The 131,018-nt window shown below is 46.8% G+C and overlaps 1 protein-coding gene across 1 annotated transcript; it reads left to right on the top strand.

Annotated features, from left to right (window-relative positions):
- The first annotated feature begins 16,348 nt into the window (after positions 1-16,348).
- WNT9A (Wnt family member 9A) lies at positions 16,349-81,962 on the top strand. The gene is made up of 4 exons (XM_063168814.1): positions 16,349-16,483; positions 57,590-57,849; positions 64,670-64,932; positions 75,185-81,962. Exons 1-4 carry the CDS (start codon positions 16,389-16,391, stop codon positions 75,656-75,658), a joined length of 1,092 nt encoding a protein of 363 aa, XP_063024884.1. The 5' UTR covers positions 16,349-16,388; the 3' UTR covers positions 75,659-81,962.
- The last annotated feature ends 49,056 nt before the right edge of the window (positions 81,963-131,018 follow it).

Below are 131,018 nucleotides of genomic sequence, written 5' to 3'. Positions count from 1 at the left end.
GAGGCTCCTCTCTTGACACTGCCAAACTCTGATTTCTCACCTGGGTGAGGTGATCAGGTGGATGTCCCCAAGGCCACACAGATGTGGTGCTTGGGGACGTGGCTCAGGGGGATTTGGCAGTGCTGGGTGAATAGTTGGGCTTGATTCCCAAAATCACAGAATCACACAAGACTGGAAGAGACCTTCAAGGCCATCGAGTCCAACCCGGCCCCAACAGCTCAACTCAACCCTGGCACCCAGCGCCACATCCAGGCTGTGTTAAACACACCCAGGGATGGGGACTGCACCACCTCCCCGGGCAGCCATTCCAGAACTTTATCACTCTTTTATCACTTTTCCCTGCTCTCCAACCTGTATTTCCCTTGAGGCTGTGTGCTCTGGGTGTGTCAGTGCTGCTGCAGACAGAGCCCAGCCCCAGCTGAGCACAGGCACCTTTCAGGAGCTGTGAGAGTGATGGGGGCAGCCCTGAGTCTCCTTTTCTCCAGGCTAATGATGGTGATCTTGGCTTCCCAACCTCACTGACTCCAAGGTCTCCCAGGAATTGAAATATTGGTGTATTCCCTGTGTGAGACATGTTCAAACAAGAAACTCCTCCAAAATGATAGCAGAGAGCAGAACTGAGCCCCCTGACTCCTCCATGACATCTCTGATGGATCTATTCAGACAGCAAAGGGTGCAGGGTGGGGTGTGCAAGCTCAGGACTTGCATTCAGAGCAAGAGGAAACACTCCTGACACCCTGAAACCCTGAATGGTGATGGCTCTCACTCTGACTTGCTGCTAAAAGAATTTGGAGTGAGCTTTGCCTGTAAGCTCACAACCATTTGTGTGAAATTCCACCTGCTCTAGGGGGAGGTGTCCTGCCCATGGACAGATTATTTGTAGGATCCCTTCCAACCCAAACCATTCTATGATTCTGTGATATCTGATAATCATTTATCAGATATCTGATGAATTATTTAACTGATATCTAATTTAACTGTTGGAAAACCTTTTGGGGTGGAAATAATAATTTAAAGACCAGACAGGAACTCCTCCATGTGCCCTTGTGCCAGAGGTTTCTGCATTCCTGGAGGAGCTTATGGGGCAGTGCCCACAGCTCAGGTACTGCAGATGGTAATGATAATATGGTATCATCATCATCATCAATAATCATCATCATCAATAATCATCATAATCAATAATCATAATCACACCAATAATGAGAATAATATATAATAAAAGACATAACCATAATAGTCATACCAATTACTCCAACTATAGATAATAATAAAACATAAAGTCATCATCATCATAGTCATCATATCATAATCATCAATCATCAAGGTAATCTCACTGCCCTGACCAAATATCCAACCTTGCAAGTGAAAGGTAGAAATAATAATTTCATCATTTTATTTTGAGGATCTGTGTGTGTTTCTGCTCTGCACACATTTTTGTGCACACAATGTGTGTATTACAGCCACATATGCATTTAGCAGAGTGTGTATCTACAACCACACATGGATTTATGTGTGTTTTTACTCATTTTGTAACCACCAGAATCCTCCCAGCCTGGCATTTTCCCTCTCCCTGCTTGTCCCAGTGTGAAATCCTTTCCTGCTGCCCGGGAAGTCAGCCTGTCACATGAGCAGCCGGCCAGGGGCATTATCTGCCTGCCTTTCCTCCTGAACAATGTGAGTAGATGATTAACCATTAAAGCAACACACTTTGCTGAGCCATTAACCAGGGAGGAAGGCCTGAGCTGGGCTGAACAATGGGCTCCATACAGAAACCAGCCCAGCCTGCCCATCCTGGAAGTGCCTCTCTGACAAAGCCTTGCAATGGCTCAGTTTGGGCTCTCACACAGCCAACCCCGTGCTCCCCACTTTTCCATCTGCCCTGTGCTGACCTTGGAAGCTGATCTTGCCCAAATCAAACTTTGGGAGGTTTAGGAGCTGCCACTGGTTTTCCAGCCTCCCTTTTGCACGCTGCAGGAATGCTGTGTGGGAATTGAGGAGCTCCTAATGATGCCTTGTGAGGGCTGCCCTAGAACAGGGGCTGGACAGGGCTAAAGAATAAAGCAGGGATTTATTAAAACCCTCCATGGATGCACCTTGGGCAGCACCAGAGCCCAGCCAGGGCTGCACCCAAGATGAACCAAAATGGCCCCAAAATGCACGAGCGCTGCCGGGGTCTCTCCCTGGGATCAGTTCTGCTCCATTTGCACCTTGCAGTTCATTGTCCCATTCCAGCTTTAGCCCAGGCAGTTCCACCCTGCTTGTTTTTCTCTCTCCAGCCCACGGTGTTTGTGCTCTGGGGCTGAGATTTGGGTCATTTGTCCTTGGTGCCCAGCTGGAGCAGGAATTGTTTTGTCTCCCTGCTCTGTGCACAGAGCTCACCATGCCCTGATGTGGAGCTCAGACCCACACACTAAAGCGGCACAGAATCTGAAAATATAAAAGCTAAACCTGAGGCATCACTAAGTCAGCCAGATTTACTTATCTGGAGGCATTGGCCAAATACATGAGACAGAATTAATCATTTCTCTCTAGATAATAATTACTAATTAAATCTTTTTGGGAATTATGGTGCTCCATCCCATCCTGGCTGTGTCTGTCAGATTCATCCTCAATCAAACCATCCCAGAGTCACTGAAGGGCTTGGGTTGCAAGGATCCTTAAACACCAAGTTCCATCACTCCTGTGTTTTAAAATCCACCCAGTTCTATCTGGATGTGTGTTTCAGAGTCCCTCTTTTTGTGTTTTAAGACCATCTAATGTGTTTTAATGACCATCTAATTCCATCATTCCTGTGTTGTGAAGACCACCCAGTTCCACGATTTATTTTGGGTCTGTTCCTGCTCAGCTGTCCCACACTTACCCCCTGGCATTCTCCTTGGTGGGTGCCACTGGAAAATCAGGGAAAAGAATTTCCCAACCCTCTGATTTCAAAAGAGAAGGAAAACTGGTGATGTGATAAAACCAAGGAGGGAACTCTTCTATTTGGATGTCATCAAAATCAGGATGTGACACAAAAACTGGACACTGAGATGGGTAGATTCCCACTTTTTTGCCCCTGCCCAGGTTAGTACATGGATACAGACTGGGGGGATGTTCTGCAGTGTGTACATTTGGTACATGGAATATTCCTGGTGCACCTCAGGCTTCCCAGGAATACTGAAACAGGCAATGCCCCAAAGGCAGAGATCCTTGGAGTTCCATTTGACTCAGATTTCCAAGGTTCTTTAGAACAGTGAGTATGAAAACAGAACACAAAATATTTCTTTTGGGGCTGGGAGGAAGAGTGAAAAATGGGTGAAAATCCTGCTTTTGTGGCACTTGGAGATCCAGTTTTGGGGTGATTATGTTGGTGTTGGGTTCATTGTTAGAGTGGATGATCTTGAAGGTCTCTTCCAGCCTTGATGACTCTTTGATTTCCCAAACTGAAACTTTGAAAAAATCATTTATTTGAAACAAATAAGGATGAAACTTTCCTACATATTGAGCGTCATCTCTGCTTCCCCCTACAAATTCCTTGAAAAATTCCTGTTCAGATGAACTAAATATACGACAGAAATCAGATTTTGGGCCAGATCTGGAGTGACCCAGTACCTTTGGGATGAGTATCCTGCCCTGGAGTCTGCACACCCTCCCAGCTTTCCACTGGGGATGGGCCCTGCTTCCCATTGCTCTGCTTCCCTCTCGGGTTTTGTGTGATTGAAATGGCTCCCAAGGTATTAAAAAGTCTCTTTTTTTCTTAGCCCTGTGACCGAAGAAGAATTTGAGATTCCTCGGTTCTTCTTCTCAAGGTTGTTTATTTTCTTTTATCTATTCCATTCTTTCTTTGACCTGCTGAGATCTGTCTGGCAGGTTGGTTTGGGGCACACTGACCATCCTTGAGGCAGCGTTAGCTTTTTATACTAAAAACTATGTGTACTTTATTTACAATAATTTTCCAATACCTATCACCTATGTTAGACACTCTGTCTCTACGCTAAACCAATCCAGAAGTGTCACCATCACAGCAGAAGATGGAGGCCAAGAAGGAGACGAAGAAGAAGATGACAAAGAAGAAGACAACGAAGAAGACGACGACGACGAAGAAGAAGAAGGAGAAGAAGAAGAAGAAGAAGAAGAAGAAGAAGAAGAAGAAGAAGGACAGCACATGCCCAGATTCCTCCATCTTGCCTCTTGAACCCCCATTCTAAATCCCAAAAATTCTACTTTTTCACCCTGTGATAAATTCGCTATCATTCTACTCAAACTCTTGTGGCTTGTAACTCCTCACACAAAGTTGGTAATTGTTTCCATGGGCTAAAATCAAAGGCACGGGTGTTTGTGACTCTGTGCCAAGGGCTCTGAGCCCCCTGACAGGGTCTGGAGTCCTCCAGGGCAGCCAGAGGGATGTCCTGGGTTCCGACACTTCCCAACTATCCACAAACCCCCATGGTGATGTCCCATCCCAAACACCCACCAGACAACACAGCCCTGGACTCTGAGCTCACCCAGCTCTGTGGGCACAGAAATTGGGATGCTCCAAGATTCCAGGACTTCTGGTTGTCTTCCAGACTGGGTTTGGTCAAAGATTTGGACAGAAGAAAACGGATGACAGCAAAACCAGAAGGCCCCAGTGATATTCAGATTTTTACCTGTTGAGAGTTGGGATTTTTGTTTTGCTGCTTAGCTGGAAGCAATCCTGGGAAAGGATTTCAGGGATGCAGCAGGCTGGGATGAGGTTTGCAAGAACTTGAGCAGCAACTGGAACTTGTAAAATGATTATTTCTGTATTTTTGGCTGGGCGGAGAGGCAAAACCACTGGCCGTAAACAGGCAGAGCAGCAAGAAAAATACTCTGTGCTCAGAAACTCCAGAATTACAGAACAGATTGGGTTGGAAGGGTCCTTAAAGATCATCCAGTTCTACCCAGCAACACTTCCACTATCCCAGGGTGCTCCAAGCCCCATCCAGGCTGGCCTTGGACACTTGCAAGGATCCAGGGGCAGCCACAGCTGCTCTGGGAATCTGAGCCAGGGAGGAATTCCTTCCCAACACCCCATCCCAACCTTCTCTCTCTCATTTTGGACCCATTCCCCCTTGTCTTGTCACTCCAAGCCCTTGTTAAAAGGACTTTTGAACTCGAGTTTTCTTTCAAAAGGCTCATTTTACTCACAAGAACAGGGATCACTCACAGGAACCTTCTCCTAACTTGGCCAGAACCTGCAGTGCTCACAAACCAGGCCAGGTGACAACACCCAGCTCCCAGAGACTCTGGCTGGGCACCAGGCAGACGACAGCCTTCAGGACAATCACATTTCAGTTCCAGCAGGAAATCATAAGCCCAGCTTCAAAGAAAGCAAAGCCCTGTGAAATAAAACACTTTTATTAGCAGGGAACATCCAAAAAAGTGAAATAACACCACCAGCATCACCCGTCCTCCAAAAATAAAAGCAGAGGGAGAATTTTTAGCAGGGCTGGAAAATCCCTGACACACTTTCAAGGGGTGGGCTTGGTGCTGTGGCTACAAAAACATTTCTGCTCAGTTTGTTTCTGGCTGCTCTGCAGCTGAAGGCTTGCCAGGGTTGGATGGATGCTGCCACATTTCTCTTCACAGAGAAAAGCAAGGCACAATTCTTCCCAAGAATATTTCTGGGATTCATATTCTCCGAACCTCACAGAAAGGAAAAAATAATTCTGATTTGCTGTGCCTGTGTTTGTTCTCAAGGGAAATGCATTGTAGAAGATTGTTTACTTAAAAAAAAAATTAGTAATTAAATTCTAGTGTGTTTTAATTCATTAACCAATTAAATCCAAGTGTGTGTGTATCAAGACTGTCAGCTGACAGTCACAAGATGATGCACAGTAAAGTACAATTAAGTGCTTAGCAAATTCAATTTAAATGTAATATAATATAAATATAATGTATTTATATACATTTTATTATATATACATTTTATTTATATATAATATAAACTATATATGTATTCTATATAATAAATAGAATAGAATAGAATAGAATAGAATAGAATAGAATAGAATAGAATAGAATAGAAAATACAATATATAAAAATATAATATACAAATATAAAATATATAAAATGAAATATATAATAGAAAATAAAATATATAAAATAGAATATATGTAATATATAATATAAAATGTAATATAATATAATGTAATGCAATGTAATGTAATATAATATAATATAATGTAATGTAATGTAATGTAATGTAATATAATATAATATAATATAATATAATATAATATAATATAATATAATATAATATTATATTATATTATATTATATTATATTATATTACATTACATTATATTATATTATATTATATTATATTATATTATATTATATTATATTATATTATATTATATTATATTATATTATATTATATTATATATAAAATCATATTTAACCTTCTAATAAGATGAAGTCCTCCTCATCCTGCCTCTCCTTCATCAAAAGCAAAAATACCCACTATAGCTGCATCCCTTTTCCTTCAGCATTCCCTAACATGGGATTGCTCATCCCAAAAATGCTTGGAGGGATGGTGGACACTAGGAATAACTCCCCTGATAAATGTCCTAGAAATATCCCAATGTTTTGAGCCACAGCAACTGCCAACAACTTCAAAGAAATTCCTTAAAAAAAACCCCAAAAATGTATTTTTTTCTGCAGAATTTCAGGCTGGGAATAGCAGGGCTGAGGAGCAGCAGTTTTCCCATTTTTGTTGAAACAAGTGTGGCTGCTGACAGGATGGAGCAGCACAGGAGGACACGTCCCTGGGGACACTCCTGCCCCCCAAGAGCTGCTTTGGACAAGGTGGGGTCTCCCAGAACCCAAAACCAGCCCAAATTCAGGAGGAAGCTCAGGTAGTTTGGAAACACCAAAGGAATTTGGTCTTTTTATCTTCTTTTCCAAGGCTTTCCATCAAAAAATGAAACCAGAGAGCAGCAGATGTCCTTTAGCTCAGCCCAGGACATCCATGGAGCTCAGTTTTGTTCCCTTCTGAGGGCATTTCACTCTTCCCTTTCCAGCCTTTCCTTTGCACTCTGGGATTTTTTTTAAAGCCAGCTGTAATTTACAGGCAAAAAGGTCATATTTTGAAATATCAAAGGAAATCTGTTGATATTTTGGACCTGCATTGGGAATATTTTAATTTTTTCCCCACAGAAATTTTCTCCCACCTTTTGTGCCACCCACACAATTTCAATGTGGATTTTTTGGATATCTTCTCTTCCCTGCCAATCTCCATTTCCAAAAAAAAATCACTATTAAAAAAAACCAAACAAAGCCAAAAACCAACCAAACAAACCAAACAATCAAAAAAAAAAAATAAAATAGAAAGAAAAAGAGAGAAAGCACTGCCCAGACCTGCTCCTCATTCACTATTTTTATGATTTTTTCTTCTTTGCTGTGCTAAAAACTGATCCAACATCCCATGTCGCTTCCCAGTGAATCCAACGGAGAGAGGATTTTTAAACTGGAATTATTTCATCAGAACAGTAATCAATTAGAAGAATTTCCAAAAAACCCACCAAAATTATTTTATCAGAGCGGTAATCAGTTACAGGAATTTCCAAAAAAAGCCCAAACCCATGGCGGAATGCAGCACCCACAGACAATGGAGATGGTTGGAACCTGTTGCAAGACTTCAGCCAGAAATCAATTTGTAGAGATTTAGAGAAGTTTCTGTCACCTCTGTCCAAGGTGACAGCAGTGACCACAGCCAGGGGCAGCTGAACTCCAGCTTCTACTCCCCACTTTCTACTCTTTTTTTCACTTTTTCCCCTTTTTCCTTTCTTTCTCCCCTTTTTCCTCTTTCTCCCCATTTTTTGCTTTTTCCCCTCTTTTTTTCTTTTTTTTTTCCCCTTTTTTCCTCTTTTTCCCCTTTTTTTTTTTCCTCCCTTTTTTCCCCTTTCCCCCCCTTTTTCCCTCTTTCCCCCCTTTTTTTCCTTTTTCCCCCATTTTTTCTTCTTTTTTCTTTATTCTTTTCCCCTTTTTTCCTTTTTTTCTCCTTTTTTCCTCTTTCCCCCTCCTTTTTTCCTCTTTTCCTCCCTTTTCTCCTCTTTTTCTCTTTTTTTCTTTTTTGTCTTTTTTCTTTTTTTCTTTTTTTCCCCTTTTTTCTCCCTTTTTCCTCTTTTTTCTTTATTCTTTTCCCCCTTTTTCCTTTTTTCTCCTTTTTTCCTCTTCCCCCCCCTTTTTTCCTCTTTTTCTCCCTTTTCTCCTCTTTTTCTCTTTTTTTCTTTTTTCTTCTTTTTTTTTTCCCTTTTTCTCCCTTTTTTCACCTTTTTCTCCCTTTTTTCCTCTTGCCCCCCCCTCTTTTTTTTTTCTTTTTTCCTCCCTTTTTTTCCTCTCCCTCTCCCTTTTTCCCCCCCCTTTTTCTCCCTTTTTTCCCCTTTCCCTTTTCTCCCACACTATCTCATCTCTCCTCTCCCCTCAGGGATTGTGCATTAAATGCTTTAATGTATAATATCCAAGGTCAAAGAGCCTTGGCTGGGGCATCTCCCTGGCCCCTGCCTCCACCCCCAGGGGGACAGAGGTGGGTGACCCTGAGGACAGAGGGACAGGTCACCAGATCAGCGCTGGGATGTTCACCCTCCCTGTAACCCTTGATTCCCCCTCTTCTCCCCCAACTCCTGCCCCCACAACCCCAATTTCTTCATTTCCCCCTTCCAGTCGCTCTCCCAGTGAGCCCAGGTGTGTCTCAGCTCAGGAATATCTCAGGGTTTCAATGTTAATTTTGTTCTAGAACAGAATTAATCAGCTCAGGAATATCGCAGGGTTTCAATGTTAATTTTATTCTAGAACAGAATTAATCAGCTCAGGAATATCTCAGGGTTTCAATGTTAATTTTATTCTAGAACAGAATTAATCAGCTCGGGAATAGCTCAGGGTTTCAATGTTAATTCTATTCTAGAACAGAATTAATCAGCTCAGGAATAGCTCAGGGTTTCAATGTTAATTTTATTCTAGAACAGAATTAATCAGCTCGGGAATATCTCAGGGTTTCAATGTTAATTCTATTCTAGAACAGAATTAATCAGCTCAGGAATAGCTCAGGGTTTCAATGTTAATTTTATTCTAGAACAGAATTAATCAGCTCAGGAATAGCTCAGGGTTTCAATGTTAATTTTATTCTAGAACAGAATTAATCAGCTCGGGAATATCTCAGGGTTTCAATGTTAATTCTATTCTAGAACAGAATTAATCAGCTCAGGAATATCTCAGGGTTTCAATGTTAATTCTATTCTAGAACAGAATTAATCAGCTCGGGAATATCTCAGGGTTTCAATGTTAATTTTATTCTAGAACAGAATTAATCAGCTCAGGAATATCTCAGGGTTTCAATGTTAATTCTATTCTAGAACAGAATTAATCAGCTCGGGAATATCTCAGGGTTTCAATGTTAATTCTATTCTAGAACAGAATTAATCAGCTCCGGAATAGCTCAGGGTTTCAATGTTAATTCTGTTCTAGAACAGATTTAATCAGCTCAGGAATATCTCAGGGTTTCAATGTTAATTCTATTCTAGAACAGAATTAATCAGCTCAGGAATAGCTCAGGGTTTCAATGTTAATTCTATTCTAGAACAGAATTAATCAGCTCGGGAATAGCTCAGGGTTTCAATGTTAATTCTATTCTAGAACAGAATTAATCAGCTCGGGAATATCTCAGGGTTTCAGTGTTAATTTTATTCTAGAACAGATTTAATCAGCTCAGGAATAGCTCAGGGTTTCAATGTTAATTCTATTCCAGAACAGAATTAATCAGCTCAGGAATATCGCAGGGTTTCAATGTTAATTCTATTCTAGAACAGAATTAATCAGCTCAGGAATAGCTCAGGGTTTCAATGTTAATTCTGTTCTAGAACAGATTGAATCAGCTCAGAGAGGCGCTGAGCTCACACAGGGGTTTCTCCCTCCCTGTGCACAAGTCCAGGTCTGTCTTTTACACCTGATTTTCATAAGGAAATGACAATTTTCCAATCGTCCTCACAGTCCCTCAAATAATGGCTGGTTGATGCAGGTTTTACAGCACAGGCTGAAGGTGGGAAGAGTCCCTGCTCCCTTGGCACTGCTCCTTCAGAGCTCAAAAATCCCTCCTGCAGCTCTGCCCCACAAAATTCTTTCATTCCTGATGTCTGGATGCCGTAAAGACAAAAGGGACCCAATTTTGCACTGGGATTAATTGTACTAAAAAGCATTCTGGTTCAGACTATAAAGTCCATCATTCTCCATGAAATTACCAGCAAAAAGGTGAATTCCATGTGAGGAATTCCTGCCTGGGTTTTCTCAGAGGGGCTGTTTTTATGGGATGGATGTAATGAAGATGAAGCTTTGCAAGAGCAGAACACAGCTCAGGAAGGATGTGCATGGAAGCAGGAGGCAAAAAAAAAAAAAAAAAAAAAAAAATTGGGTACTTTAAAAAAATAATTTGCCAGCTTTTGGAAACATCAGTGAAAGGAAATGTGTTTTGTTGCCAGAACAAAAGGATTGGACATTAATAGAAGCAAGAAGAGAGAAAAAGAGGGACATGAGGGACTGGAGCCCCCTCCTCTGGAGGGTTGGGAATGTTCCCCTGGAGAGGAGAAGCTCCAGGGAGAGCTCAGAGCCCCTGGCAGGGCCTGGAGGGGCTCCAGGAGAGCTGGAGAGGGACTGGGGACAAGGATGGAGGGACAGGACACAGGGAATGGCTCCCAGTGCCAGAGGGCAGGGATGGATGGGAGATTGGGAATTGGGAATTCCTGGCTGGGATGGAATTCCCAGAGCAGCTGTGGCTGCCCCTGGATCCCTGGAATGTCCAAGGCCAGGCTGGAGCACCCTGGGACAGTGGAAGTTGTCCCTACTCAAGGCAAGGGTGGGGCTGGATGAGTTTAAAGCCCCTCCCAACCTTTTTTATTCCATGATTCTCTTCAGGAAGGCGCAGGCACCTCAAGGTCACTTCATGCAAAAAGGTGAAGAATTGGTGCTTCCTTCTGTTTAACTTGGAAGCAACAACTGCCTAAATTAGAGGGAATCCCTGCAAATCCAACAGCAGGGTGTGATCCCAGTGGGACAAACGCTGTCCCGTGGGCAGGTAGCATTCCCTGTGTTGTATATGTGGGGTGCCCCAACAAAGGCAGGAATGATGAATCTGACTCCATGTTCTCAGAAGGCTAATTTATTATTTTATGATACTGTATTATATTAAAGAATGCTATACTAAACTATACTAAAGAATACAGAAAGGATACAGACAGAAGGCTAAAAAGATAATAATGAAAACTCCTGACTCTCTCCAGAGTCCCAACACAGCTTGGCATGGATTGGACAGTGAGTGAAACCAACTCACCAGAAACCAATCAAACAACCACCTGTTGGTAAACAATGTCCAAACACATTGCAGATGAACTAAACACAGGAGAAGTAAATGACATAAGAATTGTTTTCCTTTTCTCTGAGGCTCCTCAGCTTCCCAGGAGAAAAATCCTGGGTGAAGGCATTTTTCAGAAAACGTGAATGCGACATTCCTGGCTCCTGTCTGTTATTTCAGCCTCCCTCCGGAGGGCACAGAAACACCAGGCCCACTTCTAATTCAGGGAACTGAGAAAGGGAAATGTGAGTGGCTCCAAATGGAGGAAACACCACCAGAGGCTTCTCAGCTATCCCAGGAACGGCCTCGGCCACCCGGCCCAGCCCAGCCCGGTGAGGTCTCTGCCCCTCCTGCCCTGCTTGGGTTACTCCAGCCTGGGAGTGGCTGCCAAATATCTCATGGGGAATCCGTGCAGGACTGGCAGGGAGGGATGAGCGAGATGAGCTCACCGGTATTTTCCTTGCCTCTCACCCTCCTGTGAGTCAGTCCTTCCTGCTGAGCTGGAGTGGCTGCCCTGGAGAGGCAGAGAAACCTCCATGGGCAAAACCCCCTGCTCTCCAATGGATGTGTTGGATGGTGGGTGGAAGCTGGTGTTGCACTGCAGAAAAAAACACCTGGAGCACAGCTTTAGGGAGGGAAGGGTGTTGGGATCTCTCGCTGGTCAGAATGACTCCAAGAAAAGTTGGAAAGTCTCTTTTCCCAGCCTGAGAGCTTGAAGAAGGAGTCAGAGCTCTTCATTTCTCAATCTCAAGGTTGTTTATTGTATCTTATCTATAAAATTCTTATTTCTGTCCGGCTGAGGTCCGTCCAGCAGGACAGTTCCAGGCACTCTGCCTGCCCTGGGGCACTGTTATGTCTTTATACTAAAAACTACATGTACAATGTTTACAATCACTTTCCAATACCCATCACCTGTGTTAGACAGTGAGCTTCTACTCTAAACCAATCTGTGAGTGCCACCATCACAGCAGAAGATGGAGGCCAAGAAGAAGAAAGGCTGGACACACCCAGATTCCTCCATCTTGCCCCCTGAACCTCCAAACCTAAAACCCCAAAATCTATTTTTCCACCCCGTGATAACTTCACTATTATTCTACCTAAACTGTTGTGGCTTGCAGATCTTCATCTAAAGTTGGTAATTTGCTCCATGGGTCATAATCAAACCCACAGGGGCATCCTGGGCTCTGTGCCAGGGTCTCTGAGCCCCCTGGCAGGGGTCTTGGCAATCCTGGACAGCCAGAGGGATGTCCTGGCTCCTGACAGAAGGGAAGCCCTGGAGAAATGATGAGCTGCAAAAATCACATGGATGGGGGCGAGGGCTCCTGTGGGATGGGGAAGCCTCAGGCAGGCTCTGCTCCAGAGCTGAGTCATGGAGCAGGAAAACTTGAAATCAGCCACCCTTGGGAAGAGCCTGCTGGAGTGGACACAGCAGTGCTGGCTGAGCTGCCATGGGATGGTGTCACCCACAGGACAGGGACACGGGGAATGGGATGTCAGGACCCTTTGCAGGATGCCAGGCTTGGATCCTCACAGGTCACTCCCACAACTGCTTTGCCTGCAGGAGCGCATTCCAGAAGCACAGCGGTGAGGTTGTGGTCATTTAAAAATTCTCTACAAATGCATTTCCCACAGGGTGAGGACACAGGGTTTGTGCTGCTGCCACACCAGAGGTGACAACAACTCTGGGGCCCCTTGTCCAGCATTATCCCTGCACCTGGCATCTTTTCATCCCAAAGAAAACAATTATGACCCTTTGGAATTGCCACTTTGTGACGGTGTTCACAGGGGTCCCAGGATGAGGGAAGAGACGAGGCTCTGACTCCATGTTTCAGAAGGCTGATTTATTATTTTATGATATATATTACATTAAAATGATGCTAAAAGAATAGAAGAAGAGGTTTCATCTCAGAAGGCTGGTTAAGAATAGAAAAGAATGAATAACAAAGGTTTGTGGCTCGGATAGAGATTCTGAGCCAGCTGGGCTGTGATTGGCCATTAATTAAAAACATCCAACATGGGCCAATCCCAGATGCACCTGTTGCATTCCACAGCAGCAGATAATCAATGTTTACATTTTGTTCCTGAGGCCTCTCAGCTTCTCAGGAGGAGAAATCCAAAGGAAAGGATTTTCATGGAAAGATGTCTGCGACACCACTTACACCACCAAATCCCTTGTGTGCTTGGCTGCTTCCCCGTGGCTCTGCTGGGAACCTTCCCTCCCGGAGAGAAAAATTTTCTTTTCCATAGCCTGTGTGGCACTGCTCCTATGTGGCACTGCCCTCTGCTGTCGGTGGCTGCGGGGACAGCGCCCGAGGCCCCTGCCCTGAGCAGAAACACCGAGATTTCTGTCACCTGAAGGACCTGGAAGCCACCAAGCTGCCCCAGGAAGATGCTGCATGCGTGGTCCCCAGGCAGCAGCACCCTGGGGGAGCCACTGCCTGCTCGGGCTTCCCTTTTTGTCCTGGCTGGAAGCAGAAGTGGGGACTATTTTTGGAAAGAGTCACACACAGAGCCAGGGCATCACCCCGGGTCTGGCAGAGAAAATGAGTAACAGCAAAGGGGCTCACTGCCTTCCCGTGACCCACAGGGGCTGCCTGGAGCAGCTGGAGTTTCCTTCCACGTGCTGGGATCACCAGCTCCTTGGGGATGTGCGTGGAAAATGACTCCTAAGCTGCTTTTTCCACCAGAGAAACGCTCAGGAAAAGCCTCCCAGTGATAACATTGCTTGTCCTGGCCTCCACCTACAGCCCTGCCTTGCCTTTTCCCAAGCTGGAAGGGCTCGGGTGGCAGGATAAGGACACTCAGCATGACCCTGGCGCTGGTCCTATCTGCCGAATTCTCCTCCAGGAAAGGCCTCTAGATGGGGCTTTAATGAAATAAAATGACTGTGGCGGCCCCACGGGGCTTCTGACCCCCAGCACCCACAGGGGGCTGACTCGGTGCCACTTCACAGGGAGAAGGAAGCTGAGATATTCCCAGATAATGGTGAATCACATGGATTTGAGGAAGCTGGAACCCACCCCAAGCCAGTTTCAGCCCCCACCTCACGGGGTGCTGATGCAGAGCCACAGTGGGAGCCCCACATCCCATGCCCGGGTGGATGTGGGAAGCTTTGAACGATGCTTTTCCACGAGGACACTTTTGTTTTGGCAAAAATGTGGTCAGGGACTGGGCTGAGATGTTTTAAACATTAAAAAAAAAAAAAAAAATCTTTCTCCTTCTCACCCCAAAAATAAGCAGGATCCATAGAGTTTGCACAGTGCTGGGAAGGCTGGAAATGCTCAAGGGTACCGTCAGGGGTGAGAATTAATTCACTGAGCTCTCTGTGTCGCTCCAGGGGCTGTTCCAGGACAAAAGGTTTATCCCCATGAACCGTCCCCCTGTGTGGCTCCTGACCTGCTCTGCCCACACATTCTGGGGGTCAGAAACACCAATGCCCCCATTCTGAGCACCTTGCTGCTCACCATGCACCAAATGTCACCTGCCGGGGCTGAGCTCAAACCCCCAGGGATGGTGGCTTTGGAGATGGCAGCCCAGTGCCAAGCGTCCTCCTGGCTGTGTCCCCACGGCTGGCTCAGCAGTGTGACACACACACGCCCAGCAGGGGAACCTTCCCGTCCGCGGGAGCTGGAATTACCTCCAGGATGACGGTGACAGTGACATCGACAGACCTGGAAAAACGCTGCCGGCCGCAGGGGTGACATTCAGGGCATTAACTGCTTCCTGCCCGGCCTGCTCGGTGTGCCTGCACTGCTCCCAGCGCTGTGGGTGTGCGCACGAGTGTGCAAGGGCTGTGCCTTCCCACACCCGACCTCTGCACAGCTGCCCAGATGTGCCAAACCTCCCCCTCGCACATCTTCCCTGACCCTTGCACCACCACCCAGCCCTGTCACCTGCAACACCCACGCCTTGCACACCTGGCCCTGCTGCCCATGCCATGCCCAGATGCCAATCCCTTGCACAGCTGCCCAGATGTGCCAGACCTCCCCCTTGCTCAGCTCCCCACCCCTTGCACATCCAGCCCTTTCAGGACTGCTCCATTCTTGCACAGCTGCCCAGATGTGCCAAACCTCCCCCTTGCACAACCTCCCTGATCCCTGCACGGCCACCCAGCGGTGTCACCTGCAACACCCACGCCTCGCTGCCCATGCCATGCCCAGATGCCAATCCCTTGCACACCCACCCAGATGTGGCACAACTACCCCTTGCACAACTGTCCACCCCTGGCACATCCAGCTCTTTCAGGACTGCTCCATTCTTGCACAGCTGCCCAGATGTGCCAGACCTCCCCCTTGCCCAGCTGCCCACCCCGGCACATCCAGCCCTTTCAGGACTGCTCCATTCTTGCCCAGCTGCCCACCCCTGGCACATCCAGCCTTTTCAGGACTGCTCCATTCGTGCACAGCTGCCCAGATGTGGCACACCTATCCCTTGCACAACTGTCCACCCCTGGCACATCCAGCCCTTGCCCAGCTGCCCACCCCTGGCACATCCAGCCCTTTCAGGACTGTTCCATTCTTGCCCAGCTGCCCACCCCTTGCACATCCAGCCCTTTCGGGACTGCTCCATTCGTGCACAGCTGCCCAGATGCGGCACACCCACCCCTTGCACATCTTCCCTGCTGCAGCCCCGGCACCTGCAACAGCCACGCCTTGCGCACCTGGCCCTGCTGCCCGTGCCATGCCCAGGTGCCAATCCCTTGCACACCCACCCTGGCACACTCATCCCTGTCTCCCCCGCCCTTTTCTCTCCCCTCCTGCCCTCTCCCCTTCCCCAGCGCGTCCCGCGCTCCCCTCTCCGCGCTCCGCCCGCGTTCCCCGCTCTCTCCCCGCCCCTCCGCTCCGTGTCCCTCCTCCCGGGGCGTGTCCCGGTGTCGCAGCCCGCCTCTCCCCCGTGTCCCTCCCCCCCGGCGGCCCCTCCCCGGCCCGCCCCGCCGCCGCTCGGGCTCTCTCCGCCGGCCGCGCTATAAGAAGCGGGGCGGGCGGCGGGGCCGCAGCGGGCGCGGCGGGGGAACGAGATGAGCAGCGCCGGCGCCGCTGCAAGATGCTGGATGGACACGTCCTGCTGGGATGGCTCTCCTCCTGCGCGCTCCTAGGGCTGCTCGCCTGCGCCCCGCGGCCCTCCGCCGCCTACTTCGGGTAGGTGTCCCCCACCCCCCCGCTCCTGCTCTTTAACTTTTGCCCGAGTTTGGTTTTTTTTGACGCTCGAGGGGTTTTGCGCTTTGGTGGGGATGCCGCTGTTCTCCTGCGGGCACCCTCCGTCTCTCGGGGGTGCGGGCATCCCCTCCTGCAGTGACAGCCGGGACAGGGGCAGCGACAGCGCTGTGCCCGCGGCTCTCCGGCGTCCCAGCGCTCGGAATCCCCTTGGATTTGCCAGGCGGGACCGGGCGCTCCGGGAGCTGCCGGACTGTATCCCGGGACCGGGGGCGAGCGAGCGCTTCGTTCCCCCGTTCCCCGCACGGGTTCCCCGCGCTGAGCGGACCTGCAGCGCACCAGCCGCGAGCTGTAACCCCCGTAGCATGGGACAGCGAGGAGAAAACTCCTTTTTCCCCTTAATTAAAGCGTGGGTTTCAACACCCGGTGCCGGCAAGGGGGTGCTGCCGGTTGTTTTTTGGGGGATCCGCGGGTGCGGGCGCCGCATCCCCGGCGCTCACCTGTGCGCGGCGCGGGGCGCGGCCGGCAGGGGGCGCTCCCGGCCCGGCGCGCGTCGCGCAGGTGGATCCCGGTCCCTTCCCGACCCCGATCCCGGGCATTTATCCCATTATCCCGGGGGTTTCATCCCCCTTGTACTGAGGTTTTATCCCTCTTATCCCGGGGGTTTATCCCCCTATTTTTATCTCCCTTATCCCGCTTTCCCGGCTCCGTGCGGTGAGCTGGACCAGCCAATTCGCCCCGCTCCCGTTCGATGCCCCCCGCAGCCGCCTCAGCTCCGTGCGGGTTTTCCCTCTGTGCTTTTTGGGCTGTCGCTGCCTCTTATCCTTCATTTTAAACCATTTGTCGCAAAATATTATCGGTTTGAGAGAGGAGTTTGACGCGAGCACCTGTGTGAGAGGTTTTGTGTAAGTTTACACAACAGTGGAGATTCTGCCTTTTTTTTTTTTTTTTCTTCCCCTTTTTTGGGGGATTTTTTGTGTTGCGACCACTGGTAGGAGCCACTGGACCAGCCCTGGAGAATGTTTTAGCAGACTTGAGGTTTCCCCCCCTTCTTTCCAGTAAAACAAATCCTGGTGTTGAGGCTTGTCCATTGCTTGTGGTCTGGCAAAGTTTTGCAAACAGCGCTACTTACATCTTCTGTTTCCAACTCCACAACCGTTTCACTTCCTGCTGCTGGGGCTGGTTTTCTACGGAAACAGCCTGTCCTGTGTGTGCAGGTTTTTAGGAAAAGCCCTTTTCCCCCTGGGCAGTGTGCAGAGGGCTGTTCCCAGCCCGCTGGCTCGTGTGTCTGCCCAGGACCACCGGCACTGTGCAGCTCAGTTGTGCCTTGGGGACTGACAGGCTCTGCAAGGAGCTTGGCTGTAACTCTCCCATTAATCCCTGCTGTGCTGCTATCTGCTCTAGAGCAGCAGGTAACTCATTCCAGTTCCTTCTGGGCTTTCTCTCTTGCCTTGGAGAGGTTTTAACTGTGCAAGGGACGTTCTGAGCCAAGGGCAGTGTCTGCTGTCTGTCCTGACTGCTTTGGGATTTTCTCTGTCTTGGTACAGCTGCTGTTTCTGGTTTGAGACTCCCTGCCTGGCAGAGAGGAGATGCTGCCAGATGTGCACTCTGGGGCTGCTGTGCTGTGCAGTGGGGTTTGCTTATGCAAAACCTCCTTGTTTCTGGTTAAAGCCCCAGCGAAGGAGCAGCTGATCCCCTCTTTGTTCTTCCAAGAGCAGAGGTTGCACTTGCAGAGCTGCTGGGGCCACTGGGAATAGTCAGTGCTGAGATCCCAGCTCCTGATACCCCACAAGTGTGTGTGGAAGAGCTGTTCCCTCCTTGCTGTGGGTTTCTCTCTGTTGGTAAGGAAAGAAATCCCACCTGGTAAAAGCTGGGTGTTCCTGCAGAACTTCCCAGTTTTCTCTGCAAGTAGAACTGCAGAGAGTTCCTGCAGTACTCCCCAGTTTTCTCTGCAAATGCCCTGGGAAGGCTGGTATTGATCTTTTTTCTTCTGCCACGTGCATGAAGGAGCTGCTCCAGGTGAGGCAGCGCATCTGTTCATTCTGATAAATCCTTGCTAGCAGCTTGGCTGAATGACCTGAGCTAAATTACACCCTCCAGGCAGGGAAAAAGGGATGTTTCTTTCGAAGCAAAGCCACTTTTTGGTGGCCTGCTGGCCCCTCTGGGTGCTGGCATCCCTGTGGAGGAGGTGGTGGGGCACGGAGCGAGGCAGTGCTCAGCAGATGTCACACTGTGGCTGCTCCCTTCCTCGGCCTGGAGGGGGACAGAGACAGCTGTGGATGATCCCTTCCCCCCCCAGCCCCAATGTCTTATTTCAGGGAAAGAATTCCACGTCTCCAAATGTTTGGCCTGGTGGGGAATGAGTGCCCAGGGACAGAAACGGGGCATGGTTACAGGGTAATGAGATTGTGTCAGCATGGAGTTATGTCTGAGCCTGTCCCAGGAGGGGATGCTGGGCTGGGGACACCCCGGCTGGAGGCTGCTGTGCTGCCCTGGTGTTCTTGGAGGGATGCACAAGTGGCTGAGTGGGATAAATGCCCTCTGGAAGCAGAGTTTGGGACGTGTGGGGGTTAAACTGTGGTGCAGGTGGGGCTCTTGCTGCTGTTCTGCTCCATCCCCAGGCTGTCTGACTGGGAGATGTGCTAAATGTGATGGTCTGTGGAGGAGGAGAGAGATTTTCCCTTTTCTTGAGAGGAATTCTGGCAGCTGGGCGTCGCTGCCCTCCTCCTGGAGCAGGTGCCAGCAGGACCCAGGGTTCCTGCACCTGCAGTGATGCTGAGCAGAGCTGAGACCATGCAGGCACCTGCTCAGGAGGGGTTTGGAGGCTTTGGCTCTGCCCTAACTCTCAGGAAGCAGCTGGAGAGCCTGGCTGCAGGGATCAGGGATGTGGTGATGCTGCAGCTCCTGAACCTTGGCTGATAAGAAACTTTTTGGCAGAGAGGAAAAAGCATGTCTGTAAAACTGAGCGCAGCCCTGCTGGCTCTTTGTGCACTTGGAGCTGCCCTTGAGGAGGAGGAGGAGGATGATGGTGGTGGCTGAATTTTGTGGAATTGTGAATTTTTGGGGGGAGGCATTGCCTGGGGCTCTGTGTCAGCCCGCTGGGATGCACTGGCTGCCCCAGGGGTGAGCCTGCTTTCATGTCCAGCCCCGGGCTCTGCAGCTGGGCTGTCTGAGCACTGATTTGCACCATATTCCAGCAGGCTGCTGGGGGGAGTCTGGAGCAGCCCCAGGCTGCCAGGATCCCTGAGGAAGCATTGCATTTCAGTTTTCCTCCCTGCTTTGCTTTCCCGGTGCCTGACACGCTCTGGGCGTGGGTACCTCCCCTCCCTCCCTGCCTTTCCTCTCTCCGGGGTGGCTGGGGGTGGTGGGAATGCCGGAGCAGCATCTGGGGATTGTGCTGGGACTTGCACTTCTGGGCTTTGGAGGTGGCAGGTGACAGGATTAGCCATGCTGGGGTGACAGGGGGGCCGAGGAACTTCAATCGTGCTGTGCCCTGTGCTGGTGGGAAGGGAAACCAACCCGTGGGAGCTTCTGCTTTCCTGATCTGTGAATCTGAGGTGATCCAGGCCATAAATCAACTCCTCTATTTTCTGTTCTGATTTGGAGTCAGATTCAGTTTTGATGCACCTCTTTTCTTTAAAAACAATATTTATTTTTTTAATTCTCGCTGGAAGGAACATTTTTTGCTGCTGGTTGGGATTTTGCTCTGCTTTCGCTCTGGGAGCAGAAGGATCCCAGCAGCTCTGCCCCCTCTGCAAACACTTGTCAAGACAGTAGTAATGTTACAAGTGGCTCATGCTTACATAGTGTTTATATTGACAGATTGCAATGTTCTGCATAAATGTAACTGATCTGTCCCCTGCACGCAGGCAACAGGAACCCTCAAATGCTCACGGGGGGAGAGGGAGGGAGGCAGGGGAAGCATAGCTTGCCCTAATTTACCAACACACCACTCACTGCGGGCTTTGCAGTGTGGGAAGCGCTGTGTATTTTTATTCCCTTTGGCAGGTGCAGGATAGGTGCCCTGCTCTGCTGTGGGGTAGAAACCTCGCTGTTCAGGGTGTGATTTTGTTAGGAGGGACTTGGAAAAGAGTGGGATGTTGGACTTGAAGGGGCTGTTCAGGCACCTTCAGGGTTCCTGAGCGGGGCACAAAGTCACCCTGAGTTCCAGTGTCAAGTGTAGGATAGAAACGTCACTGTTCAGGATGTGATTTTGTTAAGAGACTTGGAAAAGAGCAAAATGTTGGATTTGCAGGCTGTTCAGGCACTGTGACCATTCTGGGCTGGGTTCCTGCGCGGGGCATGAAGTCGCTGCAAGTTCCAGAGTCAGCTGTAGGATAGAAACCTCATCCTTCGGGGTGTGATTTTGTTAAGAGAGAATTAGAAAAGAGTGGGATGTTGGACTTGAATGGGTTGTTCAGGCACCATGAGTGCTCTGGGGCGGTTCCTGAGTGGGGCATTAAGTCACCCTGAGTTCCAGCCTCAGCTGTAGGATAGAAACCTTGTCCTTCAGAGTGTGATTTTGTTAGAAGAGACTTAGAAAGGAGCAGAAGGTTGGACTTGAAGGGGCTGTTCAGGGTGTATTTTTGTTAGGAGAGACTTAGAAAAGAGGAGGATGTTGGACTTGGAGAGGCTGTTCATGTGCTGTGAACGCTCTGGGCGGGTTACTGAGCGGGGCATGAAGTCACTGTGAGTTCCAGCATCAGCTGTAGGATAGAAAACTCATCCTTAAAGGTGTGATTTTGTTAGGAGAGAATTAGAAAAGAGAAGGATATTGGACTTGAGGGGGCTGTTCAGGCGCTGTGAGCGTTCTGGGGTGGGTTCCTGAGCGGGACATGAAGTCACTACAAGTTCCAGCATCAGTTACAGCTCTGTGAGTTCCAGCTCTGCTGTAGGACAGAAACCTCGCTGTTCAGGGTGTGATTTTGTTAGGAGAGACTTGGAAAAGAGCAAAACATTGGACTTGAGGGGCTGTTCAGGCGCCATGAGTGCTCTGGGGTGGGTTCCTGAGTGGGGCATGAAGTCACTGCAAGTTCCAGTGTCAGCTGTGGGATAGAAACCTCATCCTTCAGGGTGTGATTTTGTTAGGAGAGACTTGGAAAAGAGGAGGATGTTGGACTTGAAGGACTGTTCAGGGCATGATTTTGTTAGGAGAGACTTAGAAAAGAGCAAAACGTTGGACTTGAAGGGCTGTTCAGGCACTGTGAGCGCTCTGGGGTGAGTTCCTGAGCAGGGCATGAAGTCACCGTGAGTTCCAGCATCAGCTGTAGGATAAAAACCTTGTCCTTCAGGGTGTGATTTTGTTAGGAGAGACTTAGAGCAGGATGTTGGATTTGAAAGGGCAGTTCAGGTGCCATGAGCGCTCTGGGGCGGGTTCCTGAGCAGGGCGCAAAGTCACCATGAGTGTCATCTGGAATGTCCCCTCCGGGAGAAGCAATCCCACGGGCTCTGCCAGCTGGAGTGTCCCCTCCATGAGAAGCCATCCCACAGGCTCTCTGCCCATTTTTCCAGCCCGTGGGCCGCTCAGGACGATGGCAGAGCCCGTGTGTGTGTGGCTGTCACTGGAGGGTGGTGTGGGGCCACGTGCAGGCCGCTCCAGGCCGCGGCGGCTCCGCCGGGCTCTGGCGTGTGTGAGATGGAGCAGCTGCTTCCCAGCACGACCCAAAAAAACAAAACCTGGCCTGGGCTGGCGAGGCAGGAATGCAGCAGGCAGGCAAACACAGCTGGAGTGCCCGGAAAGGCCGGCTCGGCCATCCCGCCCTGAGCCGCGCGTTCCGCCGCTCCCACACGGCTCTGCGGGGTTCAGCTGCTGCTTTTGGGGTTTTCTTTGGAAAAATTGAAGGCTTTGCCTGGTTTGGGTGGGTGGGTTTGGTTTTTTTTTTTTCCCCCCTTCTCTTGCTTTTTTGGAGCTGGGTGAGTTGTCACTGCTGTGAGTCCTGCCTGGCTTGGCTCCCAAAGTTGGCCTCTCTGGGTCAACTCAAAGCAGTGTTTAACCTCCATTCCTCTGGAGAGGGAGCCCCGTGCCCAGAAGCAGCATTTGCTTTGGAGGTGCCTGGAAGTGGAACTGGATTTGATGAAGTGCCATGAGTGTGGTGGCAAAGCCAGGAATATTTGGAAAAATAACTGTGCCAGACCTGCATCTTCATCCCTGGGGAGCAGGATTTGTCCCAGATCGGGCTGGGAAGTGTCTGGAAGCTCCTCCTGCCTGCAGAGGATGGAGCAGCATTAACTCCGACAAGAATTAGTAATTTTTTGGCTTAAGTAGTGGATTGATCACATTGCTTGACATTTTGGAACCACCAACTTGTGCCTCAGTTTCCTTCCCTTGGAGCTGTTCCTCTCTGAACTCAGGTTAATGATGAGCACTGCTGCAGCCTCCATGTCCAAATATTGCATTTTTCTTTTTCCCAGTGCTGTAAATGACACCTTGGAGGGGGAAGATGGGTTGTTAGGAGACTATTGAGTGGATAACTGGCAAAGCAGGAGGCTGGTGACTTCCTTTAGCCTGACTGGTGATGCAGAACCAGAGACCAGGAATCCACAGGACTCTGGTCTCCTGCTGAAAGGCCTGGTCAATGATTAACTTGATTTCTGGAAGCTGCTGACAACAATAAAAGGGAGTCCAGCCCCGCAACCCCAACACAAAGAGCCCCAGAGTGTTTAATAATTAAAGGCCTTGTGCTTTATCGGGGTAATGAGAATGGCCTGAAGGCTTATTTGGTGGCAGGTAATTGAATTAGGCTGTGGGATTGGGAAGGGGGAGCAGGTGAAGTGGAAAGTCTGCAAGACTGCATGGAGAAGCCTCTGTGATGCAGCTTAGTCAGAATCTTTCTGACCAGAGCAAGTTTTGTCAGTTTTTGCTGCTTTCTTCATGTTTCTGTCGGATTAATTCATTGTGCTGGCAGACTTGGTGTAGGTGCCTCTTGGAGAATCATGGAATGATTTGGGTTAGAAAGATTTTCTAGTTCCACCTCCTGCCATGGGCAGGGACACTGTCCCTGACACACTGTCCCAGGGTGCTTCAAGCCCTGTCCAAGCTGGCCTTGGACACTTCCAGGGATCCAGGGGCAGCCACAGCTTCTCTGGGCACCTGTGCCAGGGCCTCCCACCCTCCCAGGGAAGGATTTCCTCCTAACACCTCACCTAAACCTGTTTTCTTTCACTTTTAAACATTCCCACTAATCCCATCACCATCTACCTGTGTAAAAAGCTCTCCCCAGCTCTCTTGTGGATATTCCTGGCCCAGGGATGCTCCGTTCCATTCCCTTCATTTAAGGACGTGCTGACAGTGTTGCTATTTCTAATAAATGTTGGTATTTAAATATTCTTTAAGGTTTTTTTTAGTGGAAAATCTGAGTCAGAAGAAACTGTGAAGGTTCAGCTGTTGTGGGGGTGGCTGGGGAGCGAGTGGAGGTGCTGGACCAGTGACCATCACTGGTGTTCCCACAGTGTGAGGCATTTGTGGTCCTGAGCTGCACAGGGGTGGTGGCACATGGAAATCTTGGCTCAGGAGAGCTCAAGACTGGATTTGCCTTCCCTGTCTCCTGTTTCATCCCTGTGCCTTGATGCCTTCTAAGGGGGAGTTAGGTTTTGCAGGTGTTTAATCAGAATGTCTCCACTGAGGGGACTACCAGAGGTGGGAGGACTTCTGATGCCAGAAGCTCCATTAGATCCTCTCTGCTCCAATTCCATGGAATAATGTGGCCCCTTCAGGGCTTGTGTTCTGTGACTACCTGAGTTCTGTGGAAGAGAAAGGGGTCAAAGCTTCCCCTGATGACTGAGGAGAGAACTTGATGCATTCAAATTGTCTTGATGTGCTCTCTCTCAATTTCTGTCCCTGTGCTTCTTTGAGACCCCTCTGGGGTGGGATGGTGCCAAGTTCACGCTGAAACCTTCTGTTAAACACAAACTTCCCAAGTTCCCAACTCCCAGGGCTGTGTTTGAGCAATCCAAGAACTCTCCTGGACCTGTTTATCCATCCTGAAACCTTCTGAGCCCCTGGCTTCCCTCCACACTGGAGCAGCCCCTTCTCCCTGCAGCCAGAACAGCTCTCTGGTGGCTTGTGCTGTGTTCCTACACTTGGTTCCTTGACCTGAGGAGCCCTGGAGCACAGGGCTTGGTGTTTGCACTCCTAAATGGTCATGGGGGGCCACTGCTCCTCCTGCACAATGTGGCTGCAGGTTCTGGACCAACATCAGCCAGCTAGGATTTGCTTTCCTGGCTTTTTCCATAGCACAGGTCAAGTTGAGAGGACCCAGAACTTATTAGGATTATTATGGAAAGGGTTAACCCTTAAGAAGCTTTTTTTTTTTGACGTCAAGATGCAAATTTTTTTCCTCTTCTCCTGTTTGTGACTGTGCTTTATAAGGTTCCTTCAGCTGCTGGCTGTAAGTGCTAATGAGCCTTATCTCTGCAGATACTGTCATAAAACACACTTATGAAGTTTATCAGCTCAGCAAGCTTTACATTTTATTGTAATGCGTGTTTGCACTTCCCCAAGTGGAACAGGGAGTATTTTGATTCTGTGGATAAACACAGCACTTACAGGATTTGCTGGAGCTGATAGAAGAATATATCCTGATTTTTTTTATTTTTTTTCTTTTTCTTCCCTCAGCTCTTACCAGGAACTCTTGTTTCAATTGAATCCAGCAGCTCCTGATTGTGTTTTGTAGCATTCCAGTCTGTTATTATAAACCATTCTCTGAGGTGTGGGGAGCATTTTGTTAATTCAGTTGCTGAACGATCTTGGGGGAAGGGGAAATGACAGGTTAAAAAAAACCTAAACTCATTTTTGGGGAAGAGCACAGAGGAAAACCTCTTTTCATCCACCACAGAAAATGCGAACTCAACAAATTCTGACAGAAATGCTGAGTCTGGGATACAGCATGGAACACCCAATTCCTGTTGATTCCCAGCAGGCTGGATGGGAGTCGGCAGGAATTTCATGAGCAGATCCATTTGGCCTAGCTGATTAAAACAGCATTAATTGCTCATGGAGTCTGGGGCAAACTTGCTCTGATTTCTGCATTTGCCATGTGCTGGGTGGAGGAATTTCCCAACTGGAGCAAAACTTTCCTGGAAAAATTTCTTGGGGTCTTCCAGAGTGGAGCAGCAGATGATTTCCTCCAGATCTGAGTGAAGCACTGAAAGAGACCCACAGGGACATCTGGGTTTAGCTGAAAACCCTCCCTGCTTATTGTATTTGTGGGGTGCCCCTTGGCAGGAAGGAATGATGGATCTGACTCCATGTTCTCAGAAGGTTAATTTATTATTTTATAATGCTATATTATATTAAAGAATACTGAACTAATCTATACTAAAGAATACAGAAGGGATACTTATAAAATGCTAAAAAGATAATAATGAAAACTTGTCACTCTCTCCAGAGTCTCGACCCTGATTGGCCAATAAGTGAAAACAAGTCACACCAGAATCCAATGAAACAATCTCCAAACACATTCCAAAACAGCAGAACACAGGAGAAGCAAATGAGATAAGAATTGTTTTCCTTTTCTCTGAGGCTTCTCAGCTTCCCAGGAGATAAATCCTGGGAAAAGGGATTTTTCCAGAAAATGGGAATGTGCCACACCTGCAGGCTGGCTGAGGCAGGAATGGGCAGAAGTTTCACCAGAACCTCGGTGTGCTGTTGAAATCTCTGAATTTCTCTGGAGCAGCCTCCCAGCACAAAGAGGGTCAAGCCACTGCTGTTTTCAAGGCCAAATCCTTTTGGAAGAGGTAAATTGATGAGGAAAAACAAATAATATCAAAAATTAAGAGCTTATTTTGAAGTACCCAGAGGGGTGTGCTGGGTGTGACCCCTGGGAGGGGACACAAGTGGCAAAATGAATTGTTCTGATTCAGAGCCCACAGCTTGGCACTGGGATTTCTGCTTCTGGATCTTCAGCACCTCTTAACTCTGACCTCAGAGCTCCTTCAGTGCTTAAAGGGGCTCCAGGAGAGCTGGAGAGGGACTTGGACAAGGGATGGAGGGACAGGACAAAGGGAAATGGCTTCCTACTGCCAGAGAACAGGAAGAAATGGAATATTGGGGAGGAATTCCTCCCTGGGAGGATGGGGAGCCCTGACACAGGGTGCCCAGAGCAGCTGTGGCTGCCCCTGGATCCCTGGCAGTGCCCAAGGCCAGGCTGGTTGGAGTTGGAGCAGCCTGGGACAGTGGAAGGTGTCCCATGGCAGGTTCTCCTCATGACTTGCTGGGATTTTTGTAGCCTTCCCTCACCTGATCCTAAAAGGAACAGCACGGAGGGATTGCTGTGCCCTGCTCCTCATGGCTTTCCTGCAGCTAATTCCCAGTGCAGACCTCAGTGGGAACCCCTGTTGCCAACCCCTGCTGAGCTGGGGGTATTGTTTCTTTGCTATTTTACTAGAAATATTAATGTAATAATTCTATAATTACTATAAATATTAATATAATGCAATGATATAATTAATCTAAATATCAATAGAATACAATGATATAATTACTCTAAATATTAATATAATTAAATAACTAAATAAATTATTAATATAATAAATGTAAATATAATATAAACTTAATACATAAGAATAAATGTATGACATATAATATATAATATATATGTATTAAATGTAATATATATTAATATATATTATATATTAATAAATAACAATAAATATATAATATAGTATAAACAATAAGTATAAATGTATATACTAATTTAGTTGTAATTATTAAATATAATTAAATATAGGATAATTAATACTAAATATAATTAATGTAATTCAATTAATGTTATTTCTCATTATCTTTTTGGATTAATTTTTTTTTTTGAAGATTTATGACCTGATGTTTGGTATTCCAGCAAAACAAAGCCAGGCAGCCCTGGTGGTGTAACTGTACTTTTTGTTGATGGCTGCTGAAGCTTTTGGGTAGTGGGGAGTGGTGGCTGAGGACTCATCAGGAAGGCTTTGAAAATTACCCAGATAATCAAAGAAAATGTGTTTGCACTTGAGTTAACATGGAAAGGCTGCTGGGTTTTGGTGTTTCTCAGCTTTTTTACACCCTGGATTGGGAAGCTGGGAGCCAGCTCAGTGGCTGCACTGGGGATGAGCGTCCACCTTGGACTGGATCCACTGGTGTTGGCTGCAGAGCCTCTCCCAGGGCAATCCATGGCTGCAGGGGACCGTTCCCAGCTCAGGAACATGGAGATCAGCTGCTCTCCTCTGACAAGAAACCCAATCCTGCAGCCCAGACCCCTCAGGGGACAGCTCACCAGAGCTGATATTTGATTTAAAAGAACTGACTTGTTTGGCTTAATCTTGACAAAATTCTTTTCTAGCCCTAATCCTCTCCCAGTGTAAGGTGAGATCTTGAAATACCTGGCAAACCTGGAGCTCAGCTCTCTCTCTCTGCATCTCTGGGCCTCTCTGCAATCAAAGGTGAGGGGGGCAGGGGAATTTTCAGCATTTTCAGCCCCTGCCAGAGATCAATCTCCTGCTGGGAGCAAGCAGGGAGCTCTTTCCCAGTCTGTGGTTAACAAGTTGATCTGAGAGGCCAGAGGTGAAGCAGCCACTTGAGCTGAATTACAGGGTCTGACCAAAGATCCAACACTTCCTCTGGCTCGTTAGCACAGCTGTGCTGCATCCCTGGGGACTCTTTCTATCTCCTGGCTTGTCCCTTGTTGACTCTGGAAATCCAGAGGCTTAGCGTGAGTTTGGAGAGAGAGAGGGCTGGAGCTGAAGAGCTGCCCTTGGGAGGGTGTGAGGGAGGCTTTGAGCAGTCCCTGTGGTCAGTGCTACGAGCTGTAGTGTCCAAACTGGTTTGTGGAGCTGAGGAAAATGTGTTTTCAGGCAGATTTGCTTCTCTGCAAGGTGCAGGGCAGGCACTGAGCTGAAGGGATGGTGCTTGCAGGGTGGTGGGACCAGGCATAATCCTGGATCAGCTGAGCTTGCAGAGGGATCCCCAACGATGAAGAAACAAATCTGACGTTGTGGAGATGCCGTAGGAGTAACTGCAGTGGGATTTTGTGTTCCCAGAGCAGACTCGGTTCAGCAGGGCTGTCCCAGGGCAGGAGAAGGGCATCCTCCCTCAGCCCTGCATCCCTGGGGCTGCTCCAGGCTGATGGAAAATCTGAGAGCTGCTGCTGGGAGGGGGCAGCTGAGCTGACAGCCTGGCCTGGGCTGACTCACAGCCACACAAACGCCTCAGTTTGGGGCTGACCCCGGGACACCACGGCTCTGAGGGTATTTCTGCCTGCATGTGCCCCCTCACAGACTCATGGTGAGCAGTGATGGGTGACTCCTCTGCTCCCAGGGCCTGCAGAGAGCCAGGGCTGAGCTGAGCTGCTCCCAGGGATGCTCAGTGCTGCTGGCCACATCAGTGGCTTTGCCCAAACAGCTGCTCCTCCCTGCCTGTGTGAGGCTGTTTATTCTGCTCCCAGGACTCTCCTGTCAAGTGCTTCGGGTTGAAGTGGCTCTGGAGCTGCTCTCTGACCTGTCTGGATGTTCAGTTTTACCCCGTTGTGGGTGAAGGGAGTAGAGGTTGCTCATGGTCTGCGTGGCTTTGGGTGCTTCAGTGTCACATTCTCTGAAAAATCCCTTCACCCAGGATTTTTCTCCTGGGAAGCTGAGAAGCCTCGGAGAAAATGAAAACAATTCTTATCTCATTTGCTTCTCCTGTGTTGTGCTCACACGTGGAATGTGTTTGGAGATTGTTTACCCACAGGTGATTGTTCCATTGGATTCTGCTGTGAGTTGTTTTCACTCTTTGGGCAATCAGGGCCAAGCTGTGTTGGGACTCCGGAGAGAGTCACAAGTTTTCATTATTATCTTTTTAGCATTCAGTAAGTATCCTTTCTGTATTCTTTAGTATAGTTAATATAGTATTCTTTAATATAATATAGAATCATAAAATAATAAATTATCCTTCTGAGAACATGGAGTCAGATCCATCATTCCTTCCTGCCACAGGGCACCCCACAAATACAGTACCTTCAGCTGTGGCACAGGGCTGTTCTCACAGGGAGCAGCTCTGAGCTGAGTCAGGGATTTGGTGCACATCCTTTAAAGACCCAAAAGGATTTGGGGCGATGGATTTTATTTAAAAACGCTTTCAATATGTGCCTGACAAAGCAGAGCCCTCTGGGTGGAGTTTCTCCTGTTGCAGCAATAGAGGGGACACCAACGCAAATTTTTAGGGGAATCCAAAGACTAATTTGTGGGGGATCCAAAGACAAATTTATAGAAATCTTCCTGCTGAATTGGTGAGGTCTGAAGTGTTTAAAATCAGGAAACACCAAGCTCCAGCCCTCGAGGTCTGGCTGCAGAACAAGCTGAGTGGTGCAGGCTTCACTTTGGGGGTGCAGCGTTGCACCTGCTCTCCTTTCCCAGAGCCTGGCTGGGAGATGCGTGGCTGCATTTCCAGGGCAGCTGCTGCCCTTGCTTCAAGCAGCAGCCACACGTTGCTCCTGCTCCTGTCAGCTGCCCGAGCTCCTCTGTTTGTGTGTCTAAAACTTGAAGGCTGGGGAGAAGGAGGAAACCTGACCAGTGCAATGGAAACCTTCAATTCCCCGCGGTCCCAGGAGGAGCAGAGCAGCTCCGGGCTGGAGCTAGCAATGAACTCCGTTTGTACGCTGCCTCGCCTCTCCAGGAGGAGCAGCAGCCAGGAAAAATATCAACAGTTCCATTAAAAAGTCTGCTGCTTTGCTCGAGTAGTGGAATAAACATACCTGGAGGTAAAGCAGCCCGAACCGCACAGGAAACATTAACAGCAGCGAACACACGCAGCCTCTCCCTGTGGATGTCCCCGAGAAAAAACACTGCGTCCATGGCGATGGGAACATCAAACAGCAGCTGGGGGGATTATTCTTAGCTGGGGAAGCAGTGGCTTGTGTGAAACAGGGGCTCTGTGGTTTCCTAGAAAGGCAAAACCTGGGCTGAGCCCGCCCTGTGCTGCTGGCGGCTCTGGGGAGGGGGAACCTGGGGTAAAAATGGAGGCAGGATGTGGTTTGGGGTGGTTGGTAGCCCTTTGTTTGGTTTTATTGCCCTTCTTAGCTTCCTGGTCGCTGTTTCTGTGGGAATTGTGTGGGGCTGACCTGCTTTTGCTCTAAGCAGTGGAGAAGCTGGAATGAAAAGCAGTGGGAAGTGGGAGCTTGCAGAAGAGCAGGGTGGGTGTGGTAGCACTATAAATGTTGGATCCAATCACCCCCAGCCATCAGTGCACGGTGGAGTTGGCCCCTTCCCACCTGCACAGACCCCAAATCCATCCTCTGACCCCTTTGGATCAGAGTGGGTTGCTGTATTTGATATTTCAGTGAGGGGATGTGAGCATGGCTCCAGTGGGAGATGCTGTTGGACCAGGGAGCTGCCCATAAAACCCAACTTCCCCTTGGCCGTGCCCAGCAAATGTGGTCTGCCCAGAAAATCCGCGTGGAAAATGCCTTTGGTAGCAACCAGGTGGCACCTGTCAGGCACCAGGAGACATTTCTATTAGTGCTCTCATTGGAGTGGTTTGGATCCCTCCCAGGCCTGAGCTGTCCTCCCTGGGGCAGATTGATGGGATTATTGCATGCTAGAGACAGTCCCTGTGCTCCCAGGCCTCATCTGCACAGCCACTTAGCACAACTAATCTGAAGTGACTTTTAAAGTGGATTAGTTCAATTACTCTTAACTAGCCCTGGTGGAAACGCTCTCCTTGGGGATTAAAGGTCCTTAATTCACTTTAACAGACTCGATTTCAATGCAAAGCAGGCTGAACTGAATTAAGGGCACTTCAGAGCCTTGTTTGGAGGAGGCACTCCAGAACTGATGTGGTTTCACCACCCCACTTTGCATTCCTGGCCTCCATTCGTTCCAGTTGAGCATTGCTGGAGTGTCCCCTTACCGGTGACTAATGCAGGCAGCCTCTCACACAGGGAGCTGCAAACTTCACCTCAGCTCATGTGAGAACCTGCTCCTCCTGCATCTGCTGAGCCACTGCTTAAAATTGGTGTTTTACAGGTGTTTACTCTCCGTAATTTTTTTTTTTGTTTTCTTTTCCAAATATTTTTTCCCCTTCAACTCTTCAACCCAAGCTCGTTTATGCTTTTTCACTTCAAAATGCAGGGCAGTGAGTCACACATCAGCTTTTCCCTGCTGTCCTGAATCTCTGGATGAACTGGGAATACTTGACCAACAGCTCACTCCTCCTTTAGCTGGGGAGTTTCCCTCCAGTTGAGGGTGAGCTGTGGTTGTGAAAGACTTTTTGGCCTCAGTTTTCCTCAAGTTTTTGTGAAAAACAGTCACTCCATGTGGTGCCCTGGATAATTCTTGCTTTGGAGGGAGCTGGGTGGGACAGGGCTTTTCCTGTGCATTTGGAGTGTTGGCTGATGTGGGTGTGGAGGAGAAGAGGGGAATCCTGCCATTGCCAGGGAAGATCCCTGAGGAGAAAAATATCATGACTTTTTATTTCCTTCATGCTGATCCTAAACGTTTTGACTGTGAAGGGGAGAAGATGTAGCACTGACCCTTCTGCAGATGGGGCTCTGCACCCTTTGTCCTCATCCCGCACCCCATTCTCTGACCTAATACCATCCTGACCCCATCAGATCCCTGCTTTGCACCCAAGTTTAATCCCTGAGGAGCAACTTTGAGCAGACTGTGGAGGGAATGGCTGCTGGGCATAGCTTTGCCACCTTTCCTGCCCAAGGAAGGGTTAAACGCAGTGACTGCAGCGAGTGCCAGCATTGCTCTGGGTAAGGCTCCTCCAGCGTGCCAGAGCAAGGTTTATTTTACTAATAGCCCTGTGTAACTTCACCCTCCCCTCCTGCTCAGGATATTTCAGCTCCTCTCCTTGGTTCAGCATCCCTTCAGAGCTGGGCGAGCACTTTGGGTGGCCACAGCAGCAGCTGGCAGCCCTGTAGGGATTTTTTTGGGGGGGGGGGGTTGGTGAATAAACCCTGAGTTTCTTTAGGTTGGGCTGTTCATGGCTCTGCTGAAGGGTCCCTGCAGGCTGTGGAGAAGGGAACAGACACTGCACACAGGCAGGACATGGATGCTGCTGCTGCTGCCCTGATGTGCTGGGGCTGTGAGACCTCTCTGTGCTGCAGCTCAGAAATCCCTCAAAGGCCCCTCTGTGCTGCCCTGCAGAGGCTGTGTCTCGCTTACAGCTCTGCCTGAGCCCTAAGCTGATTTAATCCCATTTTCTTGCCACCAAGGAGCTCCTCCTTCCCTCTCCACAGCAGCTGAAGGACATCACCAAGCTGCTCCTCAGGCCCTGGTGGCCTTCAGGCTTGGCTGGAGCTTGGCACAAACAGTGACAATGTGGCTGCTGTGGTTCTGCTCCAAGCCTGGTTTCTCTGGTGAAGTTTTCTGGAGCGGTGATGGAAATCAAGGCCAGATTTGGGGAGGTTTTTTTTATTCTTATCATGGAACGGGTTGGGTTGGCAGGAGCTTTAAAGATCATCTTGTTCCACCCCCTGCCATGGACAGGGACACCTTCCACTGTCCCAGGATGCTCCAAGCCCAACCTGGCCCTGGACACTTGCAGGGATCCAGGGGCAGCCACAGCTTCTCTGGGCACCCTGTGCCAGGGCCTGCCCACCCTCACGGGGAACAATTTCTTTCTAATATCTAATCTAAGTCTGTTCTTGCTCAAAGAGTACCCACAAAAATAAATACCTTTTTTAATTTAAATTTTTAGTTATATGACACTGTTTTGAATTATCTGGGCCGAGAGCTCTTTCTCCCTAGGTTTTGCTCACAGTGCCTGGTGAGTTTAGCACCATGAGATGCTGCTGTTTTCTTCAAGACAAAAAAGCCATTAACTTCATCTTTAGCATCTCTTAAGACTTTTGGGGACTTTTTGCTCTGGGAAATACTGAAAGACTACTGAGAACACATCAATTTTATCTAGGTGTCCAACTGAGAAATTCCTGAGAAGACACTGAGGTGTTGCTGAGAACTCTCACCTCACGACACATTTTTATTTGGGAATGATGCTGGTTTTAAACCTCAGGATCTCTAAAGAGGTGCATTAATACATCAAAACCTTCTTCTCTCTTAGGGATAGCTGGGAGTGCCCCCATCCCTGGGAGTGCCCAAGGCCAGGCTGGACAGGGCTTGGAGCAAGCTGGGACAGTGGGAGGTGTCCCTGCCATGGCAGGGGGTGGCACTGGATGATCTGAAGGTGTTTTCCAACCCAAACCATTCCATGGTTCTCTCTCTGTTCTAGGGTAGCTTTTTGAAGGCCTCTGAGGTCAGGCTCACGAAGTTTGAGTTTGTGACCATCATCCAAAGAGGGAATCCAACAAGCTGCCTTTGAGGTGGGAGTGCTCACATCCAAAGGCAGCCCAGTGTCATTTTCCATCCCTTGTGGGGGGATTGTAGAGCTCCAGAGCTGCTCTTCTAAGCAGTCAGGAGTGCTGGAACCATAAATGCAAGACCTGCTTGTCCTGGGAGGTTTTCATTTTAGAGCCAAATTAAATTATTTCACTTCAGTGCCACTTCTTGCATCGTGTGTTACTGTGGCCATTGGGTGTGGGGGATAAAGGATCTGCTGGAGTGGCCCTAGAAATGAGCTTTCAGTAGGTAGAAGATACCTGGCAACACCTAAACTGGATTTTTCCTCCTGTAAACTTTCAATCTGAGGGATGCTGACCTGTGGCATTCGTGGGATTGGTGAAGTTTTCTGTATTTTCTGTGGAAGTTGCCCCCTTCTTTTTACTCCTGCAGCTTTTCCACAGGGATGGAAACTCTGAGGAGATCCTCAACTTCCATCTACAAAAATGAACTAATCAGCATCAAAATTGGGAGTAATGGATTGAGTGAGATGTTGGTGTATGGATTTTATGGCTTTTTGTGGTTTCGTGTTGGGAAGAACAAATCTAGGAAGAGCCTAAGAACTTAATGAGTTCTTGCTGTGATCAACTAGTGGTTGGGTGGAGGAGCTGAGCAGATTTAAATCTGGGGTAGAATCACAGCCAAGTCCTGTCCCTTTGAGGATCCAAAGGGAAAATTCCTTTGCCCACCAAACTCTTGTCCAGTTAGGCCAGCATCTTCCCCAGTAGTTCCAAAGGGAGAGATGATGTTCTCAAAATCACTGAAAACTCTTAAAAATCACTCAAAATCTCTGCTGTGGGATTTATATACATCCTGCTTAATGGGTTCACACTGGAACACTTCTTGATCTCTTGCTGCCCTGTTTTCAGCAGCCTCTGGACAACCTGAGAGCTGTTGCATTTAGGTGCCAGGATAATTTGGTAAGGATTTGTCCTTTTTAATGGTTTCTTTCCCACCTCACTCTTTAAAGCTGCTCTAATTCCATGTTGCCCTAATTGTGATATGCAAACTTTAAAAGGAAAATCGCAGCCAATGTATTTTAAGATCCTTTTGGGCAAGCAGCCCCCTACTTAACGTGATAAATTTGGACAGCTTTTCTCACTAAGGAAAATAAAAAGCTTTCCAAATCAAGAAAATTATGTAAGCAAATCCGATGAGTGTGCTCTAAAATTAAACCTGCCTCACAAGCTTTGGGACCTTTAGTGTGGAAGTAATGTTGGGGTTTTTTGGGGACTTTTTGGTTGGGTTTTTTGTGGTTTTTTGGGTTTTTTTTTTTTTTTTTTTTTTGGAAGCTGTAAAACCTTGCTGGGGAATGTCCAGTGGTTTGTCTCTGATTCACCCATCCACTTATTATGACCAAATGTGGAAGAACATTGAATTATCAGGGACCATCCTTGCCCAGGACCTGCTTCCTATCATCCTAAATGAGCCACAGGAGGTATTGGGCCAGGAATATTCTGGAAGCAGTGGTTGCCTTGTCCTGTTCCTTCATGGATCTGCTGCCATGCAGCATCCAAGCATGACTCTGTAGAATTCCAGAATGGTTTGGGTTGGAAGGGACCTCAAAGCCCATCTCATTCCAGCCCCCTGCCATGGACAGGGAACCTTCCACTGTCCCAGGTTGCTCCAAGCCCTGTCCAACCTGGCCTTGGACACTTCCAGGATGGGGAATCCACAACCTCTCTAGGAACTGCTGTGCTGTTGTGGCCCGGTGTGGATTTTCTGTGCTGGAACCAAGTTGGGCTGTCTCCTCACCTGTGACTCAAATTGTCTTGTGTGAGGTTCCTAAACCTGGAGTTTGCAAACTGCTACGGACACTCTATCTAAAGGATAATTGTTCCAGCATGAAGGTGGGATAGAAAGGTTTTCACTTTTCCATAAATCCCTGTCTCCTCATTCCATGTGCATTGGGGAAGTCTCTTTTCTTGCTGTTGTCTTCACCCTCCCTCCCGCTGTATCACCTCAGCTCTCCTCCACTTTGTCCACGGTGTGTTTTTCTGTAGCCAAGCTTTGGAGACCTTCATTCCCTTGCTGCAAATTTGGAAGGGCTCAGCCTTATCCTCCAGGGAAAGCAGTCAGCACCTTTCTCCTGAGGGAATTGGAGGTGCAGGCACTGATCTCCTCTCTGTAGTTGATGCCTTGTGAAGGCAGATCTAGAGCAGAGGCTGGACAGAGCTAAAGAATAAAGCAGGGATTTATTAAAACCCTCCATGGATGCACCTTGGGCAGCACCAGAGCCCAGCCAGGGCTGCACCCAAGATGAACCAAAATGGCCCCAAAATGCACGAGCGCTGCCGGGGTCTCTCCCTGGGATCAGTTCTGCTCCATTTGCACCTTGCAGTTCATTGTCCCATTCCAGCTTTAGCCCAGGCAGTCCCACCCTGCTTGTTTTTCTCTCTCCAGCCCACGGTGTTTGTGCTCTGGGGCTGAGATTTGGATCATTTGTCCTTGGTGCCCAGCTGGAGCAGGAATTGTTTTGTCTCCCTGCTCTGTGCACAGAGCTCACCATGCCCTGATGTGGAGCTCAGACCCACACACTAAAGCAGCACAGAATCTGAAAATATAAAAGCCAAAACCTGAGGCATTGTAGTGCCCAGTGACAGGATCCAGAAGAACAGCAGGAGACTGTTGAGGGGTTCAGGTTGGATAACTTCTTCCACCAGAGGGTGGTTGGGCACAGCCCTGAGGCTGCCGGAGCTCCAGGAGCATTTGGCAATGCTCTCAGGGACAGGCTGGGGTTGTTGGGGTGTCTTTGCAGGGGTGGAGTTGGACTTGATGATCCCTGTGGGTCCCTTCCCACTCAGGATATTCTGTGATTTGAGTGTCTCCATGTGGTTTCCCTGTTGGGACTCTGGTGCCAAATGCCCTTACAGGTTGGAATGGGAGGGAGACCCTCAGCTCTGCACACAGTTGGTTCCTCCAGCCAGAGCAGGAGTTAATTGACCTTAACATTTGTTCTGAGTCCTCTTTGGGCTGTTGATAGCTTGAGGTGACCTTTAGGGGTTCACGGCACCTTTCCTGGCCAAAGCCAGATACGAACATCTGTAAAACTTTAGCATTTCACCCTGCAGAGTCTCACACTGTGCTCTTCACTTGTTGGCCCCAACAGCTGTGTCAGCTCAGCCTCCCAAGGTGTTTCCATGTGGGGAAAATCTCCCCTGATCCTGTTTTACTCCTTTATCTGCAGCCTGGGACAGGTTTCCAGCAAACACTCGCAGCAGTTGTGAGCGTTGCTATCCCTCCCCTCTCTCGTTCTTGGCCCTTGGTCCTCCCGAGCTCGTGCAGCCAGGAGACACTGAAATCCCAACTGTGCAGGACACAGCATGGATAAACATCTTAATCTCACGGATCCTTCAATCTAAATGTTTTCTGGGGCCCTCCTTCAGGCAGGATTAGCCGGGAACGGCGTCCCAAAGGTCGCAGCCTTGCTGTGGCTCGCGCCGCTGCTCAGGATGCTGAACGTGTGTGAAAGCCTCAGCAGAAAGCCTGAGATGCCATCCCTGTTCTCCGAGGAGCATCTGTGTGTCCTCTTGGGCTTTGGACTCAGGTCTTGGAGCTCTGCCTGCCCCTGTTAGCCATTGTGATAGCGTTGCCTGGAGCGCCCAAATGTGACATGTAGCAACTGGCATTTTGGCTACACTTAAGTGCAAGATTTTTCCAGTGTAGGTTTATATCTGGTTTGTTTTTTTTTTCCTTCTCCTCTTCTCTCAAGTGTGTGCATATTACTGTTATGATTTATTTTCAGGCTCTAACTTGGGTTTTATCCCTTGAAATGCTTTGGAAACTTTGAGGGTTTTTTTTTTTAATTAGTGGCATGGCCTTCTTTACCTCAGAGGAAAATTCCAGGGTGAAGAATGCTTTTGATTGACAAAGAAATTATGGTGGAAAGGTTTTCCTCTTATCTCTGTGTTCTTTGGGCATTACTTTCCTCCTTGAAGCTGCCATTTGCTTTGCTAAACTTCACTTTGCTTCTAGAATGGATTAGGGTTTTTTCCTGGAATGTCAAAGCCCTCAGTGTGGATGCAGAAAGTTGGGTGGAAAGTCATGATCCTGGGAAAATAGTCTTGAGTTCTTGCTTAATGTGACACAAGGTGGAAGAAATGAATACAAAGAGTATTTTGATGATTAATAGCAATATTTTTGGGCTAGGATGGGTTATTCTTGCTCCCTTCATCCCAAGACCTGTACCAACAAAGTGAACGTCTCCCAGTCGTTTCCTCCCTATATCTCCATGATTTTGGTTTCATTTCTCTTTGCTCCAGCTGCCTGTGAGCAAAACATTTTTGGGGCTGGACAGGGGTAAACTGGAGAGATTCCTTTCTCCAGCACCAGGAAAACAAATGGCAAACAAATGTGGAGCACAAAGCTCCCGCCGCTGTCGTTCCCGCGGTTCAGGCCGTGCCATCGCTCGCGGGGTTTCACGGAAACGAGCTGTGGGACATCCAGGCTGGTGTCCCTGGGGTTGTGAGGGTCAGGGATGGATGCTGGACACCTCCCCAGCCTCAGGGAGGTCTGGCAGGAGGCTCTGGCAGCGAGGAGCCACCGAGGCTGGGAGTGGGACAGGGCTCTTGTCACGGGGCCAGCGGGAAAGTCTCGGGCTCGGACGGAGCGAGGGGCTGGGGAATGTGATCCCGGCTCCCAGGCAAGGACGTGGCCAAGTTCTGTCACAGAGCTCTTGGGTTTCAGCTGCTGCTTCAGCAACGTGGTTGTGTAGGATTTGCTGAAAGAGCTGGGAATTCTGGTTTGGTTTGTCCAAGAAACCAAAGGCAGATCTCACCCTGGGTCTGCTTAAACTCCCAAGTTTCCTTGAATCTCCTGAATTTCCTTTCAATTTACATTCATACCCTTCCTTTTAAATATGTTTTGCCACAGGATTCAGGGAAAAAATAATGACTCAGGCTAAATTGGAGTGCAGGCAGGGCTCAGATAGATTTTAACTTCTTTTGCCCTGAATTGTCTTTATGTATTGAGTGGGCAGCTCTAGTTCTGCTTATCCTCCCTGCTGAGGAGATTTATTAATTAGCAAGTTTTATTTTAATTTTTAATTGGGAATATAAGTCTGCTCTTTCTCCAGTATCATTATTAATATATTTTTTTTTTGAGATTTTACTCAATAGCTGATCACCTTTGTGACACTTGGAAATTAATTTAGATCCTTCTGGTTTTTTTTTTTTTTTTTTTTTTTTTTTTTAGCTTGTTAACTCTAATTCTGATAGGCTCCATGTAGCTGTGCCCTGTATCCTCCTGGGAATAATGACTCAGTGTCCAGATCCACAGAAGTAGGTGGGATGTGGGATTTGTACAGCTAAGCCCACGTGCATTTTGGAGACAGATGGAAACTCCATTTCAGGCTGGGGCTGCTCTGGTTGTGATTAGCTCTAATGAGCATCTGTTGATGGAGTAGTTCAAGAATGGTTCTCAGTGTTCTTTATCCCTGCTCGTGTTGGAATATCAAGAGCTGAACTGAAAAGGAGGATTCAGGTTGTTTGTGAAGACTTGCAGCGAAGCTGTCTTGCTTATGGAATATACCCCAATGTGAGGGTTTTAATATTTATTTTAATTCTTATTCCTCTTGTTGTTGTGCTTCCATATTGGACAAATTCTACCTGTGTTGTCAAAAAATTCACTTTTTATTTATTCACACCCCAGGATTTCCCTGATGTGTCTGTACACTCAGGTACACCCTGGAATTTGCTTGTCCCTTGTAGTGCTGGACACAATTCCTGGCAAATCCATTAAAAACTGAGCATAACCACCAAAAGTGCATCTGCAAGTGAATCTGGCTGTAATCTGTGATCCAATGCCAGCACCCCAGGTATCTGGAGACACCTTTTACTGCACAATTACTGCTAATTAAGAGCTCAGAGTTTAATTTGGGAAGCTGCAGAGGAGTTACCTCAGTCATCCCCTCCGTGCCTGCACCCTGCCATGGGATTCTGTCCCGTGATTCCATGCGAGGTTTGTCCTGCAATTCCTCTCCCCTTGCAGTGAATGGGCAATTACTGAATATTTCTTTTCTGTTCTCATTAACTGCCTGGCCCCAGGGCTGATTTAGAACACATTATCCATGTTCTCTATTCCATGGAAAACACATTTGGGTCCTCATGGGTGTTTTTGAGGTGCTGTCTGACACAGAGCTCAGAGAAAGCTGTCAAGAGTCCACTTACTCCAGCATTGCTCCTGATGCTGAAAATCAGATTTCTTTTCATTACTTTGGAGTACTTGGAGTTATTATAGGTCATCCTGTATTTGGTTGTCACACCAGGGAAACCTAACGCCAGGGAAAATGAGGAATACTGATGACCTGGGAACAACTGTGAATGTTCTTTCCCTGAATTTGCTTTTTATTGTCACGCTATGAGAATGAATTTTAATTCTCAAAACTGAGTTTTCTCCTCCCATTGCCCACTGCCTCCTTTCCTTTTAGTTGTCCTTAGGGAATTAAGAAAAGATGGGAATGTGGAAAAGGATTCTGCTGCCTTGCAGAGTATGGCCATTTTTCTATTATTTTTAGTAGAATTGATTTCCTACTGCATACATAGAATTATGCTGATGTTTCCTGGCCCTTGAGTGGCTCAAATTCAGGTAATTTGTCTGTAATGATTTTGTTTCTTTTGCTTCTTCCACCCCTAGCTCCCAAAGGCATTCCCAAGGAATAATTTAGACCTCAAACTTTCAAATCTCCTCATCTCTTTCACAGATGGATTCTGTAGCATTCTGGGTGTTTTCAGAGGAATTTAGGGATGCAGATAATTATTTCAAATGAGATGTCAGCTCTGAATATTTAGCAAACTGATTGTCCAGGTCTGGGTTGGGAATGGATCCTGTGTTTTCAACGCAAGCATTTTATGTTGTGAGGCAGAGCATCCTCCTGGGTCAATGCTCTGTGCAGAAATTGCACCAGTTGGCTTTTTCCAAATGTGTCAATTATTGGGCTCTCTCTCAGCTGGGACTTGTGGCCTCACTGGAGTTCCTCACAGATGAAACCTAATGCTTTCCATTCAGCTGAAACTCAGCAATCTTTCCAAAGGAAAAGATTCAAACCCTGTGCTGGAGATTGGTTGGGAAATAGACCCTCCAAATCTCCCATTTCTGAGGTCTAAAGAATAAAACTGTTAAAACAAAGGGAAATCATAGAGTCACTCAATAGTTTGGATTAGAAGGGTAAAGGAGAAATCATCTCATGCTGTTGGAACCCTGGTGACTGAGAATTTCAGATTTCTGTGCTGACAAGCACTGACCCTCAAGAGAACACTGCATTTGACCTGAGGCTGTGGAGAAGCTTCCAAAATTAAATGATAAAACTAAAATTATGAGTGTATAGTTTGAATTAAAGTGTATAGTATCACACAGTGGAAAACTTAGAATTTAAAATTTTAGAATGTAGTAATATATATAAAACAAAATAGAAGTTTTGAAACAGAAACTAATCCTTCTTCACCTTCTTCATGAGTTCAAGTAGCATTATATAATTAGATAAAAGTCCACATTGTGAAACATGACTAGTTAGTTATTAAGTTAAAAGTGAAAATAATTCAACTATCATTTCTTAATTAGACAATTTGTCCTTAAAAAGCCTTATAGGGAAAAAAAATAAAAGATAAAAACTCAACATCATGACACTATCCTGATGTGGGCAGGGTCACCTCCCACTGTCCCAGGGTGCTCCAGCCTGGCCTTGGACATTCCAGGGATGCAGGGGCAGCCACAGCTGCTCTGGGAATTCCATCCCAGCCAGGAATTCCCAATTCCCAATCTCCCATCCATCCCTGCCCTCTGGCACCGGGAGCCATTCCCTGTGTGCTGTCCCTCCATCCTTGTCCCCAGTCCCTCTCCAGCTCCCCTAGAAGGTACCAGAAACATTTCCCTTTTCCCTCAAGTTCTTTGGCACTTGGAAATGCCCAGTGTGGGATATTGAAAGGAACCAGTCTTAGACCATGGCAGCTTTACTGATTTCAGTCCTGTCTTTCTGCTCTGCTGCTTTTCTGAGCTTTTGATGGCTGTTTTAGGAAATAGGAACTCACACAGACTGATAGAAGGTGTTCTGGATGATCTTTACCTGCTGGGATAACGCTAAACCTGTGGACACTCTTCTCATGAGGGTTTTTCCTCAAGATACTTCCTATCATGTTTTCTTGCACTTTATAATTAGAATTGAAAATTATTTTCCCTTTAACTGCAGAGATGCAGAGGATTGGAAGAGGAATAACATTTTCCTTCACTTTTTAGTTAGAATTTAAAATATTTTTCCCTTTAAGTGCAGGAAGGCAGAGGAACAACGTTTTCTTGCACTTTTTAATTAGAATTGAAGATATTTTTCCCTTTAAGTGGAGGAAGGCAGAGGAATAACACAGTGTAGCTCTGCTTTTGTTGGGACTTCCTTCTCCAACACCCCCAGCTTGCAAATCAAATGGTTTCTTTACCTGCTCTGCTGCTCCTGAGGTCACCTTTTTTAGGCAGTGGTTGTAACTCGAGGCTTGCTCCGAGCTGCTTCTTGGAATTGGAGTGGAACAGCCCCAGTTTGATGAAGGATGAGTCTCACAGGGCTGGGCAGCAGCTCTCAGCTCCATGAATATGGATGCAGCTGTGGCATCCCACAGCTTCACATCCAGCCCTAAAGCCGGGCTCTGTCCCCCCCAAAAGTGACCCAAAATCCCCCAAAACCCAGCGAGGAACAGCTGCCACATTCAGTGGGGATTGGGCTAGGGTGACATAATGTGTCTTTGCCCTCTGTAATCTTTTACCCCTTCCACCATCCAGGCACACAAGAGCCGATTCAATTCTTAATCTCGGTGTAACGAAACCACCTCGTGGTTTTGTGTGTTTGAGTTGATCTAAATTGGGATGGCAGGAGCTCCTGAATCCGACAGCTTTAGGCTATTTTAGGTGGTGAAAATCTGCCATTGGCACTATGGGAGGCATTTATAAGCAACCAAGCTAATTATGTAAAATGCACACTGTCCACTTGTTAAGATCTTCTTAAAGTTTCATAATCTAATCAGAATTTGCTATGTATAACACTTGGCTTGTTGTCCTCCCCCCTCTGCCTTTTTAATGCCACTTTGTGGGGTGGGTGGGTGATCAATACAGGAAGGAAATGCTTTCCTTAATACTGGTTGGTGGAGTGTGCCCCACGTGCTGCTTTAATGCACAAAGGATTTCAATTACTGAGCACAAATGCATTGCTTTGAAGTGGATCAGAAAATCAGAGCTTGGGTTGGGTTGGGTTGGAAGGGACTTTGAAATTCCACCCTCCTGCTGTCCTAGGTTGTTCCAAGCCTCATCCAACCTGGCCTTGGACACTTCCAGGTGTGTGGTGCCTTACAGGGAAGAATTCCTTCCTTATATCTAATCAAAATATCTTTTAGTTTAAAACTCTTTCTGCTTTTCCTATCACTGTATTTAAAACAAAAATGGCTCTCCCTCTTTTTCCCATTTTTATGGATGCTGTTCAGTCCACAGAATAAAACTGTGGCTTTCCCTGGCCTGGGGTGTTTTGGTTAATGTGGCTCTTTGTTCAGACAGACTTCATGTAGTATAAAAAAAACCAGGTATGTGCTGAATTCAGCAAGGATCCTGAGGGTGTTCACCTGAAGTGTTGGCCAGGGTAGCTCTGGCTGAGGTCCTTGCCACTGTTCTGCAGTCAAGTCACATTGGAAAGATAGCTGAGATCTAGTAAAAACATCAATATTGATCTGTTGATCTGATTAATGGGGTTAATCTGATCCCTCTGATTAACCCCAGCATCAGCTTCCCTTCCCCAGAGCTGGGCCTGGATGCAGCCCTTGGAGGACAGTGGTGAAGGAACATCAGGAGCTTGAGGGCCGATGTTCACACTGTTCCTTCTTTCCATTTTCCTCTTGCTGGAACACTTGAGGTGTGGAGGAGCCGGGATTTGGGGGAGCCCCGGGAAGAGCAGTGCTCAGGGTGGGTGGAAGGTGGGCAAGGAAGGAACACACAGTGCCCCTGAGTCTGGAGCAGAACTTGGTTTGGGGTGTTGGTGTCAGAATGGAGCAGCAAGAACATTTCCCTGCACTGGTGTCTCATCCTCACCTGAGTTTGAAACCTTGGCCAGGGCTGCTTTGTTTAGCTGAGGTTTGACCAATAAAGTCCCATTTGAAGCCTCAGGACTGCAAGGCTCCTCCAGGAAGTCATTCCCAAGACACCTTTGGGCATGGGATGAGTTCCCTGAGAGATCCTTTGAGTGTCTTCCTGTTGAGTTTTGTAAGGAATCAACCTCTGTGCCCACAAGGGATTCCCACAACCTGTGCTGGGGCTCAGGATGAGGATAAACTTCCAGCACCCCATCACCCCAAAGCCTCTGGTGCATCCTACTCTGTGCAGTGCCCCAAATGTTTGTTTTTTCACCTGTTTAGTTTTGAAACCTGCCACGAGGATAATGTGACATTAGAGTGGAAAAGCTATCGGGGCTGCGCAGGGGAGGAATTGCAGACCCGTAAACTGCTCCCAAAATAGCTGAGATGATGTGTCAAACCGCCCAACCATCCCAATCCTCCATGAGCTGACCTCCCAGGGATATCTAATAGGGGCTGGTAGCGCTGGGAGGGGAGGGGGAGCTGACACCCCTCCTCCCTGAATCCACATGCTGGTTTCTAGAAGTTGTCATTTATCCAGAAGTTGACCAAGAGCCAGTCCCTGCTTCCAGCTGGGACCTCCAGCTCCTGGATGTAAAACTAGGGCTGGGCAAGGAGGAAGAAACTCCTTCTCCAGTTGTTTTTCTGTCCAGATGAACTCGATGAGCTCTTTGCACTCAAAGGTTTTATTTCATTTGTGTTGTCTAGAGAGTAAACTTGATTTTCTCTTTAGCTGCTGTGCTGCTGGAGCGTGTATGTGTGCACAGGGAAGCTGCTGCCTTGGCTCCAAGGAGTTTCCTGCCTGGCTGCCAGGCTCTGTGGTCTGGGCAAGGGCAGCTCTGTGGCTGCAGCATCAGCTGGGAACAGACCGGGCAGTGTTGGGGATGGACAGCACCATTTATCCCAAACATGGGAAAAGGCAGGGACAGCCCCAGCCAGACCTTGCTGCTGCAGAGCTGGGCAGCCTTCACCCCCTGTCGCAGACATCTTTTATGAAAAATCCTCTTTTTTAGGGTTTTTCCTCCTGGGAAGCTGAGAGGCCTCAGGAACAAAATGTAAACATTGATTATCTGTGGCTGTGGAATGCAACAGGTGCATCTGTGATTGGTCCATGTTGGTTGTTTTTGATTAATGGCCAATCACAATCAGCTGGCTCGGACTCTCTGTCTGAGACAGAAGCTTTTATTGTCATTCTTTCCTATTGTATTCTTAGCCAGCCTTCTGCTGAAATCCTTTCTTCTATTCTTCTAGTATAGTTTTAATGTAATATATGTCATAAAATAATAAATCATCCTTCTGGAACATGGAGTCAGATCCTCGTCTCTTCCCTCATGCTAAGACCCCTGTGAACACCGTCACAACTCCCCAAAGTGGACAAAAGGGCTGGCTGAGGTGTGAGGGAGACAAGCAGGAATTCAGTGGGAAGTCAGATGCATTCCCTGGCAGGGGGAGACTGACACTGACACATGGCTGTGGGAGCCGTGCCCACAGCCCGGCGTGCCCAGGGCTGCCGTGGGTGGGAGCCCTGCTGGGACTGCTCCCACCCCATCCAGCCTGGCCTTGGACACTTCCAGGGATGGGGCAGCCACAGCTTCTCTGCACAACCTGTTTGTCACCAGCCAAGAATTTTTTGAAGCACCTCATCTAAATCTCTTTATTTGAAACCATTCCTCCTTTGTCCTGTTCCTGTTGAAACCCTGGGTGCTGAGAATTTCAGATTTCTGTGCTGCCAGGCACTGACCCCCAGAGAACACTGCACTGACCTGAGGCCCTGGAGAAGCTTCCAAAATGGAATGACAGAACTGGGATTGTGGGTGTGGAGTTTGGATAGAAGCGTGTGATACCACAGGGTGGGAAACTCAGAGTTTAAGGGTTTAGAATATAGTAATGGATATAAAGCAAGGTGGAGGTTTGGGGTGGAGGCTGCTCCTCTTTCTTCCTCCTTCTTCCTCCTTCACCTTCTCCTCCATGGGTTTGGGTGGTTTTGTGTCATTGGATAAAAAGTCCCCATTGCAGCCATGGGTGGTTGGTTATTGGGTTAAAAGTCAAAATAACTGAGGTGTCATTTCTTAATTGGACAGTTGATCTATAAAAGAAGGATGGGCAGAAGGTGTTTTGAGAGCTGGAATTACCCTTTTGAAAGAATGTTCCTTCCTCCTGTGTGGTGCTTTCTGATTCCTTGTTGGTAAAATAAATGAATAAAAAGCAGCATCAGTGCAAGAAGCTCAGGGAACAAACATTTATGGGGCTTTTGGGCCTCTTTGTTTAGATTTCAAATGCCAAATATCATTTATTCTGTGGATGTCCTCCCAGATAAGGGAAGCTGGTGAGAAAGATCATGAACTTGGATTTTCTTTGCTTGGAATAGAAGATCAAAGCTATTTCTGCAGGTTTATAGATGGCATTTTGGCTTCTAGGAATTTGGGATTTGTGGTGGGAGCAGATGGGTTTCCATGGGGCTCAACTTTGGCACAAGAAACTCAAACCACTGAGCCTCTGGGCCACCTCCTTTGGTCTCCTGTCTTTAAAGTCCTGTATAAATTATTTTGCTGTGTTCTGTTGTGTGATCCATGACATTTGTGGTCCTTTCCTGGTCCTGAATCCCACCAAAAACTGCTCAAAAGCAAGGCAGGGTGGTGATGCATATCTTCTATAAGTGACATCTAGAAATGTCCTTTGGCTTTTATGTCATTTTAAGCCCAATTTTAGATAAAAAATCATGGAATATCTGGAGTTGGAAGGGACTTGCAAGGATTGAGTCCAGCTCCTGCACAGGACAGCTCAACAATCTCACCCTGTGCCTGAGAGCATGAATTTCTCTGACCCTGTGTCAGGGATGGAGCTGAGATCCTGGGATGAAAGGATATTCAGTGCTATAAAAAAAAAAACCCCAAACCCCACAAACTATTCCCCTCTCCCCCCAAAAAGCCCCAAACAAAAGCCCCAATATTTTAAAAATCTGTCTCTATTTGGGCTTTTGTTTTATTTTTTCTCCCCTCTAGACCATGTGGAGTTAATGGGTTAAAAAAAAAAACCTTTTATTTTCTTCTCTGGGTTAATTCTTCATCTTCCATCACACTTTTCCTGCTTCCCTGCATGAAAGTCCCAACTCCTTGTTGCCTATGCTGCAGCAGGCTCCGGGCCAAAAGAAATAATGTTTGGCTAAAAAAATTAAAATTAATAAATTGAAATAAATAAATTAAAATAAAATAATAAAAAATAAATAAAAATAAAAAATAAATAAAAAATAAATTAAAAAAAAAATCAGTGGCTGGCCAAGGAGCAGGGGTTTGGGCTGGGGGTCCAGGAGCTGTCCAGCCAAGGAGGGGATGGTGTTATGGGGATAATTCCTGGCACAGGCTGCCAGGGCCACAGCTAATGCCTCTTAACTCAGCACTGAAAGCCCCTGTTGCCGCCTGGCCCGTGCATTCCACTGGCACCGTTGGGTTGAAAATCCTTTGTAAATCTCCCTGATTGCTGTTTCATTCTTGAGAGGATGAAGGGGAGAGGAAACAACACAACCTTTCCCTCCCCGCCCTCTTTCTCTGCTTGTTTGTGGACAGAGTGGGTCCTTCCAGGGGAATTAGGTCTTGGGGCTGAGGTTTTTACCTAAAATCAAATTATCTTTTGCTCTGATGGGCTGGAAACCTCCTGGATAAGGTTTGGTGTAAAAAGAGGAGGGGGCAAAGAGGATAATTCTTCAGTCTTGTGGTTCAGGTGCGCCACCAAAGAGCCAAAATTGATTCTTTTCTCTGCTGAGTTTGTTCCCCCTCACTGGGGAAGGGAAGGCAAATCCTCCCTTCAATGAGTTGTAATTCATCACCTGTGCAGACCTACTTTGCAGGAGAGGGGAATGCTGCTGCAGCTTGGAGCTTGTGGTGCTCCTGATGGAGCTGTTCCTCATGTTCCTCATCCCATAAAATCCTCTGCAGGAATGGGAACATCTCCAGCCCTCCGCAGCTGAGCTGGGTCACATCTTCCCTGCTCATCCACTGAGAGGTTTTTTCCTCTATATGTGTGTCACATGCCAAACTTGTTGGTAATTTGTCCAGGGGAAGGTGAGGGCCTGCTTTGGCAGGAAATTTGATGGAAGTTAATTTTTACATGCAGCAACCATCCTCTGTCTGGGAGAAAACCATGCATGTTTAGTCCCATTCCCAGAGAAATCCCTTCTGAACTGATTAAAAAAACCTGCTGGTGGTTGGAGTCCAGTGTTCTCCTCAGTGAAGGCCTGGGGAAATCTTCCAACTTCCATGTGAGCTTCATCTACATCTAAAATGGGAAGCTCTGTGGTAGCATCCAAAAAGAACTTTGGGCTCAGAGTGGTGGCTGAGTGCTGGAGGAAAGCTGTGCTGGAAAGGGACAAGCTGGATGTTTGTACCATTGGTTTATTTTGTCCAGAAGCAGCTGTTGCAGGTTTGCACCACTGGTTTATTTTGTCCAGAAGCAGCTGTTGTTTTCCCTTTTTGCTGGATGCTGGAATAACTCTGGGTAGGACCTGAGGTTGTGGATTCTTTCATGTCCATGTGTCCATCCTGAGACGGCTCAGAGGAAGCTGCTGTATGCATCTGTCCAGGCATGGTTGAAGAGAGCTTGAATGATTGAAACCTACATGAATCTGCACCTTTTTTCCCTAAAAAAAAAAAAAAACAAAACCAAAAATCTGTTTGAGCAGATTCCATAAGGAGACTGGTCCTTCCTTTCCTGGTGAGTGGGATCTGCTGGGTTGGAAGTTCCCCTGTGCTGTCGCTTTTATCCTCCTCCTTCCCATTGCTCAGAAGCTGATCCAAGGACCTAAGAGGATTTCCCTCTGTCCTAAAATTCCATAATCTTCCATTAGAAAAACCCATCAAGCACATGGTCTCCTTTGGAGCAGGGCTGTGGGGTTTGGCTGCTTCCCACCTGCATGCTGTGAGCTTGAAAGGGCCTCTCACCCTACTTGGTGTTTTTCGGAGTGTGTAATGTTGTAGTAAGCCCTGAGGAACCCGTGAGGGAGCTGGGGGTGCTCAGCCTGGAGAAAAGGAGACTCAGGGCTGCCCCCATCACTCTGTGCAGCTCCTGAAAGGTGCCTGTGCTCAGCTGGGGCTGGGCTCTGTCTGCAGCAGCACTGACACACGCAGAGCACACAGCCTCGAGCTGCACCAAGGGAAATACAGGTTGGAGAGCAGGGAAAAGTTTTTCACAGAAAGAGTGATAAAGTTCTGGAATGGCTGCCTGTGGGAACCCAGGAAATTCCTCTGGCTGCCCTGGAGGGCTCAAGCCCTTGCCCAGGGGGCTCAGAGACCCTGGCACAGAGCCCAAGCCCCCCCTGTGCCTTTGATTGAGCGCTTGGAAAAAACAATTACCAACCTTATACGGAGAATTACAAGCCATGACAGTTGAAGTAGAATGACAGTGAATTTATCACAGGGTGCAAAATAGATTTTTGGGGTTTTTAGAATGGGGGTTCAGGAGGCAAGATGGAGGGAACTGGGCTTGTCCAGCCTTTCTCCTTCTTCTTCTTGGCCTCCATCTTCTGCTGTGATGGTGGCACTTTTGGATTGGTTTAATGTAGAAGCTCACTGTCTAACATAGGTGATAGGTATTGGAAAGTTATTGTAAATATTGCACACATAGATTTTAGTATAAAAAGATAACACCACCCTGAGGGTGGTCAGAGTGCCTCGGACTGTCTTACTGAGCGGACCTTGGCAGGCCAGGAGAAAGAATTTTATAGATAAGACACAATAAACAACCTTGAGACTGAGAAATGAAGAGTTCTGACTCCTTCGAGTGCCAGGCTGGGAAAAGAGACTTTCTAACACATCTCGGGGTCACTCTGAGCAGGAAGAGACCAGGAGAGCTGCCTGGGGAAGGTGGTGCAGTCCCCATCCCTGGGTGTGTTTAACACAGCCTGGATGTGGCACTGGGTGCCAGGGTTGAGTTGAGCTGTTGGGGCTGGGTTGGACTCGATGGTCCTGAAGGTCTCTCCCAACCTGGTCATTCTGTGATTCTGTGAATTCTGTGTGGAGTAGCCTCTGCGTTGGAGCTGTGACTCCTCTAGAAACTCCAACTGAGATTTGGGCACTGCTGACTGAGGAGGAAGTGACATTTGAGAGGTTGTCACCTACAGAAAGCTCTGGCCACACTATTGAGAGGAAGATAAGGATCAAAACAGCCATTGGGCGTAATTGTGGTGGGAATTGCTTCACTCTTTGCTGGAGTTTATAATTGCTTTATTTCTGGTCTCCCACAGCCAGGCGCCATTGTTTGGGGACAATGACAGGGAGAGGTGAGCCCAGGGAATGAAGCTGAGGGAGGAGAACTGGCACAGCCATGAGGGACGGTGGAACTTGCAAAGATGAGTTTTAGCAAAGCTGGGTTTGACTCCTGGCTGGGCTCCAGCTCTGTCCTGTAAAGGCCTGGGTGGTTTGGATTCCCTCAGGCTGGGAAAAACACTTTTCCTCCTGTCACCTTCCTTGACCCTCACAATGTCACAGTATCCTGTCAGGGGATCACTGGGAAAATTACACTGGAAAAGGGGTGAGGTGGAAGTGGAGAATTCTGACAGGGCAATCTTTGTGAGCACTTGGTGAGATTTCATTTTGGAAGCCTGAAGTTTGGAGAATCCACAGCCTTATTTTTCTGTAATATAAAGAGATCTGGGATATTTTTGAGTTCATCTGGGCCCTTTAATCTCTAAACACTTAAAAACCCAAACAGGACAGTGCAGAATGAGGTGGTTGAGCCTTCCATGTCCAGCTCTTCTTCCAAATATCAAATCTTCACTACTCACCTTGAAATTCAGATTATTTTCTTGGACTTTTGGTTTTTATACTTCAAATATTCAATAGCCTTTGTGGGAGGAGGAGTGTGATAAATCAATTTAGGAAAGATTCATGGAGTGGGAATGTGATGATAGGGGAGAGAGAGCAACTGGTGGGTTTTGGGTGCAAAATAAAATAATATAGGCCTGGTGTCCAGCATAACTCAGACTCCTTTGGCTGTGCAATCATTAATTTAAGTATTGTGGTGAAGACTCGTGGTCAAGCTGTCAAGTTTCCAGAAGCTTTTTTTAATTATTAAAGGAAAAGTGGTGAAAAGAGAAGAAAAAGGGCTGAAAGCGTGGCAATTCCACAGGAAAAAATTAATGTGGAAGGTAGAACTAGAATTAATCCAGTCATTGTACAGATGGACCAAAGGGAAATTTCCTAATAGAGGAGGAAGTGGGATAGGAATGCAGAATTTCTGCAGCCCTGTCGTTCCAGGTGGGAGCAGCAGAGGAAACTCTGGAACACCTCAAAAATGAGGGTGCCCTCACAGGTCAGTGTAGGTGCCTTGAATCTGCCTCATCCTGCTCCAATCCTCAGCAGGAAAGTCCCCACTTGAGCAAGGGAAAATCCAGGGGCACTGATGGAAGTGTGAGCTGATGAGGCCATAGAAACTCTTGACCCCTGAGATGAGTGGGAAGCAGGATCTGTCTTGAGTTGCCTCTTGGAAGGGCAACAATTCCATGATGTCACAGATAAAACTTGGCCTGTGTTGTGGCCAGGGCTCTGCTTGGGATCGCTCCCAAATCCTTGGGTGATTGAACTCCAGGAGAAAAATGTAATTAGCAATGTTTGAGAGGAAGTTCACGACCAAGGAAGTGACACCAGCAGAGTGTGTGCAGACCAGATGGGTCTTGCTTTTTACATCAATTAATGATAAATGTGGAAAGTGGAACTAAAATTAATCCAGTCATTGTACAGATGGACCAAGGAGAAATTTCCTAACAGAGGAGGAAGTGGGATAGGAATGCAGAATTTCAGTAGTCCTGTAATTCCAGGCGGGAGCAGCAGAGGAAACAGCTCACCTCGGATCCCAGCTCCAGTGGCACTTGATTTAATTATAAACCTTCTGATTACCTGGCTTCAGACTGGTGGAACTGGAATGGGAATAGCACAAAGGATCCTGCAAAGGTTCCTGTCAGGGTGGTGGGGCAGCCAGGTCCATCCTGAGGTTTGGATGTTGCACTCAGAGCAGAAATTGGGCATTAAAGATTAAAACCACAGAATCTCCTGAGTTGGACCCATGAGGTGCAATATTCTGCAGCAGAAATTCAAAATCCTGTCTTTTATGAACAGTTTCTTGACTTTGGAGGTTGATGTTGCTCTAAGAGTTAACTCCCTGTGAGGTAAAGCTTCCTGGGTTGTGTGCAATGAGCCGTTTGCTCTCTCTCCAGGTTCCTGGTGGACATACACACAGAACCCTTTGGAATCTTGGAATCTTAAAACTTAAAACAGTTTGGCTTAGAACAGCTGGTTCTTAGCTTAGAACCAGCTGAGTTTGCCTTAGATGGTCTTGGCTTTAAGACCATCCAGTTTCAACCTTTTCCCACATAGAGGTGTCCACTCCATCTCCCGCTCAGCCCCTTCTTGGAGGAAAATTACACAATCACAGGGCTCTGGCTGGCAGTTCAATTGTAACAGCCTTGGCTTAGGTGTGTAAAAAACAAAAACACACTCACACACACAGCCCCTGAAACATTTCCTTGGCAAGAACAGCTTGGCCTTTGTGAGGAGCTGAGAAAGCGTCCGACTGACACCGTTGCCTTACAGGACCTCGCTCAGCTGAGGTTGCATAAAAGGGCTTTGTGGGATTAGAAGGGCTCCATGCAGCAGCGTGTCAGGTGGGGCAGCTCTCCCTGCCTCTGCCCGGGCTTTGTTATTGATGCCACGCTCTGCAAAGTGCCACCTCAGCCCTGTCCCCAGGGCCTCTGGAATGTGCGTGCGGAGCCGAGGGCCCCCGGAGGGAAAACGTGTGTGTGGGTCTGTGTGTGTGGCTTCTGCTCTTCACCTGGCAGGGTTTCTGTGTGCTGCTGAGGGAAAACCACTTTTCCCTCTCAATTTACTCCTTGGCTTGTTCCAGGGGTGCTTCTGAGCAGTAATGCAGGCAGTGATGGGATCTCTGTTCATCGTGGTGTTTCATTGGTGGTTCTTCTGCCAGTTGTGGCACTGTGAAGCACCATGAGTCCCATTTCCTACCATCTGCTAGACCATGGATCTTTATTTTGTGTGTGTTTAGGTGAGTTTTGTCGTCTAAACACCATCACTGTCAGCCAGTTTTGGAAGACTGATCTGTGGGAAAGTGTAGTTTGAAATATCCCAAAGCCAAACTTCTGCTCTTCACCTGGCAGGGTTTCTGTGTGCTGCTGAGGGAAAACCACTTTTCCATCTCAATTTGCTCCTTGGCTTGTTCCAGGGGTGCTTCTGAGCAGTAATGCAGGATCTCTGTTCATCACATTACCCAGGTTATTCTTCACCAGCTGTGGGAGAGTTGTGGCACTGTGAAGCACCTTGAATCCCATTTCCTACCATCTGCTGGTCTCTGGATCTCTATTTTGTGTGTATTTAGGTGACTTTTGTCACCCACACACCATTGCTATCAGCCAGTTTTGGAAGGCTGATCTGTAGGAAACTGGACTTTGAAATATCCCAAAACCAAGCTTCTGCTCTTCACCTGGCAGAGTTTCTACATGCTGGTGAGGGAAAACTCCTTTTCCCCCTCAATTTACTCCTTGGCTTGTTCCAGGGGTGCTTCTGAGCAGTAACGCAGGCAGTGATGGATCTCTGTTCAGTGGGAGCTTTGGCTGAGTTTTGGGAGTTTTGGGAGGCACCAGAGCTGGGTGATGTCCCCCTTTCCTTGGGGAGCAGCTGGAACAGACCAGAAATGAAAGGGTTAAAACATGCTTCAAATAGACCTTGCTGTTTGGCTTTCAGATTATTATTATTGTTGTTGTTGTTGTTCATCTTCGTCTTCTTCTTCTTCTACTTCTACTTCTTCTTCTTCTTCATTATTATTATTATTATTTGAGGGGCAGCAAAACTTGAGGGAAGATATTTTTCATGCTTCCCACCAATCCCTCTGTGCTTTTATCACTGCAGGGTTTTTCTAGAGATATTAATACCTTTGAGTATAACTGAAGGAGAACATTTGAACATTTTCCTGTCCATCTTTGTCCTAAAAATCCCATTTTTGCTCCCTCCGTGAGATATATCTGATATTAAAGCACCTCATCAATGCCTCAGTAATGACTGGATCTGTACTGGATGTGCCTGGCTGGGACTCAGGGCAGGATTTTATGCCCATTGTGCACCAAGGTTTGGGAGTTAAAGCATCCTGAGCGCCTGTGCTGCTGGCAGGATGCATCTCATTAATTAGAGAGAAAGACTCATTAAAACCAGCAAATCACTGCTCCTGTCTTGGGTTTTTAAAGGTTGAAATGGCTTTTGAGGTATTAAAGAGTCTTTTTTTCTAGCCCTGCATCTGAAGAAGTCAAGATGCTTTGGTTTTTAAGGTTGTTTATTTTTTTTATCTATTACATTTTTTTCCTGGCTCACTGAGGTTTGTTTGGTAGGTCAGTTTGTGGCACACTGACTGTATTTGGGGTGGTGTTAGTTTTTTATACTGAGAACTACATGTACTTTATTTACAATAATTTTTTAATACTTACCACTTATGTTAGACAGTCTACTCTGAACTAATTTAGAAGTTTCACTATCACAGCAGGAGATGGAGGACAAGAATAAGATGCTTAGATCTCTCTATTTTCCTTTTTGAACTTTCATTCTAAATCTTTAAAATTCTACTTTTTCACTTTGTGACAAATTAACTCTCATTCTACTTAAACTCTTGTGGCTTGTAATCTTCACACAAAGTTGGCAGTTTTCTCTGTGGGCTGAAATCGAAGGCACAGGTGGTTTTGGCTCTGCGCCAAGGTTTTTAAACTCTTTGCCAGGGTCTTGAGTCTTCTAGAGCAGTCAGAGGAATGCCCTGGGTTCCACACTCCTGTGTGGAACAGGTGGAGTTTTAAGCGTTTCCACCATCTCAGCAAAGAGGGTGAAGGAGCTCCCCTCCCATTCCCATCACTCCATTTTTGCCAGTGCCATTAATTACAGAGAAATACTCATTAAAACCAGCATTAAAATCACTGCTCCTGCAGGACAGGTAGGGCTTTAAGGGCATTCCATCATCTCAGCAAAGAGGGTGAAGAAGCTCCTCTCCCATTGCCATCACCCCATTTTTCCCAGTGCCATTAATTACAGAGAAATACTCATTAAAACCAGCCAATCACTGCTCCTGCAGGACAGGTGGGGCTTTTCCAGCATCTCAGCAAAGAGGGTTCCCATTGCCATCACCCCATTTTTCCCAGTGCTCCTGCAGCACTAGAGTTGTCCAAGCCCCCAACCTTCCCCAGTGCAGGACTGCAACATTCTAGCGTGTTCCTAGCTCTGGATTTCCAGATTTTTTAGCCATTCTTCCTTATCTGGCTGTGGGATGTGTCCGCAGGTGCTGTGTGAGCCATTCCTCCCATTCCCATCACCCCATTTTTCCCAGTGCTCCTGCAGCAATGGAGATGTCCCCAGCCTTCCCCAGTGCAGGACTGCAACATTCCAGCGTGTTCCCAGCCCTGAATTTCCATATTTTTCATCCATTTTTTCCTTTCTGGCTGTGGGATGTGTCTGCAGGAGCTGTTCATGCCCGGGTGGTGATCCCCATGGGCTGTGGGACTGGCACCTGGCCGGAGCAGGGCACAGCCAGCACAGTGGGGCACAGCAGCCTGGCCAGCAGAGCTCTCCTGAGCCCAGCAGATGTTCCTGCAGCCTCTCTGCTCCTGGGGACCGTGCCAGCCTGGTCCTGTGCCATCAGCTGTCACTTGACACCAGGAACAGTCCCCTGGCATCTTTTGTTGCCCACTGTAGAGTCAAGGACCTTGTGCTGGGGAAGGGAGGGGGTGAGGCAAAGGGACATGAATTTCTTTGGGTTATGGGGTTTCTTTAGGTTTTGAGCTTGTTCTGTCTTGTAGAAGCTTTTGGCAGTGTTTCCTGGAATGTCAGGAGCCAGGACATCCCTCTGGCTGTCCAGGATTGCCAAGACCCCTGCCAGGGGGCTCAGGGACCCTGGCACAGAGCCCAAAACACCTGTGGGTTTGATTATGACCCGTGGAGCAAATTACCAACCTTGTATGAAGATCTGCAAGGCACAACAGTTTAGGTAGAATATTAATTAAGTTATCACGGGATGGAAAAATAGATTTTAGGGGTTTTGGTATGGGGGTTCAGGAGGGAACTGGGTGTGTCCAGCCTTTCTCCTTCTTCTTCTTGGCCTCCATCTTCTGCTGTGATGTTGGCACTCACAGATTGGTTTAGAGAAGAAGCTCACTGTCTGACATAGGTGATAGGTATTGGGAAGGAATTGTAAACATTGTACACGTGGTTTTTAGTATAAAGACATAACACTGCCCTGGGGCAGGCAGAGTGCCTGGAACTGTCCTGCTGGATGGACCTCGGCAGGGCAGGAGAAAATTTTTTATAGATAAGAAACAATAAACAACCTTGAGACCGAGAAATGAAGAGCCCTGACTCCTTCTTCAAGCGCCAGGCTGGGAAAAGAGACTTTGGAACTTTTCTCGGGGTCACTCTGAGCAGTGAGAGATCCCGACACTGGAAAGTGTGTCCTGCACTCCAGCCTCACGCTGTGGCTTGCTGGGTTTTGTGTCAGGATCTCCTCTGCTGAGGGCAGGGTGGCTTTCTGTGCCTTCTCAGGGTGTCTCTTGGACTCTGAAGGGACAAATCATCTCCTCTGTCCCTTCCCCAGCTGGGTTCTGGCTCTGCTTGCTGTGCTAAGATGATTTTTTTGTTTATGCCCAGTGACAGTGGTGCTCGTGTATTTTTGCAGTGAGGCACCTGAAATGATTTCTTTCCACTTTCAGTTTTAAACACAGTCCTGTGGTGGAGGTGGCCAGGGATTTATGCCCAAACAAGCTCTGTGTGAGATCCAGTAGGGAGCATAAATCCAAATATTTCCTCTTACCTTTTTCCTGCTGCCACCTTGCACACACACTGTGAGGAGCCCCACTGTAAATCAAGTCCACAGGGATGCTCAGCCAGGAGATCCTGATCCCATTTCTATCACAGTCTGTATTTCATGGAATCCCAGAATGGTTTGGGTTGGAAGGACCTTAAATACCATCTAGATCCAAGCCTCTGCCCTGAGTGGGGATGCCACTCACTAGATCAGTGTCCAGGCTGGCCTTGGACATTTCCAGGCATGGTGCAACCACAGCCTCTCTAAGCAACCTGTGCCAAGGCCTCACCACCCTCACAGGGGAGAATTTCTGAGCTGGGAGTGCTCAGCCTGGAGAAAAGGAGACTCAGGGCTGCCCCCATCACTCTCTGCAGCTCCTGAAAGGTGCCTGTGCTCAGCTGGGGCTGGGCTCTGTCTGCAGCAGCACTGACACACCCAGAGCACACAGCCTCAAGGGAAGTATAGGTTCGAAATTAGGAAAATGTTTTTTTACAGAAAGAGTGATAAAGTTCTGGAATGGCTGCCCGGGGAGGTGGTGCAGTCCCCATCCCTGGGTGTGTTTAACAAAGCCTGGATGTGGCACTGGGTGCCAGGGTTGAGTTGAGCTCTTGGGGCTGGGTTGGACTCGATGACCTTGAAGGTCTCTCCCAACCTGGGAATTTTGGGGATTCTGTGAAAGGAAGGAGTTTTAATGGCAGGGCAGAAGCACTGGCCAGAGCACACAGGTCTCCTCCAAGGCTGCAGCACGACTGTCCCCATCCCGAAAGGTCTCTCTAAACCCATCTCTGCTTTTCTGTCTCTTGTCATTCTGTGAACTCTTACAGTAATTTTTTTGTTTTCCCTGCCCTCACCATCATCCCTCTGTGTCTCTCTGCAGGCTGACGGGGAACGAACCCCTGACCATCCTCCCTCTGACCTCAGAAATGGAGGAGGCGGCCGTCAAGGCCCACTACAAGGTGTGTGACCGCCTGAAGCTGGAGAAGAAGCAGCGCCGGATGTGCCGGCGCGACCCCGGCGTGGCCGAGACGCTGATGGAGGCCATCAGCATGAGCGCCCTGGAGTGCCAGTACCAGTTCCGCTTCGAGCGCTGGAACTGCACCCTCGAGGGCCGCTACCGCGCCAGCCTGCTCAAGAGAGGTGGGGCTGGGGGCTGCAGGGGGGTCCTTGAGGGTGGGGGGTGTGGGGGATCTTGGGGGTCCTCAAGGGAGGGGAGTCTGGGGCCACCTCAAGAGAGGTCTGGAGGGGAGGCCTCTTCAGGAGAGGTGTGTTTGCGGCCTCCTGAAGGGAGGTGACCTCAATGAGTCTGGGGGGCCTCCTCAAGGGAGGTCTGGAGGGGAGGCCTCTTCAGGAGAGGTGTGTTTGCGGCCTCCTGAAGGGAGGTGAGTCTGGGGCTCTGGGGGGCTCCTAAAGAGAAATGAATCTCGGGGCTCCTCAAGGGAGGTGGAGTCTGAGGCCTCCTCAAGAGATGTGAGTCTGGGGCTCCTCAAGGGAGATGAGTCTGGGGCCTCCTTGAGGGAGGTGAGTTTGGGAGGCCTTAGGGGGATCCTAAAGAGAAATGAGTCTGGGGGCTCCTCAAGAGAGGTGAGTCTGGGGGTCTGGGGATTCCTCAAGGGACATGAGTGTGGAAGGTCTCCTCAAGGGAAGTGAGTCTGAGGGGTTCCTCAAGAGAAGTGAGTCTGTGGGGCCTCCTCAAGGGAGGTGAGTCTGTGGGGTCTGGGGGCTCCTCAAGAGAAATGAGTCTGGGGGACTCCTCAGGGGAGGAGAGTCGAGGGGGTCCTCAAGGGAGGTGAATCTGGGGGCTCCTCAGGGGAGGTGGTTCTGGGGGTTTCTCAGGGGCCTTCTCAAGGGAGGTGAGTCTGGGGGGTCTGGGGATTCCTCAAGGGACATGAGTCGGAGGAGTCTCCTCAAGGGAAGTGAGTCTGAGGAGTTCTTCAAGAGAGGAGAGTCTGGGGGCTCCTCAAGGGAGGTGAGTCTGGGGGGCTCCTCAGGAGAAATGAGTCTGGAGGTTCCTCAAGAGAGGTGGGTCTGGGGGGTCTGGGGGGTGATCCTGCCCTGATGGCCAGTCTGGGCCATCCTTTGCTGGTGGTGTTTCCCCAAGGTCCACCACGGGCTCCGTGCAAGGCCTGAGCTCATCCCTGGAAGTGCAGGGCAGGCAGAGAATGTGCTAATGGGGGTAATTTATGGGCTTGCCCTCTCTGCTTCCCACTGCTGGCCCTGGCTGCTCCCCTTGGAGGCCGGAGCTGTTTGTGCAGCTCTCTGCAGTTGCATTTTCTGCCCATTTCTGCTGGAAACTGAGCTGCTGCTGGAGGACAGCGTTGGGAAGCTCTCAAAGCTGTCCCCTCTTTCTTTATTAATTTCTTTCTTATATTCTTTCTTATATTCTTTCTTATATTCTTTCTTTATTATTTCTCCTGCTCATTTTTCCAATTTATTTCTCCTGTTTATCATGCCAGTCTCTCAGGAAAAAGGTTGAGGAAACGCCTTTTTTAAGGAAATAAGGCAAACCAGACTGTTCTGTGCTGTCCTGTTAGAGGGGGCAAGGGGAGCCCTGTCACAGTGCAGGGCAAAACCTGCAAATTAATAATAAATAAATCCTTGCAATAAATCTGTTATTGCCAAGGATGTGAGCAGTGGGTAATTAATCACCTGTTCTCATCAACTCAGGTGGAGATGGCCAGAAATTAGGATTATTGGAGGAGAAGGTGATATTTTTGGTTCTTTTATTTGTACCACCACATATAATCCAGTTTCTTCCACCCTCCCAGTAAAATCCAGTTCTTATTTTAGCACAATTTTACAGACAGCATTCGAGGGGCTCCAGGGCTTTAGTGCCTTCCAGAAAACCCCACACTCAGCAATAGGCCTGGACCTGGAAAAGCCAGGGTGTGAAAGGCTTCAAAGATAAGAGCAGAGGTTTGCAGGGCTTAATTAGTGAGGAGGAGTAATTCAGAAGCACCCGGGGCTTAACTAATGCACTGTCACTGACTGGTGGAAACAAGGAAAGTCCTTATGAAACCCAAGAGCTCCGGGCCAGAGCTGCAAGACATTTAAAAATATCCCTGCATGCCAGAGGAGTCCCTGGATTAGTGGTGCCTTGGGGAAGCCAAGCACTTTCTCATGCTGACACCTGGAGGCCACAGCTCGTTCCTTCAGACCTGCCTGTGCCCTGGGCAGGGCAGCCTGGAGTTAAAACCCCACGGAGACCCCTCCGTTGTCAGGGATCTGGGTGATAAATGAGAGCTCTGAGGGCTGCAGGGCTCTGCTGCTGTCTCATTCTGCCGTGGTTTATATCCCTGCAGCATCTCTGCCCTGCCCCGCTGCTGTAAATCCTTCAGGTGCTGTTCCTGAGCAGTAACACAGTGCTCTGTAAATCTTCCTCCTCCTCCTCCTCTGCAGGAGCTGCTTGTTCCTGGCTCAGCATTGCAGCAAGTGGTACCCCAGGGCAAAGGCTGGCATGTATCACCCACTAGGGCACAGCTTTCCAAATCCGTCGCTCTCCTCCTCCAGGACTTTGCAAACAGAAAGGAAAAAGGGGAAAAAAACCCCACTTTTTTCACTTAAAAGCAGAAACTTTTTTACACTTTGGTCGCCCTGGCTGCTGGTTTGCAGCTTGGGCTGATGCAGCCCCCGTTTCTTAAAATAACAGGGGATTGTTTAAGGGACTCGTTATCCTCTTTGGATCCTCGTGCACAATTTTGGAAATGGCTGAAACTGGATAGCCAGGCCCGGCAGACTGTCAATGCACTGGGGCTTAGAATGCCTGCATTGATTTAAAGCTCATTATCTTGTTACAAAATATCTTGGTGCAATCAAATAGTGCGTGGTGGAGATGGCTTTAAAATCTGGCCAGAGCCAAATGTCACATGGAGCTCGTTGGGAGCTGTGAGATGATCCCCGTGCTGATGGGCACAGGGAATTTGGGAAGCTCTCAGTGGTGTGGGGAAGGGGAGGAGAGGAGACAAAGCTGGTGGAAAGGGAGAAGCTGGCAGATGAGCTGCTCCTGCTGGCTTTCTGTCAGGTCTGGAATGCGTTGTGGTCGCACGGCGCTGACTTTCTGCTGGGATTCCACAACTGCTCCGGATTCAGCAGGGTGGAGAGCTGGGCTGCCCAATTCAGCAATTCACGCTGGTGGCTGGGAGCTGAGTGTGCAAGGCCAGCTTGGATGGGGTTTGGAGTGACCTGGCATAGTGGAAGGTGTCTCTGCCCAGGACGGGATGGATCTCGGGGTCCCTTCCAACCCAAACCATGCCATGATTGCAGGCTCAGAGCTCCAGGGCAATGTTGGCACACCCCATCCCATTGAGGATTCTCTGTTTGACACTGGTGCTCTTCATTCTGTGTGGCTGTGGCAAGAATTCTCCAATCCAGGAGCACAGCTGGCTTTGGTAGTGGCATCCCTCTGACAGGCATGTGGGCAGTCAGACCAGAGGTGTAACCTAGAAAAAACTGCTTTTAGTGAAAAAACATAGTTCACAAAGGATGAGAGATGCTTAGAAGGCTGATGGCTGGGAGTTGAGTGTGCAAGGCCAGCTTGGATGGGGTTTGGAGCAACCTGGGATAGTGGAAGTTGTCCCTACTCAGGATGGGATGGATCTCAGGGTTCCTTCCAACCCAAACCATGCCATGATTGCAGGCTCAGAGCTCCAGGGCAGGGTTTTCACACCCCATCCCATTGGGGATTCTCTGTTTGACACTGGTGCCTGTTCATTCTGTGCGGCTGTGGCAAGAATTCTCCAATCCAGGAGCACAGCTGGCTTTGGTAGTGGCATCCCCCTGACAGTCTAACCTGGGGTGTAACCTAGAGAAAACCAAGGATTTTAGTGAAAAAACACAGTTTACAAAGGATTAGAGATGCTTAGAAGGCAGTTTCTACCCAGAGGAGTATCTGGGTACCCATGAGTTTTTGTTGTGTGAATTTAGAATATGGAATTTAGAATATTCCACTTATATATGAAGAATACTCCACATATATATAATATATGAATTTAGAATACTCCACTTCCAGTGGAGTATTTGCAGTGCTGAAGGTGTCTCTGGGCTGTCAGAATATTAAAATAAGAAACTTTGTTATTTTAACTCTCACCACTCTTTTCAGTGTCCTCAGTGAATGTAGAGCTGAATCTTCTTTATTTTAGCGTCGTTTCTAGAGAGGAAAAGGTTCCTGTTCTCCTTTTCCAGGTGAGCAGTAGAATGATTGGATAATTCCTACCACAACTTGGAAATAGAACCTCAAAACCCTTGGGAGGACCAAACCTCAGTGTCCTGGGGTGGATTTTCATCAGTCTTCCTGCTCCTGAGAGTGTTTTGGGAAGGCAGACTCTGGGAATGGCCACATGAGTTTGCTTGGAGTGTCATGAACCTCCCAAGGAACAGTTCCAAAAATGACCTGGCAGTGTCTCTGCATGTCCTTGGTTGACACACCAGCTCACAGATATATCCACTACTGTCACCATCCACTTGTGTTATTTTTGAGTGGGGGATTTCTTGAGTCCCATCCAAAGCCGTTCTGGAATTGCATCTCAAATATGCAGTCGTTTACAGCTTCCATAGCTGGGGAATGGGCAGCTATAAATACTGCCATGTTTGCTTTTTATTTCTGGCTTTTATAATTTGGATTGAAACCCTGGGTCCCTCTGGGTGTCACTTGCCTGTCGGGGGTGTGGATGCTGTCACATCCCTGCAGGTGAGTGTGGAGGTGTAAAGAAAGGCCGTGCATGGAGGTTTGAGGTGTAAACTGGGGTTTTTTGAGTGAGATGCTGCATTGGGTGACACATCTCCTGCTTCCCAGCCCTCAGGTGTCATCTGTCAACAATTCTGCCAGTCTGGAGCAGGACCCAGTAATTTGATTCAGGAGGAAAGGGAAGAGTGAGGAGGATTGGAAGCCTCTGCTGGGTTCTGCAGTTTGGTGTCCCTTTGGTAGCAGCTGTGGTACCTCCATGTCCTGTCCAACTCTTCATGGAGTCAAAGCTTTGGCTTTGAGGGCACCTTAGACCTCATCCAGTTCCACCCCCTGCCATGGGGAGGGACACATTCCAGTATCCCAGGTTGCTCCAAGCCCTGCCCAGCCTGGTCTTGGACACTTCCAGGGATGGGACAACTCTTGCTCAACTCTTTCCATTTTCAGGCAGAGACTGTGAGTGACACAGAGTGACAGGCACCGAGCTGGCAAGATTCCATGTGCATTCCTGAATCTTTGTGCCACTCTGTCCATCATTCCTTGCCCTCTCCTGTGCCCTGTTCACCATCCGTGATGCAAGCAGAGTTTCCCATGCTGTGAGGGAGTCAGGAGGGCACAGCCCAGGCTTTTCCCAGAGGTGCCCAGCAGTGCCACAGGAGGAACAGGCAGGAATTGGTGCCCAGGAAATTCTACTTGAACATGAGGAAGAACTTCTTTCCCAGGCAGTGACTGAGCCCTGGTGTGGAGTCTCCCTCACTGGGGATATTCCAGAGCAGTCTGGATGCAATCCTGAGCCCTGAGCTGTGGGAGCCACCAACTGCCCCACCATGGTCCCTTCTGTCACCAGCTGGGGGCTGTGTACAAATCACGAACGGGATGGGGCTGCTGTGGAACGGGCCTTGAGCTGTTTTATTTTCCAGCCTCAGTCCCATTCCATGGTTATGACAATGGGGAGATGCCACCAGCTCACATCCCAGGCAGCAGACCAAGAACTTAATGTTACAACTCACTTTATAAGTTTTTTGACCAATCACACAAAGCAAAAGCACATTGACAGTAGCTCCATCCAACCACTATAAGCACAGGTACCTTTGGTTAAACAATGGTTGCTTATTTTGAATGCAATGCCTGCTGGTAAGCCTTAAAACACAATGCACAGAGCTCCATTATTAAGCTTCAAACTTCCTAATATCTCGCTAGATAAACTTTTCTGTAGCTTAGGGAGTTATTCTAGACAAGCATCAATACACAGATCATTGTTCTATTTGTCTTTGCTTTTCTATAGTTTAAATAGTTTTTCTGCCGACCAATCTCATGGCTGCTGCTTAGCTCTAATCACAGTTCTGCTGCCTCTGGGGCCTGCCTTTTGCAGCTTTCCCAAAACCCTCTGATTTTGTGAATTGCCTCACCTGCCAACCTTACCACTCTCTTACTCCGTGACGGAACTCACGCTCTTCTCCCGATAGGCTTTACCTCCATTTCCTGTGAGTTTTTCCTTTCTTTAAAGCAGGATTGATGGAGGGTAGCATGGTCGGTATGGATGGAGATGAGAGATCTCTGCAGCCAGGTTGTGGAACTTGGGGTTTCTTGCACAGGGCCTGGGTGCAGGGCCCTGCTGGGATTTGGGGTTTATTGCACAGGGCCTGGGTGCAGGGCCCTGCTGGGAGCTGCCACCCACAGCTCGGAGCAGGACTGAGAGAGGCAGAGAGAAGATGAGAGGGTAAGAAGAGAGTAAAAGGATAAGAGAGTAAAAGGGGTAAGAGCATAAAAGGCAAGAGCTAAGAGACAAGAAGTAAAAGACGAGAGGTAAGAGCTAAGAGACAAAGGTAAGAGTGCGAAGTTCCTGTTACAATACAATAAATCATCTTCTGTGTTGAATATTCTGATTCTCACTAACCAATCTAGTACAAGATACAAATCCTATAGCATTTACATACAGCCTATAATAATCACTACATTACCACACTGTGTTACATTTTAAACCCTAAAAGCTCCTCTTTGGGCCCCTTCTGCCAAGCTGGCAGGGTCTGCTCTGCCCCTTGGAGCTGTCTGCAAGCAGAGGGTGTTGTTTCATCAAAAGGGAATTACCTTCAACCAGCCACACCATTGTTGTCCCATTGTTCAGTAACTGAGGTATCTCAAAGCTTTCATTTCATCTCACTTATAGTTTCCATATTCTCCAAATCTTTTGCCAGAAAATCATATTCGTAAGGCCTTCCTGTTTCATCTCCCCCAACACTTTAAGCTGCAACTAGAGCCTGTCCCTGCTTGTCCCTGCAGGTTTCAAGGAGACAGCCTTCCTGTACGCCATCTCCTCGGCGGGGCTGACGCACGCCATGGCCAAGGCGTGCAGCGCGGGGCGCATGGAGCGCTGCACCTGCGACGAGGCGCCCGACCTGGAGAACAGGGAGGCCTGGCAGTGGGGAGGCTGCGGGGACAACCTCAAGTACAGCAACAAGTTCGTCAAGGAGTTCCTGGGGAGGAAGCCCAACAAGGACCTGCGAGCCAGGGTGGACTTCCACAACAACCTGGTGGGCATGAAGGTGCGTTGAAGGCGCCGCGGGGCGGTGGTGGTGGTGGGGTCGGGCTGCTGTGGGGTTTTGGAGGGAATTATGCTGGTTTTGGGTGTGGAATAGGAGTGTTGGAGGTGAAATGGACGGAGTCGTGCTCCTTCTGGAGGGGAGAAGGCTGAGCTGTGGGATTATGCTCTGGTTTTGACTGTGCAAAACCATCGGAGAGAGACTAGAGGGAAAGAAATGGGACTGGCCAGGTTTAGGAAATAGGAGGTGGAGACAAAGATTGCTGGTTCCCCACAAGGAGGAAAGGATTTCACACCACAAAGGGATGGAAAGGCTTACATGAGGTAGAAATGGAAGAAAGGTTTTATGCTGCCACAACATTCTTGAGGGATGCTTCTCTTGCAGCAGCTGAGTAGAGCATGGACAGTGTAGCATCTCCTTGGCCAGGTTTCTTTAAAACTGGCTGGAGAAACAGCTGGCAGGGAACCAGGGTGGAGAGATTAATTTCAGGCTGACCTCAGACCTAATAGCCCCTTCAGTTTTGTCTTCTGTGCCACCTAGAGCACAGAAACCTCCTGTGTCACCTAGAGGGGGAGATGGTGCATGGTTATAGAGTGCCTTTTTCCTTTTCCCATCTTTATCCTCTCTTCCTGCTCTTTACACCAACTCTGAGGCTGCCTAGGGGCCTCTCTGCAGGACTGCCAGAATTCAGGAAGCATTTGGACAATGCTCTGGGACACATGGTGTGATTTTTGGGTTTGTCCCGTGCAGGGCCAGGATTTGGACTCGATGATCCCTGTGGGTCCCTTTCCAGCTCAGCATTTTCCGTGACAGATGTAAAGGACAAAGTGTCTGCGAGTGCTGGGTCATCCCAGCAAGGGGAAAAGGAAGAGGCTTTCCACCTTCTCCCATAAAATGCTTGGCTGTACCTAGCCTAGAGTTGCTCCAACACGAAAATCCCTCAGATTGGCCAGCACAGGTGCTTAGGATCAGTGTTTCATTGCACCAACCTCCAAGGGGGACATACTGCAGGGCCAGAAATAGCCCTCGAGCCTTGTTATTGTCTGTGTGATTGGATGCAGGCTTGGGGCTGGGATGGGGGACCTGGGTCTCCAGTTTCCCAGGCAAATGCAGCCCAGCCAGTTGTGCATTCTAGGAATGGCCACCCCAGCTCAGTTGTTGCTGTGTCTATGTATAAAATGTCATTCCTCGCGACGGAATTGGGGCATTGGGGAATGCCACCAGCCAGGGCTGGCCAGCAAAGTGTCTCCCCCTCTCCCCGCTACCAGATGCTCCTAGACAGTGCTGAGATCAGGATTAGAAATATCCTGGATTTAGCTGGTGTCTGGTTTTGGCTGACAGCTTTCCTGCTCTGGATTAAAGGGCTCAGTGTCTCTGAGCTCCTGTGGCAGCTCCCTGACGTGTCAAACAGGCTTTGCAGGATGATGGGACTTGTCTCAACCCTGGTGTTGGTTGCTCTGTCCCATCTTTTGGAGTTGAGTGTGCAGCAGATGGGATGGCAGTGGAGAAGGTGTCCCATGGAGGCAGTGATTCCATGCTGGATGTTTCGGTGAGATGTCCTGGCTCTCCTTCCATTCTCCTTCCATTCCCATCTTTTGGAGTTGAGTGTGCAGCAGATGGGATGGCAGTGGAGAAGGTGGCCCATGGAGGCTGTGATTCCATGCTGGATGTTTCTCTGAGATGTCCTGGCTCTCCTCTCATTCCTGAGTCACACAATACAGTCCCATCAAAACCTCCAAGGATGTGACTCTGGCACGTTCTGGTGGCTCCAGGAATATCCACCAACAGTGGCAGGGCTAAAAACCTCCCAGATGGGTTTGGCCCAACTCCCAGTGTTCCCAATCCCAGGAGCTGCAGTCAGGATGTCCATATGGCTGAGGCCACTCTTGGATTTAAGATTCGTGTCCTTAATTATCATCTGTGCTTTACACTGCACAACTCTGAGCTAAACAAACTCCAAGGATGAGCTGAGAGGTTGAACCTTCCCTTCTGTGTGCTGATCCTTGTGAGTTAGCTCCCAGGGGAAGATGCAGGACTCTCCAGCATCCTCTGCCTGCACTCCCCTTGGCACAGTGGGACTGTGGCCACTGGCAGTGGTATCTGCAGCTGAACAGCTGAGTAACAGTTGTGACGGTTGTTCAGACACCCAGAGCCCTCCTGGCAACCCAAGTCTCAGACCTCTGCTGCAGGTCAGTCATCCACTGCTCCTATTTTCGTCCACCCACAACATCTCTGTCAGGCTGGGATTGCTGTGTGACAGCTCTCCTTTGCCTGTTTGCAGCAGCAGTTGAAATGATTTCTCTGTTTGTGCTGCTGGATATAATAATTCATTGGGCCATGGCATGGTGGAAAGCCAAGCCAAGCAGCCCAGCAGGCTCACAGCTCCACCATGGAGCCAGGCAGAGAAGGAGGGAATGCTGAGGAGGAAACTTTCAGGAGGATGGTGGTAGAAGATCAGGAGAACACACATTTGTATGGTTAGGATATTTGGCTTTAAACCCCTGGCACGATTTGGTGTCACTAAGATGATGATCAGAGTGAGGACCCAGGCTGGCTCTGTGACTACAAAGTCAAAACTTGCAGTGCTTAATTCAGATTCCAGAATATTGAAACCAGTTTGACCTTCTTGATGTGGTGGATGGATTGTCTTTGGCACTGCTTGCTCTCAAGTGTGGATCAATACCAGGTTTGATCCCTGTTCTTCCTCCTGTTCCCACTGCAAGTGCAGGGATGAGGGGATGGAGGCTGAGAGCACCACTGCATTCCTTGCTGAGTTTGTGGATATTTCCCTTGAGGAAGGTACTGAGTTAAAGATGATTCTCAGCACGTTTTCTGTGCCTTCAGAGAGGCTGCCCACCAACCAACTCCTTCCATAAAGACTTTGCCACTATCAAGCAGAGTTTGCTCAGTGACTGCAGCAGTCTGAAACCCCTTTGGACTCACCTACCGTGGTTATTGGAACAATAATTCATCTGGGTTTGATTTGGGGTTGATCAGAGGAAGTAGAGGGGTGCAGACAGCCTTGATTTTTGCCATTTTGGAGCTGAGCAGTTTAGAGCTGAAGTTCTTTCAGTGTGTGGATGTGTGTGTTCACTGAGAGAGTGAAGAAGTCTCTACCAATGATACAGCACAAGCTTGGTGGTCTCTCACTGATTCTTTACGTGTCATTTCTCCCATCTAATTACTCCCAACCATGGCAAAACATACAAATAGTCCCTTGAGACCCAGCAAAAAAAAAAGGACCTGTGCTGGACTGACTAATTTGGCAAGCAACCATCTCCCCTCCTGGTCACCACACCAGTTTCTCCATGGTGTCACACCAGCAAACAATCCCTGTATTTCTGTGAGGGTGACATGATCCTATCCCGCCTAGTTTTAGTGTCTCTTGGTAGACGTTCTCATTTAATTATGAATTCACTTCTGCTTTTTTACAACCTTGATGGGCTGCCTGTAATTTTGCTGCCACCAGTGAAATAATCACTGAACATGTTGTGCCCGTGGTGGCTCACCAAGTTATATGATATGACCTCAGTGGTTAATGAAAGGGTGAGCTTGTCTAGTGTGAGGATGAGGTAATTAGACCAGGACTTCTCCAGCCTTCTCTTTATTGAAAAGCAGGAGCTCTGAATAGACCACTTATTAAAAAAGCAATTTCCCTTCCTTTGCCAGATCTACTCTCCCTCATTCAGCCATTCTTTCCGAGGGGTCTTGGGTGGAGAGGGTGTTTTGGGGGGAGAAGTCAACTGTATTAAAGCTCCATTGCCAGCAATGAAGTTTCTGAGTTATATTAAATGAAGCCCAGGCAGCCTTGCTAAAGCTCTCATCTTCTCTCCATCCTCCCCCCTTTTCCCCCTTGTACACACAAGTGCAGCCCTCTTTTGTAACCCATTAATGAAAAGGCGGAATATTAGAGCACTCAATTAGTTCCACTGGGCTTGAGTAAGTGATGTTTTAATTAAATTTGCCCAGTTTCTCAGCCAAGTATCATTAAACATGACTTTCCAACTCCCTCTCTGGAGCGTTGCTAAGTTTCTTAATCCCAGGAGTGCTGACCTCTTCCAGAGGTATGTCTGGTCAAGCATGTCTTACAGATCCAAGGGGCACAATTAAAAGGGGCTGCTGTTGCCCTAGGAAAAAAAAATTATCATGTTCTCACTGCCTTTTCCCTTCATCCTTCCACAAACCTTTGCCTGAAGTTTATGTCTTGGGAGCTGAGAGTGTTTAATACAAAATTTTGGGGAGGTAGAGATGGAGAAGAAGAAAAGGTCTCTCTTCCAGCAGTTTCCTGCTTTGAAACTGGTTCCTTTCATGAGGAGCACAATTAAAAGGGGCTGCTGTTACCCTCGAAAAAACTATCATGTTCTCACTGCCTTTTTCCTTCATCCTTCCACAAACCTTTGCCTGAAGTCCTTGTATAACCACAGTTGTCTTGAGTGTTTAATACAAAATTTTGGGGAGGTAGAGATGGAGAAGAAGAAAAGATCTCTCTTCCAGCAGTTTCCTGCTTTAAAACTGGTTCCTTTCATGAGGCTTCATTGTTTTTTGCACAAGATGCTTTGGTGTGTGCAGAGCAAGTGTTTCTGAAGGATCACAGAATCCTGGAATGGCTTGGGTTGGAAGGGACCTACCTTAAAGGTCGCTTTGTCCCAAGCCCTTCATGGTCCTGGTCACCCTTGTAGGCTTCAATTCCAGATCCACCCTGAGACAGCTACACCTGGAACCATCTGGGATGCTCTGGAGAGGATAGAGGGAGGTGCCTGGTCTTTCCCTTGCTGTTGACTTGCTTATTTTGGAATTCCATCTGAGGAATGGCTTTTCCCCCCCAGGCAGCGCTGGCAGGGATCTCTCTGGAGGGCTGGAGATGCACTCTCCATATCAGGGAGATGTTTGCCCAGCTATCATCTGTCTGAGGAACTTCATGAGCTATCACATAACACGTTATCAGAGCATGCCACCCTCTTCATTTCTGGAGCTCCGTTGGGCAGAGGGGGGAAATTGAGACCCAGAAAGATTAAGTGACTCACTAAAGGTCACACACAGGCGGAGGAAGGCACAACTCTCCTGTTGCAGAGACAGTGTTTACAAGCACTGACCATCCAGTCTCACACAGTTCCTGCTCATTAACACAGTTCCAGTCCAATTCCAGGCTTTGCTGCACCTTCATGGTCTGTAATAATTGCTATTTTGGACCTTAATCCACTTGGTGCATGCAAAAAACCCAGAAGACATAAAGCATCCTTCTTGGCAGTTTTTTAGGGATGTGTTTGCAGTGAGAAATGGGGCATCACATGTTTACCAAGGTACAAATCAAACCCAGCAAATAACAGCCTGAGAAGAGCTCTTAATGTACAGATCAGTTTTCAGGGCCACCACTGGTATTAATTGCTGCAGGTTATGACAGGTAGGAATGCCCAGGCGTGCTCTCTGGATTTTCCTCTCCTTTCAGGCTGAGAATGGCTCAGCCAAAGCCTTTCTTAGGCCTGGAAATCAATACTCTGGAAAAAAAATTACTTGCTGTGTCCCATAAGTGATTGCAGTTGGTTGTTTATGTGGAGCTTTTTTAGCATGGGAAGCATGCTAGGAATACTGAGCATGGGGAAAATACTTCTGAAGTTCTCAGTTTTAAGTAGGGTTATGTTGTTCCGTGCTTAAATGTTTGTGTTTTAATACCTATGTCACTGAAATATGAATGTTCCTATTTTTTAAAAAGGGAAGGGTAGTGGGAGGGGAAAACTGTTCTGAAAAAGCAGGTTGAGAACAGGCTGAAAAGAAGGGTTTTTAACACGGTAGAAGAAAAAAAATAAAGGATGACAACAAACAATTTGTGAAATTTTTATAGTTTAGCCAGTGGCATTGGCCAGTGTGAAGGGACAAGTCTGGTCCACTGGTTGTGTGTGGGGACCGTGGCTGCTGTCCAAACAAACGTTAATACTCGAGCTGAGAGAATGACTAAGCCTATTTAAATTGGAGAGGGGACAGAGAGGATTGGATTTGTGGGGAGGCATCCCAAAGCCCTTCCCAAAGCCAGGCAAGGCTTTTCCCTGGATGATCTGCCTGCGAGGAGGCTTTGCTGCCTCCTCTCCCCCAAACCATAGCGAATGGTTTGAAGCCCTGGAGCCGCAGCCCAGCCATGACGACAGCGGAGCAATGAGCGCGGAATTCCCACGGCCGGGTGTCGGCCCTGGGCTGCTGCTGCCCAGACAAGAGTTGTCTGAAAAAAAAAAAAACAACAACAAAAAATAAAAAACCGCTGCCAGAGCCCCGTGACCCAGCTGGGAATGAATGGGAATCCTGTCCTCGGCGTTTCAGCTAAAACACTGAGAAATTGTGTGTTGCAGCATGTCTGAGACTGATCATGACGGGGGCACTCAGTCTGAGCTTCGCGGCGCACCATTGTTGGGAGGAAGGATTACATGTTGCATAGCAATGCTCTGCTGTGATCCCTTTTCCCCATGTAAAGCCAGTTGGGAAGGCAGTCCAGCAGAGCTATCTGGTTTCCTCCGAGCTGGAAAACCCCAAGAAAAACGGTTCTGTCTTGCTTTGTGTTTCCCTCATTCTGATTTTGTCAGTATTGGGTGTTCTCACGGCAAGGTCAGTGGGAATTTGTGTTCCTATGTCAAGCTAAAAATCCTTATTTTCCTCCCAAGCTGTTCTGTTTGATACTGCCAGACCAGGTGTTTGTTCAGAGGAGAGTGGGAGGACAGAATACCCATGTGTGATGCCATCCCTGACCCACCACTTGTCTTTGTTTGGCTTTGATTTCATGGTAGGAGCTCTCTACAGCACACAGTACAAAAGGGATGCTCCTTGTTGCTGCTACTCTGGAGTTACTACAACCCTGTGTGGTATCTGTGGAGTTGGGGCCATGGGGAGCATGAAATATTTTGTGCCTTGCATGGAAGCTGAGCCATTCTGCTTCATATCTGTGACAAAGGTGCAGGTGGCCCCATCCTTGGTGTGGATGAAGTGATTATTCAGTGGTGAGCTCAGAACAGGTTCAGGTCTGTGTAGGATGGAGGTAAATCAGGCTCTGAACTGTGATGAGCCTTGAAAAGAAAGCAGGAGCTGCTACAGCTCTTGAAATATGATTTTATATGGTAAAACCTTACTCTTCCTCATCTAACTAAGAGTTCTTTGGCTATACAAACTGTGTTTTTCTCTGCTGGAAGAAGGATAGAAGACCTTCAAGTTTGAAAGCACGATCCAGACATTTGTCCCAGAATCCAGCCAGCAAAGCTTTCTCCAAGCAACCTGCTGACTTGGATCAGTCTTGCTCTGCTTCCTGAAGAAATGAGGTGGATTTAAGTGTCTCTGACAGGAGCTTGCACCAAGAGGAGGAAAGGTCGTTGTGGAAGCTGGGGAGCGGGACGGGAACCAGAAGGGCTTTGCCAAGATTCATTTTGGCTTGTGGGTGGCTGGGGCTGCAGGCAGCAGTTCCCCATCACGCAGCGCCTCGAGGAGCTGCAGCGTGACTGACAGCAGCAGGGGAGGCTGCCTGGGCAGGGAATTTTTCTAGGATTTTCACTCTTGCTGCCTCGTAACATTCTTGAGCCCTTCCCGGTCCTTCCAGGAGAAGCTTTACGGGGCGGTCAGGATGCACCGCGCTTGCACGGCAGCCGCAGGAAAATCCACATGCTGGATTTCATGAACTGCTGCATTCATGGGGACAGGGACAATGGAAACCTTTTATGCTTTGGTCCACCAGAGCTGTCCCAGCCACTGCTTAACAAGGAGCTAGAAGCGAGTCAGGAAAATCCAGACTGGGGTTCATGTGGAACTTTGTTTGAGCCCAGATGAGGAGAATAGAATTAATCTACCCAAATACACTTATTAGTACCCCTTGAGGGACCTTTATGCTGGTGGAGGGACAGCTGGTGTGATGAGAATGTTTTAAAACACCTCAATTACTGCTAGATGGAGATATTTAAACACCTGAGTTTCACCCAGAGGGCAGGATTCTGCTCACAGACTCCCCTGAAATAAGGAGCCTCTGTGTGGGCTGGGTCCCCAGGCTCCTGTTGGTGATAGAGATGTGCTCAGCTGTCAGAGGGAGCCTGGAGAGCTGTTCAGTGGAGCAGGTGTTTGCCTCACTGCAGGTCCTGCCCTGCTCTGGCTGCCCTGACTGCGATGAGAGTTCTGAGGTGTTTCTCAGACTGAGGTGTTTAAACTCGAGTGTTTGCCTCGGTGAGGTCAACCCTGGCTGGCCGGTGTGATTCAAGTGCCTAAACCTACATGCTTACACCTGACTGAAGGTCCTGCGCCATCAGCCAGCTGCCAATCCATCAGGATCAGGTTTTCCAACACGTGTTGGGCTGTATCCACCAGCCCCACGTGGACGCCTTGGCTGCAGCGCTCCTGCAACGTCAGCACTCCCACCGAGCTCCAGAGAGGTGGCTCCTGACAAGAACAGCCCCGAGTCCAGGTTCCCTTCCTGAGTTTCATGACCCTGTCTTGTTCAATCAGCTCCGAGCCCAGGAGCAGGACTGCAAGCTGAGCCAGTTCCTGTTGGTTTCTTGCTTTCCCAACTCCTGGGCAATGGGGGTTGCCTCCTTTTCCAGGTGGAGCAGATGCAAATGCGCTGTGGGAGGAGGAAAGGTTGAGGAAAGCCTGAAGTGATGAATGACTGCAGTGTGCAGCCCTTTCCCAAGTATCCCAGCAATTTCTGCCCGCTTTGCTGATGGTGTGGGCGTGAAATCAGGTGGAGGAGCTTTGTTTCACACGAACTCAGCTCTCACTTCTGGACAAGCAGCGAAACGGGACTTTACACCAGGGTGAGGGTTGGGGTTTTCCCCCCTCCCCCTCGGTGTTGAAATGTGTTCTGCACGCTCTTGTCTGACATTGTGGGATTTCTTGTGGACTTGGCGAGACACTTTGGCACACAAAGCGTGACAGCCCTTACCCAAGGCATCCCAGCTGAGCGCTATAACCAGCAACACATCTCCCCCTGTAACCCGTCACCGCTCTGAATGCTACTGTGTATTATTGGATTGCACTCGCAAAGGTCTTTGGCTGTCACAGGAATGAAGTGTGACCATTGGACAGGCTCTGCTGAAGGCTGCATTATGCATATTGTCTTTCTAAAAATGTTTCTGGAATATCACAATTGGGCCAGGCCCCAATTCCAAGTCCATGACCTATTGCACGGTTGCACATGGAGCTCAGCAGGATTTGTGCAGCCAAATAATTAAGAACTGGATGGTCAGGAAATGGACTGCAGCCAGTCCTCTGCTGTCAGGAGGCCACAGCAGAGCCAGATGCCATCATGGGCACGGGGGGAGGTTGTTTTCTTCTTTTTTAGGTACCGTAGGTGTCCAAAGGAAGGGCACTTTCAACAGTACTTTGGTCCCTTGTCAGGACCCAGCTTTGTCAAACAAACTCTGTCCTCACCTGCTGATTTAAGGGGTGGTTGTATCTTACCCATTTAAAGTCAACAGAATCTAATTTTGGGGAAGGGGCAGGGTGGGAGAATTAGAAATACAAATTTGTGTTCATAATCTGTGGGCAAAATGTGGGGTATGTGTGGGCTGTCCAAATAACATCTCTGCTCGTGTGTTGCCCATGGAGGTACCCCAGGTAAATCTCTCTCTGGAGAAGCAGAGATGGAACATTCCAATGCTGTTTCTAAGTAGATGGATGTTGTTTTGTGCCGTGAAACTTCTTTATTACATTGATTTGAAAAGAATTGGATCTTTTGTTTGGCATCAGTCAGTTGATGATGCTAAACTAAGATTGCTTCTTCTTGTACTTGGGTTTGGGGTCCTGTGGTGTGGAGAATGTTCCTATCATCCACATTTCTGTTCTGGAGCATGTGCCACCCCACCTCTTTCTGTTTCTTCCACTTTTATATCTTACTTACTTATTACTGACAAAGATAAATAGGTCTTAAAATATGTATTAATCTCTTAGTTGTATCAAAATTTCAGATCTCTATCTACAAAATGAGTGGCAGCACTGGACAATCTTTGTGCACCTTTCTAGTATCTTTAATTAGCCAATTAAGCAAAGATTTGCAGGTGAATGCCATACTCTGGGAACTGAGATCCTTTTGAAGCATTTCCTGTAGGATGTGTTTTGAATGTCATACTCTGGGAACTGAGATCTTTTTCAAGTATTTCTTGTAGGATGCGTTTTCTGTCTGATTGCAACAGATGTATTGTCATCAACTTTGTGTCCCTGAAGCATCTTCTAGAAAATATCATGTTTTACTTGATGCTTTGATGACTGATTCTCTCTGGGGCCGTGTGTGTGTCTGCAGGTCATCAAAGCCGGTGTGGAGACCACCTGCAAATGCCACGGCGTGTCCGGCTCCTGCACCGTCCGGACGTGCTGGAGGCAGCTCTCCCCCTTCCACGAGATCGGCAAGCAGCTGAAGCAGAAGTACGAGACCTCGCTCAAGGTGGGCAGCACCACCAACGAGGCCACGGGGGAAGGCGACATTTCCCCCCCTAAAAAATCCATCCCCGGCCACAGCGATCAAATCCCAAGGACTACGGACCTCGTCTACATTGACGACTCCCCGAGCTTCTGCCTGATGAGTCGCTATTCCCCCGGCACGTCGGGACGGAAGTGTTACAAGGACAAGAACTGCGACAGCATCTGCTGCGGCCGGGGCCACAACACGCAGAGCCGGGTGGTGACGCGCCCGTGCCAGTGCCAGGTGCGTTGGTGCTGCTATGTGGAGTGCAAGCAGTGCACCCAGAGGGAGGAGGTTTACACCTGCAAGGACTGACACGACCCGCGGCTGCTGCTGCACTTGGGCCAGCTTGGAGAACTGCTTATGGAGACAAACAGGGTTTGATTGACCTTCTGGCATCTGGAAGCTATGTTGAGACATAAGCACTTTGTAGGGTACAGGTGACCCAGCTGTGTTGCTGTTTCGTTTTGGGGTTTTTTGTTTTGTTTTTTTTTTTTTTGTTTTGTTTATCCTGTAGACTGAATTTTCATGAGGTCCAACCATGTGGAAATAAGTGCCTGTCACACTGGGGTTAGACACCAGTTGACCTTCACCTTTGTCGTCTATGTAGTTTGACGGATCATTTCTCCTTGGAACATTGTTTCAGCCATCCTCCATGAACTCCCTGGCTAAGAGATTCCCTTTGGCATGAATATCCTGTACTTCTTTATTCCTGGAGCTCACCCAACTGCTCAGAGAGCTGAGCAGATACAAAAGATCTTTCCGCTTTGAGTGTGGTGGTGCCGGAACCGGACATTTATTTCTCCTAAAACTCAAGAGGGATTTGTAGGGAATGATGGGTTCTTCCAGTGGAGTTTCTGCACATGGAGCAAACCAGGCTCTGACAAAGAGACCCACTGGAAGCATCAGCTCTTTAATGACAGCTCCCTGTCCATATGCATTGTCACCAGTACAGCTCGGAAACGTTGGGTCCACCACGCTGCAGACAGAAATAGATCCAAGGAAGAGGTTGGGAAGACAGCAGAACACCAGATGTGCCTGTCCCCTTCAGTCCAATCCCATTCTTTATTTAAAACAATTCACCCAAATGCAGGCTCTTTAGCACTATCGCTGTCTTAAATTGATTTTTTTTTTAAACCACTAGATACTTTTGTTTCATTTTCACTTGGCGCATGATTTATTTTTCTCTCCTCTTCCCACCTCTTGCCGATGGAGGTCAACCTGTGGTAACTGCGTCAGAAATCCCAACTGGAACTCGTTGAGTTGAATTTGGACGTGTTTCTCTTGAGTAGGACAAGAGGAATCCGAGTGCCTCTTGGAACCTGGGGCTGTCTTGCCTTGTGGAGCAGCCGTTTTGGCCTGGATCAGACCTCTGGAGGAGCTGACTTTTCTTTCCTAGGTCATCATTCCATTTACTCTAAACCATGGCAGTGGTACATGACACAAGCTGTATATAAACCCTATGACCTTAAGATGATTTTGGTTTGTGTTTTTTTTAACCACTAGATCGAGAACTGTACTTTAAAAAACACACCTGCTAAATCCTAACAAACTCATGGATTTGGAATAACCAATCGACACAGAAACAACCTGAGAGAAGCCAGAAATTTGACTGCAGGGGTTGATCACTCCCACGCTGTGAAACACATGACAACCTCCAGCATTTCTTTTTTGCTTGGAAGAGGAGATTTACAATCCTGGACTTGGCGTGCCAATATTCTTCATATAAAAGTGGATTGGAGGCAGCCAGAGAATTGCCTGAATGAAGATTTCTAAGGAAAAAATGGGGAGCAGAGCATTTTTTGTTTGAATTTTGGTAGCAATTCTTGATTGTCCAGTAGTAGCAATTTCCACAGAGTTTCTATAAGCCATTGATGTGGTGTTCAAAAGAGGAGATTCTCAAACATTAGTAAAAATTAGTAAACAAAAAGAGAGCAATTTCCCAAGATGAACCGTTGTTTTTCAAAGTCTTTTTTTCCTTATTTAATTTTTCCCCCCCTAATTGTAGCCACTAATATTTAAGCTGTTCATATGCATCTACTGGGAAGAGAAAAGATAGATTTGGGGTTTTCTTAGTTAAAAATACCTGCAGTCCAGCCTGGCTCGTTGGCATCAAATCTTGAGGAGGGGGCAAGGGGAGGGACAGGGTGTTGCTGATTAATAGCACCATGCTCTGCAGAGTGAAGCAAAATGTCTCTTTTTTGGTGTTTCCTTATTTGCTGTACAATTCTGGAGGTTGGGATAATGCTGGAGGAGTGAAAGTGGAATCCACATGTGGAATTCCCACCTTCCACCCCAGCAAAGCACCAGGAAGGTCTCACAGCTTTTGGGAAAGTCACCCCTGAGCAGTTTATCTAATGGTTTAAAAAATAAATTGCCTAGAAACCTATTATTCAGTGTGTATATATAGATATATATGCACACCTTGACACATAAATATATATATATATATAAATATTGAACATTTATTTATTGTAAAGCCCTTCAGAAGGACCGTCTTATGGTTTCAATGTGGTATTATGTTAAATTCTCTTTCTCCCTCTGTCTCTCTCTCTCTCACACATATGTGCAAACTCACTGTTACATTTTTGTGTGTTCTAAAATAGCTCTTCCCCTTCAAAGTAAAACCAGATCCAAACCTGCTCAAAACAGGAACTTTGGGGTCTGAATTACTATTTCTGGCACCATTCTTTCTTTTTTTTTTTTTTTTTTAATCTGTTCTTAATTAAAGGATGGGCCACAATTTATGTGCATTATTATTATTATTAATTATTATTATTATTGTTATTATTATTGTTATATTTAAACCATGGGCCTCATTTTCCTCCTTTTCACTGGTGTCTCTGTCTCCGTTGACCTCGCTGGAGTAACTCCACATTGCACTGGTGTGAGAGGAGAATGAGTCCCTAGAAGCAGAAGAGAGGGGAGTGTTGGCATGGATATCCTGGCCAAAAAAAATTCCAGGATGGGATGGGATGGGGTAGGGAAGCTTGGTGTGTTCAGCAGTGTGGGGGAGAGAGAGATGGGTGGTAAATCAGACAGATTGTCCAAGCTTGTCTAGAAGGAAGCAGCAAAGAGTGAATGAACTACTGAGTGAAAGAGCTCTTCTGTGTATTATAACTCACGCACTGAAGCCTGGATGCTTTCTGTAAGTATTTAAAAAAAAGACAAAAAAGAAAAAAAAAGACAAAAAATAATTACAAAAAAATGAATAACAAGGAAAAAAAACACCACAAATTGTATTTATGTTCATGTGGATATAGTACTTGCCTGTTATATATTGTAAATAGCACGGTTTATTCTCCTGTGGTTAAAAAAAAAATTATAAATAACTAAATAGTAGCGAGGCACATGTGTTAAATGCATAGGCAGTGTATAAAATATACTAACACTCTGAAATCAGGAGAACTTGTCTTCTTGGCCTTTTGACCTAGGGTGGTGAAACAAATGTGGGTTATTTTTCTTCTCCTCCCTGCACCACGCTGTGGGTGCGTTTTGGGTGGGGGGGTCTTTAGTTCCAGCGTTTTCCAATGTTTGCCTTATTGTTGAAGAAGGAATTGGGGCAAAAGCCTCCTTTTGGAAAAATCCAGTGGAGCTTAAGTAGGAGCTGGGAGAGAATCTGTCAAACCATCTCAAAACCCTTTGGAGTGCTAGGCCTGGGTTTTCTGATGGTGGGAAATGTGTTGGGGTTGAATTAATTCATGGAGTACGAGTCCTACTCCATCCACAAGTCTGGAAAACCCTAAATAAGAGACTGGGAACTCCTGTATAAAACACTGGGGAGTGTCCTGTAAAACCCTTTTTGTCCCAGCTGGATTAAACTGGATTTTTCCAGAGAGGCTGATTCTGCCACCACACCATTGGATCTCCAGTGCAATTCAGTGAAATTGCTCGGTTTTGTAAAACTACTTCAATGGTGGATTTGGGTCCCTGAACTTTTTCATGGTGTCATTTCATATATATATATATATATAAATATTAAAAAAAAAAGTGCAAAGCAACTTTCCCCCTTTTTCTTATCCCCAGAGAAACAGGATTTTGCTCAGATGTAACTGGAGAAGGACAGATGGGTGGAGGGGAGATCTCTGGTTCCTGACCCCCCTTTCACCCCCTGTCCCCCCAAAAATGTCAAAGTGTTGGTTCTCCTAAGCTGATCCAGCCAGATCAGTTTTGGGGTGGGGGGGTGCAACCATTATTTATATAACTTTTTTATTAATTTTTTTAAAAAGAGAAGTTAGCTGATGGAAGAATATTTTTATTGAATAGTGCATTTTAGTTATGTCAGAAATATAAAAAAAATATATAATATTTTTGTAAACAAGGCAAACTGAAAACGTTTGCTGTTTTATATTAGAATTTTCTATTAAAAGAAATAAAAACCCACAGAAATAATTGTTGCACCCGTCATCTGTTTTTTAACAAGCTTCTATTCTGTGTGACTGACTCATTTATGCCGGATGTGGAGAAATGCAAAACAAGTCCTAAACATTATGTTCTCCTTATCTTCCAGTTATCAAAAACTCCAGTTGGTGAAACAAGCAGTGCTTAATCAAAGGGGATTTTTAATGATTATCATTATTAATGCTAAAAATGAAAAATTAGTAGCTTGTAATGGAAAGACAAAAAAAAATCTACCCCAAAATTTCAAGTTTACCCTTTTTTAGCTGAACATCCTGGTTTTGAGATGGGTCTGAATGGAGGAAATCCCAAATCTATTTGCAGTTATCAGGGATTTGCCACTGAGCTCAGCTGGCTTGGGAAGAACAGCTCTTAAAAAGGGGGTTGGGGAAAATAAAATGATAATCTGAGTATATTGGAAGGTTAAATGAAGAGGACCAAATTCCAGGCTTGATCCAACACAAGCAACTTTTATCTATTTGAATGGGGCAGTGTAAAACCGGGGAGCTGGGGATTCGATCTGCCGTGAGTCGGGAAGTTTGTCCATCACCCTGGGAAGCAGGGAATGATTTATGGACCCCCTGTTTTCTAAAGAACTTTTGGGATTGCTGGTTTGGAGACCTGAGTAGGGGCTAAAATAATTTCTGAGGAGATTTTGTTGTCAAGCAGCTCATTGACATCTGCCTTCCTTCAGGCCAGGTCTGGAATTCCTTTGTCCGCGGTTTTTCAGCTGCCCTGTTTTAGGGAACATACAGTCGGGTGTTTTGGCTGGGGTAGGCTTGGATGAGACCCCAGATGAAGGGACGGATTTCTCAAGGGTACTTTCATGGAGTAGATGCTGCTTAAGGTGATTTTCTGGTGGATTATGGTGCCTGTGAAAAATTCCTCAGTTGATGCTGCAGTAAAATCCGTTCTGTTCTGTACCCTGTGGAACAGGTGCAGTAAAGCTCCTCATTCCCGGTTTATCCAGCTCTGCGGGCACATCTGTTGGGTTGAGTCTGGCTTCCGTGGCCAGCTCATCCTGGATTTCAGTTTTTAGGGTGCTAATTAGGTGATGACTTTTAGAAAGTGACGTTTTCCCACAAGAAATGCAAGATGTGGCCTTTCTGGACCGCATCGCTCAGTACGGCACAGGATCAGGTCCAGAGGAACCATAGGAACCATGGAATGTTTGGAATTGGAAGGGGTCTACAAGATCCGTCTCATTCCAACCTCCTGGTTAGATCTGCTCAACCCCCTGAAGCCTGATCATGGGTACTACCACTGAATAGCTTTTAGATCTATTTCTCACCAACTAACAGTGGATTTGACCAAATTATTCACAAGCAGAGTATTTCTGAATAGAGCAAATAAAAGAAAAAAAGGGAATCTTGAGGCTTTGTGGGTGGGGAGGAAAGGAAAATGGATTTGGCAGCACAGTTTCACTCTGGCTTCCTGTAACTACAATTCCTCAGGTGCAGGGAGGGAGTGGGGAGTGAGGCCAGAATTTATGCAGACACATCAAATTCACCTGTCAGGGGAAAGATCAGAATTTTGCCTTTCTCTCAGTTGTTGCTGAGTGTTTTCAGAAATGGGATAAAACTCTTCTTAGCACTGGGCAAGATGACCCAAAAGGCCAGGAGATGACTTCCTTCAGGGGTGTTGGGAGAGGTGTTGGCACTGATGTGGGTCTGGAATCACCCCCTTGGGAAAGGAGGCCCTGGTCTGCAGCTCTGGGGCACCTCTGGGAGGTGCTTGGCCCATGTGGAGGTGCCAGTTCTCCCTGCTGACAGTAGAAGGGGATAAGGACATCCAGCTTAGTAAAGGTGAGATTGAATTCAGGAAAATGAGGAGATGTGTGGGTAATCCTTCCAGCTCCCCTTGAGCATGGATCCATCTGAAACACCAATCACCAAACCAGCCCAGGAATTTCCCTTGGACCACCCCCACCTTTAATAATTTGAAGCAGGAATGTAAAGTCTAGGATTTGTTTTGCACACCTGGGATGGCATTTCCTTTTAAAGGGAGGTGGGAATACTAACATGAAGGATTAGTATTTTTCTTGTTTTTCTTTTTGTTTTGTTTTGTTTATTTTCCAATGTCTTATGGGAGCCTAAGTTATTTTTCTCTACCTCATATGTACAGCTTGTAGGTATAAATCTGATTCTGAGTGACTGTTGAGAATGTATTTAAGTTATTTAACATCTTTGTATAACAAAAAAAAAGAAAAAAAGCAAGAACAAATGAAACAATAAATGTATTTTAAATTATACTTGAAGCGTGCTCCTCTTTCTTCACATCTGTTGGAAAAGTCTTTGTACAGTGTTTGTGGGAGATCCTTCTTTCAGCCTTATTCATGAACATAAGCCTGGCCTTGGGGCTAATTTAAGCCCCAAAAGTGGTGCCCTGAGCTGGAGAAATGCCTCTCCATCCATTGCAAATGACATCATTAAACAAGCTCAGGAGGCTGAGGGACTCCATCAGCTTCCATGGGATTCCATGGTCATCATACTTTGCTGGAGAAGTCAGGATACCTTGGCAGAGTGTCCCTGTCAGGATGTGATTCCAAAATAACTGCCTGGAGCTCAGAATAGGTTGGATGTGGCCAAATTTAGTCTGGGGGAATGACAACAATTTAAAAAACCTGTTGTTATCCCAGGCTCTGACTTGCTTGACCCGTTGATGTCAATGTGTCCTTGCCTGGCACGTTGTCTTGCTTGATCAAATGTCTTTTTCTTAACAATGGGCCTCTGGAGCTGTTCAGTTCCTCATTGCAGCTGAGCTTTAAATACCCAGAGTTGGGAGGGACCCACGAGGATCCTGCAGTCCAACAATCCCACCCTGGGCATCCCTGAGAGTGTTGTCCAAATGCTCCTGGAGCTGGGGTAGCCTTGGAGCTGTGACCATTCCCTGGGCAGTGCCAGCACCCTCTGGGGGAAGAAAATGTCCCTGATATCCAACCTAAACCTTGGAACAAGACCATCTTTAAAATCCCCTCCAACCCAGACCATTGTACGGTTCTGTTGCTTTGAAAACTCTCACTTGTGTCTCCAAAGGGTTTCCAAAGTCCCTTTGGATTTTCAACTCTCTCCTTCCCATGCACACAAAATTCTTGCATTTATTCATTTATTTTACATTCCAGTCCTATTTCCTGCTGTGAGAAAAGCACCCAGGCTTTTAATCCACCCCTTTAGAGCTGGTTCCCCATTGCACAGAATCAGCGCTGCCATCCTCAGACAGAAATGCTGGAGCTTTACCCAGGATTGTGCTGGCGTTGGGATGGTGTCCCACTGCTGTTCTCCTCACAGATGATTATTCACCCAAGGATTGTTTGCTAAATCAGTGAAAACTCTGCTCAACCAATGCTCCTCCTGCTTTTGCTTTGCTTTGTCCGTTCTTATGGTGAGAAACATCAGCTTGAAGCTCAGAGGAACAAGGCAAACACTTTGATCCAGGTATTTTTCATACAAGCATGGAATGAGTTGGTGTTGGAATTAAGGACATCCCTCTGGCTGTCCTGGATTGCCAGGACCCGTGCCAGGGGGCTCAGAGACCCTGGCACAGAGCCCAAGACTCCTGGGACTTTGATTATGACCCATGGAAAAAATTACCAACCTTATATGAAGATTTGCAAGCCACAAAAGTCTAAGTAGAATGATAGTGAATTTATCATGGGGTGAAAAATAGATTTTTGGGGTTTTTAGAATGGGGGTTCAGGGGGCAAGATGGAGGAATCTGGGTGTGTCCAGCCTTTCTCCTTCTTCTTCTTGGCCTCCATCTTGATGGTGATGGTGGCACTTTTGGATTGGTTTAGAGTAGAAGCTCACTGTCTAACATAGGTGATAGGTATTGGAAAGTAATTGTAAATATTGTACACGTAGTTTTTAGTATTAAAAATATACTGAATAGTGCTGAACAGACCTCAGCAGGCCAGAAGAAGAATTTTATAGATAAGAAGCAATAAACAACCTTGAGAACAAGAACGGAAGAGCTCTGACTACTTCTTCGATAGCTGGGCCGGGAAAAGAGACTTTGTGACACATCTTGGGGTCACTGTGAGCAGCAGAAGTCCCGAGAGGTTGGGTTGGAAGGGAGCTCAAGGATTACCTAATTCCCATCCCCTGCCATGGGCACCTTCCACTAAACCAGCGTTTAAACCAGAAGAACGAACAATTGGAGATGATGGGATGGGAGGTGGATCTACCTCGGCTTTGCTTCCCACCAAACCCTGCAGGGCAACCTTCTTCAGCTTCCCAGCCGACCTCCCATTTGCACTTCCTGGCAGTTGGGTAATGGGAACTGGCAGGTCTGGAACCTCACAGGCAGCCCCTTCAGGAGCTGCTAACGGGAGCTGTAAAGCCGCAGGAGCCCGAGGATGTGGTGGGGTTTTCACAGCTGTTCCCGCAGAGGAAGTGGGTGACTCAGAGTGCATTGTAAGAATCTGGGATTAAAACAAGGATCGCATGAGAGATTTCACCTCCAGAAAAATAAAATGGGTTTATTTCCTCCTTTTTCTCACGTTGTTTCCCTCGGCATCACTGAGATGCCTTGAAGGTGGTGTCAGGCTGCAGCTGGGGATGTGCTGAGAAGGAGGGGAGCATAAGAAGAAAAATCCAGTAAAAACAGAGTTGCCTTTAGCTTAGAAAGAAACAATGACTTGCCTGAATCTCTTATAAGCTTTCAGGTACACTGAGGGATGAGTTTTGTGTGGAGTTTTGTGTAACCCAGCTGGGGAACCAGTGATGGAGCACAGATGAGTGGAGAAGAGCATGCAAAGAAAAACACAGAATGAGGAGAAAGAGAAAACACAATGAAGGGACAAGCTTTATACTGAGCTTCCTTTTAACAGGCATGAAAGACTAAAATCTGACTATTATTTGGACAAAAATAAAATTAATCACCAAGAGATGAGATGGAAGAGTCAAGTCTCAAAATCACAGAATGGTTTGGGTTGGAAGGGACCTTAAATTTCCTCTCATTCCACCCCACTGCCATGGGGATGGACACTTTCCACTGGACTTAAGTTGCTCCAGCCTGGCCTTAAACACTTGATATTGATTCTTCATCATCATCATAATCATCATTAACATCATTAGCACCATTAACATAGCTCAAGCTGTGTAGTCGTTTTGAACATCTCCTTTTAGAGATTCTAACTGAGCTGCTTAAAGGACTTTTTTTAGTCTAAACAGAACGACAAACACAGGGCCAGAGAGGTGAAAGAGGGCCAGAAATGACGCATGGCTTGGCCAAGCTCATCCCTTAATCACTCTGAGAACTGGGGCCAGGTAGTGGGAAATGCCCTCAATGCTGTTTGAGATGTGGGGGCACCACAGGTGAGCAAGGCAGAGCCCCAAGTTGTGCCACAATTCAGAGCTCACCTCCTGCTCTGTGCTGTGGGATGTGGGTGGGAGAGCAGAAGGGTTTTCCTGCTTCCCAAGGAATTTATTTGAAGCTGTGTCCTCCATTTCTGCAGTGGGAACCATAACTGGAGATGATGGTGAAGGTGCAACTCCCTCGTGAGCTGGTGGCTCCAGGGTGTAACAGCTGCCAAATGCAAAATGGGGAATTTCCCTCAGGATCTGGGATACCCAGGTGGTGGGAAGCTGCTTGGAAAAGATGAGGAGGAGCCATCCAACCTTCCTCATCCTCTCCCAGACCGTCTCTGCTCCCGCTTCCAGGACTTATTGTCGGTACAGGGAGTGGATTGGACTTTTTGGCTACAGCTCCATGATTTAATTAAACACAGCCCTCCTGCTGATGCCACCTGGCCTAAACCAGCCCACATCCAACCTGTGAAACGTCCTGGCCTTCCAGAACAAGGTGTCTCCATCCAAAATGTCTCCTGGGAATGGCCCTTGGCCCGTGCCAGCTCCTGAGCCATGCCAAGGAATTACTTGGGAACTGCTTTTACCTGAGCCAGCAGCACGCCAGGGATTTTCTAATATTTTAACAATTTATTTGAGCAAGTTCCACTGCCCAGGAATGTTCCTTGCCACTTTTTAAACAGGCTAAAATCAATGTAGAATTTCAAGTGCTCTGAAAATAACTCTCATAAGCCAAGCCTGAAGTGTTTTGGGTTGGTTCTTTGATTATGGTGGTGGAGAAACCACATTTCTGGAAGGATGACCTTCCTGGCTGGACTTAAAGAATTAACTGAAGGAATTAAAGCAAGGAACAAGTCCATGGAGCTGCTCCAGCACATCAGCCTCTAGCTACCCCTGAAGTAATGGTGAGTAAATATAATTGGAGCTTACAAAACTCATGATTTTTTGTATAAAACGTGGCCAGACCTTGATAAAAGCCTCATATCAAATGACAAAGTGGGGGTGATCCATCTGGGGGCTTATCAGTGTTTGTAGGCCCTTAAAACCCTTCCATGGCTTCATTCCACATCCTCAAGGACTGAACAGCCAAAGCTTCCCTCAATTATCTACATGAGGTCCTATCTAAGGAATGCAGGGGTGCAACCTCCACCTGGGACAATCAGTGGGATTTAGAGGGAATGATGCCTGCCTTTCATCCTCCTCTTCCTCCACTCTTCGTTCCTTAGGTTGTTGTTGTGTCTGGCCCTGCACTCATTTATTTATTTCTTGTTTGAATTCCCTGAAATTGGTCAAAAAATGTGAGGCTGTAGCACTTGGGGTGTGGTTAAATGGTGAATATGGTGGTGCTGGGTTCAGCTGGGCTTGGTGATCTTAAAGGTCTTTTCCATCCTAAATTATTCCCATTAATGATTTACATTCCCATATCCTATAAAGGTAAAGGCTGGCAGCATTCCCTGCAGAATTCCAAACCCAGGGACTGGCACAAAATCTTCTTGAGTTAACAGACAGACCCTGATGGCTCCTGACCAGACCAGAATCTCAGATCCACACAACTAATACCAGAATATCAATTATAAACATCGGAACATCAATTACAAATACCAGAATATCAATTATAAATACCAGAATATCAATTATAAATATTAGAATATATATTATAAATATTATAATATCAATTATAAATATTTGAATTCAAGCCCAGAGCCTGTTTTTTTAATCCATTTCCCACCTCTCCTTCGATGATGAACTCCCCAGAATGGTATTCCTGTCTTGGGTTCTCTTTCATTCCTGGCCTTCTCAGCTTCCTAGGGCAGTGTTAATTTGCAAGGTCACTGGAGTCACTTTGCATAACCCTCCCCTCCAGGTCTCTTCTCCTCACTGTTCGGGATGTCCCCACCCGTTACTGTCTCAGAGAAGGGCCATTACCTCGCCCCAGCCAGGGCTTTTACTGATACAAAAACAACCATTAACAACAACGACCCGTAATTACCATAGCACAGGCAGCAGCCCAGCAGTAGTGGTAACATTTTTCTCACAGAAAAAATATTAACCGAATTTTTGTTCATAACACTTTCCGACCCGAACCAACCTGGGATTCTACTTTCTAAAAGCAAATTCTACTTTAAAGCTTTTCAGGCTCTCCCTGTGTGATGTCCCAGGAGAACTGGGCAGCCTTTTGGGAGGGTTGAGGGAATAAAATGAAAATAAAGTGGTTGGGCACTGAGGTGTTGACCAAAGGGATCTCCAGCCTAAAGAAATTCCCTAAAACCTGCTGGGAAATTCTACCAGTTAACCCTGCTTGGTGAAGCCCCGGTGTGTCTGAAATTTCACTTATTTTTGTAAGAATTAAGGATGAAAAAAATGGGGTTTGTTACGTCTAACAACATAGAACTAAAATTATCATGGTCAGAGCTTTAAAAAAGGCATAAAAAAGACATTTGGGACATTTTGTCTGATTTGGTGTCTTGGTTATGAATGGCCAAATGTCCCAAACATCAAGGCTGGTGTGGAATCATGTTTTCCATGAGCCACCCCTCTCTTGTTCCTCTATTTGTTGTCTCCTGAGGCAAGGAAACTCCAATAAAATCAAAGTTTTCCCCTCTTCAGGTGGGAATGACCTCACTTGTGCCTGTTTTCCTTTGTAATTCCTTGTGACAGTCACTGGGACACCAACCCAGCTCCAAAACTAAGGGCCACAGTGAGGAGGGGATTTGATTGTAAATGAATTTTATTTCTGGATTGCATTTGCCTTTAACTTTGAATTTTCCCTCTTAAAAATCCTACTTCAGCTAAAAATCCTTTCTATCAGCTGCCATTTGGCAAAAATAAAGAATAAAGAATAAAGAATAAAGAATAAAGAATAAAGAATAAAGAATAAAGAATAAAGAAGCCATTCCTGACTTTTTTTGGATGCTCTGGGCTGGTGGTGGCCTTGCCCAAACCATGTTTGGTTGAATCTTCCTTGGTTTATTGCGGCAATAAATTGGATTTTGAGTTGAAAGTGGGATCTGTAGTGGAAGGGCTTTGCTGGGGAGAAGCTGAGCTGAGGGTTTCCACTTTCAGTCATGGTTTGAGGCTGCAAAGGTGGGAGAAACAGGCACAGGTGAATTTTTCTGGTGACAGAAAAGGTTTGGTGACAGAAAATGAGCTGGAAAAGGTTAATTCAACAGCATAAACGGGACCGTGGATTGGGTAATGTTTTAGGTTGTTTACTTTTTATCTGTGCAAAAAAAGCAATTTTTTTTTTTTTGTTGAAAAACTGAGGAAATAATTAGAAATTCAGCTCTGATGCCTCAAAAATCAGAGTTCAACAATTTCCATTCCCACTTTCCCCAATGGATTGGTCTCCTGGGCACAACAGATTATCCTGATGGATGAAATGTCCCCTCCATGGGACATTAATAGGCCGGGAAGTTTGGGCTGTGTCTCAGCAGTGGCAAGAGATATTTGAGTTTTAATTCTCATTAAAAAAAATTAAAATAATTCTTTCAGTGCATGGAAGTACAAAGGAAAGGATAGCAAGGAGGGAATCTGATGAAAAAAGCAATATTTTCCATGAAAATCAGAATATAATTTATTTAAAAAAGGTAGCTCCGCTGCAAGAATTTATGGGAAATTTTAGGTTTTCTGCAGATAAGAGGATTCTCAGAGATCAGCAGGAGAATCCTGAAGATTCCTGATCCAATTTCTTGGCTCCTGATGCCAAGATGTTCCCAAGGCCAACCTCACCCAAACCACCTCGATTTTACCTCTCACTCACCCAAAATCACATCTGAGATGTGCTGCAGCACTCTGAGACGGGGAAGGTTGTTTACATAAATCCATATTTCATTTTTATTTTTGGATTCTGTATTGTGAATTTCCGAGAAATCCAGAGCCAGTTCTAGCAGGCTAAACACACTCAAAATGCAAAACAGGCAGCTGTGTGGGAGGCCTGATAATTTAAGTATTCAGGAGTTATAGAACTGAAAATATGGTTCATAATTTAATTATTATTCATTTTAAATTAGTTGTTTTTAAAATTCCTGTTATTTTCTGTACAAACGATCATTCTGGAATATTTTTGCTTTACACAGAGCTTTTAATTCCCTGTTTAAAGTATCTGTGTAGAACATTTGCTGTAGGAATCACCAATGGAAGGAATATGAGTTATTGCTGATTATTTTGAGGAAAGAAAAGCATAAAATGGGAATGGTATATAAATTATTTATTTATTTAAAAACTTTTTGCTGGATGCCCACCTCAACTGAAATGGGAATTATTATGACAACTGCCAAATATCCTTGGGAATCAATCAGCAATTCCTGACTTCCCTGTGGTTATTCCCAAGTGTTTTCTTTTATTCTGGAGTTGGGGGACAAAGTGTGGCTCCAAACCTTCCTTTTTTCAGGGTGGGAATTCTCTCCATGCTCTCCCCTGCCCCAGAGAAGAGCCAATTGCACATTTGTTTTAGTTTGAAGAGACAGGTGTCTGCTAAGGAAGGCAGGAGCCTCCCTTGAAATGGAAAATGTAAACCCCCTCCATCCGAATTATTATAATTTTGAAATTAAGGGTGTCTCAGGCAAAGATATGGGAATAGGAATAGCAGTTCTTTAATAGGAAAATTAAAAATTAAAATGTAATAGTGCAAACAAAAAATCCCCAAAAACCCAAAAACCTGCCAGACCACGTCCAGCTCCCCAGTGTGCCAGGTGGTGTCCCAGCCCCATCCCAGGGGGGCTCAGCCCTCCTGCAGTGCCAGCTGTGGCTCTGCTGCAGCAGGGATCCTGCACAAGGGGGGAGTTTTCCTCTGCAGCTCCAGGGCTGCTGCAGATGGGCCTGGGCTCCCTCTGGCCATGCAGGGCAGCAGAAAGCTGCTCCTCTGGCAGTGCAGGGGGCAAAGGCTGCTGTGCTGGGCCAGGCTCAGATTGGATCCAGGCAGGAATGCTTGGCTCCTCCCCTGGGCGGAGCAGCTCCCCATGGGATGCTGGGATTGGCTCAGCCCTGCAGGGACACTCAGTGGCCATGGACAGCAGAGATCTCCTGCAGGGAGGGTTGGCTGTGGGAGAGAGAAAGGAAAAACTGCCCCATGAACAGAGATAACTGCCCCAGCTCTGACAGATGAGGACAGAACACACACACACACATATCTTACAACCCAGGACAACATTCCATGTTCCATCCTGGCATGGGCACCGCTCCCTTCCCACAGGGATGTGCCCGAATGGGTGGAGGATGTGGAGCAGCAGGAAACACCCCTGGAGATGCTGATGGGTAGGGATTGCATTGGGACATCTGCTCTGCTGGTCTCCACATGGCCTTAGCTCACACTGGGGTAATTTACAGAATAAATGGAATTCCATGAGATGCAGAGTTTTAGGAACTATTGCCTTGGCTCTGCCTCCCTTCCCCACGCTTCCTGATTCCATATTGTCTCTCCACAGTGCTTCCAAACTTGGAATTTCCCCCTATAGCTCCCATTACTCCCTAGAAAGGCTCCACTTCCCACACCCTGATGTTTTTCACGCCAGTGACCTCAGCTCCTGGCATGTGGAAGACAGGGGAAGATCCCAAATGGATGCACCCAGCATTCCCAAGCCACTTCCAGCAGCCATAAATAACAGTGTTTGGAATCAGCTTGATGATAGAAGTCAAAGCATTGCATGTTTGGGGCTGTGACATCTTAATTAGCCATGAGCCAGGCCCTGGAATTTTTGCCAGCTCATGATTTTTTGATAATTTTTGATGTTTAGAAATTAGATATTTATTTTTAAGAAAAAGTTGGGACTTTTTCATTATTCCTTTTTCTTTATTTTTTATTTCCTCAGGAATATATTCTGTTATACATTTTAAAATATCAAATTTCTAGTATGCAAAAAAAAAAAAAAGAGCCATTATTAATTCCTGCTTTTAGAGAATGTTTTGCATTTCTGCAGCTACCTGGATTTTCTTTGGAATCTTCTTCCTCTCTTTCTGGTTTCTTTCTCTCCCCTTCTCTTTTTTATGCTTTCTCTCTTTCCTTCTCTCAGTTGGTGACAAAAAAAAAAAAAAACAAAAAAAAAAAAAAAAACAGGCAATGATGTTGCTGCTTCTGTTCTAATTGTGTCTGGAGAAATTTGTGTTAAGGCCTGGTCTGAGCTGTATTCTGGACCAGGAACTGACCTGATCCTGCAGATATTTTAATCAGGATTTATTTTTTTTAGTCATTCAAAGGGCTTTGAAGGGTCCTGCACTGATCCAGTGTTATCTCATGGTGTCTATATCTTTATCTTATCTTTTTACAACCCCTTATCATTACTGCCATGTGATAAAGCTGAAGTTATCTGCACCAGCGTGAGGCAGGGGTGCAGCCTCCACTCCTTCATCTGGGAAGAACAGTTGAGGCCCTTCAGGTTATCTCAGAGGACACGAGATGCCCAGTTCTGGGCAGCTGAGTTCAGTCTTGGACATCCCAAAGGCCAATCTGGGAGATTTCACTGCTCTGGTCCCACTTGGAGAAACTTTCATGGAGTCACAGATTATCCCAAGTTGGACAGGACCCATCAGGATCACCAAGTCCAGCTCCTGGCCCTGCACAGAGCATCCACAAGAGCCACACCCTGTGCCCAAAGGCCTTGTCCAGACTCTTCTTGTTGGTCTTACAGGTCAGGAAAGATTCAACCCCAAGGCAAATACTGGGAATAGCCACCAGCCCCAGGCTCCCTCTGCTTTCTTCCCAAGTTATTTTCTCCCAGCTGTGACTGCCCCATGGCGCTCATCATGGGCAGGGAAAGAGGACTGAATTTGCTTGGACATCCCAAAGGCCAATCTGGGAGATTTCACTGCTCTGGTCCCACTTGGAGAAGCCTTCATGGAATCACAGATTATCCCAAGTTGGAAGGGACTCATCAGGACCATCAAGTCCAGCTCCTGTCCCCACACAGACCATCCACAAGAGCCACATCTTGCACCCAAGGGTGTTGTCCAAACTCTTCTTGATGGTCTTTCAGGTCAAGAAAAATTCAACCCCAAGGAAAATATTGGGAATAGCTGGCAGCCCCAGGCTCCCTCTGCTTTCCTCCCAAGTTCCTTCCTCCCAGCTGTGACTGCCCCATGGCGCTCACCACGGGCAGGGAATGGGGACAGGATTTGCTCCCCTGTGCAGTGAGGGGCTGTTCCCACCCCACAGGAGGAGTCACATCGGTGCCACCCAGAACAAGGGACTCAGCACAAACGATCCCTGTCCCCTTGGAGCCCAACCTGATGACCACAGCAATGGCCCAAATGTCCTTTTTGCCACCAGGTGGAGCTGGGAGAGAATTCCTTGGAAGGGGCCAGCTGACAGCACCCCAGGATGACGGCACGAACAGAAGGAGGAATTTTTGTTCGCTCTTCTGGTTGCTCCCAGTGCTTCTCACAGAAAATTCTCGTCTTTCTCACAGGGAAATTTCCTCATGAAAAGCAAAAAAGAAAAGGGGAAATCACAGACTGTTTAATTTGCAGTGAATAATCTGGCCCCTCAGGTTGGGAAGGACCTTGGGACACTGAGCACATCCAGAGGGAACAACCAGGCTGGAGAGGGGCTGGGAACACAAACCCTGAGAGGAAGCCCTGAGGGAGCTGGGGGTGCTCAGCCTGGAGAAAAGGAGACTCAGGGCTGCCCCCATCACTCTCTGCAGCTCCTGAAAGGTGCCTGTGCTCAGCTGGGGCTGGGCTCTGTCTGCAGCAGCACTGACACACCCAGAGCACACAGCCTCGAGCTGCACCAAGGGAAATACAGGCTGGATATCAGGGACAAGTTTTTTACAGAAAGGGTGATAAATGGAGTGATAAAATAGTGGAATGGCTGCCCGGAGAGGTGGTGCAGTCCCCATCTCTGGGTGTGTTTAACAAAGCCTGGATGTGGCACTGGGTGCCAGGGTTGAGTTGAGCTCTTGGGGCTGGGTTGAACTGGATGATCTTGAAGGTCTCTCCCAACCTGGGAATTCTGGGAATTCTGGGAATTCTGTGAACTCCTGTGTGGCTGGTTGGAACCTGATGACTTTTAGGGTCTCTAAACCCAAACCTCTGTGGGATTCTGGGATTCTCTGGCTTCAGAGGAGTAGTGGAACAGAGGAACAGCACTGTCGTCATTTACCTCATGCGCTACTTCTTGGTCAGTGTTCACTCCTGCCTGTGGTCACCTCACAGCTCAGGACTGTCCAGGCTTGCTGGGAACAAGGCTGGCTTCAAGCTATTCCCATGGAATTTCTGTCCCCACACCTTGGTGATTGCTCAGAGAATGGCAGCAGCGTTCCTGAGCATCCTGTTGGATCAGCCCTGGGCCAGTGGGTGTGGAAATGCTCTGTCCTTGCCCTTCTCCCATCCACGAGAGGCTCTCAGGCCCAGGAGACACTGAGACAGCTTCTCCCACCCAACAGCTCATGGGAGCCCTTCTGTAGACAGGTGAGATTGGTCTTTTCTCCCAGACAACAAGGAGAAACCTCCTCACCACCAGCGAAACACTCCTCACTTTGCAGAACAGAGCAATGTTATCCCAGAGTGCTCACCAGATCATTGAAAACCAGAATTGTTTGGGTGGAAAGGACCTTAAAACTCATCTCATCCCACCCCTGCAACCTTCCCTTGCTCCAAGCCCACCCAGCCTGGCCTTGATCACTCCCAGGGCCATACACGATTTCCCTGGGCAACCACCACCTTCACAGTAAAGGGTTTTCCCCTCTCAATTTTACTTGCACCCAACCAGGGTGTTTCTAGCCTGTCCTTTTTTGTTTCCCCCAGCTGTGCCATTCCTTCCTCAAGCTGGTTTATGTCTTTTCCATACACTCAGCATCTTTCACAGGGCTGCTGGAAAGGCTTTGCAAGCTCCCATGGAGGTACCCTAGGTAATAAAATTCATGTTACTGAATGCTGTGCAAACAAGTGAGGTCACCCTGTTTAGTAAATCTGTTTTTCCCCCGACTGAGGATAAAACCTTGTTCTCTCAGAATGCTGGAAAGTCTTAACACCTTCCTTTTTTCCCTCTCTTTTTTTTTTTTTTTTTTTTTTCTTTTTGCTTCTTTTGCTCATTTTCAATTCCCTCCATCGGTTCGCCTTGTGAGTATCCCACCTATTTATCCAATGCTGTTATTGTTGTTGGATGACTGGAAAAGATCTGCCTTTGGTGAGCAGTCTCCCAGCCCACAATGCTGCCTTTTTCTCAGCAAAGACGCTGAGGATCACTAATACCAGCTTTATTTTCCTTGGCACTTCCCAGAGCTGGAGCCACCCAGCCTTTCCTTGCCGAGTGCTTCTTAATCAATATTAAAGGGCTGAGAGTGCAGGCAGCTTCCCTCTGCAAATAATTATTAATCAATGGTGTGGGGCTTTGGTGGGGAAGGGAGTTCAAGAAGCCTGAATTGGGTTTTGGCTGAGGGGATGGGTGTTTATGTCAGGTATTGCTGTTTAGATTAGATAGAAAAAAATGACATTTTTTTACAATGAGGGTGGTAAAACGCTGGCACAGAGAGGTGGTGGAAGCCCCATCTCTGGAAACATTTAAGGACAAGTTGAACAGAGTTCGATTTAGTTGAAGATGTCCCTGCTCATGTCAGGGAGGTTGTAGTAAATGACCTTTAAAGGTCCCTTCCAACCCAAACCATTCTGTGATTCAAGAATCCACCTCAAGCCCAGACTTAATTTGAAATTCTGGAGTAGCTCAAGTTGTATATTGACATTTCTTTAATTTAAGGAACATGTAGGTTCTTAATTGAATCAATATATTTTGAAAACCAAGGGTATAAGAATTTAAATTTTGAGAAAATAAAGAATTGGCTCAATGTAAACACTGTTTGAATTTAGTCATTGGTCCTGCACTGCTCCTGAATGCACTGATTGAAATATTTAAATTCTTTCAATTTAAAAGGATTCAATTCCAATATAATAATTTTCTGTGAAATGCATCTTCTGGGAAAGCAATAGTTGGGCAGTTGAAATTCTTGGAGAGCAGAAACAAAACCCACTCTTTGTGACCTTGATATTGCAATGCCCTGCTTGTGAGCCGATGGGAAATTTTCTGCAGGAATGTTTTCCCGTTGGAAAAAGCCAGTTTGATCAAACTGATATGGTTTGTAAACATCAATTCTGACAAGCTTTCTCTAAAAAGAAAAGTTTTGGTTTTCCATTTCAGGAAGAGTTTTTATTCCTATATTTTTTTAGATGCTGCAGCATGTTGTTTATATAAAAACAATAACTCTCAACTCAGTCCCGAATTTTGTCTTTATTGACATTTATATCAGCTGCAAGTGTCCTTTTCCCTCAGAGCCCTGTTTAGTAGGAAATCTTGAAAATATTTTGCTTTCCCTTGCATCCAGACTGGAAAGATATTTGAAAGCATGGGATTTACCACAGAATGGAAAGTTGGATTCCTCTGCAGCTCCAGCACTCACAGGTAACGGGTGCTTCACGGTGCTTTTGAAAAGGACACGGGACCAGGTTGTGGAAAAGCCTTTCCAGGAACGTGGTAGAAACCCCTGTTGCTGGAGGAATGTTGAAGCTGATTTGACAAAGCCCTGGAGAATATGTTCTTGAGGGCAATTTGGGATTGGCAGGCAAGTGGACGGGTTGCCTTGAGACATTCTTTATGCTTCCATGAAGGGAGGACAAAATGTTTATTTTGGTTTCAGGGTTTAATAGGTTTGGAGATATTTCAAGCTACTGGAGGCTTCAAAATTATTCAGCCCAGAGACTTCTCCTTAGTTTTCTAATTTTTCTTTTTCAGTACTAAGAGCAATCTGGGCAGTAACAAAACTCCAGCTCTTGACACAAAACCTCTCTTGTGTCACAGCTGGGGTCAAAAAGCACTTTTCCACCTGAAAAATGAGATTTTAGAGGGCAAAGTTTTCTCCCTCTGTCAATGCGCTGCTAGATTTCCTGGAACCTTCAGTCAGATGGACTTGGGAAAAGTTCAATCTGAGGAATAAAACGCCTGAAATGAATATTAATTCCTCAGATGAACATTCCCAGTTGTTTTCTGCAGGAGGGCGACTGTCTCACGGCCTCCTCGTCTCCGTTTCCGTTGGCTGTTGACGTTTCCGTGAGGCTTTGCAAAGAGGCAAAGTTTTTTTTTTCTGTTTTCTCCAGAACGTGGAGACTTTCTTGCCTTTCAGTTTTCCAACTGCACGTCAGGGAGCCAAAGCTCCCTTGGAAATGTCAACTCCAAGGGGAAACAGGTGATGTGAACTCGCCATGAGTAAGGCGGGAGGGTGGCTGCAGGAATATGACATTCCAAGGGTTTTACATAAAAATGCCGATCTGCTGGAGCATGAAATGACCCCGCCGCTCTTTCTTTTTTCTTTTTTTCCCTTTTCCCTTCTTTTCTTGCCTCTTTTAATTGTGTGTGTCCTTTTCACTGCGCTGTGGGTTGTGTGTTTTGGATGAGGAGGAACCTCCTGCTCTCTCGTGCGACGGGATCCAAGGACGGGCCCACCAAGAGCAGATAAAACCTCGGGAAATCTCCCAGTCCAAGTGTGAGTCACCAGAAGAGTTGATTTGAAAGGACAGCTGTACTAACATTGACTAAGATGCCTATTAAAAATATTGGCAGCCATGGAGGGATCACTCAGTATTTGATCATCCATTTTGGAAATTAGTAAAACAATCCACAGAGATTCTGAATAATATTTTCATGTCAAGATAAGAAGTTTGAATTTGTGGGTGTTTTTTAGCATTTTACGATTTCCTCCCAATTTTACTCAGGAAATCATAGAAACACAAAATACTCCTACTTTGGTGGAACTGATATTTGAAACAAAAACAGAAGCCTAGGCTACGTTTGGTGAACCTAATTATGATTTTCCCCCATGATCCATTATTCTCTTTATTAGCCTGTGACAAACTGCCTGAGGTTTCTGGGAAATGAGCAATTAATTCCATGTCCTTGGGGGCTCAGTTTGTGTGTGGTTTAGTGCCTGGGTAATGCACAAAATTTTGGGGGCACTTGGAGCCTTTGTGGGAAAATCCTCAGCAATGAAGATGTCTTTCCCACGGGACCAGATGGACATTGCAAGATCTGCTCCACCCTCATGTTCAGGTGTGGTTTTGGGACGACAAGGTTTGTCCCTGTACCTGGCAGTCCTAACCCTCCATCAGGAGGACTTTATCCATCAGGAATGGCTTGATAAGGCCAGGAATGTGTCCATTCATTCAGAGAGCCTCTGCAGCCAAGGTTGATCCTCAAATCCTTGGGAATAAGGAGCTGTGTGAATCCCATGGTGGGATAAACCTGGCTCCTCCCAAAGCCAGGAAGGAACATAGAAATGTAGGATGACTTTGGTGAGGAAGGACCCACAGCCAGATTCCTGGAATCCCCAGAAAGGATTTTCCTTGAGTTTCTTTCCAGGGAATCCCAACCTTCAACCTCTGTCTGTCAGTCCTTCCTGCTTCCCCCCTTGGCCCCTTACTTGCCAGAGTGGGGTGCAGCAGTGTTTGCTGTTTGCTCTCTCCAGAGGTTGGGATAAATGGCAGCACTGGATTCAGCGTGGAGACCTCTTGGGAACCAGGGAATCATGGAAAATCCTGAGTTGGAAGGGACCCACAAGGATCATCAGAGCCCAGCTCTGTAGATGGAGCATTTCTATTTCGGCTCACGTTTCCTCTGCTCTCTGCTGTGTTGGGGGCTTGGGGGGCATCAAGGTTGCTTTTTCTACTTGTTGATCATTTTGATAAGAACAAAATTTAATTTTGATATGGAAATCTTCTTTAACTGAAGTTTTAACTGAAGACTTGAAACTTGTAATTGTTTTCAGGTGTTTTTGTTCCTTCTTTCTGATTTTTATTTTGTATGTTTGCTTGTGGTTTTGTTTTGTTGGGTTTTTTTCCCTCCCAAAGGAGAGACGGGCAAAACCTCTTTACTTTTGTCAAGGCTAACAGTTGGACTTTATGATCTCAAAGGCCTTTTCCAACCCAAATGATTCTGTGATCCTGTGATTCCACATTTGTGTGAGCCTGCCTGCAAATGAAAGCAGAAGGTATAAATAACAGGAGTAGGAAAACACTTTTTTTCCCCAAGTGCCATAAATATTCTATATTTTTAAGAGCTTTCACACACTTTTCTTACCCCAAAACAAAACTGAGCTCTCTGAACACTTGTTAAAAAATATCAGAGGCATGAGGCCCATGGGAGAGCAGCCCAAGAACTGGTACCAAGAGTAACCAAGGATATGCTGAAATTGGAATTTAGACCTCCCATGTCCAAGATGATTTGCAGCCTCACACAGGCCAGTCCTGGAGGGAGGGTGATGGGTTGGTGGTGCTCATGCCATGGCAGCAAAGCCTGGATTATCTTCTCTCTTCTCTTCTCTTCTCTTCTCTTCTCTTCTCTTCTCTTCTCTTCTCTTCTCTTCTCTTCTCTTCTCTTCTCTTCTCTTCTCTTCTCTTCTCTTCTCTTCTCTTCTCTTCTCTTCTCTTCTCTTCTCTTCTCTTCTCTTCTCTTCTCTTCTCTTCTCTTCTCTTCTCTTCTCTTCTCTTCTCTTCTCTTCTCTTCTCTTCTCTTCTTCTTTCTCTTTCCTTCCAATAATTGTTATTTTCCACTCAGGCCCTCAGAATTTGCACATAAATTCTGCCATGCAGTGATCCTGGCCTTGTCCTCCCTATTCCAGAGGAGGGGATCAAGGGACAGGAGAGATTTCCATCCATTCCTCGTCCCTGCCTGTGCTAACACTCAAGGCAAGTCCCTCTTTCACCAGAGATGATTTGCACTGCTCTGACCTGAGCCAGGCTGTCTAAACCTCTCTCCATGAGTCCATGTGTTGCAGAAAGTGGGGGAATCTTCTGCCTTTCCAGCCTTTGGAGAAAACGGGAATGACTGGTGAAGAAAACCATTGAAAAAGAAGCAGAAATTCATCCCTCTCCCCAAAGTCATCCTCCCTCTTGCCACCATGGTGCCAGATAAAATTCAGATTTGTGCTGCTCCCTGATGAAAATCCATTTACCCCCGTGCTCCTGTTGACAACCTGCCAGGAGAGGTTATTGATACCATCCCTAAAGCCTGTGCACACTGACCTGTTCCGAGGGAATCAAATAAAAACCTATTCCTGCCCCAGCCTGGGCCCACCCAGGGAGAAGCAGGCTGGTGGCTTGACAAAACTCGGATTATGCTGTCCAGAAAGCTGCACTTTTAATGGATTAAACATCTCTGTCTTTTGTGGTTGCCTGCTTAAGAAAGAAAATCATTACAAGGAGAAAATGTTGAACCGGTGTGTATTTTCATCTTTTGATTCAGAGTCATTTTTCTTTCCTCCCTGCCTTCCTCCTCTCCTGCTTTTCTCCGTACAGAGGAGTAAATTTTGCCTCCGTGATGTTTCTTTGGCTGAACATGATTCAGCACCGCTGGTGCTCTAAATCAAGGTAATCAAAATAATCCTGTTCTTTTAATCCAGCCACTGGACCCAACCCTGTGTACTACATATATATTTTTTTCTGAAAGGTTTGGCTCTGACATCATTGAAATATTGCAGCAAAATATCAGGAATAAACCAGCATTGTTCATTCCTGCTTTCATCCCCAGCCAAACACCCGCTGCTCTCCACAGGCCTCAGAGAAGACCTGGCTGCCTAGAAATGCCCAAACAAGATTCCTTCTCCAGTGCTGGGCTGCTCAGGAAGAGGATTCATTAAGGGGAAAAGCTGGAATTAAAGATTCCAGAAGAATTGTAATATTTTAGGTTTGAAATGCAAGATGTGGCTAGATATGTGTATTTATTGCCATCTGTCAGAGCTGGGGCAGTTCTCTGCTGTTCATGGGGCAGTTTTTCCTTTCTCTCTCCCACAGCCAACCCTCCCTGCAGGAGATCTCTGCTGTCCATGGCCACTGAGTGTCCCTGCAGGGCTGATCCAATCCCAGCATCCCATGGGGAGATGCTCCGCCCAGGGGAGGAGCCAAGCATTCCTGCCTGGGTACAATCTGAGCCTGGCACAGCACAGCAGCCTTTGCCCCCTGCACTGCCAGAGGAGCAGCTTTCTGCTGCCCTGCATGGCCAGAGGGAGCCCAGGCCCATCTGCAGCAGCCCTGGAGCTGCAGAGGAAAACTCCCCCCTTGTGCAGGATCCCTGCTGCAGCAGAGCCACAGCTGGCACTGCAGGAGGGCTGAGCCCCCGTGGGATGGGGCTGGGACACCCCCTGGCACACAGGGGGCAGGGACTGCTCTATTTCTGGCAGGGTTGTTCTGTATCACTGCATTTTTATTTTTTTTTTTAATTTTTATTTTTCCTAGTAAAGAACTGTTATTCCTTCTCCCATATATTTGCCTGAAATCCCCTTAATTTCAAAATTGTAATTTAAACAATAATTATTTATTAAATTATAATGAAATTATAATGAAATTAAAATTATTTAACAATCAATCAAGTGATTATAATATTTAATTAAATTTTAATTCTAAAAATGATACAAAATTTATAATTTAGAGAGGAGGAGTTTACATTGTCCATTGCAAGAGAAGTTCCTGCCTTCCTTAGCAGACACCTGTCTGTTCAAACCAAGGGGAAACAGAGGGGAAAAAACCCCACAACAACAACACAACAAAAATCAAGATGATCCCAGGCCAGCTCTGGTCTGATATCAACCAGCAAAGCTCTGACAATGTCCAAAGCTATCCCTGCTTAATCCAGATGGAGATTTGACCCAGGATGTTGCATCTGAGGCTCCTGTTTGCCATGCAAGGATGTGGAGTCAGTGGCGGTTTTTCCCATGAAGCCCTAAAAACGAGCTCCTGATTCATCTTCTCCACATCCACCGAGCTCTGCTGATCCATCCCAAGCTCTGCTGTGCTCTCTCTCCCCTCTCCAGCCCTCCAAGGCTGCTGGAGGTCACTTCCACCAGTGGAATGGTGCTAGAATGGATTTGCCTCTTGAGGGACTGAGAGGCCGATAAAGAATTTGGGAGCTCCACCAGCAAGGCGGGTGATATCTGATATCCCAGTTTTTGGTCTTTGCTCGTGCTCTAAATCTCTTCTTTGCTGCATGACTGGCTTTCTCCTCTTGTTTCCACATCTAAACTTTCTGGAAAGCAGAAGTTTCCAGCTCAGATAAAACATTTAATCCCAGATATGTTGTTTAAAGGATTAAGCTGATATCTTATATCGTGCCAGAATTGATTATATGAGGAAATTGGACAAAACTAAGTGTCAGGGTAAGATTCCATTGCTCACTGGAGATGTTCCCAAATTTTGGACCTCTTTTAGGAAAGGAAACCCCTGCTGCCTTCCATGTGACCACTACAGGTGATTACCACTGTTAAAAACAGAAGCTTTGGTGCCTAAATCTTAAAATGCAGAAAAATATAGATGTACCTAAATCCACAGCTTCTGAAAATTTTGTGTGTATTCTTCCTGATTTTTTTCTTTTCTTTTGAGATTATGAGGTCTGGAAATCAGCATGAACAGTTAAATTTTACAGTCAGTCTCTCTCCACTGATATCAGGGAGGCTGCATCAATTCCTCATTTGAAACTTTGGCTCTGGGAAGTTGCTAAAAGTTCCTGGGAAGGAACCAGCCCGAAGTTTCAAGGAATCTCACTGAGGAGTTATGAGTAACAGGAAAAAAACCAAAGGCCAAAGCTGGCTTTCCAGCTAACCATTTATTTTCCCAGAGAAGTCCCTTATTAATTTTTATGGTGCATAAATACCAGAAAACGAGACACCATTAATTAGTGACTGGTTTTGGTCTTCGTACTCAACTCAGTTCAGTTCAAGCCAAACTGGTATTTTTTTTCCTTTATTTTTTTAAGAGTAAAAGAAAAGTTCAGATGTGGACTGACAGATAGATTTTGGTGTTTATTTGATTTTCTGAGCAACTCTGATCCTAATTTAAATTAGTGCAGTTTTCTTTTTGTTCCAATCACTGGGATCCTCTCTCAAAAACATTTTTCTTCACTTTCACCCCTAATATTCCAGGATGTGCACCATGGTGCTTTAGGGATGGATACAGATCCTGGAAGGGCGAATTTCATTTTTTTTAGATCTTGACCCAAAATCTACTGGTTCAACACAGATATCCTAATTTAAATTAGTGCAGTTTTCTTTTTGTTCCAATCACTGGGACCCTCTCTCACTTCCATCCCAAATATTCCAGGATGTGCATCATAGTGCTTTAGGTATGGACACAGCACCTGGAAGAGTAAATTTGGTTTAGATCTTGACCCAAAATCTATTGGCTCATGGGCATCCTTAGGTTGGTGAGAGAGCCCTTTGGGAAGTGCCCTGCTAAGATGGATGAGTGTTGGATGTGCAGTTCCTCTCACACAACATTTCCACCCCAAAAGTAGGACAAAAAGGGCAGGAGATGATCCCCAGCAGATCCCTGCACAGCCCAAGGAACATTCTGTCTGTCAGAGTGCCACCAACAATATTTTCCTCCTCTGAGAGAGGGAGGAACCTCTGGAGCTGACCTTCACCCCTCATCTCTCACAAGGGCTGTCACTCAGAGGATTGGGATGGGCCCCTCGCTGTAATCCGGGGAGACAGATATTCCCTTGATCCTGATTAGCTGGAGTTTGGAGAAGACATCCCTGACAGACCAGGCCAGTCTGCAGATTCTCTTTGCTTTCAGTTCCTGGCAGGTTCCCTTCAGTTCCGAGCTCCTCACATGGAGCTTGTTTTTAGGCTTCTATGAAAGACCCATCTTCACAAAACTGCAGATAATTACACCAGGAATCTGCTCTATGAAATTCCTGAGCCTGAGAGGATTTGATGATTGCCTTTAGTTTTTATATTTTCAGATTCTGTGCTGCTTTAGTGTGGAGTTCTGAGCTTCATATCAGGGCATGGTGAGCTCTGTGCACAGAGCAGGGAGACAAAACAATTCCTGCTCCAGCTGGGCACCAAGGACAAATGACCCAAATCTCAGCCCCAGAGCACAAACACCGTGGGCTGGAGAGAGAAAAACAAGCAGGGTGGGACTGCCTGGGCTAAAGCTGGAATGGGACAATGAACTGCAAGGTGCAAATGGAGCAGAACTGATCCCAGGGAGAGACCCCGGGAGCGCTCGTGCATTTTGGGGCCATTTTGGTTCATCTTGGGTGCAGCCCTGGCTGGGCTCTGGTGCTGCCCAAGGTGCATCCATGGAGGAGATCCTGTTAATAAATCCCTGCTTTATTCTTTAGCTCTGTGCAGCCTCTGCTCTAGGGCAGCCTCTCAAGGCATCATTGAGTGCAATGAGCATTGGCACAGGCACTGGTAAAGGATGATGTTCCTCTGAGCCTGCTTCAGCCAGTAAATAACACAAAGTCTGACTTTTAATCCATTTTCATTTTGAAGACGTTCCTTAGGTGCTGTGTTAACCCTTCTCTTGCCAGGCTGTGTTTCAGGGCTGGCTGCAGAGCTGGTTCCAGCACAACTTCCAGAAGTCCACAAAAGGTTTAAAAATAGCATTCACTGAGTCTCCAGCACCTAAACTCACTTAGATACCAAGAAAAAATAAATAAAATCTAAATATCTAAGCCCATTTTGGTTTGAAAACCTCGGAGATTGGATTCACTGGCAAGATCCCACACTGCTTTGTCTGAGCAATACCTCCTCAACCCAAAGCAACAATATCCTCCTGCAGAGACCAAGCTTTGGCTTTTGTGTCAAGGTCTCATTGCAGATCCAACACTTCTGCTCCAACTCCCACCAAGTCAGGAAAAGAAATCCCACCCTACAAGGTGTTTTTCTGTATCCTCTACTGTCCCACTGGATGAAAGATTAGCTTGGTTACACCTCATGCTGGTCTGAGGTGTAAGATTCTTTGGAAATCTCTCCATCTGGAACAGATTTGCTTCATTTAGGGTGAGGGTATTGCTGGAATGTGACTGGGTCCAGCTGAGAGATGAGTTACTCTGGTCACCGCACAGATGGTCCAACAGCCAAGCTACAAATTTACCTTCCAAATAAAGAATTCCTCCTTTTATTCCCCGTTTTAAAATTTTGATTACACAAATGACCTCTATACCTCTGTCAGCTGGAAGAGTGTGCATGTTTAGCTTGAAAAGATGGGAAAGGACTGAAAGTTAACAAAGATTTCTTCAGCTCCCAAAAGGAGGAGGTGGAAAGGAGGTAGAATTGACTTTTTCTGCCTCACTCCACTGTGGGTTCCTCTCCAACTCTCAGTGTCCCACCTCACTCAGAGCTGTTGTGTGGTAAAACCATCATGGAACATCCATCAACCCATCCATGTCATTGCTTGGGTATTTTTCACCACTTTTTGCTTAACGAGATAATTATTAAACAGAAGAATTAATTCCAGAAGCCAATATAAATCAGAGCAAGAAGCACAGCACACTGACAGCGCTTTGCCTCCAGGCTCTGCCAGCCCTTTGGAAAGAGAAGACAATGTAAAAATTGGAGATCTGGGTGTTCAGACCGCAGAGCTGGGAAAACGGAGCTGTCTGAGTGTAGGGTGGTGAGAAATGGTGTGAAAATTACAGGTCTTAGGCTGGAGCACAGCTGTGGAGCACCCAGGGGTATGTGCTGCTCTGGCTTTCTGCTATTCTTGGCTCTCTCAGTCCCTCTGAAGTGGCAGATGACATCTTGAGAGTCCCCATGATCCGTGTGCCCTGGGAAAACTCCGTGCAGGATTTGCTGTTGGCTCAGGAGGAACCCTGAAGGTCCTGGGCAAGGCAAAACTCGGTGTCATCCAGGGGAATTAATTTCCAGGAGCTGCCCAAGTGGAGCAGCAGGGATTTGGGGGCCTTGGGAAAGGCTTGCGGGTGTTCAGAGGGACTTTTTGTCCTCACCCGTCTTTGCAAACTATACATGCACGCTCCTCCGGCTGATAGAGAGGTCATTTGTGCAATCAAAATTTTTAAAAGTTGAATGTTTAAAATGCTCTCTCTGGACTCTTCCTGCCTTCCCTGCTGTTCCACCCCAGGGCTGGGGAACGTGTGTGGGCAAGGAGAGCTTTTCCAGAGGCTGGTTTAGGGCCCGGCGCCTTTACCAGTAAAACTGGACTCATTTTTCAATATTTGCCTGAAATCACTGTTGATGTTGCAGTTTAACTGAAGACAGACTCACTTGTGGCTTAGGAGATGTAGGTGCAAGTCCCAAGTGGGATTCTGGACAAGCCACTTGAACCTCCCCCGTGCCTTGGGTTTAGTTGGTTTTTTTTTGTTTTTTTTTTCTCAGAAATGAAATGTTTTGGTTTTAAGCAAAACTGTTTTCCCTTCTTTCAAATGTTTCTCCCTCCCATTTTTACATTTCAGATGGAAAATTTCAAAAAGTTGGGGTTTGTTTTGTTTTGTTTTCCCGGTTCCAGTTCCTGTTGGAGAACATTTTTTTTTTTGTGGAAAACACAACTTTTCCCATAAAGTGTTCTGAACTCTACCAGAGGAAAGCACAATATGAGTTCTATTATTCTTGTGGTGCAGCTGGGGTCAGGACACATTCACTGGTCACGTAGCCTTACCCAGTGTGCTCTCCTGGAATGGGAATGCTGATGGGAGAGGAGCCCTCAAGGACATGGTTTGGGGTTTTTTGGGTCTATTTGCTCTTTAAACATTTCTAACCTCTTCTTAAATGCAGCCTTTTGCTCCCTTTTTTTTTTTTTTTTCAACCGTTTCCAAAGGGAGGCATCCCAAATCCGTTCCTCAGGAGTTTTTTTTCCTGTGTGGAAGTACCACACACAGCTCTTATTACCCTGCTTTGCCTCTCCCCATCCCCACTCCTCATCCTCTTCCCTCCCAAACACTTGGGCTTGGCTCGTCCCCGAATCCAGCTTGGTTTTCCCTCAAGGAGCCTTCCCGCAGCTCCTGTTGCAAACCACACATTAGCAAAGCAATGAGCTCCTCCAAGCCTCTGGGCTGTTGTGAATCCAGGAAAAAAATAATAAAATTCCTCAAAGAATAGCAAACATCCTTCCTCCCCCTTCTACAGACCTGGTGAAAAATCAGGACGTTCCCATCCCGAAGTTCATGGGGTCGGCATCCCCGAAATCCACGGCGCGAGGGGGATTTTCAGGGAACACTGAACTCTTTCACCGACCCCTTGGTGGATTCGCTGTCTGGTTTGGAGCAGAACCCACGACCTGGAAGGGAATGTTTAATTTAAAAGGGAACCTGGAGTTTAATTGTCCTTTGGTTTTGGCTGTGCTGCGAGCGAAGCCCTGGTGTGCGTCTTGCGGAAAGGGAGCAAACCCAAATCTAGTCAGGGCTGATTGGCTTGGGTTTATTTTGTTTAATTCGCAGGAACATAAACCAAAAATGGTTCAGAAGTGGGGTGTCTGAGCAGAGGAGCCGGGATGGGATCAAGGGAAGGGACCAAGGGGTGGTTTTCCAGCAGCGTGTTCATCCCCAGCTCTCAGATCTCCGGCCACAAACTTTGATTCTCACTTGCCCCCAGACAAGAAGGGGAGGCAGGGCTCTAAGAAAGACACCAGGAGCCTTCCTGAGGCTGCAGTAATGAACTCTAATTATTAGTTGGATGTCTGGGTTTCTACGTGGGGATGGATCAGCACAGAGAGGCAGACTGGAAGGCACACAAAATGTGTGGGATCTGCCTGCCCCTGGCTTTGAAGAGAATTCTGGAACTTAAAAAACACTGTAAACTTTCCCAAGAAGTTAATCCCCTTCCTTACCCTCTCTCCTCCCCCAGATTGCTTGAATAGCATGAATCATTCCACACTGCACATGGCAGATGAGGAAATTTTATTCTTAAAGCATCAATTTTCTATTGGTTTTTTTATTTCCTAGAATAAAGCTTTTTCAAAATCAATTTGTTTTCACATTATATTTCCTTCTTTTTACATGAAAAACAAACTTTCACATTAAAGCCTCTCACGAGCTCGACAGCCACCAGGATTCTAACATATTGTGTCACTGTTCCTTGCTTTGTCACTGTTCCTTGCTTTGTCACTGCTGCTGGTAAAAAAGCCCTGTAAGAAATAACCAGCACGTGGTCAGACAGTGTTGTGATGTCCCAGTCAGCACCAGTGGGAAAGGCTGTGCTGGAAACCTCCCTGGCTCTTTTTTGGACGCAAACCAAATTTCTGAGATGTTCTTTAGGTCACAGGTATCAGTGATGACTTTCAAATGTTATAAATCCCCTCCTTTCTTTTTTATTTTTTCTTCTTTTTTGACTGATGGTTTATTGGTTTTTTAGGGTTGCTCTGCCCAAATCCTTCTTTTTCCCACTTCCTTGTTTATGTGTGTAACAGTGCCTTGAATCAAGATTTTCAGTGATGTTTTGCTCAGACATGCACAGACTGGCGTTCAGAATTTCATATCTATACAATGTACAAGAGGGAAATATTTTGGGGGGATAACGGGGACAGAGCTGGCTTGTCCTGGACCCTGTCACCCTTTGGGATGGATTGGTGGGGTGAGACTGTTTGCTCCCTGGACAAAGGGAGAAGGTTTTGTATTTCAGCATTTCCCACAGGGAAAAAACAAATGGGGTTTTCCACTTTTCATCCATAAGGGCTGTTCACGCAATGTTAGAATAGTTTAGGTTGGAAGGGACCTTAAAGATCCTCCAGTTCCACCCCTTGCCATGGGCAGGGACACCTTCCTCTATCCAGGCTGCTCCAAGCCCTGTCCAACAATTCCAGGGGTCCAGGGGCAGCCACAGCTTCTCTGGGCACCCTATGCCAGGTTTCTTCACCTTTATAGTGAAGAACTTTTTAATATTTAATCCAAACCTACTCACCTGCAGCTTAAAATCATTCCCCCTTTTCTTATCACTCGAAGCCCTTGTCCAAAGTCCCTCTCCAGCTCTCTTGGAATTCCCTTTAGGCTGGAAGGGTCTCCTGGGAGCTCTCCCTTCTCCAGGATGAGCAGCTCCAGCTTTCCCTGTATTTATCATTGCCCACCTCCTGGTTGTGGTTTGGGCAGCTTCGCCCTGCCCTCACCTCCTGGGTGATAAATGCTTGATAAGAGTCATAAGGAGGTGAATTTTGGGAAGATGTAGGGAGTGATGTGAAGTCAAGGAGAGGAAATTAAATTCTCATTATGGTTAATCACTCCAGAGCTCATCTGTGCGTTGGAAATTTCTGTACATCCCCACAAAAAATCCACCTAAATCTAATTTTATTCCATTTTTTTTTTTTTTTTTTTTTTTGCTACATCTTTGCCCCTCCCTCGCAATGACCTCTGTTTCCTTCATTGCATTTTGCACAATGAGTGGCATTTTCTCTTCTGCCCATCCTCTCCCCATTTTCCAGCCCGGAATGTGGGATTAGATGTTGTAACATGGCATTAGGAGCCATAAAGGTCAATATCCTGCCTTCCAAAGTCACTCTTGGGCTCACAAGGCTTTGTTAATGAAAACCCCACAACCCTCCCCTGCCTCCCTCTCCCTCCCGAGAAAAAGGATTTAGGAAACAGCTCAGAAAGGGTGAGAAAGGGGGAGGAAGATAATAATGACCAATAAATTAAATAAAGACCAAGCCTTGTCCTGCCATGCACGGGAGTCAGGAGCCCTTTTGCATTTGAGACACCCAAGCAATTACCAGCTAATCCATTGGGCAAATGCAAGATGGTGCCTCCAGCCATTCTTCCCAGCCCAGCTGTGTTGTGTGGGGAATGTTTGCCAACAGAATTAAGGGACAAGAAGAGAAAATGCCTTTCTTGTTCCCCCCAGGGCAGCACAGGAGTGGCTGCACAAAGCCTCGGGCTCTTTGGGCCGCAGCTTTTGGGAGGTGGAGGATGTGGAGATGTCTGGGAAGGCTGGAGGAGTCCTGGAGCTTTTGGGGGAAATTCCTGGGTGCTCCTTGGCCCCCTCCCTGCTGGGGGAATCCATCCTCTGCAATTCCACCTGCTGCTGGCCATGGTGCAAGGCAGGATTGGGCACAAACCGTGCTGGGAAGGAGGAGGGTGGGAAAACCTGAGGTGCCACAGAAATGTAAGAACTTTGCTCCGTAAGTCAGGGATTTGGCTCTGGAAGATTTGGCAAGGACAGAGGCATGGGGTGGGGAATCCATGGTGAGCTTCATTTACCTGCCTGCCCTGGTTTGAACAGACAGGTGTCTGCTAAGGAAGGCAGGAGCCTCCCTTGAAATGGAAAATGCAACCCCCCTCCTTCTGAATTATTATAACTTTGAAATGAAGGGGCTCTTGAGCAAATATATGGGAGTGGGAATAACAGTTCTTTAATAGGAGAAATAAAAATACAAATGCAATGGTACAAACAACAGCAACAAAAACCCACAAAAAAACCCCAAAACCAAAAACAAACAAAAAAAAAAAAAAACTGCCAGAGTCAGAGCGTGCCCTGTCCCCCTGTGTGTCAGGGGGTGTCCCAGCCCCATCCCAGGGGGGCTCAGCCCTCCTGCAGTGCCAGCTGTGGCTCTGCTGCAGCAGGGATCCTGCACAAGGGGGGAGTTTTCCTCTGCAGCTCCAGGGCTGCTGCAGATGGGCCTGGGCTCCCTCTGGCCATGCAGGGCAGCAGAAAGCTGCTCCTCTGGCAGTGCAGGGGGAAAAGGCTGCTGTGCTGTGCCAGGCTCAGATTGCATCCAGGCAGGAATGCTTGGCTCCTCCCCTGGGCGGAGCATCTCCCCATGGGATGCTGGGATTGGATCAGCCCTGCAGGGACACTCAGTGGCCATGGACAGCAGAGATCTCCTGCAGGGAGGGTTGGCTGGGGGAGAGAGAAAGAAAAAACTGCCCCATGGACAGCAGAGAACTGCCCCAGCTCTGACAGATGGTAAATAAAATACATGCATATTTTACAGCTCAAGACCCTCCCCTGTTGTTTTTTGATGTAAGGTGAGGTGATTTGGTTTTGAGGAAATGGTATGGTGATTTATTGTTTAGGGTTATTTGGGTTAAGAATATATGTAGATATTAGTATGGTGGATGGTTTAAGATTTTTATTGTTTTGTTTTGTTGGGTTTTATATTGGGAAAGTTTTTTTTTTTACGTTAGGGGGTTTTATTTTATTGTAATTGGTTAGTAAGGAGTAGAAAGTTATTAATGTTAGGGGGGATTACATTTTTGGGTGATTTTTTATTACTAGGAGTTAGGGGGAGAGGAGTCTTGTTGTTTTTTGTGATATCGCGAGATTTTTTGAGCGCTTAACTCTATCTACTACATTCCCCCCTGAGGATTTTTGGAAGACTGAGGCCCTGAGCACCCAGGAAGGGTGTGTGGTGTCATCCTAACTGCATCCAAGGTTGGAATGGCTCCTTAGCCTTCCTCCACTTGTTCCTCCTCACTCTGCCAAAGGAGGCCTCTCCTAGGACTGAGACTATACACTGCCATTTGGAAAAGTGTCCTTCACACTTGTGTCTGAAAATGAAACAGGCTGAATTTGGAATTACCATGGGGATCTGAAGTGTAGGAAATGGAACACAGGGCCAAGTTCAGCTTTTCTCTTAAAATCCATAGCAGTCAGAAAGATGCTGCCAGTATTTTCCGATTTCTACCTGGATAACTTAGAAATTGGATATTTCTTTGATATATCTTTGTCCTTCACACCTTTGTCTAAAAATGAAACAGGCTGAATTTGGAATTACCATGAGGGTCTGAATGGTAGGAAATGGAACACAGGGCCAAGTTCAGCTTTTCTCTTAAAATCCATAGCTGTCAGAAAGGTGCTGTCAGTATTTTTTGTGTTCTACCTGGATACCTGAGAAACTGGATGTTTCTTTGTCTGAAGTCAGCAGAGCTTTTCAGGAAACTAAGGAGTACCAAAGGCAAAGAGCTAGGAAGGAAGACTGCTTACAGAATAAAATTCCTGCATCATCATAAATCCCAGAAATTGGTCACTGACTCTGGTTTCCCAAGCTTGGGAATATTTTTCAAGCTCTGATGGGAAATTTTACCCTGAACCTGACATGGTCTAAGGTAGTATCTTCCTGAAAGAACAAATTTTTCTGTGATGAAATGACATTTTTCCATTAGAAAATTTTCCATCACAAACAATAGTCCAGGAGCCCTTTGGAGCCAAGCAAATTTCCAAGCAATCTTATCTGAGTGGCATTTACAGGTTAATCTAGCAGGATTGTCATGCTCTAAATAAGAAGTTATAATTTTGCTAGGTCAAAAATATTTTGAAGGGAAAATCCCAATAAATAATAATATCTCCACAGCATTAGGAGATAATAACCACGTCTCTTCCGGTTATTTCTCGAGTAATTCCATAAAATAAGAACAGTCCTTACTCCTGCTCTGGACTAGGTAGCTTTGTGCCTGTTGTTATTTGAATTCCTATAAAATTCTTATTTCTAATATCCAAAGATGTCCAGGGTTGGATCTGGCCCTTAAGAGAATTCCTTCTAACTTGCATTTGCCTTGGAAAGATGGCTGTGAAAGCAATTCATGAAGTCCACCAGATAAACACATCCTGTTATTTGTCTGGATTAGAAAAGAAAGGTCAGTGTTTGTTTTTATTCCATCTGTGGAGATTCTAAGAAAGGGTCCCAGTATTGACAACCAAGCAGTGCCACCGAAGAAGTTGGATCCACTTTTATGGCGAAAAATAGAAAATATATCCCTCTCCTGTTTTTCTTCTAGCTTGGAGCAGCCTGTTTTGGTAGCAGTGGCCAAAGGCTCTGGAGTGTTGGTGGTGACTGACGTGAAACAAATTTGTGGTCTCAGCCCATTTCCCAGTACACCCAGGGGCTGTGTCATCCTTAACATCTTTAATTGCCCAGGGATTCAGGGGAGCAGCCAAACCCAGCTCTGGTGCAGGGGTTAATTAATGGTGTTCTGCAGAGCAGAGGCAGCGGTTGGGAAGTGGGAAGAGGCACGGTGCTCTGACCCTGATTAAGTGTGGATTTGTGGAGAAAGCCATCCCCACTTCTGAACCTCGAGGAAAACCAAAGCAAACCAAATAAAGCAAAGCAGAGAGAAATCACAGAATCATTCTCAGCCGGAAAAGAGCTCCGAGATCATCGAGTCCAACCATTGCCCCAGCAGTGCCAAGGCCGTGACTAAACCCTGTCCCCAAGTGCCGAATCCGCACATAATTTAAATTCCTCCAGGAATGGCTGCTCAACCACTTCCCTGGGCAGCCTGTTCCAGTGCCTGACAACCCCTTCAGGGAAAACATTTTCCCTAATATCCAACCCAAACCTCCCCTGCCCCAGCCTGGGACTGTTCCCTCTCCTCCTGTCCCTGCTCCCTGGGATAAGATCCTGAATCCCCCCGGCTGTGCCCTCCTGGCAGGAGCTGTGCAGAGCCACAAGGGCCCCCTGAGCCTCCTTTTCTCCAGGCTGAGCCCTTCCCAGCTCCCTCAGGAATTCTCCAGCCCCTTCCCAGCTCTGTTCCCTTCTCTGGATGCGCTCCAGCCCCTCAATGTCCTAAATCACTTCCCTTTCCCCTTCTCCCATCCCAAGGTGGAATGTAGCTGTTCAAGACTGATTTTGGTTCTCACCCCAGTCTGGGGTGTCTTATCCTCATCCAGATTTGCCCTAGATTTGCCTCCCAGGACAGCTGAGGTTGGATTTTATCCCCCGGTTCTTTGGATGGGTGGGGTAGTTAATGGATTATGTCCTCAGGCCCCTCATGGATTGTTGTTGGGTTTTAGGGAAACCATAGTGCCACTTTTGGGCTTCTTTTTCCTACCTCTCTCAAAGTAAAGATTGAAGCTCTCAAGACAGGATTTCACATTCAGGTTTACATGTTTATTTTTTCTTATCTATGTCACAGTCTCACAGCAGTGAGTTCTGCAGTATTTCACTAACAAGGCACAAAATGGCCAACTGTCTCTTGGTACAAGGGCCTTTAAGGCTAAACTGTCCAATTAAGAAATGACACCTAAATTATTTTTACTTTTAACCCAATAATTAATCACCTAAAGTCTGAAATATGGACTTTTCTGTCCAATTACACAAAACCACCCAAACCCATGGAGAAGAAGAAGGAAGAAGGTGAAGTAGAGGGACCAGCCTTCACCGTAAAACCTCCACCTTGCTTTATATCTGTTTCTATATTCTAAACCCTTAAACTCTGAGTTTCCCACCCTGTGATATCACACACTTCTATCCAAACTCCACCCCCACAATCCCAGTTCTGTCGTTGCATTTTGGAAGCTTCTCCATGGCCTCAGGTCAGTGCAGTGTTCTCTTGGGGGTCAGTGCCTGGCAGCACAGAAATCTGAAATTCTCAGCAGGGTTCCAACACCATAGAATTTAAATGATAGAATCAATGGTTTGGGTTGGAAAGGACCTTTGAGGTCATGTTCTATCCCCTGCCATGGCCAGGGACACCCCCACTATCCCAGGCTGCCCCAAGCCCTGTCCAACCTTGGGCATTTCCAGGGATGGGCGGACACAACCTCTGTTCCAGGTGCAGATGATGTTGGCATTGCATCCATCTTGGAAGGCTTTGCACTCCTCAACCTTCAGCCTTGTGAAAACAGAGGTTGGGAACACCTTCCTTTAGGCCTAGATTTTCCCAGGAGCTTTTCCAAACCATTAAATTAGAAGTCAATGTTAGTAATACTCCTGCTCACCCATTTATCACTTGATTTATAACCAAGATAAAGGATTTAGTGCATTGAAGTGATTTAAGCCTCCTTCTCACAAGTCAGTTGTCTTGCCACAGTTTCCCCAATGTGAATAAAAAAAGTCTGTCATTCCTGATTTTCTAATATCCATGATTTTAAGGGCCTTTGCTTTATTGTCCTTAGCAGCTTGCCTGCTGTGCCAGAAGGGTTTCAGGCCCTCAGCACTCCACTCTTTGTGGTGACAAATACATGGCAAGGCAAGAGCACTAAAATCCCAGCAATTTAGCTGACTCCTGTGTCCTGTCCCATTATTTCAGGAATCATTTCTCTGCTGTTTAGCACTTTTATAATAAGCTGATTCCACTGGGGGCCAGTGGAAGAGAAGGAGACAGTTTGACCAGGACAAAACCAAACCCAGAGCTCATCCCAAAATAGAGCCGGATCTATTTTTGAGATTTTGATTTCTAGTTTTAATTAAGGAAACCTTCAGATGGTCAGAGAGCCCCGTGGCTTTGCAGCAAGCACAGGGGGTTCTTGGTTCAGGGCTTGGAGAGCTGAGCCCTCCTCTGGGGCACAGTGGTGGGATGGGGATGCTTGCAGGGAGAGGTCATCCACACATCCCCAGGGTTTGTGGGCTGGCTCTGAGTGCCAGGGCTTGGCCAGGAGGGTTTTTGGGATGGTGTCACCCAGGGAGGGTGACAAGCCCTTTGTGACACGCACGAGGAGGGCAAAGTGATTTGTCAGAGCTTTGGGACGAGGGGGAGCTGAGAGGGATCCTTTGTGTGGTTGAACACACGGTTTGTTCCAGCCAGGAGGGTTTTCCACTTGGGAGGGAGCCCAGAGGCTTTAGGAATGTCCTGTGACAGAGCCCACGGGCCATTGCTGCTCCTGGAGTGGCCCTGGCACCCCTGGATGCTGCTGGCACTGGGTTTGGAAGTGCCTGAGGGCATTCCCATGGGATAGACAGGGACACAAACTCTGGCTCCAGGTCATTCCCATGGCATGGACAGGGAAACAATCCCTGGCTCCAGGTCATTCCTGCAGGATGGACAGGGACACAATCCCTGGCTCCAGGTCATTCCCATGGCATGGACAGGGACACAATCCCTGGCTCCTGGTCATTCCTGCAGGATGGACACAATCCCTGGCTCCAGGTCATTCCCATGGGATGGACACAATCCCTGGCTCCAGGTCATTCTTTCAGGATGGACACAATCCCTGGCTCCTGGTCATTCCCATGGCATGGACAGGGACACAATCCCTGGCTCCAGGTCATTCCCATGGGATGGACACAATCCCTGGCTCCAGGTCATTCCCATGGGGTGGACACAATCCCTGGCTCCAGGTCATTCCTGCAGGATGGACACAATCCCTGGCTCCAGGTCATTCCCGTGGGATGGACACAATCCCTGGCTCCAGGTCGTTCCCATGGGATGGACACAATCCCTGGCTCCAGGTCGTTCCCATGGGATGGACACAATCCCTGGCTCCAGGTCATTCCCATGGGATGGACACAATCCCTGGCTCCCGGTCACCCTGCCAGAGACTGGGGCTGTGCTGTGTCACTGCCTGAGGGGACACTCAGGATGACAAACAGCCAAAGGCTGAGGATTTTTTGGGAGGGAAATAACCCATGGAAGCAGCACTGGAGTGCCTGAGGATTTGATGGAAGGGAAATAACCCATGGAATAAGCACAGAAAAGGCAGTCTGAGGGTTTTTGGGGAGGAAAAGAGCCCATGGAAGCAGCATTAGAAAGGGGAACCTGAGGAATTTTTGGGAAATAACCCGTGGAAGCAGCACTGGAGAGCCCAAGGATTTGATGGAAGGGAAATAATTCATGGAAGCAGAGCTAGAAAAGGAAGCCTGAGGATTTTTTTGGGAAATAACCCATGGGAGCAGCACTGGAAAGGGGAACACAGGGATTTGATGGGGGGGAAAGAGCCCATGGAAGCAGCATTGGAGTGCCTGAGGATTTGATGGGAGGGAAATAATTCATGGAAGTGGAGCTGGAAGAGGGAGCCTAAGGAGTTTTGGGAAGGAAAGAGCCTATGCAAGCACCACTGGAGAGCCTGAGGATTTGATGGGAAATAACCCATGGAATAAGCACAGAATAGGGAGTCTGAAGATTTTTTTGGGAGGAAAAGAGCCCATGGAAGCAGCACTGGAATGGGGAGCCTGAGGACTTTTTTGGAGGGAAAGAACCCATGGAAGCAGCACTGGAAAGGGGAGCCCGAAGATTTGATGGGAGGGAAATATTTTCTATGGAAGCAGCACTGGAGAACCTGAAGATTTGATGGAAGGGAAATAACCCATGGAAGCAGCACAGGAAAGGGGAGCCTGAGGATTTTTTGGGAAATAACCCATAGAAGCAGCACTGGAGAGCCTGAAGATTTTTTGGGAGGTAAAGAGCCTACAAAAACAGCACTAGAATGGCGAGCCTGAGGATTTTTTTGGAGGGAAAGAACCCATGGAAGCAGCACTGGAAAGACAAGCCTGAGGATTTTTGGGAGGGAAATAACCCACGGAAGCAGCGCTGGAAAAGGGATGCTGAGGATTTTTTGGGAAATAACCCACGGAAGCAGCCCTGGAAAAGGGATGCTGAGGATTTTTTGGGAAATAACCCAGGGAAACAGCGCTGGAAAAGGGATGCTGAGGATTTTTTGGGAAATAACCCACGGAAGCAGCCCTGGAATGGGGAGCCCCAAGAGCTGTGGCAGCGCTGCCGTGCCTGTGCCAGATGTGGCTGGGATGGACCCAGGGCCATCCAGCTGTTGCTCTGCTGGGGAATGCTCCCTCCAGCTGTTCCTCCTCACCAGCACGGACACACCCAGCCCCCGCCCTCCAAATGGATCAATGATCCCAGCCTCCACTCCACTCCCATTCCTCAGAGCCCCTTGGCCAAGGCGGCGGTGGGGAAATCAGCTGGGTGGATGTTTTGTTTCGTGACGAGGATATATTTGTATCATGACACGTTCAGGTCTCAACTAATGAGCTCGGATTTTTCTTCCACCCTCCCCTCCTCCTCCTCCTCTCCCCGTTCTCCTTGCTTTCCAGGGAATGCTGGCAGGTTTGGCTCTGTGCATCATACCACAAAAATCTCACTCCTCCAGAAGAAGCCCAGTACACGGAGGAGCTTTCTACCAGGCTGATGTATCCCACATGCTTTTCTATCTCAGCTTGGATTTCTCCAGGCCAGACAAAAGGATCAAAGGCAGGGAGGGGCAGGGCTGGGGGGAGCTTTAATCCTCGCAGACGTGGAGAGCAGGGCAGCAGAGCAGGGCTAGAAAGGCTCAGACGGAGCCAAATTTAAGGGCTGGTATTTATGAGCTGTGCCTAGAAATTGCCTCTGAGGATTGCAGAGCAGCTGGTGTCCCTTTCAGCTGACATTTGTACACACAGGCATCAGCAGGGAAGACAAATCATGGATGGAATTGGGGGATACAGGAGCAGGAAATTGGTGTTGTGTGGTCCAGGTTGCGTTTTTATGGGTTTGTGTCATGTTATCTGCGTGGAGCTAAGGCAGGTATTGATCCCAAGGCTGAAATGCTGCTGGGATGGGAGGAAATTTAAATGTCTTCCGCTAAATCCATCTTCAAGGGACGCCAGAGAGGGTCTGCTAAGGGTTCACCTTTCAGCAGGTGAATATCTGAGATTCTGCCATTCTTCTCCAGCTCTGAGGGTGTCCTGCAGTCAACTTTCCATTTGGATGAGTTACCTGGGAATGAACATGAGCGGAATTCCAGCAAAGGAAAGAAGGATGTCAGCAGGAGGAGCTACCCAAGAGGAGTAATTTAAAATGTATTCCAGCTCACAAATATTTGAAGGGTTTTTCCAAACATAACTCACAAGGGTTGCTGTGCTTGTTAAACGCTTGTTAAGAAACTGCACAGTGTTTCTTACACAGAGTCGCTGGGTTTTGACTGGGGATCATTAACACCCACTCAGTAACATTTCACATTCCAGGCTCTGGATTTTAAGGCAGTTTAATGTATTCAGGAGACTCCAGGAAAGAAGAGAAGCTGGTGACAAATGAGCATCATCCTGGTGACACACATGCACATCTCCCATCACTGTCCCCCAGTGAAGAAATTCTTTTTCCTGGCCTATCAGAAAGTGAAAAAAACAGGTTTTGTGCTGAGGTGCCATGTGAGGGTGAAGGATTCAGCAAGGAACTGTTGTCCCCAGGTGAGCAATGAGGTGACATTGCCAGCAAGAGTTGGGAAAAGACATTATTTCCTTTAAATGTGGTGGATCAGGAGTGTCACAGCCCACAACTGACCGGCAGCTCTTAGACTGGAGTCTGTGTCTTTGAACATTTTTATGTGGCAAAGGATTGTACCCCATGGATGCACTGGATCATCTCCATATCAGGATATCACTCCTGAGTCAATAAAGGCACTCCCATCTCCAAAACTGCCACCAAACATCAAAATGGACATCCCAGAGTGTCAGAACCCAGGACATCCCTCTGGCTGCCCTGGAGGGCTCAAGACCCTGCCAGGGGGCTCAGAGGCCTTGGCACGGAGCCCAAGACCCCTGTGCCTTTGATTTCCACCCATGGAGAAAATTACCAAACTTATGTGAAGATTTAAAAGCCATGAGAGTTTAAATAGAATGATAGTTAGCTTGTTATAAGATAGAAAAGTAGAATTTTAGGGTTTCTTGAATGGGGGTTCAGAAGCCAAGATGGAGGGATTTGGGCATGCCTTATCCTTCTTTCTTCTTATTAGCCTCCAACTTCTGGGTGATGGTGGCACTTCTGGATTGGTTTAGAGTAGAGACAGACTGTCAAACATAGGTGATAGGTATTGGAAAATTATTGTAAATGAAGTACAGGTATTTCTTAGTATAAAAAGCTAACATCACCCCAAGGTGGTCACTGTGCCACAAACCAACCTGCTGGACAGATCTCAGCAGGTCAGAGAAAGAATATTGTAGATAACAGAGAATAAACAGCCTTGAGAACCACAGCTGAAGAACCCTGACTCCGTCGATCTCAGGGCTGGGAAAAAGAAATTTCCCAACACCTTGGGGTCATCCTGACCACAGAGACCCTGAGACCAGAGGTGGGAAAGCTGGGTCATGTTGTGGCCAGCCTTGGGTGGGGTTCTGTCCTGCCTGGACAGCTCTGGAGGACACTCAGCAGATCCATGGGGTTGTGTTGTGGCCTTTGGGCTCGGGATCTCCTCATTCCCTGGCCTTGAGAGTGAAGATCCCATCCCGTGGTCAATGGCCACGTTCCCTCTTGCTGGGACACCCTGGGTCCAGACAGGGTAAGAAGTGACAGCACAGTGTGGAAAAGTCCTGCAGATCTCCTGAGCTCTGGGCTGCTCCTCTTTCCCCGTCCCCTCACAAAACAGGCATGCCTACACCTCCATTTACATTTACATTATTTATATTTATAGTCATATTTATAGGTCTCATATTTACATTTATATGTCTTATATTTATATTTACACTTCTTATATTTATATTATTTATATTATAATTTTTATTTTAATTTCTATTTTTATTTTTATCTACTTATATTTCTATTTATATCTATCATTGTATCTATAGTTATAGTTATATAGTGATACTTACAGTTATGTAGTTATAGTTAAAAATTTATAATTTTTATATTTGCATTTGAATTTATTTTTATATTTATTTTTTATTTTTATATTTATTTTTATTTTTATATTTATTTTAATTTTTATGTTTATTTTTATTTTTATTTTTATTTTTATTTTTATTTTTATTTTTATTTTTATTTTTATTTTTATTTTTATTTTTATTTTTATTTTTATTTTGTTTTGTTTTTCTTTTGTTTTTGTTTTTGTTTCATTTATTCCACTTTTACTGATGACAGAGGTTCTCTGGACCCCAAATCAGACTTGCCAAGCCCAAGAAAGCCAGGCTTATCAGGCTTATGTTGACAGCATGGAAAGAGGGAAAGAGGGAGAGAGGAAAAGAGAGGAAGAGGAAAAGAGGGGAAAAGGAAAAGAGGGAGAGAGGGAGAAAGAGGGAAAGAGGGAAAGGGGGAGAGAAGGAAAGAGGGAGAAGGAGGGAGAGAGGGAGAGAGGGAGAGAGGTCCTGCTCCTCCTCCTCCCCTTCAGCCCAGCCCAGGTTTTACCGTTCCTTGCCGCTTTATTTTCCTTGCAGGAAGGGCTGGAGAGCTCCCCACACATTTTTGTTCCCTCTGCCCCTGCCTGGGCTGGCAGGAGGGGTTGCTAAGCGCTCATTGTGAGTGTTTGTACACACTCGCACCAGGTTACCGCGAAAATTTGGGAAAGGCTCAGCCTGGAGGTGACGTTTTCATGGATACAAGGTGACTCCCTGAGCAGTTTTCCAGGGGTGCAGGGAAATTCTCTCTCTTTGCAAGCATCAATAGGATTTTATTCTTTTTTTTTTTTTTTTTTTTTTTTTTTTTTTCAGATAGTGCCAGCATTTTTGTTGTTCTTACAGCCTGCCCTATAACAAGACATCAGCAGGGATTGGGAAAAATCCTGCTTGGAGTAAAAGTGGGAAGAAGCTGTGCTTTCAAGGGCTGCACATCATTAAATAAATTCATTTGCATCACCCAGGGACAGGGAGGGGGCATGGAGAAAGTTTATCCCTGCCATTTGTTTGGAAATTGGGAGCGGATGCAAACCAAGCCCCTCTCTCGGGTGCTCTCAGCCTGGAAGAAAGCAAAACCCCCACCCAACCCAAACCTGACTCCAGTGCTGCTTTCCAGGGGTGTCTCAGCAGCTCTGGAAAATCCTAATTCCAGTGTCTTTAAGGGCTGGACTGGGAGATGGGAAGGGATTCTCAAAACACAGGCTCCTGGAGCCACGACAGGACTGAGTGTGAGAGAGGTTCAGGGGAAGTCTTAAGCAGCAGGAGGGCAGAACAACAGCCCCGGTGCTGTATCCTGATCCTGCTCCAGTGGATTTACAGCTGGTTCCTTTCCTGGAATGAGAAGATTAGGATCGCTGGAGCTGCGTGTGCGTCTTCCAGCGAGGAGAAGTAGGTATGCAGCAGCTGTAAAAATAAAGAGCCCTCTCAGGCCGTCGTAGTAAAAAGGTTTGGAAGCTGTTGAAAGTGGGGTGGGGTGGGAAAATCCTCAAATTTCCTACCTTTTCTTTTTTTTCCACCTTTTCTTTTTTTTTCTACCTTTTCTTTTTTTTCTCCTTTTTTTTTGGGAGGGGGGGTATTGTGAATTTCAGCCTTGAACTTGGTTTGAAAGAACAGAAAGAGATTTACACGAAATTGGGAGGGAAAGGCCTAAAATTACAAAAAGGCTTCAAAACTTCCTTGAACACTCACAAAAATCAGGGGTGTTTTTTTGTCTTTTTTGTCTTTTTTGTCTCATTTTGCTTTTGTGTCATTTTGCTGCCTTTCCCAAGAGCCCTGCTGGTGTCGGAGGGCCTGGCTGTGAGGAATCAAGGCCACAAAACCTGATGAGAGGAATCCCAGAGCAAACTGACAAGGCTGGGCTGGGTGCTTGGTTATGTGGTTGGTTCAGCTCATATTCACGATTTGGGAGCTGAAAACCCATGGGATTCATGGAGGGACAATGCAGGTGAGCAGGGATTGCCCACCTGTGGCTGAGCTTGTGATTCCCACTGAAGGAAGCAGAGTGGAATCATGGAATCATTGAGGTTGGCAGAACCCTCCAAGATCATCACCCAGCAGTGCCAAACACACCAATAACCCATGTCCCCAGGCGCCACACCCACAGATCTATTGGACATTTCCAGGGTTGGATTTTAGCTCCCAATGGGTAGAGATGACACTGGGATAAATGAGACCACTTTATTTTCTGGATCTGGATGGCTGGCACCACCCATGGACTTTCCTCCCAGTCCAGATCCAGAATCAGAGGATTCCTCCTACCTGGGGAGGTCCCCAGTCCATGAGCTCCAGGGAATGGGATGGTGCCTCCAAAGCTGCCAGGCAATGCAGGTTTTCTTGGGATAACCAAACCACAATGGTGTCCATCATTAATTTGCTGATTTTTCTAGTGCAATTTGGCTTTTCTGGAAGTGAAAACCCCCCCTACCTAAATGCAAATTTTTAATTCCAAGCCCCTGAATTTCCTCATTTGATACCAAAACAAGGGAGGAACTGCAGGGAAAGCAGAGTGGACTGAAATTGTTTCTTCTCGGAGAAAAAAAATTTAATAAAATTGTTCAATAAAAAATTTTCATTAAAAATGTTCATAAAATTTTCATTTTATGAAAATACCCCGCTTGGCCTATCAGTAAGTGAAATGTGTCAATGTCTTTACACACTGAGGTGAAATTATTAATTGTGAACTTACTGGCTTGCTTATTCTAATTTTGAGTCCCCTGGGCCTCTTCTCCCTCTTTTTTACCTCCGGATGTGCTCCCTTGAGCAGCTCCTTCCAGGAAGTTTCTCCTCCTTCCAGGAAGGTGCTCCTGGTTCTGAGCTCCATGAGGCTCCACTTGGGCAGGAGGACACCACAACATGTGGTTTTCTTCCTCTCATCCTGGTTCCATTTATTTTCTGGGAATGGAGGCTGATATCCTGACTCAAATAAACATCCAGAAGCTCTCCTGACTCCCAAAGTGCCATCTTCTACAGGAAAAATATTCATAATAACACTTAGGGAAAGCTGCCCTTGCAAAGTTTCTTCCTGACTTGTGTCAGCAAGAAATCAGTTTATTTTGGGAATTTCCATGCTGTCCCAAAAGTCCATGTTAAAATTCCTTATTAATCTTCTTACAATGTTATTAATCAACATTTATTTTAAATACACAAGGACAATACTGGAGTTTGCAGAATTATTTGTTGTGCAAAGACTTTTTCCCCCCCGTGCTTTATGACTTTTCACAGCCCCTCACAGAATTTGTTGAGCAACCCCTGAGATTCGAGGCTGGTTTGGACTCGGTCCTAGAAAACAAGCCAAGTAGGATAAATAAAATAAAACATCTGGAAGTCTAGCCATCAGAATATCATCAGATATCCTCTGATTCCGAGGGTATCTTGTGTATGGAAGGTAATAATCTGAGGCATTGGGCTGTTCATAACACATAACTCTCCCAAAGAATGTGGAATGAGACACGAAATAATGTTGATCTGTGTTGATTGTCTCGAAAATTTACTGTGGAAAATCATGAGGTCTGTAATGAATAGTTGGATCGCTCAAACAAATGTCTGTGCCAATAAAACCTAAACATATATTTAAAAAACAAAGATAACAGAAGTCAGTCTCGCTGAGCAGAGATGGAGGGAACAATGTGAAGGATAAACACTGTTGAAAGGGGGGAAAAGGCAAATAAGGTTCTAATTAGGGGGAGGGACTGAATAGATTACACAGAAAAAGATAAAAGCGAGGAAACCTAATTGGAAACACAGCAGTGTGGTATCAAACAATCCAAAATATGTTATCTGGGACAAATGGGGGTTTGGATCTTTCCACAGTGAGGAAAAAGGTTGATGCTCTGGAGTTTAGGAGACAGGAAGCAGAGAGAAGAAAAAAACATTAGTCAGGACTAAAATCCCATTTCCCAACTTGAGAAAGGCCATGCAACCCTTCCTCCACAAGGAAAACTGCAATTTCTTCCTCAATCCTCATGGAAATACAAGAGCCCAGAGTGATGTTCCATGTCATACAACCCTTCCTCCACAAGGAAAACTGCAATTTCTTCCTCAGTCCTCATGGAAATTCAAAGATATGGAGTGATTATCAATGTTCAAAGTGCTCATCAAGGACCTGCTGTTTCTTCAGGTCTTTCAGTGCTGGTGGAAGCAGAACCCAAAGCTCAGCCTGGCCTCTGCTCCCACACCATCTCTCCATGGTGGCCCAGGAACAAAGAGTATTTCCCTGAATTTATTAACTGTGTTGTTAGCTATGGACACTTCATGGTGTGGCAGCAGGAAAGATCAGTGTGGTGCTGGCTGGAGATGGTGAAAGGGATGGAGAAAGATGGAGAAAGGACGGAGAAGAGATGATGAAAGGATGGAGAAAGACTTCTTGTTCGGTTTGGGATGGTGGCTGAACAGACACCTTATCAAGGGCTTTGAGGCTCCTTTTGGGACCCAACCCTAAATCCAGATTCTGGGGAAGGATGGACAACTGAAGGAGCAGGAAATTGCTCTCCTGAGATTATGGCACCCATGCTGATCTTACGTGCTGCTCCTGGACGTTGGAATATGTTTGTTCTCTGAAATATATTTGCTTTCTGGAACATATTTGTTCTCAGAAATATGTTTGTTCTCTGATATATGTTTGCTTTCTGGAATATGTTTTTTCTCTGGAATGTGTTTGCTTTTTGGAATATGTTTTCTTTCTGGAATATGTTTGTTCAACCCCCAGTACTCTGTGGAATTTTCCTCCGTGGTCTCCCCATTGTCAGCTCCAGAATAAAAAGCACAAGAAAAAGTAGTCCATTTTATTTTCCCCCAGATTCTTTATATTTAAAGAGAAGGGAAGATACCAGATCTTGGAAAACTCTCTGGTTGATACTGACTGCCTTTCCTCACTTTCTGTCTCCCAGGTTGTGATTTCCTTGAATTAAGGCTGCAACTTTGGGTTTTGATCCACTGAGAGTGAGCAGAGGTTCGTGAGACCCTGCAGGTGCCCACAGCGGTGGGCTCTTCCTTTGAAGGGATGTGCACAGATTGGGAAAGTTGTTTTGTAAAAAAAGAAAATCCCATTTCCAAACAGCTCCAGGCAGGATTGGTTTGGACGCGCGGCCGCACTCGGCAAATTCCCCCCTTGCCGAGGATGCTCCTCGTGGATTTGGCTGCTCCCTCTCCAAGCAGCCCTGCCAGCAGTGCCAGCTCCTCAGGAATTTCCAGCACAGGCATATTTGTGGTCATTTCTCCTCCTTTCACAGGGCCTTGCTCAGCAGTACTTGGAACACGTTGGCCTCGTGGATTTCTGGCTGAGAGCTGTGATCCCTCTAGGAACAGTCTGTCTGTCTGTCTGTCAGTTCTATCTGTATTTTGAGCAAGCTCAGCTGTGCCTGGGGTGGGCCTTTCCCTCTCAGGGATACCCATCCAAAAGCCCATCCCCTCTCTGAGAAGCAGCTGCCCTGGTTTTCCTGATTTTATTTTAGTAAACAGGACCATGGGATCATCTTTGCCACGAGTCCCCTTCAACCTGGTCCATGGATAAGTTAGCGTGCTCCTGGAGAAAAGCTGCATTTTTAATCTTTTAAAAAGGAATTCTATTAAAAATTTTGAATGTGGCCTTCTCTGCTCTGCTATTCATAGCGGAAATGTCACAGATGCTTCTCACTCCTTCCCTCTTCTTCCTTTTCCCCCTAAATCTTGATGAATAAACAAGAAATATGAAAAAGGACAATTTTAGCCTTCCTTAATGTGTTTTGAGGGTCAGTGAATAATTAAAACTTCCCAGCACAGTTCACAGCACCTCTGGTGTTGTAAAAAGATCTGATTAATAATGTGGAAATAAAAGTTCACTGTTCTGTTTGCCCCATGATGGCACCAAGTGACCCAACCGCCCCAGAACTGACAAAAAAACCCCAACGAGCCAATGGTGAAAGATCTCTAAATAAGGAGAGAAAAGACGGATTCTAAAAATGAACGATGCCTCATCTCAGCATGTGGGAAAACTCTGAGGTTATTGCTGGGGGCCAAAATATAAAAAGCAGCTCTCCATATGTTCCCTTGATGGATTTGAAGCAGGGGACCGAGCTGTGGTTGAGGTTTGCAGCTCAGATATGGAGTGATACAGTCACAGAAAAATTTGGCACGGCAGCCGAAGGTCGGGAGCGGCGGCGGCGCAGACACAAATGGAAAGCTGGGAGGCAGGACAAAGGTTAGGAAGGAGCAAAGGGATCAAACAGCCTCAGGAGCAAGGCCTGAATGCAGCCTCTGGAGTGACTCATCCGTGTGCTGTTCCCAGCAGGAGATGGGATGGGGTTTGTTTTTAGATTGGATATTTGGAAAAATTTATCTATGGAAAGGGTGCTCAAGCATCGAGCCAGGCTGCCCAGGGTAAATGGTGGAATCACTGTCCTTGGAAATGCTGAAAGATTCATGGGCAAGGTTCTTGTCCCTTTCTGGACAAGAAATGATCTATTGGTGGACGTGGTTGGACTTGATGATCTGGGTGGTCCTGTCCAACCTTCCTGATGCCATGGTGTCCCCTCATGGTTCAGCCCCTCCAAGCCGAGTTTTCCCGGATTCCTGGTGGGAATCCATCTTTTCTCTCCTTATTTTTAGCATTGGATGAGGCTGCCCAGGGAAGGAGTAGAATCACTGTCCTTGGAAGAATTAAAAGATTTCTGGACAAGAAATGTTTTATTGGTGGACACGGTTGTACTGGATGATCTGGGTGGTCCTGTCCAACCTTCCTGATGCCATGGTGTCCCCTCATGGTTCAGCCCCTCCAAGTTGAGTTTTCCTGGATTCCTGGTGGGAATCCATCTTTTCTCTCCCTATTTTTAGCACTGGATGAGGCTGCCCAGGGAAGTGGTGGAATCACTGTCCTTGGAAGTGTTGAAAGATTCATAGACAAGAAATGATCTATTGGTGGATGTGGGTGGGCTGGATGGTCTGAGTGGTCCTGTCTACCCTTCCTGATTCCATGGTTGTACCCTCATGGTTCAGCCCCTCCAAGCTTTTCCAAAATTCCTGGTGGGAGCCTGGATTCCTGGTGGGAATCCATCTTTTCTCACCTTATTTTTAGCATTGGATGAGGCTGCCCAGGGAAGGAGTAGAGTCACTGTCCTTGGAAGAATTAAAAGATTTCTGGACAAGAAATGATTTATTGGTGGACATGGTTGGGCTGGATGATCTGAATGATCCTATCCAACCTTCCTGATTCCATGGTTGTCCCCTCATGGTTCAGTCCCTCCAAGCTGAGTTTTCCTGGATTCCAAGTGTGAATGCATCTTTTCTCTCCTTATTTTGGTTTGCCAGGCTACCTCCAAGTCCCTGCACCTGGGAACCTCAATCACCTGCACTGACTGTCTCCCTTCCAAGACAAGTTTCCCTGGAAGTCAGACCATAAGATATGTGTTGAAGATTGCAATGCAAGTTGTTTTCCATTACCATCTGTATGGCAGATTACCTTTGTCAAGTGGGCAGTTTGCCTTATCTCTCTCTTTGAGTGACCACAATCACTCCTCCCTCGGGAGGGGACATTGCTGATAACAGCTACTGAATGTCACTGCTTGGCTGATAAGAACTACAGCATCCCATTGGGAGATGGGAGCCCAGAGGGAGGAGCCAAGCATTCCTACCCAGATATAATCCAGAGGTTTTGAGACACCAGCACGGCTTCTCCACTGGATTCCCCAGAGGAACAGCAGCTGCCTCTCCTTCCACTGGATCTTCAGAGGAAGAATCCATCCTTCTCTACAGGATCCCTGCTCCAACAGAACCACCCCTGACACTGCAGGAGGGCTGAGCCACAATTCCAATGGGACTGCCACCAACACCCTGACCCACAGGGTGTCAGGCTGGGTTCTGACTCTGTCAGTGTTTAGTTTACTGCAATGTTTATCATTTTTATTTTCCTCCCTATTAAAGAACTGTTATTTCCTGCTCCCATATTTTTGCCTGAGAGCCCCTTAATTTAACATTTATAGCAATTGGGAGGGGTGGGGAGGGTTTACATTCTCCATTTCAGGGGAGGCTCCTGCCTTCCTTAGCAGACTCCTGTCTTTCCAAACCAAGACAATGGGGAAATTCAGGTCAGAGGAGGCTTCAGCTCACCTTGTCCAACCTCATGCTCAAAGCAGGGTCAGAGATGAGGAGAACTCAGGGCTGGGTGGGTGACCTCTCACCTCACACCCAATTTTTGTGAAAGGATGATGAAAAAGGACACAGGAAAAGATTTCCCATCTGACATTGAGGGATGGCCTTTCATGAGCCAAGCAGGGTGGTGTGCCACTGGTCACCCCCAGCCCTGGGCCAAGCAATGATGTCAGGCTGGCAGAATTCCTCTGGGCCTCTGGAAAAGCCTCTGGTTTCAAAATGACCCAAAGCTGTCAAGAAGGGCCCTTGTTTCTCTTGTTCTGGGGATTCTGAGTTCAGCATTGCTCATCGTTTACAGGGAATGGAATAAAAATATGGAATTCTGGGAACAGAATGACTGATCCAGAGCTAAATTAGAGTTAAAGAACAGATCTGGTGCTGAACACAATGCTGGGTAAGTCTGGCTGCTCTAGGAAGTGGTTTCAAGGTCTCCACTGCTACAAAATTACTTTTTTTGGTGTCTTTTTGCACCATCTGAAGTGTGCAATGACACCATCCTCATTCTCTGAGCGAAAACTGGGGTTGGTATAAAGGAAAGAGGAGGTGTAATGTTCATTTCAGTCAATATTACCCATCTAAAATTAGATACCTTATATAAAATATATTAATTTTTTAATGTTTTCCTTTAGAGGGCAAATTATCTGATTCCAGAAGATCCTGTCATAAATGAATCCATGTCAGAGGATCATTCTGAGAATTAGGAATGGAAGAGGGGTGAATCAAAGTGAGCTAAATACTTCATTTCAGACTATTACCTCTGATCTGCAAACCTGTTTTGCTGAGAATTCTTTTCCAACATTAAAGCAGTAATTTACTCCGCAATAACAACGACAGAAACCTCCAAATTAGTTAATTATTAGGCCTTGGACACTCCAGATTCTGATATAAACTAATTTTCCCCTTTGAAGCTTATGATTTTTATTCCCTGCTCTTGATCACAGGCTTCTCACTGGGAGCAGATGAGGCTTCAGGATTAATTACCAGGCTTAGTGTGATGGGCGCCCTTAATGACTCCTGCTCAGTGATTTTTCCAACTTTGTTAACTCCCCTTGACGTCCTGACCTGCTTCTCCCAGCTCCACGAAGCTGCCATGTCTCCTTGGATGCCTGTCTTTGCAGAGAGCCCTAAGAATTCCCTGAGGCTGAGTTATCAGCTGGTTTTCATCTCATTTCTATCTTTTTTATTATTATTTTTTGTTTGTTTTCCCGCCGCCCCTGCTTTCCCGGGCTTTTGTTTAGATCCAGAAAAATGAATAAATATCCCAGCAAAAGGCATTCCTGGAAGGTTGGGGTGCATGGAGCCACAGGAGCCATTAAAAGTGTCTGCAGGGCACAGTTCCCAGGCCGTGCTGGTGGGGGTGGGATTTCTCTCATTTTAATATCAGATGTCTGCAAATTATTGAAGTCTGTGCAAGTCACTCAATTTCTGCCTTTACAGCCTCCAGACACCCCTTCCCTCCCTGGCCTCCAGCTTCAATTTCATTCAAGGCCTCTAGAAACCTGTTAGAAAGAAAAATAAAAGCAAAGCCAAGCAACCCAAACACCCCAAATGGGTTTTCCTTCGCAGCAGGTAGAATTTGAAGGCTGTCAGACAGGGCTGTCTCTGAGCATCTCAGGGATTTTTTTAAATCTATTTTACTTCCAGCTGCTCTCTCCTCTCCTCTCCAAATTTTCCTCACCAGAGACTCACTTAACCCCAGCCCATTACAGCTGACTTAAAGCCCTGCAAAGTCAAATAAAGAGCAGCCACATTTTCAGCAAAGTAGGGTCAGTTCTGGTTTAATTCAAAATGGAAAGCCAGGTGCTTTAAGTGCACTTTGCAAGAGGGGGTTAAGTTACAAAAATAAACTTCCTCGCACTGGCACAAGCTCGTGGAGAAGGAGCAAAAGAAAAAATTATGCTCATCCAATTCTATAGAGCTTGGCAGGAGACGGGAAAAGCAGAGCAGGGTTTCTAGGAAAGCTCAGGGAAAGTCACTGCTTAGAAAGCTGATCTGGTGAATTTTGCTTTTTACCTTTTTTTTTCCTTTTTTTTTTTTTTTTTTCCTGGATTCTCACAAAACCACACAGGCCAGGAGGGATTGACTTCAGTGTCTGCCACAGTGCACTGGTCCAGGAAGAAGCTTTGTGCAGATGGTTCTGTGTGTGCTGAGCGTTTCTGTGGCCCTGTCTGAAGAGATAAAAAGAAAGCCCCAAAGTGCAATGAGCACCTGAGTCCTCTTAAATGTTCCAGCCATGAAAAGCCAGACCCAGCTGATGTCTTTATCTATATTTGATTAAAAAATCATTAAAGTTATGACCTTAAAATGAGAGTTATTATCTCCAGATCCCTTGGAAAGACAAGGATTGGATTTGGAGATGTGAAAAACTGATCCCATTCCACTTTTCTCTCAAGCCCTTCTCATCCTGCAAAGCATCTGGACCTTCTCCAGGTGTCCATGGTCCTGCTTTTCCAGGAGCACTCATCCAGGCCTCTGCTCCTGCTTTTCCAAAGGATTTGGTGCACACTGATAAAGAGGGTTGGGATCCTTGTGGGGTTTTGCTTCACATCCCTGAGTGCTGGATGATGGGGATGGGACTTTTCCTCTGGTACAGACATTAAATGTGATTTCACTCTGGAATTTCACTCTGGAATGGATGAAATTAAGGGAAACAAGGATTCCTTGAGCATTTTTTCCATTGTGACCCCGTCAGCAAAATGGAAACTCACAGAGAATTCATTTATGGATATTTGAAATTCAGAAAAAAAAGTATGGTGTGAATAAATCAGGAAATTCTGATGTTTAAAGATAGTTCTGCACAGAAACAAAACTGTTGGTGTTTTGGTTTTCAGGAGCATCTCAAATGGTGTTGGACATGGTGTTGGTGTTTGGGAAAGGGAATAAAGGCCTTCAATCACCCATGACCAGCTTGGAAAAAAGGAAAATTACTCTCCCTTTAAAAAAATCTGGAAGGTTTAAAATTGTTCCAACATTTTGAAGGTCTGACCATGCCCTCAGTCCCACTGGGAAGATGGAGCAGTAACCACATGATTTTTTCACTTGAATATTCCATATAATGAAGGAAAACCAAGGTAAGAGCACATGGATCCAACCAAAATGGGGAAATCCAGGGAAGTTGTTGAAGTTGTTGCAGAAGTTGTTGCAGAAGTTGTTGTCCCAGTTTTTACCTGGAGGGATTTTTAGGCATCCCTCACTCTGGAAGACAAGTAAATAGGAGGAAACATCAGGCTTCTTTTAAAAAGAAAATAAATTCCTACTCCTCAGAGGTGCAGAAGAAACCTTAAAGAGGCAAAATGGAAAAAATTCCAGTGTGAAAAGGCAAATAAAGAGCCTACATTTATTTTTGCAGAAGTCTGATGAAGTTTAGGTCCATAATAAGCCCGGGGTGGGAGGGGGGAAGGCAGCGAGAGGGGCTGACTCATGTTTTTTGAATGTTTGGGGTTAGCACCAGTGTGTTTGGCGAATTCTTCTGTGTACTTAATACGTGTGAAGGAAATTATAATTGGTCCATAGATGATTTGTTAACTAAAAATAGGGGCTAAAGCTGTAAAAATATTTGTAACATAAAATTTCAGCAGCTCTTCATCATTCTTTAGTGCTTTTCCCCAAGCACGTTGTGAGCTATGGGGTCTCTAAACACCTCTCCAGGGTAATTTATTGGAGAGCTGATGGCAAAGCTGAAGATGAATTTCAGCACTTGGGGTGAGATGTGCAAAGGCAGCTGAACCAGACGAGGACCTACCAAGGAAATGGAGCAACTGCTTCTCCATCACAGCATGGAATTCCCTCGGTGTTGTCACCCTGCCAGCACCTTTTGGGCTGTCAGGGATTTGTATTTCTGAGTGAGGGTGCAGCAGCTGAGGTTATTCTTGTCTGAACAACCTCCCCTTGGTGGT

Source organism: Melospiza melodia, chromosome 1, assembly GCF_035770615.1.
Source record: "Melospiza melodia melodia isolate bMelMel2 chromosome 1, bMelMel2.pri, whole genome shotgun sequence".
NCBI lineage: Eukaryota > Metazoa > Chordata > Aves > Passeriformes > Passerellidae > Melospiza > Melospiza melodia.
Note: the sequence above shows the minus strand (reverse complement) of the source record. Positions and strands in the feature narration are given on the sequence as shown.

Excerpts from the sequence above, each read along its gene's own strand:
- WNT9A (XM_063168814.1), top strand. The coding sequence starts at position 16,389 with ATGCTGGATGGACACGTCCTGCTGGGATGGCTCTCCTCCTGCGCGCTC. Across the intron at positions 16,484-57,589 it reads CCCTCCGCCGCCTACTTCGG|GCTGACGGGGAACGAACCCC; the intron begins GTAGGTGTCCCC and ends GTCTCTCTGCAG. Across the intron at positions 57,850-64,669 it reads CGCCAGCCTGCTCAAGAGAG|GTTTCAAGGAGACAGCCTTC; the intron begins GTGGGGCTGGGG and ends TTGTCCCTGCAG.